Source organism: Medicago sativa, chromosome 1 (assembly GCF_051527215.1).
Source record: "Medicago sativa cultivar Bolivia chromosome 1, Bolivia_mono, whole genome shotgun sequence".
Classification (NCBI taxonomy): domain Eukaryota; kingdom Viridiplantae; phylum Streptophyta; class Magnoliopsida; order Fabales; family Fabaceae; genus Medicago; species Medicago sativa.
The window spans coordinates 90,401,320-90,524,624 of record NC_140749.1 but is presented as its reverse complement, the minus strand read 5'-3'; the positions used below and the strand labels follow the sequence as shown (position 1 = coordinate 90,524,624).

Here is a 123,305-nt window from a genome sequence, read left to right as displayed (position 1 = left end):
CTATCATTTACTATGATAATAGCCAAATCTTATTTACCAAAAATTTCGATGAAATAAATTTAATTTTTCTAAATTTTTATTACGTATACTTAATAATGAATATTGGTTATTTTTTACGTTAAAATATTTAGTTTGGTTCTCATAAAAGTGAAATAATGTTTTATTTTATGAAATGATACCGCTTCTATTTCTTAAACTATAAAAGTTGATAGTCCATAAGTCCTAACTCAACTAGTAAAATGCCGAAATTGTTAGGCCGGACGCCATGGCCGGGGTTCGAACCCCGGTACCTCCACTACCTCCACTTGTGTGTGAGTTTATAATGCTTTTACCATTTCGTCTATCTACCCAAAAAAAAGTTGATAAATGATAGTTTTTTTTATCTACCTTTTCTGGTGTGAGTTTATAATGCCTTTACCATTTCGTCTATCTACCCAAAAAAAAGTTGATAAATGATAGTTTTTTTTATCTACAAAAAAAAAAAGTTGATAAATGGTAGTTTTTTTATTATTTTATAAAAATGATCGTTAATCGATTGATTTAAAAAGCTTATTTTTTGGACGTTAAAGACAATTTCATCAATGAAAGTCGGACAATAAGTTAAATGGCAAGACTTCAAAAATACAAGGTGAAGTCTCTTCAATTCATATGTAATCTACATTATACAGAGCATATTTAGCTAAATAATGAACAATTTAGTTGGCTTCACGTCTAACATGCAGAAAATTTAAACTACGAAAGCAAACGTTAAAAGTCATAGGTGGGAGATTGTTGATGAGCATTCAACGTCAAAACCACGTTAGAAGCATTGAATTATGCTATAAGATCCAGAAAAGATAGTCTTTCACAAATTCCAAACACTTCTGCATGGCTAAAGTTTCTGCAACCTCTGGTCTGGATCGAGTAAAAAAAAAAAACAGACAGCTTTAAAAAGCTAGTGCAACATTATAGTTCATTTGTGTACATTAAATCCGTCAAAGTCAAAGATCAATAATGAGATTATTTACCAGACTTCATTTTCCTAAATTTGCGGCACTGCACACATGGTTTTTGGACATCCCAAAGTCCAACGATTTTCCTTAATTTAACGTGGTCCATCTTCTAGTTTGTAACAATTCATTATCACAGCACAGCATAGTCAGCAAAATCTTGTGAAATTGTACATGCAAATGCAAATTGGAGAGTATCACATCACAAGGAACAAATTATAATTCATGAAAAGAAATTGACTACTCTATTAAAAGTTGTACCGTGCAAGAAACATAATAGTGATAAACAATATATTTTGACAATACTTTTTTTTCTTCATTTAATTATCAAATTAAGAAAAATTGAATTTCTTAGGAGTCTCTTCTTTCTCTAACCCATTAACATTTTACTTAACGAAAAATCTAGTGTTAGAATTCTAAAAGAAGCCTCAAATTTAGTAGGAATATAACCAACCTCAAATTTAGTAGTAGGAATTAGTTTTCTTTAACTATGTTATAAATGTGAAGTATTAATTGGCTTTGTCTGATTAATCTGCGCAAGAGAAGTTGAGTCTAGGGCACTCTTTAAGAGTCTAGAATAGTAACTTTTTATGAAAACTTGTGTATTTAATACATTGGAAATTGAACTGTTTGACTTTTTTTAAAGAATAACTTCCTAATTTAGCATGTTTAAAGAGTGCCCCGGAGACATTCGTTAACAAGATCCGAAAATAAATAAGATAATTATAATACTACTTGTTCTCGTACCTATCAAATCGATAGATAAGAAATTCATATCTTAGTAAAATAAAAAACTATGGAGTACATGTTAAATTGTTCTGATTTAAGTTGTAGTTCTTAAAGTACATTAATATCTTAATTCGGTACATTATACAAATGGAGTTAACAAATGTTTGTTTACAACTCATTATTATTTGTTAAATTGTCTAATGTTAAATGGGACACGAAATTGGTTTAAGAAGCCATGTTTACTCAACTTAAAAAATTCGTGTGGAAAACAATTCTAATCCATGTACTCCACACTCTTACCATGACAAAATGTTGGTATTAGAAGCCTGTCCCTTAATTTTTTGTTACAATCCCACAGTTAGTTGACTAAGGATGTTAATTCCACGTAAGTAACTTCACATTCCACTTCATCGTTTTAGACACGGTTCAATGAAGGATATTAATTCAAAGATTAAATTATCCTAATTTATTTTCATTGACTAATGAGCTTCGTGTTTTTTTATAGACTAAAATGAGACTTCATGCAATGAAACTATAAACATTTTCAGTATGGAGTACCAATTAAAACAGCATTCCAATCTGGTACTTGAAAATATATAATGGAGCTAACAGTAACTTAGCCGTTTGTGCCAAGTATGAACCACACTATATTTGTTTGTTTTATCTCTATTATATATATTTGCCTTAATTTTTTTGAAAAGTACATTTGTCACTCTTCTATGTTAAACTTCATTTAATGTATTACACACCTAACCATCACTAATACACATGTGCACCTCATCATCTAATGTGCACCTCATCATCTAATTGTAGCTTAATTATTGGCTATTGATAAATCATTGTTACATATTAACACATGTTTAACCTTGTCATTTATTACAATTGATACCGATATGAATGTCAATACAAAAGTGGCATCCTATAAGAATATGCTCTCTATTGAACCTACAACCATTTCATTTTGTATGTGTATTTCCACTAATCAAACAATCACCATTTAATGTCCATAAATGTCTTATAATTACGTCTGAAAAAAGTTCTAATTTAAGATCTGCATCAACAATTGTATTGCTCAATTTTTCTCTATAAATATTGGTTCAACTTTCACCATTTCATATTCATTCAAAGAATTCAGAATTCTTTCCAAATATCGTAACGAAAGTTGTATATGATGGTGGTTCGGGTAAAAGGGTGTTTTCATTTATACTATTTTCCGTTAGTTTTCTCTCATTGTATTGTTTTTATTTGATAGTATTATCTATCATTTTTTTTAATTCACTTATAAATTCTAGACTTCTTTATCAAAATCGAGGGATTATGGATCTAATGTAACGTGGAGGCTAGACCTAGCAATTAGACATCTAAATTTTGAACTCACACCTTTCAAGCAATCATTTGATATCAGGATCAACACGTAGCAGCAGTACAATTTCGTCCAAGAATTTTTGAAGAATATTAAGATTGATAAGGATTGATAAGGATCTATGAAACATGGAGATTTTTTTTTTCTTTCTATGAAACATGGGATATAAACACGTACTATGTTCTTTTTAGTGTTTATTGGCATTATCATCAAATTGTTTGTTGATAATTTAATTTTTTTGGCTGAAATATATAATTTAGTTTTTTTTTTGAAGGAATAATTTAGTTGTTTCTCCTTAAAAAAAATTTGGTCGTTTCAAATTATAATTTTGCTACGTTAATGTTGTTGGTTTTTTTTTTTTTGAAGGAATGTTGTTGGTTGGTTTTTATTGTCTTTGTTTATTTTTTCATATTTTTTAATTATATTTTAAAACAAAGCAATTTGATTAGATGCACCAATAAAACAAAGTGATTTGATATATCAATAAAAAAAATTGTTGGTATATACAAGTTAACTCATTCACTATATACGAAATTACGAATCTATATTATTATAAAGATAAAAAAAAATAGTACACGTGACATTTTAATTTGCTAACAAGACTTAATTGCTCTTAATTCTCCATTTGTAAATTTCCTATAATAAACATGTTACTTCTTTTTTGTTATTATTACTTACTCATATTAATTTAGTAATTTTTATGAACATTCAAAGTTATTATTACTCACTCATATTAATTTAGTAATTTTTATGAACATTCATAATCAAATCAAGAAAGAGAAGATTTTCACGTGCCAAAGCAATTGTCCTTTTTTATGGTGAAAATTTTATAATTTTTTTTCAATCATTTCTATACATGCTAACAATTCAATTAATAATCTTAAACAAAATAAAAAAAAATACCTACTTCGAATCTCTATAATAAACAAAAAGGCATGCACAGCAAAAATAAATCAAAATAGGCGAATAATTATTGATTTAAATTGTTCTAGAAAAAAACTTATTATGATTTTATTATACAGTTTCAACTCTATTTTATTACTCAATTATAACTTAATTGTTGTATTTTTTTCATGATTTTTTTAATCTATGAAAATAATATCCTAAGTAAATAGAAAATCATTTTTACGTATTAATTTTCCTACGAAAAATTTAATAAAATAATTTTCCAAAAATTTGTTTTAATTTTTGGAAAAATAAGTCAAGGTAGGCAAATCTTAGCATTTAATGAAATATCAATTGTCTAATTGAATGTATTTATTGGTTTTCTTTGATTGTGTTTTTTAGATGATGTTAGAGGTTCTTGGTACAAACTCGGATGAAGAAGAAAAAAAATTAATTTTGTTTTGAGAAAGAAAGAAAAATTAATCTAACAACTAATTATTAAAATTTTCCATTAAAAAGCCTTTGTTTAATATGATATATTTTTTCTTAATTAAATACATTAAATATATAACTTTTAACCTATGATGATCAATAAAATCTTATGTCTTTCATTTTAAATAGTATTCTAGACATTTTTTAAATTAAAAATAGAAAACAATTGATATTTTAAGGATCTTTTCTAATAAGTTTTCTTAAGATAAAAATTTATGGAGAAAAAACAAAAAAAAAAACTAGGAGACGTAAACCTAATCTGATAAAAATTTAGGGACATAAATCGAATCCAAGAAAAGAGCTAACATGAACTAAGTTGTATAATCACATTAGGTTAAGAACAACCACATTAATTAACACTGCATCTTCGTCAAAATCCTTAAGACATTAGATATATGGATCATCTCATTCATATGTTTCTCCTCATCTACTGATGCATTCAATATGAAGCTTTAACTCACATATGACACATTAGCACCACTTAGTGTGATTTAATGGATGAAGGTTTATGCTCATTTCTTTCATGAGAAAAGAGAAAGTAAATTAGGAAATGAAAGATGATAAAAAAAAAATTGAACATGAGAGAAATGATAATGAATATCTCCGCAATCAATACATCATAGAGTTCAGAGTTATGAGGAAGCCTACAATGAGTTTGATCATTACATTTGTCTAAGAGAAAACCCACAAATGAGATTGACACCATATCTTCATTCAAAATCTCAAGACATTAGGTTTATTGGACATCTCATTTATATGTTTCTTAATACTTACTCTTGCATCAAATGTAAAAAGTTAACTCACACATGTCACATTAACTTCTTCTCTCCAAGGGTGAGAATCTTGGTGTCTATGATTTGACGAAATATCCAAATAAGATTGGAGACACAACCTGTAAAAAAGATGGGTTGGTGGCACTTTTATAGAGGGGCGTTTTTACCCATTTCTTTCATGAGAAGAGCGTAAGTAAAATAGAAAAGGAAAGAAGATGAAAATGAAATTTAACCATGAGAGAAATGGTAAGGGAAAATAACGAGTTTTTGATAATTTATGAGTTTGTTGATGAAGTTATAAATTATTGGGTAATTTTTCTACCTAATATTAGAATAATTAAAAAAATGTCACATAAATTTAAAATGTCTAATAAATGTGTATTTTGTCAACTCATCATAACACATCTACATTTTTCCTTTTTCAGATCCTCCAAAGACCAAAAGTGAAGCAATTTTAAATATTGCTTTCACCAAAAAATAATTCCATCAAAGTGAATGACATCAAAAGTTTAAAATGTAAGATAATAAAATTAACACAAATGACACCTAAAAATTAACAAAAACAAATCATCGTAATGCTGGGTCTTCCTGTGAAGCTTACATTGTATTATATTCAACATCAGAGTAAAAGAAATCACACAAATGAGATTGACACCACATTTTTATCTAAAATCTTTAGATACATGTATATGAGTCATTTCACTTATATGTTATTCCTCATCCACTCTTCCATCTATTTTAAAATTTTAACTCATATCAAACACATTAACATCTCTCTCTCTCTCTCTCTCCCCCCCCCCCCCCCCCCCTCTCTCCCCAATGTGTGACTCTGTGTCCTTAATTATGTGACATACTACATAGTCAAATAAGGTCAAATTGAGGCACAACATGGTCAAAAAGGTGGATTGATGTAATTTAATGGATTGGGGTTTATGTTTCTATCTTTCATGAGAATAGAGATAAAAAAAAAATAGAAAAAGAAAGAAGATCATGAAAAATAAATTTGAGATTAAGAGATATAATAGTGGTAAAAAAAAATAAGAATTGTGTGTTTTGTCCATGAGGTTATAACGAATAGAGTGATTTTATAGTAATTTTATCGGTCTATTGAAGGAGTTTGAGATATTTGGGTAATCAATTTACCAAAAAATTAAACTCAATTAAAAATACGCCACAACATTTAAAAATGTTCAATAAACATGTATTTTGTCAACTCAACATAACACATCAACGTTTTTCTATCGTGAAATCCCAACGAAGACCAAAACTGAAGGAAGTTAAAATAATAGATATTGAAATTATAAAATATTGCATGAAAGCGAACAACATCAAAAAACTTCAATTTAATATAAAAATTATACAAACAACGTTGAAAAAACTAACAAAATAATTCATCAAAATGTTTAGAGTTTCATGGCCACCTACAATGAGGTAGATCATCACAAAGCACATAACTGAGATTGACACCACATCATCGCCCAAAACCTTAAAATATTATGTATATTGGTTATCTCACTTGTATGTTTTTAAAGATCTACTTGCATATATTGTGGAATTTTAAGTCACAATTGGCACTTTAACATATCTCCCATAAGTGTGAGACTCTTGCACATGAGGTCTGGTGACATAGCCAAATAAGGTCAACGAGAGGCACAACATGATAAAAAATATGGGTTGATAGTGTTTTGATGGATGTAGTTTTATGATCATCTTTCATAAAAAAGAGAAAGGGAATTAGAAAAAGAAAGAATATAAAAAATATATTTAAAGATAATAGAAATGATAAAGGAAAAAAGTAGTGTGTGCTTTATTCATTGAAGTATTAGGAATATAGCGGGTTACTGGTAATTTTATGATATAGTTGAAGATTTATTAGTAATTATTTCACCCAAAAAGATAATCAATTAAAAAAATATTACATCATTTTTAAATGTCTGATAAGCATGTGATTTTTTTTTTTGAGGGAGATAAGTATGTGATTTGTTAACTTAACACGTCTACATTTTTCTATTACTAGATCCCACCAAAGACCAAAAGTGAAGGTATTTAAAATAGTAGAGATTGGATATTTTTTTTCTTTCATGAGAGTGACATCTAAAAACTTATATTTAATATAATAAAATTAAACTAATGACATCCAAAAACTAAAAAAAAAATAGTTCATCATAGTGTTTGGAGTTTTGAGCGAGCTTATAATGGATTGATCATCACATTTGACTAAGAGAAACCCCAAAAATGAGATTGACACCACATCTTCACACAAAACCTGAAAGACATTATGTATATTGGTCATCTCACATTCATGTTTCTCAATATATACTTTTGCTTCCAAGGTAGAAGTTTAACTCACACATGACACATAAACATATCTCTATTATGTGTGAGACAATCCGTATTTCTGATCTGGTGAGAGAGCCAAATAAGATCAGAGGCATAACATGTTAAAAAATATGGGTTGGTAGTGGTTTTATAGAGAAATGTTTTTGTTCCTTTCTTTCATGAGAAAGGAGAAAGTATATTAGAAAAATAAAGAAGACGAAAAAGGAATTTGAACATGAGAGAAATGAAAAGAGAAACAAGTAAGGAGTGATTGTTTTTCTCTAAGATAATAAAGTATATAATGAGTTATTGGTAATATTATACATTTATTGAAGGAGATAAGAATTAATCTGTAATTATCTTACCAAAATATTAGACTCATTAAAAAAATGCCACAACAATTTAAAATTTCTAATAAATATGTATGTATTTTTTATCTCAACAAAACACATCTACATTTTACTATCGTCAGATCTTACCAAAGATCAAAAGTAAATGAATCAGATATAACAGAGGTTGAATAATTTTTTGAGATTTAAGATAAAAAATTAAACAAAACGACATTCAAAAACTAACAAATAAAAATATCACAACGTTGAAACTTCTGTGAGAGTCAAAATTGAGTTGTATGATCACATTAGGTTACGAGCAATCACACGAGTGAGCTTTACATCACACCTTCATCCAACGTCTCAAGGCATTACAACATGGATCATATTATTTATTTGTTTGTCACGTCTACTCTTGCATACAATGTAAAATTTTAACTTACACTTAACACATTAACATCTCTCCATTAAGTGTCAGACTCTCCGTGTTCGTGATCCACCACCTAGAACACTCCCGCTCCCCTACAACGTTGAACCATGATATCATACCACAGTTGGACTTTCTGGAGGAGCCAACAATAATGTGGATCAACTCATCGGAGAAAGGGCAACCACACGGTGAAAATGAGACTACAGTTTGATCCAAAAATTTAAGGCTTAAGTATGAGTTTTTCACTCTTTTTGATGTTCAACCTGTACTCTTTCATCTAATGTTGAACTTTAACTGACTTTTGCTACATCGCAATATTATCTCTTAAGTTTGACGTGCAATATTATCTCTTAAGTTTGACGTAATTCTAGCCCGTGCTTGGCACGGGTTTCCATGCTAGTTTGATATATACTTATATTATTATTTAAAAATATACCGGTAGCTGTGATTATCTTCCCGTTAACAGTGGTGTGACTGTTAATGACATGCAATCTTTGTCGGATCCTGAATGCTTTAAAATAACATTAAAGATAAAGCAAGCGTTCGATCAGAGACAGGAGCCACCATGTACTAAAACAGTTACCTACCCTACTCATCATGCAAAAATATTTATTCTTTTCCTAAATCCTTCTTTATACTAATTTTAATTTTAATAGGACCCCCCACGCCAAATAATGTTGGTCATGACTAGGGGTGGACATCGGTCGGGTTCGGGCGGGTTCGGGCCCGAACCTTCGACCCATCCCAACCCTTCGGTTTGTGTATAGCAATCCATTTATGCCCATTTTTCTTCTTCGGTTTGTACGGGTTCGGGTCTTTCGGGTCACGGGTTTATCGGCCGGGTATGCGCGGTTTTGAAGATTCAGAAGGAAAAAAAATTGAAAAAACAGTATAGTATCCTCAGATCTGTGTATTCATCAATACATCAACCAAGATGAAGAAGAACAAGAAAACTGAGATTTGAGAAGAATAAGATTAAGAAGAAGCTAAAGAAGTGGAAAGAGGAGGAAGATAGTCTATAGAAAAACAAGAGAGTGATAGAGCATGTTGTTAGCTTAGAGAAGATAATCTAGAGAAGCAATGAGATGATGAAGCTGAAGCATGCCTGCGTTTGCGTTTGAAGAAGCAGGGAGAGAGATTCAAGTTTGCAGGTAGCTTTCAATGAAAATTAAAGGAAAATAAATACTAGTAAATACTAGTGGTAAACATAAATCTCTATTATATATATTTGCACTATTTTTTTTTAAAAGTACACTTGGCATCCTATTAGTGAAAAGGTTCATTTAATGATTTTTCTCATGTACACACAAGGTATGATGGAGTTTATAATAGGAAAAAAGCAAACAAAATTTGAATCCAAGTATGGTAACCGAAAATTATCATAATTTGAAATTGTTGTTTAATGCACCAATGTTTTCTTTTATGTACACAATAAATATGAAAAAGTTTATAATAGAAACAACAATCATAATTTGATGAATTATCCTAAAATGTTATCTCTATTTTATAAGAGTATTTAATGCACATGATTTCAATCAAAAGTTATCTCTATTTGAAAAAAGAGGATTATTGTTATTTCCTTAACATAATTTTATAGGAGTATGTTATGCATATAGTATCAATTTTTTTCGTATTTCCTTCATTTTTCCTATTACTGAAATCTCTATTATAAACATTTGCCTTAATTTTTTTTAAGAGTGCACATGCCACTTTGATGATCTAAGTCTCATTTAATGCTATGTTATATTGTTAAAAATATACATGTGTACACTTCATCATATAAATATTAGTTTATTATTGATTATTGTTTCTATTAATGTATAACATTAGCAATTAAAATCCTTCAAAAAAAAAACATTAGCAATTAATTGTATTTAACCACACATTTGATTTTTCTATATAAATTAATTGATTTGCTATTAAAAAAATGCATAACCAAAAAAATAAATACGATTTCTATCATTAGCCAGTCAAATTTTTCTATTTACTCTAATGCGTCACAATTTAAATTGTTAGCCAATCAAATTTGAATTGGTAAAACATCAACCAATCAAATGTTGTCCATTTGTTTAGATTTTTTTCTCTATATATTGTCAATCCTTCTTTCATATCATTTTCATATGCCTCCTATTACAGTGTTTTCAACGTTCTTTTCTCAACATTAGCACACATCTTTTCATATTCATTTCCCTTTTCTTTAAATCGTTCTCTTTCTCTCTTATTTTTTAAATATTTGTTTTATTGTGTTGAATCAATTTCATTTTTTTTTTGTTTCTGATGTTTGGTTGTTTCATACGAAACAAAGATTAACGAAGATTTATGTAAGATGGTTCCCCGTTTGATCATGTTTTTATTATTTTATTCAAGCATCCACATTTTAAATTTTTATTTTATTCAATATTGAACTTTCAAATATTGTTTTCACCATTCTTTTATCTAATTATGTATGCATAGATCTGATGGGTATGCTTACTGCTCAAAAAAATGTATTCTAATATCCAAATCCAAATAAACTACATAGTTTGATGGAAAACAATGTTAAATTGTGATTTGCAACTCATTTTATTTATAATTTTTTTTAATTCTTTTGTGATAACATTGTACCAAAAAAAAATCTTTTGTGATAACAAGGTTAAATCATGTATGGGCAAGATCTTGAACAAAATTCATTATTTTGATCACAAGAGATTGACAAAATTATTTATTTTGATCAAAATAGCTTGAACAAAATTATTTTATTTTGATAACAAGAACTTGAACATTATTCATTATTTTGATAACAAGAACAAGTATCTACCTTCTAAACACAATCTCTAAAATGATTTAGTTAAGGTTGCCTGATAAAAAAAATAAAATTATACACGAAAAAAGACCAATAACAATGTTCATTAAGACGGTTCATTAAGATGATTTAGTTATGGTAGTTAATATAAAAAACCGTGTCTTTAAATTTGTATGACTTTCTTTCGGATATCAAATCAACAAATTGGTGAATAATAATGCACACGTTTTTTCTTCGGTTACTTGAATTTTTTTTTAAGAAGTCAAATTAATCTATCGAAATTGATATCAGATAGAATCGAACTTGAGACATTGAGAATCACACACATGTCTTAAACTAACACCACTAGACCAACTCAAATGGGTTTTTCGGTTACTTCATGATGTATGAGTCAAGGGAATAATGGTTTTTAACATATTTTTCATAAAAATTTAAAATTCAAATTTTACAATTACAAGAAAAAACTGATAATTATTATAAGAATAAATAATTTAGAGAATTAAATTTTTGAATTCATTGTTAAGACTATTTAATGTCTTCACAAAAGTATAAAATACTTTTAATGAAAATAACTACTACCTCTGTCCCTATATAGAAGACCCTTTTGCTAAAATCACAGGAATTAAAATAGTGGATATTTATATTAGAGTTGTTCGTAATTGTTATTGTTTTTACAATTTTATCATTAAGAGAGAGAATTGGTTTATGCTTTTTCATATGCTATTTATTGTTAATTGAAGAAAAATGTATATAATAAATAGGGACATGTATGTAAAGAAATGATGAATGTAGTTGGAAATAGCAAAGGAGTCTTATAAAAAGGGACAAAAAAAATCGCAAAAGGGTCTTATAATTATGGACGGAGGTAGTATGAATTTTATTCAATTGTAAGAAGTAAAAAATCGTTCAAGTTATTGCATGGCATATATCAGGGAGGTAGAAACAGCAAATAGTAATGAATATTTTGGTGTACATGTATGTGTCATTCAATATATACTTTATGAACTTTTTTCAAATTAAAATACCAAAATATTGCATTGAAAATTATTTTCATTCAATGACCGACCATTAATGCGGTCCATTTTAAAGGAAAACAAAATGTTTTCATCAAATAGAAATAAATTATTCTCCAATCACCTTTATAATTGCATACTTATAGCTGAAATTTACTTACATGCACCTCTCAAATAAAAATAACGATAAAGAATAATCATTGCAATTTGTGGGAGTGATATGTGTAATTAATAATCGGTTTTATGTGTAATTAATAATCGGTTTTAGTTTATAATTAATCCTGATTTTGTGTACTCAATCAATGGAGTTTTTGCATGTAACAAACCTATTTTTAAGATATTGATTTTCCATTGCTTCTTTGCACATACATCATTATCAAATTGGAATCTTATTTTATGTCTTTTTTGCTATTTATAATTCTAATGTTTATGTGAAGTGTAGGATGTACGGTAACCAAAAAAACAAAAGAAGTGTAGGATGTACGATATGTTTGCTTCAAGGTATTTTTAAAGTTATCCGAGAAGATCTCCTCAAATTGACCAAGTTAAAAATGATTGAAGGACTACTCAAACAATGATAAAAGGCAATATTCATTTTAAATTTCACTCATTTCAAATTAAATATTTTTTTAAGGGGTTCAAATAAAATATTTATACACCACATTATGATAAATCTACATCTTATCTAATATTGGAATCAAGTTATATGTCTCCTGAGTTTCAAGAACAAATTTCATTATTCATGGTATCTGTAGTTTATTTTTCATGGTTAATCCTAATTTTTTAACACCATGATATTTATTGTAAGTTTCACCCTTAATATTTTAGAATTCGATAAATAGTAGTATTCAAAATAAATAAAAATAGGCTTGAATATATAAATTGTCCATGTAAGTTCGCGTGTTTTTGGTTTTCGTCTCTGTATCTTTTTTTGTTTTATAATTACCCTGTAAGTTATAAATGTTTTGGTTTTGGTCTCTGTCGTCATCATTTGTTACAAAAACGTCTATGTGGCAAACGGAGGACGACGTGGCAGACTACGCTGACATGTTGTTTCATATGTTGAGTCACAAAGTTAGAGGGATGACCAAAATTAAAAAACAAATTTCGCAGAGGGACCAAACCCAAAAATTTATAGAAAACTTCATCTATGTCCTTCCTTTCCTTTTCTTCATCATCTTCAATACATCTTCATCAAACTTCATAGAATACCAAAAATTCATTAACGTCATCCATGAGAAATCATAATTGACAACAATTTGTCAGAATATTTATGACATATGAGAAATTATAGAGCATATTCCATTTCAACTGAAATTCAAACAATCAAAATTCAACCAAGTCAAGCACTAATACATATTTCATTACAAGTTTAGAATCTCACTCTATTATATCATTCTATTTTGATAGAGCATCAAGGTTTGCAGCACGATCTTTGAAATAGCTAGATTGTTGCCCTTTGAAGGCATAACTTCTTTGACGACTGGATGGTTTTAAAACTCTTGACTCCATTTGTGTAGCTTGGGAAATTTGAGATCAGGGAACATCTGTTTCTCTGTTACTTCTTGGAATAAAGGGATGAAGAGAGCATCAATATCCACAAAGCCTGTTTGTTCTCCTCAAAAGAACTTTTCCTTCAGCTCATTCTCAAGAAACTGCGGAGCTTCAAACAACTCTTTTTTTTTACGTTCAGAGCTTCAAACAACTCTTCACTAGCCTTCTCGGGCTCTTTCTCATTAGTCATAAGAACATATTTCCATGCAACAACCATACATTGATTACATAAATTAAAGTTACATAGATTAGAAAAATCAGCACAAAGTTTCATTAAGTGACGTGGTAGATAAGTTCTAGCATGGATCACATATTATCTGGATCATGTTAGTCATTGAAATATTTTCGCTAATAAGTAACAAATTCATAGATAATCACATGGATACTTTGCAATTATCACATAAGTGCTAAAAAAAAATCTGATTTTACTTTTAAATATGTTAAATGGGTTTTACTTTTAAATAAGTTAAATGACTTTTCATAGAATTTTTGATGATTTTTTTTGTGTAGTGATGTCGATGGTGATGTTAATGTTGTTTGATGAATTTCTAGGTTTTTTGGGTTTTCTATGAAATTTGATGAAGATGTGCTGAAGATGATGAAGAAGAGGAAAGGAAGGAAGAAGATGAAGTTTTATATTAATTTTTGGGTTTGGTCCCACTACGAATTTTGTTTTTTGATTTTGGTCCCTCGAACATTGTGACTCAGCATATGGAACGACACGTCAGTGTCATCTGCCACGTCACACTTTGCCATGTCATCCTTCGTTTGCCACATAGACATTTTTGTAACAGAGGATGACGGCAGGGACAAAAACCAAAACATTTATAACTTACAGGGTTAGTTTTAGAACAAAAAAAGATAATAATGCAAACTTACATGGATGATTTACACATTTAAGCCATAAAAATATTATTTTCATAATATTACGTATAGAACAAACGCACTATTTGTGCATCTGAGAATCTAAATAATAATAATAATGAGAATATACTCATGGGCCATTTTAATTCGGAGTTCAGCTGAGAAGTAAGTAAAGTCTAACCAAGCTCAAGATATGTTTATGTTGTTGGAGTGTTTAGTTGATTGATTAGAGAGAAAATGAAGAATATGCAGTTTTGATGAAATTATGCAAAAATGTTATCAAGTTATAAGTTTATTCATACTTTTATTGGGTTTTTATTATGGTTATTTGTGTTTTTAATAAAAATATGATAATGATGTTGACATTTTATAACATAAATGATTAAATTGTAGAAAAATAATGAATAAAAGTGTTTTATAATATTAAGTTAAAGGACAAAATGTGTAACTTTGCCTAATTATTAAGACCAAATTCATTTATGTTTTTTTTTTGTAATTCTAAAAAAACAATTGATAATTGGTTATTATATATATTTTCCTCTAATTAATGTAATTACATCAAATTTTTGTCTACGCAAATTTATGGATTTGATTGTACTTTTGTTATAAATATTGTTTTCACTTTCAACATTTTTCTCACGATTTAGATATTCATTTGTACAATTCAAAATTCTTCATTAAATTATTGTTTTTCCTATTCATCAATTTTAGTTCTAGCAAAAAACTTATGTTAATTGGTTTTTTGAATGGTTATTTGTGCGATACCTTATTTGTGTTATTTAAATCGATTCACTCTTATAAAATTTTCACATGATTTTTTTCGTCATTCTCTACAACTTTTTATTTCTTTTTATTTTAATCTTCTAATGATTCCCCTTCTTTTTCCACCTTTTGAATGAGATCATAAAGAAAGCTAAGGGAAGAGGATTTACAAGTAACTTTTCAATCTCACAAACACTTTAAGGTGTCACGAAGTCAAAAACAACAATTATAGAATAATTTTGTAACACTACTCTTTACGAAGATGTTAGCAGGAGAAGGCTTAAGAGAAGATGGACTCCGAGTATTTGTATAAACGCTCTTTGAATCATGAGACATGTTATGATCCCAGTGAGCAATTGAGAACCAAACTCATCTACATTTTTTATCTTAAAAGAAAATGTATTGTTTAAATTTAAAAATTTAAATTTCAATATTGGTCATTGAAAAGCCTTAATTTGTTTATCCAAAATGAAAGCCTTAATTTTGATATTCTAAAAGAAAAAAGATTACTCAAGAACATAGAAAAGTCATATAATTATTGAAATGTAATAACAACAAGAGTATAAGGAAGAGTTGAATGATACCCAAAACTAAATTTAAGCAATAAATCCATTAATTTTTCAAATTCCAATTTTAGTTTTTTTTTCAAAAAAATTGTCTTAAAAAAAAAATCAAAGTACATCGTGTCTTTTAGTCGGATTTGGATTCTCTACATTGAAAATTCTCTCAAATTTTCTCCAGTGTAATCTCAACAATTAAACACGAGAGAGTTGAGAATTAAATTATAAAAAAATGGTTTTTGTATTTTAATCGTGTAGATTGGAAATGGATAAAAATTGAGAAAATTTTCAATGGAGATAATCCAATTCCCTTTTAGTAGCATAGTGCACATAAAAGTCTTTTATAATACAAAAAAATAATAATACATTTATGGTTAATTTTATAAATAAAAATATAAATGGAATAAAACCTTAATGATCTTTGCGCCGTAATGATTTTTGAGGTTTAACATTTAATGTCGTTATTTAAATAAAATCAAAAACCACAATGAATTTATTTCTACCAAAACCATACAAGACATTAGTTATATTGGTCTCCTCATTTATATGTTGTTCAAAATATACTTTTGAATTTAATGTTGAACTTTAACTCATACTTGACACGTCAACATCTTTCCCTTCAGTGTAAAACTCTTTATGTTTGTGCTATAAAGATATAAAGAAATAAGATCAGACAGAGACACAACATGCTAAAAAAGGTGGGTTAGTTGTGTTTTCATGCAAGAAGATTTTTGTTCCTTTCTTTCATGAGAAGAGGGAAATAAACTTAGAAAATATAACAAAATGACAAATGAATTTACACCTAAGAAAAATGATAAAGGAAAGCAAAAGAAGTGTGTGATATGTTCTTAAGAGTATAGGAAATAACGTGAGTTGCTGGTAATTTTATGAGTTTGTCGAATAAGCTGGAGATTTACGAGTAATTATTTTAACAAAAAAATTAGACTCATTTGGAAAATGCGACATCATTTTGAAATATCTAATGAGCATGTATTTCGTCAAATCAACATCATATATATGCCTCTTTCCATTTTCACATTCACCAAAGACAAAATGTGAAAGAATTTGAACTAATGGAGGTTAAATAGAAAAAATAGCATAAAAATGGATGACATTGAAAGACTTGATTTTAAGATAAATGAATTAAACAAATGATATACAATCTCACTAAGAAGTCATAATGTTGGGGCTTCATGGGGAGCCTCGATCATCATATTAGGCTAAGAGCAATCACACAAGTGAGATTAATACCACATTTCACCTAAAATGTCTTAGAAACATCTATTTGTGAATTCAGCACAACACAACTACATTTTGCCATTGTCAGATCCCACTACATATTAATAGTGAAGAAATTTGAAATAATATAGGTTGAATAAAAAAATAGCATCAAAATCAATGACATTCAAAAGCTAAAATTAAGGCAATCAAATGGAGCATGTTCAAAAAGGTGGGCTGGTGGTGGTTTAAAGGAGGGAGGTTTATGTTCATTCTTTTCAAATTAAATGAAAATAAACAGATAAGAAAAAATAATTTAAACATGAGAGAAGATAAAGGATATAAAATAAGTATTGTGTGTTTTATTTGTAAGAGTATATGGAATAATGTGAGTTGCCAATAATCTTATAGGTCTTTCGAAGGAGTACGAAATTTTTAGGTAATTATTTTACCAAAAAATTAGATCTAATTAAAAAAAACCTCACATTATTTTTAATGTCTAATAAGCATATATTTTGTCAACTCAGCATAAACACGTCTGCAATTTTCCACTCTCATTTGCCACCAAAGACAAAAATTGAATGAATTTGAAATAATAGAGGTTTAATAAAAAAAATCACATGAAAGAGGAAGACATCAATAAACTAAATTAAAAAATAAAATAAACAAATGACATCCAAAAATAAAATATAAAATATAGTTCATCGTAATGCTGAGACTTTCAAGGGATGCTACATTGAATTTGATCATTACATTAGACTAAGAAAACCCACTTAAGTGAGTTTGACACCATATCTTCATCCTAAACCTTAAGACATTAGGTATATAGATCACATCACTTATGTGCCACTCAACATACACTCTTACCTCCAATATGAAACTTTAACTCGGACTTGACACATTAACTTCTATCCCTCAAGTATGAGACTATCCACTTCAGGGATCTACCACTAGGAACCTATTCTGCTTCCTCATAGTCAAATCGGGATATGATGCCATCGTTGATCCTTATGGGGTAGTCAACATTGGTGTGCATTTATCCATTGAACAAGGATCAACCACACAAATGAAAATGATACTACACTATGCTTGGCGCAGGTGTTCATACTAAAGAATAAACATTTAACTTACCAAAAATTGAGGCTCGATTAAAAAAAAAACATTTAAAAGTGTCTAATAAACACGTATTTTGTTAACTCAACAAATACATAAGAGTTTATCCATGATTAAATTCATCAAAAACCAAAAGTGAAGGGATTTAAATTACTAGAGATTAATTAAAAAATATTGCGTGAAAGTGAACAACATCTTAAACCTTAAATTTAATATAAAACTTAAACATCTACTCTTATATTAGTCATCTTTTTTTTTTAGCAAAAAGAGGTAGCATGATGACTGCTAACCTTTAAACTTCATTAAGAAAAGAGAAAAAAAATACAAAAAGAGACTTGATGCATCAACTATGAAACTTTATTGGTCATCTCACTTATTTGTTTGTCAACATCTACTCTTGCATCAACTATGGAACTTTAAGTCAAAATTGACACATTAACATATTTCCCTTATGTGTGAGACTTGATGCATTTGTGATTTGGTGACATAGGAACAACATGGTGAAAAAGGTGGAATGATGGTGGTTTATGTAGGTTTATGTTCCCATATTTAATGAAAAGAGAGAAAGGAAATTAGAAAAGGAAAGAATATGAAAAAGCAATTTGAACATGAGAGAAATGATAAGGAATTTTTTTTTTTTGTATTTTGTCTGTGGAGGTATTAGGAATAGAGTGAGTTATTGGTAATTTTATTGGTTAGTTGAAGAAATTGGAGATATATGAGTAGTTTTTACCAAAAAATTGATTCAATTAAAAAAGTCCCACATCATTTTAAAATGTCTCTTTGTCAACTCAACATAAAACATTTGTATTTTTCATTGTCAGATTCCACGAAATACTAAAAGTGAAGGTGCAATAACAACCACCAACAACCAAGTCTTATCCCCACGAAGTGGAGTTGTCTATAGAGATTCATTTTTTTTTTTTTTATGTTTGTTGTAGATGCTGACACAACCGTCTTTTATTTTATTTGGGATTGCGACCAAGGCTACCATAAACAAGATTAAAGTTCAAAAGTGGATGTATTTGAAAGAACATAGGTTGAATAAAAGCAATTGCATGAAAGTGAGCGTCATCCAAAAACTTTTCTTTAATATAAAAAATTAAGCAAAGAACATCCAAAATCTAAGATAACAATTTATCATAATGTATGGAGCTCCGAGGGAGCCTGTAATGACTTGGATCATCACATTTGGCTAAGAGAAACCCCATAAGTGAGATTGACACCGCATGTTCATCCAAAACCTTAAGACATTAGGTATATTTGTCATTTAACTTATTTGTTGCTCAATATATACTCTTGCATCCATTGTAGAAGTTTTACTTGCAAATGACACATTACCATCCCCCCCTTAAGTGTGAGATTCTTTGTGTCTATGATATGGTGAGATAGCAAAATAAGATAAGAGGACCAACATGGTAAAAAAATGTGAGTTGGTGGCTATTTCATAGACGGGTGTCTTTGTTCCTTTCTTTAATGTGGAGATAGAAAGTAAATTAGAAAAAGAAAGAAGAAAAAGGAATTTGAACAAGAGAGGAATGATAAGAAGTAAAACTAAGGAGAGTGTGTTTTATCTATGACAATATAATTAAGAGAATCAATTGTTGGTAATTTTATGAATTTATTTAAGGAATTGGAAATTACTGGGTAATTATGCTACCAAAATAATAGATTCATTAAAAATGTCGCATCAATTTAAAATGTCTATTAAACATGTATTTTGTCAACGTAGCATAACACATCTACATTTTTCCATTGTCAAATCATACCAAAGACCAAAAGTGAAGGAATTTAAAGTAATAGAGGTTGAATAAAAAATTGCTTGAAAGCGAATGACATCCTAAAACTAAAATTTAAGATAAAAATTAAACAAATGACACCCAAAAACTAACAAAACAAATCATTATAATGTTGTGACTTCCATTGGAACCTACATTGGGTTGTATCATCATATTAGTCAAAGAGCAACAACACAAGTGAGGTCGACATCACTTCTTCACCCAAAGTCCTAAAGCATTAGGTATATGGATAATCTCCCTCATATGTTTCTCAACGTCTACTCTTGCATCCAATGTCAAATTTTAACTCATAATTGACAGATTAACATATCTCCATTAAGAGACTCTCTGTGTCTGTGATAGACCACCAAGAAGTACTCCATCCGCCGTCCATAATGTTGAACCGGGATATGATACCACCTCTGGGCTTTATAGGGGAGTCAACATTGATGTGATTCGACACATTACAGAAAGAGAAACCACACAAGTGAGAACAATACCACATCTTCATCGAAAAATTGAAGACTAAAATATGAGTTTTATTAATTTATTTGTTGTTCAACCTCCACTTTTTTATTCAATATTGAACTTTAATCGACACTTGATATATCAGAGCATTTTATCCCTCAAATATGACGAAATTCTAGCCTGTCCTTGACACGGGTGTCCATTTGGGGCGTTTGACACTTGATAATGCATCATTATTGTTTTGAGGTGTTTGACCTAACCATGCGCGATATAATGTCTTATGATGGCGTCGATAATACAGATAAACCATTTGGGAGTCTTTCTGTGGTTTTGGACGGTGATTTCAGACAAATTTTTCCAGTGATAAGAAAAGGATGCAGAAAAGACATACTTGCTTCATCCATCAACTAATCAATGTTGTGTAGTCACTGTAAGGTTCTCACACTTACAACAAATATGCGTTTATGTTCTTCAACCGTTCGTGTCGAGCAAGATGAGATAAAAAAGTTTGTCGATTGGATGCTTTCAATTGGAGATGGAATAGGATCCACCAACGAGAGTGGATAAATTAATGTACCCATTCCTGATGAGTTGTTGATAAAAGATTCCTCTGATTTGTTGCGTTCTCTGGTTGATTTTGTATATCCGAATTTTTTTCGCAAAACATGAAGATCTCATATTTTTTTCCAAGCGCGGGGGATACTTGCTCCCACGCTGGACGCAGTTGATCACGTAAACAAATTCCTTCTATCATTGGTTCCAGGAGACAAAAAGGAATATACCAGTTCTGATTCGGTTTGCAAATCAGACGAGAATAGTGAGGTACAAAGCGAATGGTTTACCACCAAATTTTAAACAATAGCGCGGGGTATGAGTTTTTTTTTCTCTTTTAAACTTCGTTGTAATATATATTTTTTATTTGGACATGAATTGGTTGTTTCTACTTGCAACCATTCTAATAGTTGCGTAGAGAAAGAGTAATGGATTGGACATGTAGATAAACTACAATTCTGGAACTAACAATTAAGATCACACTTCTTATTTCATTGTATAAAATCCAATGACATTTATTGTTGTGCAAAGAACAGGCCGAGTGATCAATTTGTTATAGGGACTAATATGTTATATGGAGTAATATTTTTGATCCTTTTTGACAATATTTTTGGTCTCATGTACCTTCAGGTGCTGTCTGCTTTAGGTGAGGTGATATCATTCAGATGTACACAGGCTGACGTTAATGGAATTTCTATGGCATTGAAATATCATTGACCAATTGCAATAGGTGCAATGCCTTCTCTTCGACACCAAAATTTGCCTGATACATTAAGGTGTTTATCTACTGAGACTTCGGTTTTTCTATTATGTGGTAGAGCAACTTCAATATTCTCATACTCAGTTTAATTTTATTTATAATGTCAGTATCCTTCTGATCATTCTCATTTTTTCTAATGTAAGTCGTACTCTTTCAGTGACCATATTATCAACTATATACTCTGCTTCATATTTTATACAATCTGCTATATATTCGTCTTTTTTTTTTCTTTGTTCTTTGGAGCGCCTATGTCTATGTGCATGCACATGACAATTTTGTAGTCCTTTTTCAAGCCTTTTCTGTTGTGTTTTTATAATATGCTTAGTTAAAAAATGCGATACATAGTTGGTGTCTTTGTCGTTGTTTGTTATACTTATTTGTTACACGATTGAATAATTATAAATTCGTGTTGGATGTTAAGATGAATCAAGTGTATGCACGATATTAACTTTGTATATATAAGGGTATCCACTATAGAAATCATGGAATTTGAAAGAAACTATATATAAGGGCATCTGATAAAGACGATTCGTTGGGTAGGGACAATTAATTGTATATGCAGCAGTAGGCCTCGAGACTCCAACACCCCCAGTTATATGCAGAACATAAAAAAAAAGACTCATGTCTCCGTAATAAATTTTAGCCATCCATGTAAAATATTCCGGCATTAAATACTAATATTTTGACGTTGCATCCGTCAAATCATTCATGTTTAACAATACGAAAATCCAAATAACTATATACACGTTGATATTCGTATATATAAGCAATCGAAAATACGATAACAATGCGTTATATTTATATATTGTGTATAAAATAATGAATTTGCTATTTAATTAGATTTTATATAAAAAAAATAGTCGTAATTCTAGCCCGTGCTTGGCACGGGTTTCCAAGCTAGTAAATGATATAAAGAAGTACATTAGTCAAAAAAGGTTATCATTATAACTGTTTCAAAACAATTAATTGTAGTAGATAATTAAAATAAATGCAATACAACTGTGAGAGAAAGCCAACAGTTTTCAAGAGAGAGCAGTGGTTTTGCAGTCTATGTGTGGTTTTGCAGGTTGTGTCTCTCAAAAGAGGAAATATTACAGCCTGTGTGAGGGTTTCAAACGTGAATAAATTAAAATATTATAGTGTAACTCGGGCGGGTTCGGGTACCCGCGGGTGAATATCCTTCACCCGCCTCTGCCCATGTCTACCCTTCTGAACCCGCATTTATGACCCGTTTGACCCGCAGACCCGCTTGAACCCACTCAGATCGGGTTTTTTTTTCGGTTTTTTTCGGGTTGGGCCGGGTCGCGGGTCCTTGTCCAGCCCTAGTCATGACATGAGAATGAGAGGAAAAGTGAATGATGAAGGTCACGGGTTCTAGATGATAAAGCAGCAATTCGTGGTACCATCCCCTTGGAATAAAGTCATAAACTGAGCAAAGACAGACACAGGGTGAGACATAACAGAGTGGATAGATTTTCACTAATAATAAAACCAATATAGAATGACATGCAGACATTCTCTCTGCGTGACTATAAAGACGGATCAGTAACATTGATCATTAATTAATAATTCCTCTTGACTCGTACTTTATGTTAAATAGATAGAATACCAGCTAACTCTAAACATAAAATAGCAATAATAATAATAATAACAATAATTAAGGGGAGAATCTTAGAAACATTGGTTATTTTCATTTTATCTTCTACTGCTTCAACTACAAGGATCCATACATGCAATGAAACTCCTTGAAAATTCAAGCAATTAGAAGACATTCTTAAACCATGAACAAGGGTAAAACCAAAAGCTTTCCAAATGAGCTGAATTTCCTCAATCAGATGAAACAGACAATCTATCCAAAGCATCAAGTACATGCCTCATTGTAGGTCTCTTTTCAGTGCTACTATTAACACAAGCCATAGCAATCTTCAAAACTCCAATGATTTCTTCTTCTTTATCTGCATCTTCAGCCAAGTATGGATCTAATACATCTGAGAGAGGCTTCTTCTCTTCAATGCAGAACTGAATCCATTGAACAAGGTCCATTTCTGAGTTACCTACTTGTACAATAGGTAATCTTCCTGTGATCATTTCTAACAAAATTACACCATATGAATAAACATCCCACTTCTGTGATGGCTTCAACACTTTAAGTGCTTCCGGAGCTTGATAACCACTTCCAATAATATTTGTTGTGCCTTCATTGGACAAGCTTTTCTGTCTTTCATGTAGTTTCTCTGCAGCCACTCTGTTCGATTGCAGGGTTGGTGAACCTCCAGCGATGTTTGCGAGGCGCCCTAGTCCAAAATCGGAAATGTAGGGTGTCATGTCATGTCCAAGAAGTATGTTACTTGGCTTTAGATCTCCATGGACATATTTTTTGGGGCTGAACTCATGCAGATAGACCAATCCTTTTGCAGTTCCTTTCATGATTTTCAGTCGGTCCGACCAAGTTAGCGGCGTAAATGTGACAAGTCCTGCCTTCCCTGAATACATAAAAATCAAAACCAAACAATCAATGAATCAAATGGACAATGTATGGATAAACAGCTTAATTAAGTGCTTATAACATAATCACTTATCATAGAAGTGCTGCTGTATAAATTATTTCTATAACAAAAGATAAAATAAAGTTAAATAGTTTTCATTTAAGCTATAAGTTGTTTTCATATAAGCTACCCTGAAAAGCTAGCTTACAGAAATAAGCTGAAAACAACTGATAGATGCCATAAACTATTTTCATAAGCTATCCCAGAAAATTTCAGGACTGTTTATGCTAGTAGATAAGCTCAAAATTCATATAAGTCAATCCAAACAGGTATGAAGTGTAAAACCAAAAGATAAAATAGACTTGGCCCTTTTTAAACTTACCGTGAATTGCTGAAGCAAGGCTTCCATTTGGTATATAATCATATATGAGAAGCTTCTCGTCAACAGACCAGTAATAGGCTCTAAGGGTAGCAATATTTGGATGCCTTAACTTCCCTATAGCTTCTACTTCTGTTTGAAATTCTTTAAACCTTTGAGAACCTCCTTCCCCCAATCTTCTCACAGCCAAAGCAAGCCCCTCTTCAAGAACAACTTTGTACATAATCCCTATTCCACTCTTACCAAGAACAAAAGCTGAAGCCTTAAGAAGTTCATCCAAATCAAAAGTCACTTGTGAATCTAATGGAACAAGATCGTATTGCTCAACATTGTCAGATAATGCCTCAGATTCATCCTTTCTGAAACAAAAACACTTTTTCCTTCTTTTCCTTCCCTTGTTAACATCATTTTCATCCTGATCCTGATTAAAACCGCAAACCCTCGAGTAAAAGAACGAGAACAACAGACCTAAAAGACAAATTCCAATTAAATCACCAACAACAATGCCAACCACAGCACCTTTACTTAACCCTTTGCTTTTCTCAGAACCAAAACCAGCATCATTTGGTGGATAATTGACAGGAAGATTTGGATTTGAGGAAGGTGAACTAGTAGCTGGAACATCAGAACCACATGGATTCTTCAAAGGTGGACCACACAAACCAGGATTACCAATAAAAGCAGTTGGTCCTCTATTCATCAAAGCACCATTTTGTGGTATTGGACCATTCAAATTGTTGTAAGTAAGATCAATATAAACCTTCTCAGGCAAATTTCCAAGGCTAGCTGGGATTAAACCACTAAAATGATTATGAGACAAATCAACAGTTCCTTGCAAACTTGACAAATTTCCCATATCACTAGGAATTGAACCGTTAAATTGATTGAAAGAAAGGTCAAGTTTTTCAAGAGAAGACAAACCAGTACCAAATCCATCAGGCAAAGAACCAGTAAAATTATTTCTACTGATAACAAGAGTTTTAAGTCTCTTACATTGAACAATTGAAGCAGGAAACGACCCATTAAAGAAATTTTGAGACAAATCTAGAGTTTGAAGGTACCTAAGATTGTGAATCTCATTTGGAACAGACCCAGAAAAGGAATTTCCATAAAGCACCAAACTTTGAAGTCCTTGAGCTTGAAAAAGCTCATGAGGCAAAGCTCCAAAAAGTTCATTGTTTCTGAAATTGACATGACGAAGCTGTGAAAGAGATCCTAGTGAAGAAGGAAGAGAACCGCGAAGTTTTCTTTTAGGAATACTAATGGAAACAACGGTTTTGTCTTTGCAGGTGATTCCATTCCATGAACAAGGGTTTTGATCAGAAGAGTTCCAGTTATTCATAGAACCTTGTGGATCTTTGAGGGATTGTTTTAGTGTTAGAAGAACATAGCCTTCGGGGTTAAGAGAATTAGCTAGAGGTGAAAGAGTGTTGCAAAAGAGAAGAAAAAAGAGGAAATGAAAAGGGAAAGGGAACATTTTCTTCTTCTTCTTCTTCTTCAACTATGTGACCGTTGGAGGTAGAAAATTGAAGAGAGGAAAGGTTTTGTTAGAGAAAGAAGAAGGAGAAGAAAAAGAAGAGACAAAGCAATGCAAGGTAAAGTGTTGAAGACAGAGAAATAGTTGAAGACAGTAAGGTTGTGTGGAAGAATGGGAAAGCAAAGACCTCGTTGGCCTAAGTTAGGTTAGTGAGTGTCTCTGAGTGAGAGAAACAACTCGCGCCCGACACGGTATCCTTCTCAATTTCTCACGATATTTCCCTAAATTCAATAGTCTCCCATAGTAATTCTGAAAAGAGTATTGTATTGCAGAACAGTGTTTTAAGGAATTTTTAATAAGAAATTTTATCTTAAAAATATAAGTTGAATATATGTAAAAATTATAACTACCCAATTTTTGATGTAAAAATTATTTTTTTTATGTTCAAACAATGTCTTAAGAGCATGTATAATTTTTTTAAGGGTCATGCTTGTACTCCCTCCATCCCATTTTAACTGAACCCTTGGCTCATTTCACATTTATTAAGAAAAAGTGTATAAGTGAAAGAGAGAGAAAAATGATTTTGAGTACCCTTATCAACTATTGGTGCATTCTTCTTTATCATAAATGCAAAGTAGAATTGAATTGGGAATGTTGAAAGTAGTACTCCCTCCGGTCTCAAATATAAGAAAAGATTCCTTTTTTAGGTTCATTGAATAATTAATGTATTTGCTTTACAATGTAGACCAGATACATTAACTAATCAATGAACTTAAAAAAGGAATATTTTCTTATATTTGAGACCGGAGGGAGTATTAATTATTGTTATAACCAGAAAAAAGTAATTAATATTGTATTGAAAAGTAAAATGACTCAGTTATTTTGGGACACTTTTTTTTTTTTTGCAAATGGCTAAGTTAAACCGAGACGAGGGAGTATCATAAGTGAACATGTTAAGGTTTTAAAAAAAGAAAGTATTTATTGAGCTAAATTAAATTTCCAATGCAAAAATTCTATTTTAGTGTCATAACATGTGCTATAAGGACACAAGTTTTTTTTTAAAGAAAGAACACAAGTTAATATTTCATTTTTCTTAAATATACCATACATGTACACATCATTTTTTTTATGAGAAATGCTAAAGAGTATCCTTGATGTATTGGTTAAGATGATTAAAATAGAATAAGTGTATTGAAAAATGGTGAAAGGTAATAAATTTAATTTTTTAAAAGTCAAGATATTGTTGAATTCAATGCAAACATACTGCTTTTATATTCCTTAACAAGTGTTCTAATGAGACTTGCTAGCATAACTTTTTTCTTTCTTTCTAAAAACTCCATCCCTAAATATGAAACACGATAATTAAAAAAGGTTGATTATTGTATTAATTTTGTTTTACATAGAAAGAAAATTTGTTAATGTTTGCAAGAGTATTTATTACTATTGAAGAAAAAAAAATGAATATAATTCCCAAATTATTTATCTCGGGGTCAAAAGAGCAACATAACACCATCGACATTACTATGTCGTTTTTGTCAACTCCCACTTACAATTAACCCGAGAATGACGGAAGCTTGCATCCGAACCGCCGTAGAAGCAATACACTCCTCTCCGTACCAAACCGTTCTCTATCTTGCGGGCGGAGCTTCTCAGGTTCTGGGTTTGTTGCTATCTGTTCCCGGTGCTTCCAATACTGTTCTTGAAGCCGTTGTTCCTTATTCTAGAATGTCTCTGATTCAGTTACTGGGCAAGGTTCTTTCCTTTTCATCTTCAATTTCATCACTATCAAACCCACTTTTACCTTTGTTTTTGTTTTTTTATCATTCGTTGGTTTTTTTGGTGCAGATTCCATCTCAGTTTTGTAGTCAACAGACTGCTGAAGATATGGCTTTATTCGCTTATAATCGCGCTCTTAAGCTCTCCTCCCCAGGTTGCTTCACTAATCTAATGAAAATGACTTATATGTAAACAATTTGAATTTATTTGTTTTATCCTTTGTTATAAAATTAGCGTATATATAGGCACTTATACGATGAGCGCATGTGTTATAAGGACTTAAGTAAGTTGCTTATGCATTTTTTGTTGTTGATTAGGATCCCCAGTTGTTGGTGTGGGCTTCACCGGTTCTTTGGTTAGCGGTCGTCCAAAACACGGGGAACATAGGTATTCTCTAAATTTACATTTCTTAAAAATGGTTAATGAAACCCACCTTATGCAATTTCAGCTTATTTGTAAGGTTTTCTGATATGCCTAGCTACCGAAAAGGTTTCCTCGTGGGGGATTCCAGTTTATGTTTGAACATGTCATGCTTTGAGTAAACATAACTGACCTCAAAGTAATTTTTCTGTTTAAGGCAATAAGTTCAGATTGATCTTGCAAAATCAATCTAGCAACTCCATGTGAAACTAAACTACCAAAGGAATGGCAATAGGTGAAACTTATTTGTAATGAGAACAGGTTTAGGTTAACGTGCCTGGGTTTGTAGATCAATTTTTGTTGGAAAGCATTGAGAAGTTAGGTGGGATTTGAAGAAAATAGAAAATAACCTGCTAGTACCACTTGGATTATAAAATATAAAAACTTGTGTTTCAGGAACTATTGGTAGACTCTATTTGTTCAAAAATGAGACGATGCAAACTATTGTCTACTACGACTGTAATTAGTTAATAAGGCCTCAAATTGTTTTAGTAATCATATATAGAAAGTAATATCGAGATTATCATCCACCACATAAGATTTATAACGAGGACACATATTTTTTCAATGTCCTCTTGTTATTGATTATTTGCTCATCACATCCTGTGAATGTATATTTTTCCTAAATGGAGCTAGCTGTATTAGTCATGGATACATGGAGATACTATACTGTCATGACTTAGTACAACTGTACAAGTTAACCTTAACTGTATAAAAGTGCGTTACTTCTTTTCAAGTTTCCTCTGGATTTATTTTTGTTTAATTCAAATTCATGACTTTGGATTTTGTTAATCTGTCATATTATATTTAAAGAAACTGTTTGCTAATCGCACAGTTGCGCCTGTGATACCCTTGCTCCCCCATATATGATTTTTGGTGAAGACTAATCACATCTGAACTTTTTTATTTTTCTCTTGTAGATTTTATATGTCAACAAGGACAGCTGATCGACTTTGGATATCAAGGGTGACCTTGACTAAGGTACTGTTATCTTCTATTTTGTTTTAAATGTTATTCTGAACTTAATGCTAAACCTGTGATAATATCATGTACACACAGGACTTTGCTAAAACACTATCACTTATTTATTAAAACTATATTAGCCAACTGCACCTTTTTTATTTGAACAACAAACTCACTCCCTTTCCAATTTATTTACTTTTGGAAACCTAAACCTTTCAGTTTCTTGTTTCTGTTCCCTTTCCTATAGTCACTAAAGGCTCTTAATCCAGGAACAAATAGGCCTAAGGCATTCAATCATGTCAAAACAAGATCTATTAAGAAAGCTTACAATCATCGGTACAAGATAAAGCTAGGAAGTAACATCAGATAGAAAATTACGGATATATCCTTGAGTAGTTCTGCATTAAGAATAGAATAAACCGAGAAAAGATGTTGTAACTGGCTATCAATTCAAACAGCTGATAAATAAAGAAAAATAGAATCAAGAATAATAACTAGAAACACCAAAAATGAAATGTGAGGATATTTCCCTTTGTTGTGTTCCTGTCTTCAATTTCACATGAAGAACAAGCTTCTATGGTTCGCTTCAATTACAACCTTAGTGGTCCAAAATGGTTAAACGGAGGTGGTGGCCGGTGGTGGTTTTATGGTGGCTATGAAGGAACAAGGTAATGCCGCGGAACATTTCCGAGAAAGCAGCGGTAAGAAAGGGAAGCGAACAATAAAATGGAAGATTTGGATTTCAAAATAAATAAAAATTGTAATTTACATTACTAATACTACCTACTGATTAAGTAGTTCTATAAAGGAAAAGAGTGAGTTTGTTGTCCAATTGAAAAAGGTGTCCGTATTTGTAAAAGATAACTGGGAATATATTACCAGCCTCTCCCCCAACCACCACACAAACATAATGAATATTTATATTTATTTACTTATTTTGCTAAATATTTTAATTTAGGGGCTTCGTACTCGAGAAGAAGAAGACAGGGTTTCTAGCCATCTTTTGCTCAAGGTGTGTAACAGGTTTGATAAAAAAAGTGAATATTTTTGTTTTGCTAGTTATTTGCATTTACATGGTGTTTTCTTCTATTTTTCTCCTTTATAAGATTATGCATTAGAACATCAGAGATCCCATAAAATGAGATCAGGAATATTTGGAAGTTAAACTTTATTTTATTCCTTTCTTCATATTTGTTTAAATGTCTTTAATTTTTCGCTTTCTTTTTGCTTCTTACTATGTTCTGTTCTAGGCTATTGCAAATGCATGCAAGGTTCCTTCCAATGATATTCCGGAGTTGAGTGAATCAGATGTATCCGATGAATGTGAAAAACAATTTAATGAAGATCAAGAGTTAGAGCAACTTATAAATGGTCAAATATGCTTCAAGATTTATCCATTTAGAAGTGGTATAGTTAAACCTTTGTGCAGAAACAATATTATTACTGTTACAATGACGTTTTACTTTGTTATTGATAATTTTTTATTCTTTGGTTTCAGAGATACCAGCAGAAAGGAAAATAATACTGCCTGGTTCTTTCAATCCTTTACATGATGGGCATATCAAGCTCATGGAAGTTGCAACCCGGTATAGAAACCCATGTTCTTTTGACAGAAGTATAAAATACATGTTATGTTATTTGATGAAAAAAATGCACAAATTTATATGTTGTTTCTTAATTCATTTAACGTCTGCTTATAAAATACAAGCAAGTTTCTTCTTACTTTTTGTTGTTATTTTTATATGCTTGTTATAAATATGTGCTCGTCAGTCTATTGTTCTTTTTAATCTTTAAATGGGAATCCCCACAAGTATAGCTGTGGGATTAACCGATGGGATCATGAATGGTGGTTAGATGAAATCCTTCCTTAAGCGTTGACTGTAGGATTTGAACCCTTGGAGTTACCAGTATAGTTCACCTGGGTTCACAGTCTACTCTTATTACAACCAATTTCATTATGACATTAGAGGCTAATTAATATAACCGTGTCTTGGAACATATGAAGTTAAGGTTAACTACATGAGGAATGCTAGGAACACTCTTTCTAACACTCTCTCTAACAATCACTCTTTTATTGGGTGAAATTAACATGTGTAAAACGGGTATTTTAGGTACATATATACATAAAATATACATTTTAAATGTACTACCTTCTCTTTTTTTCTTATTATATGTGAAAACTACAAAGGGTGCTCTTATAAAAAGGGAGTATATTGCTATTTACTGAAAAATGTTAGGCAAAATTACACAATTCGTCTCTTAACTTAATTTCAGGTAACACTTTCGTGTTTATCTTTTTTTTCCTGATTTAATCCTTGATGTTATTATTACGTAACACTTTCATCATTTATCTTTTTCTTTTTGCGATATAAAAAAACTTATAAAAAATTCATCAAACTCATAAAAACCCAAATCTTCATCATACAAACATAGAAACCCAAATTTCATTGAATAAAACCTATAAAAAAGGATATCAGTGTTGACATTTTATAACATAAAGGACTAAATCGCGAAAAAAAGAAGAAGATAAAGGACGAAAGTGTTACCTCATTATAACATAAATGATGAAATCGGGAGAACAAACAGATAAAGGACGAAAGTGTTACCTAAAATTAAGTTAAAGGACTAATTGTGTAATTTTGCCAAAATGTTAATATTAGTTATCATAATTAGTTAATGAAAAAGCAAAGAAATAACTTATCATATAGGGCTAATAATAAAGGATAAAATATTCTCTTTAAAATTTATATTTTATGTCAATGCTATGATATTCAAATATCATTAATTGGACAACAAGTGTAAACTGTACAATTTCAAATCTTTAGATTATATCATATTATATATTGATTTAATCAAATCTCTTTTGAAAGTATAATTAGGATCAGTTATATGTATGATGATGGTTTATTTAAATTTATTTTCATTTATTGGTAATTGTAATTCACTGTCTCACTTATTAAAGCACATCTATGCAGCATTTGCGGTGATGGGTATCCTTGTTTTGAACTATCTGCGGTCAATGCAGACAAACCTCCATTATCGGTGTCTCAGATCAAAGATCGCGTCAACCAATTTGAAAAAGTTGGTGAGATTTTTTATGCTCTCCTTGGTTTTTAAAGATCATCTGTTATACTATTTTATGAAGGAGGCCCTGCTTCTATTTTTATGCTTAACAGGGACTTATTGCCTCTCTGATGTACCATATATTATGTAATTGGCAATGTGATAGTATTTTTACATAGCTAACAATGAATGAGATTCGTATGTGCTTTATTTTGAGCATTTAAGATAAACTCATATGACAATATGTTATAGTGAAGAGTAGGATTAAGAGGAGTCAAAAGAATTAGGATTCGTTAGGGCAGTTAGTTAGGGGAGATTCAGTTAGATAAATACAGGGTTATTGTAGAAAGTAGACATTCAGCCACTTGTTTTTGGGAGAGAACTGATCAAGAGCTCTGATGACAAGCAGAAGCCCTTGGGGAGAGTATCTCTTGGTTTCCCTGTTTAGATTTGTTCATTCTATAAAGCTGTTCTTTCCATTTCTCTATTTTTCATCACTCTTGCAAATATGATACTCAGAGCTTAACACTGTTTTTCAGTACTTAGTATATCATTGTTTAATGATCCACCTAAAGTTGTAAATGACTTCTCTACGATAAATGCAGGACAGACAGTAATTATATCCAATCAGCCTTATTTTTATAAGAAGGCTGAACTATTTCCTGGCAGTGCTTTTGTAATTGGTGCTGACACAGCAGTGAGGCTTATTAATGTATGAAACTACTTACTGCTTGGATCAATTTTACATGAATTTCATTATTTCTTGTCCTGCCATTTTTCAATACTTGATTGTTTCTAGGGATGTAATCTCAGCTTGCAAAGCACTCAATCCCAGATTCTGTTGGACCATGTTACTATCCCATATGATTTTTTTGTTTTGTTTTTGTGGACAGTACTTTAGCTGCTTTTTTAAAGCGCATCATTTAGTCATTGGAATGTTCTTTCAACAAATGTTTTTTATTTTGTCTTCTGATCCTTAAACTGTGTGTCAATTTGTAGTGGTTGGCTCATGTTTAATTATATTCCTAAAATGGACCGACTTTTGTTAAACATAATTGTCTTTTTTGTTCAAACATGAAAATTTATGCCTAGCACATTGAAATTGCTATTTGTCCAAAACATTAATTGAGGTTCTGGGTGAATAAGTAAGATGGTTGACATCAGTTCAGAATAATGAGTTTGCATAAATCTGAGTCTGAATTATGCACAAGTGAAATTGATATAATTTTGCAGCATTCTATTTTGAGATAATGTGATTCAAATACACAATGAGATGATGGAAAGTGGGCCAATAGATCCAAAAAGAGATCATAGAATGTCATCGGTGGTGGAAATTGTTGAAGAGTTGTGCTCGACAAAGAGTTAGCAAAACTTAGGAACGGATCCCTTCATGTAAGATTTTCACACGACTAGATCATGTAAAATATCTGCGTTTATCTCTTGTCCTAAACATTAGTATATAGGTGGATCTCTATCAAGTTTTATGAAGATGGAGGATAGATACAATTCCCACATGATCTTGTTACATGAAAATCAATGTCATGTTGAAATATCACATAAGAGGATCCTTTCTCAGCATAGGTCATAGATATGGTGATTGAGTTAATTGGGAGGAGATAGTATTCTTGAAATCCCACATGACATTTCTCAAATGTTGTGAATATCCTCTTGAAAACAGCATTATGTCTACAAATTTCAGAGGCTAAACACGTTAAGGAAACATAAGAAAATACAAAAATAAAAATGTCTTATTATTTATTTCTCATTTTTGCCTCGTGGGTGCCAGCCAAACCACAAGTCTGAATGGTATATGTAGTGGCTTAATCAGTACCTGAAATTCGCATTCTGTGCTTAATTTGTTAACTAACATTTATGTTACTCTTGCAGCCTAAATACTATGATGGGGACTACAACAAGATGCTGAAGATACTTGGTGGTTGTAAAGAAACAGGATGCACCTTCCTTGTGGCTGGTCGGAATGTAGATGGTGCATTTAAGGTAGTACCGCAATAGAAAAGATCAATTCTAATTTTGGTATATTTATTTTTCAAATGTTATTGAGGACATTGTGTGGTGCTACAGGTTCTTGACGATTTGAATGTTCCTGAAGAACTAAAAGACATGTTCATCTCCATTCCAGCTGAACAGTTCCGCATGGATATATCCTCTACTGAGATTAGAAAAAGAAGTGGGATTTAAATATTTTTATGGCTGAAGGTCAAAGGTTAAATCACTTCCTTCATGAAGCACAAATCCGCAATATAAAAGTGGTGACCTTGTTCCTCTACATTTTAAAACAATCGCAGGAGGTACAGTTTTCTGATCCAAGGTTTTATGTTCATCGAACTATCCTTTTCATAGTTTCAAAGAGGAGTCGTGTGTGTTGGACACTGATTGAATACTCATGCACAAATATAAGGACGTGTCCATTCTTGAATTTTAGTATATTAAGATCATGATGTATTTTAAAATAAATAGAATGCACCAATTGAATTAAATATACACTCTTGTTGGGATTTGTAACTGGTGTGTGGTCTATTTTCAAAGGAAAAAAAAAATTGGTCTGGTTGCCAACTTGTGGTAACTTTTATTGAAGGGCACCACCCATTGTTACAACTTACATGAAGAAACAATTTTTCAATTGAAGATAACAAATTTTCGTTGTACAGTCTTAGCAATAGCACCCTATACTATTTTGACTAGAGTTAAAAAAATCCCTATCTAGTTTCATAGAACTGACTGACTGATGATGATGATATATAGTTTGATGAGATAATATACAAAGGTCAACCACCACATCCTCCGCCACAGCCAGCTCCACACCCGGCGGCAGCACAGGCAGAACCACCGGCATAGTTGTTGGCTGTTGCGCCGGAGGCTTTGGTTGAGGTTTTGGATACTCCATCTGCACAGAAGAAGATAATAGCAGCAAAAAGAGATAGGGTCACTAATACTGCACATAACATGAAAACTAAACTTGCAAACTCTTCAACCAAGCTGCCACCGCCGTCGCCACCAACATGGTGCCTTGCCAACCCTATCTCTTTCCACTGTCTCCCCATTTTGTGCTGCGCAAGGCTCCAATGAATGATTCTATGATTGCCTCTGTAAACTGTGCGTGGAAGTGGAAAAACCAAAGATAAAGAGAGATGCTACAATAAATATCCTGTCCTTTGGTAGGTACGAAAAGCTCATGGAAATAGTGGCTCTATATAAAGAAAAAAGAATGCGAGTAAAGGGGGAAGGGAAGACAATAAACTTTAGGGTTAAATATGTTTTTGGTCCCTATAAATATGTCAACTTTTCGTTTTAGTCCCTCTAAAATTTTCTTTCAACTTTTAGTCCCTATAAAATTTTCAATCTTCACTTTTGGTCCCTCTTTTAAAGTAAACTCATATGTAGAATTCATATTTTTTAATAAAATTTTCCAAAAAAATTCAAAATATTATAAGAATCACTCCAAAAAAAATTTAGAATTTTTTAACAAAACATGAATTTAATATGAATTTTTATATTTTTTACGGTTAAAAATTCATATTTAATTTGTGTTTTGTTAAAAAATTCTAATTTTTTTCAGGAAATTATTTTAGAATATTTTACACATTTCTGCAAAATTTTATTAAAAAATACATAAATTAAGTTTAAAATAGGGACCAAAAGTAGTGATTGAAAATTTTATAGGGACCGAAAGTTGAAGGAAAATTTTAGAGGGACTAAAACGAAAAATTGACATATTTATAGGGACCAAAAACATATTTAACCCTAAACTTTATTATCCACTTAAATGTTAATGTCTTAGCTTTTTCTTGGCGGAAAATTCTAAAGTATGTGTGAAGCAAATAACGTGAGTGTTGTTGCCGGCTACATGAGTCTGAATTGTGAATGAAGAACTTAATCTTAATCTTATCCTAAACTGACAAATAAGGAAGTGAGTCAAGCCATATAAAATACTAGTCCTTTGTGCTAAAATGTCAAAGGTTTCACATTCTTGTCATTGAATTGACCGCGGTTATTCAATTAGGTGGATTTTTCGAAGAGCTGAAGACTTGAACCTTTGAACTTAATATATTTTATTTTTTTGTTTATTAGTAATAAAGAAATAAAATAGAAAATCCATTCTTTTACTAACTTTTTTTTTATTTTTTTTTTTTAAGAATGTTTTACTAACTTAAGTTGGAAGGTCACGTGCTTGACAAGAAGTCCTTTATAAAGACAACAATAGTTTCTTTTATAGGTTTTTTTCACTCGATTAATCCTATTTGAAATGAGGTTTAGCTCTTCCGCTAGACCCAACTTTTTTGGTGATAGTGATTCTTTTTAATTTACGTTTTAAAGTGATCATCGACCCGACAAGGTTGCAATATATTCATTAAACCAATAGATCATTGGTTGAACCAGATTAAACCCAATGAATTCGTTGTATAACCAGATCTTTAAAATTTGTCTTTGTATTAAGTTAAATTGAACTGGATCACCCGATCTCTTTAAATTTTAGACTTATAAAATGTTTTTTTAAAATCAAACAAAATGTTTAACTCACCGGTAATTTGTAACTACATAAAGGCACCTTCAACTTAACCAACTATGTAAACATTTTAAATATTTATAAAAATATTTTGTATTATATACTCTATTTTTGGGCTAAAGTATGATATATATATATATATATATATATATATATATATATATATATATATATATATATATGGGGAATGCTAATATACACACACTTTAATTTTAGAAGGTGTACATTAGCATCCTACACATATGATACTCCCTCCGTCCCTTAATGTAACCCCCTTTGCATTTTTCACATTTCTTAAGAAAAGTTGTCAGTGTAATTAATGTGTCTGTTTTGTGTATTAATATTACCAAATTGTCCTTTGTTTTTATGTGTATTAAATTTGACTATTCATATTTCAAGACAAGTTAGTAGTATTAATTAGGGGTATCTTTAGGAAAAAAGTAATAAATGCATCTAGTAATTTGAAAAGGGGGTTACATTTAGGGACAAAAATAAAATCAAATGGGTGGTTACATTAAGGGACGGAGGGAGTACAATATATAGTCAAATTATGTAAAACCTCGTGTTGATTATCAAAAGAGAGTTTAATATAATTGAACTATTAGTTTGCTAGTCCATTTAAACTTAGATCACATTGCTTATTTAAAGATGTTCATAAGATATAGGCTTTTAAACAGGCTAGTAGGCCGTATCAGGCTTTCAGAAGGCCAGGCGCAGGCCTAAAAAGTAGGCCTATGACAGGCCGCATGCCAGACTTAGGCTTTAAAAAAATATGGCAGGCCAGGCTTAGGCCTTGCAAAGCCTAGTTCGGCCTAGCCTATTCTCATCCCTAACTAGCCCCCTATGTTTTAAGATGTTGCGATTTTGGCCCCCTAACTAAAATAATTCGATTTTGGCCCCCTATGTTTTGCCCCCTTTGCACTTTTGGCCCCTTAGGCCAATTTTGACCAATTCAATGTTGACTTGGCGCCACGTGTGTAATTTTTTTTAATTATTAAAAAATAAAAAAATACTTTTTTAAAAAAAATTTAATTAAAAAATATAAATAAAAAAATACACATGTGGCGCCACGTCAGCATTGACTTGGTCAAAATTGGCCTAGGGGGCCAAAAGTGCAAAAGGGGCAAAACATTGGGGGCCAAAATCAAATTATTTTAGTTAGGGTCCAAAATCGCAACTTCTGTAAACATAGGGAGGCCAAAACTGCTATTAAGCCTTTCATAAAATAGGAATGCATTTACAAATGCTCCGGGACACAAAACTAGCATTTTTTGAAATATTTAAAGATTTAACGACATAATTAATATTTACAGGTGCGAAGTTCCACTATGCTTAGAAGCGAGTAATTTATGTCGAGGAACTTGTGGTCCGTAGAGCACATTAGATAGGTTCTCTTCTCGCAGTAAATTTTCTCCTACGTAAAAGCTAATGATCAAATCCCTTACCCCTTACTACTTACCTAAGAAATCCGATTTCCTTACTACTTACACCAATCCATTGTTGATATCTTGTCCAAACTATAATTGATTCATAAATTATATGGCATCTTAAATTTCAAATTTTCATTAGTGTAACATCACACATTAACAAAATTAATAAAATTCTTTTAATTTATTTTTAATGAAGTTGTGATATTTAAAGATGTCATAATCCATGTCAACCACGCCAGAAATGTACTCCTACTACCATTGAAAGAGGAAATGGACGAGAGACATTATGACTATTGACTATGGTTAAAACCTTCATCAATCAACTAATACAAGCATAGCGTAACAGAAATGGTCGTATTCTACCAAAACTAATTAATGAATAACAATATAGATATCCGGTCAAAAGACTCACAATAATACATCCATCTTCTAGATCCTTCTAGAAAATGATCAATAACTTATTATGTAAAATATCTCATGCATTTTGGACTTAGTGTATAACATATTTTGGCCATAACACGTAACCAACCTAACATAGTTTTTTCATGTGAATCACTTGAGGTCCATAGAATTTTATTTGTACTTTTTCATATTTTTTTATATATTTATTATTCTTTTTCAATCCCATCATTGGTTACTTTTTTATTTTGTTTTCTTTATTTTGTTTTTATATATATTTTGTCTTCGTGAGCTTAGTTCAGTTGGTATAGACAATGCATAATATATGCAAGGTCCGGGGTTCAAACCCCGGCCACCACAAAAAAAAAATGTCGGAAAAAATAAAACAAAACATAATGTCAAATGATCTTTTAGTTACTATTATTTGGAATTTTCATATTTTTTTATATTTATTATTCTTTTTCAATCCCATCATTGGTTACTTTTTTATTTTGTTTTCTTTATTTTGTTTTTATATATATTTTGTCTTCGTGAGCTTAGCTCAGTTGGTATGGACAATGCATAATATATGCAAGGTCCGGGGTTCAAACCCCGGCCACAACCCCGGCCACCACAAAAAAAAAATGTCGGAAAAAATAAAACAAAACATAATGTCAAATGATCTTTTAGTTACTATTATTTGGAAAAATAATAAAATTTAGTTACTATTTGGTATTCGACAAAAATAAAAAATAAAATAAACTAATTTTATTTATATTTTTCGATTGATTTGATATAAAAAGAAAGAATATATAAATATATATATATATATATATATATTCTCAAATAAAATTAAGATGTGATAAAATTAATCTCATAATAGATGAGAATAGTAACTAAAAACTTCCCTTAAAAAAAATTAACAACTGGAAACTAATTTTTATGTATTGTGGTGTAAAATATGTCTAATTATATCCCACGATTTAAATATATGTGCGGTTTCTTTAAGAAATAATATTATGATACACCTAAGTGATGAGATTTGATTGGATGCTCATATAAAACATTTTTACAATATCAACTTGTAAATTAGTATTTTGTCAAAAGAAAACTTGTAAATTAGTAAACTCTTTTTCTGTACTCAGCCTTCATCCTCCAATTGGGTCCAAAAAACCTTTATCCTCTTATTTTTCTATCAAGCAAACAAAGAATCTATTAACATTTCGTCAAATACACTTTTGGTATTATCAGTCACTATCATTCCAAAATTGTCAATTAGTACCAAATAGAATGAATGGAGAAAGAGTCCAACTTAGTAAGACTCAAATTTCACATGACACAGGACATTCACAATCAACTTAGCAAGACTCGAGATTGTATATGAGAAGAAAGCTGAAAAAATGTAATGATAGGAGAAATATCACATGACATGGGACATTCACAACCAATAATTACGTTGAAAATTGAGGGAATTTAACGCTCATTTCAAGTCAAGTATTACGTTGAAAATTGTAGGAGAAATGATATATACTCCAATCCAAAATCCAAAATGATTTGAGTAAAAATTCACTAAATCATGCATTATGAATCATGCACCAAAAGAATTAGAATGAAAATGGATCCTATTAAAAAGAGAATGATAATTAAACACATAATCTCATTCTTTTTTTCTCTTCTATTGTCTAAATTAACCTTCAACAACTTAGATACAATCGGTAGTAGCAACAATGTTGGGATTAGAAATAAAAATGGACAAAGAAATCCAATACAAGATAACCAACCAAGTATTCACAAATACTACAATTTAACCAATAGCATTAGTATATGTTTCCTACATAGATTAGAAAAGCTTGCTTAATGAGGAGATAACTGGGAAGAACTTCTAGCAGCAGTTTGTTCAGAAGCATTGGCAAGACCTTGCAACATCCTCAAAATCTCGCTTGTGTCTTCCAAGTAATATTTGGCTTTGCTTGGTTTTTGACCAACGGTGCAAGGAAACACGTCCGCAATGGGCGATAGAGATGCCCTTGCACTTGTTATTACCCCAAACATGTCCTCATCTGATCTGTCATCACCAATGCATAGAACAAAATCTGGAATCACTCCCTTTTGTTGCATTGTTATCAGAATACGTTCTGCAACAATACCCTTACTCACACCCTGCAACAAAAATGTCAAGTGGTTCAATCATAAGAGTGTGAAAAAAGTTCATGATCTTAGAAATAAGGAGGCCCTTCAAAAGAATTCATGACCAAAGATTAGAATTAACTTCAATGATCCATAGTATTATTAATCATTATCATTCCAACTACTTCAAGCCAGTGTTGTCAATCGTAGATCAAAGAAAATAGCGGTTAGTTCAAATTTTGCTATGCTACACAAAGCTAGCTATAGTGTTACTATAGTCGCTGTTTGACAACATATTCTACTAAACAGCGTTCACAGACAATTATAATTTGTTCAAATTCCACTACGTTGTAGCGCTACTATTTGACAAACACTGCTTCAAGCAAAATATTAAGAAACAGACATTTATCGGCCATGCTAGCGTAACATGGTTCTAGGCCAGATTCAAGTATCCTTTTTATTTTAACTAAAGATCTATAATTCCCAACAATAAGTAGTATACAAACAAACTACTACAACTAAATATATCTGATCTCAAAATAGATTTGAAAGTGCAAAGACAACTTTTTTATTACTAACCTGAGGTTTAACTTCCACAATGTATGGGCCACTTTTAACTGAAACAGGCTCATTAGCAAGAACACTTTCCAGATGATCAAGAAGTTCCTTAGCTTGACATGAACCGAAATCTCGGTCTGCAAATTCGTAATTCCAAACCAGAGCACTCTCTTTGGACTCTATGTTAGAACCATCAGTAGTTTCTGTATATAACTGCATAACTGGCTCAGCAATCTGTTTCCAGTCAAAATCAGGCACAGAAACACAAGCTTCCCATTCTTCAGTATGGCTTGTCCTGGAAAAAAAAGGATAAATTTCTTCAGTTTAACTGCCTAAGCAATCTCCATCAAAGAAAACAATTTATTTTTTCCACAACATTCTTTCATGCATAAATTTAAAAGAGTGAGTTCATTTGGTATAAGGAGTATGACACAAGGAAAAATAACATACTTCACAAAATAGCCGTGTTCTGCAGCAAGTCCAAGCTTTTCACAAGAAGAAAACCATTCAGTGAGAGTGTTTCTCTCCTTTCCACTCACAATGAAAACACAATTCTTGGTATCACTGCACAAGCTGTTCAAGATGGAAACAGCTTCAGCACTAGGTGTTGCACTAATTGATCCAGGCTGCACCATAGTACTATCATAATCCAAAAGAATCGCTCGGTGCTTGGTCCTCTTATAAGCTGAAACAATGTGTTCCACAGATAGCTTTCTAAAGTTTGGGTCCAAAGCTATTACTCGAAATCCTAAACCAAAACCAATTCCCCAGCATCTCCTCCTCAGATGATCTCTACAAGCCCTTTCCAGATCCTGCAAGAAGCTACGCGCCCAATATGCAACATCGTGCGTACTAACGTACCTATAATGCTTCTCATGACGCATATGTTTTTCAGACTCCGGGACCATTAAGGCGGAATCCATAGCTTCAGCAACAGCATCAATATTCCACGGATTCACCCGAATCGCGCCGCTTAATGATGGGGAGCAGCCAATGAATTCAGACACCACCAGCATGCTCTTCTTTTGGATAGTTGAATTTATTCCTAAAATCTCATCTATCTTCTCATTTCCTTGTCTACAAATGATATACTCATATGGTATAAGATTCATCCCATCTCTCACTGCTGTAACAAGACAACATTCCGCAATTGCATAGTAAGCGATTCTCTCCCAACTCTGGAGTGTTGTATCGATCAAGATTACAGGTGTGTATCCAGGCCTTCCAAATGTGTCGTTTATCCTTTTCACGGTTGCATAAGTTTCACACTGCACTTCTTGCACATCCTTTCCGCGGCCTCTAGCAGGGTTTGCGATTTGAACCAGAACAACCTTTCCCCTCATTTCAGCATGTTGTAAAAGCAATTGTTCCATTGCCAAAAGTTTTAAGCTGATTCCTTTGAAGATATCCATGTCATCCACCCCAAGCATCACAGTTTGACCTTTGAACTGGTTTCTTAGCTCAGCAACCTTGCTTTCTGTCTCAGAAAGATTCATGACTGACTCAAGCTGGCCTATATGAATACCAACAGGAAGAATCTTAATGCTAACAGTTCTTCCATAGTACTCAAGACCTATGTAGCCTCGCTTGGATTGATAAGCAATTCCCAACATTCTACTGCAACAGGAGAGGAAATGCCTAGCATAGTCGAAAGTATGAAACCCTATAAGGTCAGAATTCAGAAGAGCTCTAAGAAGTTCATCTCTAACAGGAAGGGTTCGGTATATCTCGGACGAAGGAAAAGGACTATGGAGGAAGAATCCAAGCCTTGCCCTGTTAAATCTCTTTCTCAAAAATGTTGGAAGAACCATCAAGTGGTAGTCATGAACCCAAACAAAATCCTCATCAGGGTTGATAACTTCCATCACTTTATCAGCAAATATTTTGTTGACAGAAACATAAGCCTGCCAAAGAGATCGATCAAATCGACCACCAAGATCAGGCGACAGCGGAAGCATGTAGTGAAACAAAGGCCATAGATGTTGCTTACAGAAACCATGATAGAATTTAGTGAAAAGCTCAGGTGGAAGGAAAGTTGGTACACATTTGAAATTGTCAAGCAAGTACTGAGCAACATCATCTTGCTCAATTGGATCAATTTCTTCTTTAAGACAACCAATATAGATTGTTTCAACATCATCACCAAGACCATCTTTCAGCTGTAAAAGAAGTGAATCCTCATCCCAAGTGAATTCCCACTTACCATTTTCCTCTTTCCTTTGTGCCTTCAATGGAAGCTGGTTACCAACAATGATCATCCTCTCTTGAGAAATGGAGGACGGAGCATCAGAACCAACACTGTTGTTGGTTTCATCATCTAATTCAGATAGCACTCCAGCAACAGTTGCCACTCTTGGAAGCCTTTTCTTCTCACGACCGAAAGACGGCGAGCCGCATGAAGTAAGATCTAACAAGTTGGAATATGACCTTGAAGCCATTTTGCTCACTCACTCACTCACTCACTCACTCACTGTCCTACAACAGCAAAAATACAACTTTAGAAATCTGAAAACAAATTAAACATCATCATCACTCATGCACCAAAAAACTAGCAAACTAGCATGTTACACTACAAGAAATGTTTTTTATTCTAATTTTGTTATAAACATTACAAGAAAGATCCATAAAAAAGGAAATTGCATGGAAAATCAAATTAGACCCAAAGGGTTGAATTGACAAAATTTAGATACTTTGACCATATGAGAAATTATATTTAGAAAAATACAGCATTCAACTGAAAAAAAAAATACAGATATAACAATTTGACAAAATCTAAGATAGTAGATCATTTGAATCTAATAATAGAATTAACAATAATAACACCAACTACCAGAAATAAATAAATAAACAAATCACCTAGTAATTAAATCTGAATTGAGGCAATGTTTAAGGAAGAGAGTTGAAAATGAATGAATGAATAATAAACAGAAAGAGGAAGAAGCGTTTTAGAAGAGCAATGATGAAGAAAGTGAGATTCCTAAGTTAAGCTAACCTTGAATGAATGAATGTTAGTTGAAAGAAGAGACAGACACCAAAGATTCTTCTTCTCCGTTAATAATAACACAACACACATAAACAACACTCACAACAGTGACAAATGAGAATAATAGTAACTTTTTTCTTTTCTTTTACTACTACTTTTTGTCTATAAAACCAGAAAGGGTATTCTTGCATTCATCATAATGATATTTTTACATTACAACCAACCAATTAACGACAAATAGCATGTCTTTATACAAACAAAGAAAAAGGAATAACTTCATTCTCTCACTCTCACTCTCACTCTCACTCATGTGTGATGGCATTACATTACATTACATTAATTACTACCAAACCACAGTAAAACCAACTTCTTTAATTAACCATCGTTTGTGCTAACCCATTTGGGTTGATTTGATGACGTTGATTTCTGACCTTAGAATATGTTTTTTTTCACTACTTTATGTTTGACTCTTTCGATGTTAATTTTGTTAGGCTTGTTTATACAAAGTTTTGCTGATGCTTTGAATGGAGAAATGATATTTGTACAACCATTTTGTGACAACTCTCTCTTTCATACTCACATTATGTTTTTATTCTTTTTCTTCCTTTTTCTTTTTCCATTGTTTTTAACCAATAGAAAGAGAAGAAAAGGAAGTTGTCATGATAGTTGTAAAAAATGGTTGTTCAAATATCATTACTTCTTTAAATGAGACCCATGTAAATAGACGGTAAAATTAGACATCTCAAATTACCTGATATCGAGTTTTAATAAAACAAAACCATGGTTTGTGATTTTCCTTACCCAGGGACTAATTAAGTTCCCTTCTCTTCAAGTATTGCATGTTGCCGCACTCCACTACCACTGAAGAGATTCTTTTTCAATATAGTTGCTACTACTACTACAGCGCGTGTATTACACGGCGAGAATATTTTCACTAGTGATTGTTCTATTATGAAAGTGCGTGTATTTGATGCGTGTTTGTTTGGTTTTTAATGGAAAAACAGTACTACTAACTCAAGAAATTAGTTTAATACTGAGTCTAATGTTAACTTGTGCCCTTCATGGTGCCCCCCAGGGCACAAGTTAAGAAGTAAAAGTAGAAATGTTTTGTTGTAATTAATGCATTTGAATTTAACTTTTTGACTTTTAACTAATTGAATGCATAAAATTTAAGAAATAATTTATACATTTGGGTTGCTTAACATGTGCCCAAGTTAACATGACCCTAATACTAATAAGGAAATGTTAACGAGTGCCCCCGGGACACTCTTTAAGAACCATAAATAGTAAATATATTATGAAAATGCATGTAATCAATGCTTTAAAAATCGAAATATTTGACTTTTTTAATGAATAGTTACTTATTTTAGAATGATTGTTAATAAGACTCATACTAATATGAGCTTTTTAAATTTTGTTTTAGACAACATTAAGGACTGATAAGATATGATATTCTTAAAACAACGGCCTGAGAGTTCGCTGTTGGGTTACGCGCAGTGTTGCTCAATCATATTGCAACAAGTGTCCGGGAACATTATACCCTATACCCCTACATTTGTACCTTCACCCTACAAATAATTTAGAATTCCAATTTTATCCTTTTTTCTATTTAATTTTTGCACATTTATTTTCTCCCTTATTTTTAACATTTCCAAATTTGACTTGAGTTCACCCCTACATGACATTCAAGGAATAACTTTAATTCAACTGACATTTATGATTCAATTTTTTTTACCGAATTATTGTAAAAAAACGTTTCCGGTTTGATTTAATTCCAGAAAATTCATACTACCTTTCCCAAAATTCAAACCGCAAAACTATACTAATCATATCCAGTTTGTTATTAATTTCCGAAATTGGTACCTGCTTTCTTTACAATCATTTCCATGTTGATTCTTTGCAAGCACAACGTTTCTGGGATCCATTTACAATCATTTTAGAAAACTATTAATAATAAAAAAAAACATTATTTTTAAAGAATTTAATAAAAAAGCGTGCCAAATCCATTATAATCATTCCTGAATCCTTTAGAAACGTTTCTGGTAAACGCCGAACCACAAACTAGAATCATCGCAAAATTTTGTCAAAATCGCAGCAAAGTCGTAGCAGATCCGAACCAGAATCGTGATATGTGTTTTCCGTTGACGAAATCCAAACTGCAATCGTTGTTAATCAATTTAACTGAACAAATTCTTGATAACTGTTGATCGAAAACGGCTGTTATGGGAGATTCTTGACGTTAATCGGAAAAGTTGTTAACTGATAGAGATTCAAGATGATTTCCGACATTGAAGAAACATGGTAGAAAACATTTGATTTTCGATTTTATTTGCAATACTTACTGCTCTGTTGATTCTCTGCACACAATTTTTTTTTTTTGTTTGAGACAAATGAAAGAAAAAAGGGTTTTTAAGTTTTTATATAAGGGTAAAATAGGTAGTTCATGTGAAATGTTGGGGTTAGGGTATAAATGTAGGGGTATAGGGTAAAATTTCCAGTGTCCGGTGGACTGTGGAGTTTGTTTGTTTCCATTTAATGAACTAAGTATGTGTCATTATTCATTTATAACTATTTATTACAGTACAGATTATTTAACTCTTGCCCTAATTAAGGATTACACTAACCAATACTCTTTCCGTTTTAAAATATAAGCAAAATTCACTTTTTAGATTCATTCATTAAATGATGTATGTGGTTCATAATATGGACCATATACATCAATAAATGAATGAACTTAAAAAGTAAACTTTGCTTATATTTTGAAATGGATGGAGTACTCCTGAATGCATTTGGTAAGACATAAGAAGACAAAAATAAATAACGGACATGCTAACTTGTGTCCTCAAAGTATAAAAAAGTTTTCCACTATTAGTATTGTTTTTCCACTATTAATATACAAATTTAATTCATTTTAATTTTCACTAGCGTGGCCTCACACATTAACAAAATTAATGAAGTTGTGATATTTGAAGATTTCATAATCCGTACTAAAAATAATAATCATGCAAACAACGTCTGAAATGTACTCCTAGAGTAATGAACCATTCTAAGAGGGAATAGACTATGTAAGATGACTCACTATTCTAAAAACAGTTATCTTCGTCAACCACTACAACTAAACATATCAAAAATTGTCTTATTCTAACAAATTAACCAATAACAATGACTTATTAATTCTATCTAGATCCTTTCATTAGTTCCATCGTGATCCTTTTAGAAAATAAAGACTCATCATTTCAAATATCTAATATAAATAGGGCTTAATGTTTGATATATTTGGGCATAATATCTAACATGGTTTTTCTTTGTGTCTTCAATCCCTTGAGGATCCATATACTCCCTCTGGTCACTATTATAAGCAAATTTCTACTTTTTAGATTCATTTAATAAATGATGTATGTGGTCTACAATTAAGACCACATACATCATTTATTGAATGAATCTAAAAAGTCAAAATTTGCTTATAATAGTGACCGGAGGGAGTATAATCTTATTTTACTATGATTTTTAAATTTTTAGTTTCTAAAACTACGATGAATGGAGGCGTTCATTCATCATAATTTTTTCCTTTCAGTGGACTTGTGTCACTAAACTTTTAGTATTGTCTTTTGGAGTTATGATGTAGGGAGATATAGTCTTCCTTGCTTTCCCTTAGTCAACCGCCAACCATCGTCTTCCTTGACAAAAATATTTTATGAGTTATGCTAATTTTTTTTTGAGGATGAGCTAAGCTAACTTGATCACTTGTTAAGAAAATCAAAAGTAGTAGATTTGTATTGAATTCAACAATATTTTAACTTTTGAAAAGTTAAATTCATTATTTTTCACCATTTTCCAATGCAATATTTTTATTTTTATCCTCTTAACCAATGTCTTGAGAACACTTGTTATGAAAACCATAAGTAGTAGGTTTGTAATGAATTCAACAATACTTTAATTTTCAAAAAGTTAAATTAATTATTTTTCACAATTTCTCAATGCAATATTTCTATTTTTATCCTATTAACTAATGTCCTGAGGGCACTCTTTATATTTCCCTTATTTTATTTATATTTTTTCGATTGATTGCATAGAAAGAAGAAAAAATGTAAATTAAATAAATACTCTCAAATAAAATTAAGATGAGATAAAAAAAACTTTGGAAAAATAATGAAAGAGATGTAATTTGTTTTGTGTTATATATGCATTTGCAAAGTACTTATCATTAAAGTTTTACTCTTTATTAAAGTTTTCTTCCAACTTTTATCTGTGTTAAATTGAGAAATTTTATTTGGTGAAAGCAAGAAACGAATCGATAGTATTTTCAGAAGAAGAAAAAAAAAAGTATTGTTTTTTTTTACAAAATGACGCAATTTCATTAAAAAAAAAAGTCAAAGTACCTACTTTTGACATAAACGAATAACGCAAAGAGAAGGGATTTGCCATTACAATGGTGATGCACACGAGGAGATTGGAAAATGAGGAAGAAAGGGGAAAAAATATCCTAACTCCAATGATTTAAGTTTTCTTTTTCTTTAAAAAAAAAACTCATTTCATGTTGCCTTCTCTCTAGTGTTTGGGATACTTAGCTTTACATAATTAAAATGTCAAAGAGTGTAATGAAAACTTTCTTATTTTAGTTGTATCGGTAGCATCAATGATTAGTGTGCTACTTACATAATAAAACTATCATTGTTCTAAAAAAATGTCAAGTTGTTTATTGACGTTGAGAGATTGTGTGTTGTGTCCACATTCCACAGTCCATGGTTTGGCTTGGATGCTTTGTTTTACTTACTTACTAATACTTGCTTAACACTTTGTAATCATTATTGATTATTGATGCGACATAACTCCTTGCTGCCCTATCTCTCATATGCGTCATATTTAGCCTTCTCTTGGTCATGTTACTTCATGCATTGCAAGATATTAATGTGAAAAAGTTCTACCCCATAAGCACGTCTACAATTTGGGACGGATAAAACTTGGACTTATTTGGGACGGATAAACCCCCTTGGACATATTTGGGACAGTTAACCCCCGCTAAGTTTTAATTTATTGTTTACGTTCTATTATTAAAAAAAAGCCAACGGAATCTCGAACACAAATAAAAATGTATAAATGATTAATTATTGCAATTGAGTGAGTCGGAAAAACTTAATAGGTAGGCTTTCTTGTGAGTTGATTGTTTTAAAAATGTCTAGGAATTGAATTTGAGTTTTATAAGCGAAATTGGTTTAAAATTGTTGAGTATGACTTATATATAGACACATCTTAATAATATACAAGCATGGAGACACAAATAGGAAAATTCTCAAACTCAATCCAATGTGGCACAATTCTAAGCCATCTACAAGTCCTTATCACATTTTGTAAAACTCTTTTTAACATGATTTATAGTAAGTATGAGCAGAAAACCAAGTAATCATAATTTTTCTACATTTTAAAAATTATCAAAATGCAATTTATGGTGCATAATTTCGAATTTGTGGATTTCCCTCCAAGATACATGTGCTATCGGGCCTGTTTTAAGCAAAAAAACAAAAATCCAATTTGAAATGCAGCCCATGTCAAACCCGGCCCAGGCAAAAAGTCCAACCCGGCTGACCCTTTTCAGTGGCATTAATTGCAAATTCTGAAAAGAGAAACCCTTTTCCCTTCTTCTCCGCCGAGAGCCAAACCCTTACACTCAAAATGAAAAAAATCACATGCTATGCGACAAACACGATCAAACGCCAACTGCTATGACCCAGAAGAAATATTGCCCAAACGATGAAGGAATCTCGAACCCGTCACCGTCGTTTGTCACCCACAATTCAAAATTTCCTTTACGAGTGAATTTCAGCCTTGGTTAATCAGATTTTTTACAAATCAAATCTGCTAAAATCAGTCTTGGAGGAAGGGATTGAAGATAAGGATGAGATGAAATTCAAATCAAGAGGTAAAATTTTTCACCCATTTCGATTTCAACATTTTTCCCCCAAAAAACAATCCCAATTTTTATTGTTTTTTAATTCAACCCTAACTCTGGGGTTTTTAGTATAAAAGGGTCCATGGTGTGTTTGTTCAGACTCGCCCCAGCATTGCAAAGTGTTAACATTGCACTGCTTTCTTTCTCCCTCATTTTAATTTTAAATTTCCATTTAGTTCACTGTTGGGGTCTTTAAAGTTATAATTTCTAAACATCAAAAAAATTTCAAAACAAGAAAAAATGGCTAATCTTGCTGAGTTTTCTCCAATTTCTGAAATAAGTGTTGAAAAAACTTTTTGGAACCTGAAGGCAAAGGTGATTCGCTTATGGCAAGTTGCTGACTTTAGCAGGAACACCTTGCCATTTTCGAATGAAATGGTGTTGATGGATGAAGCTGGAGACAGGATTCATGCCACCATTAGGAAAACTTTGCTGTATAAGTTCAAAAATGACATTTTTGAAGGAAAATGCTATACTTTTGAAAACATGGGGATAGCTAACAATGGGGGTAACTACAGAACTACTAGACACCCCTTGAAGCTAAACTTTCAGTTTAGCAGTAAGGTTACTTATTTACCAAGTCTAACAATCACCAAGTCACCATACAACTTCATTCCAATTTCTGAAATTGTTGGAGGGTCTTATGATACTGATTACTTGCCTGGTATAGTCCCCCCATGTTTTATGTTTGTTTTCTGTTTTTTTCATTTTGTTTTGCTCATTTTGATATTTGTTGTAATGTTCATTGAAGTACTTTATGTGTTATTTAAATATCAGATCTTATTGGAGCATTGAGTGGGGTTGGTGTTGAAAGGGAGATTACAAGGAATGGTTTCACAAGTAAGCTGAATGTGATTGAGTTGGAGTCTGGAGGGTAAGTAGCTGACTTTTTATTTTGGTTATCTTTTCCGTTTTGACTATAGTTAGGTAACTTAGTGATTTTACTTTTTATTTTAAGGCACAAGGTGCAATGTACCCTGTTTGGAACCTATGTGGATGATTTGAACAATTTCATTGCAAGTGGAGACAGTCAGAATTCCATTGTCATCATTCAGCTTGCCAAAGCTAAAATTTACCAGGGTAAGGAATACAACATTTAACAACTTAAAGTGTTAAATTCTTAACTATTTTCTACTTTGTTTTTTTTATAAACTGTATACTATGTTGTTGACGAGTATCTTGAAATAATGAATGTCCATTTTTTATGTAGATAAGCTTCATGTTCAGAATTGCCTGAACTGTACCCGTGTGCTTTACAACCCAACTTGTGCTGATGGTCTGAGCATGAGGAGCAGGTATATATTGTGATTGCTTTTGTTATTTTATATACTTTTGTTATTTTATATATTCAAACATGAAGTTAATTTGAATAAATCCAGTTGTATATGTGTTTCAAAAACTTTTATTGTTTTTTTGTAGGATGACTGAAAATGGTGACACACCTTCACCATTAACTATAACACAGCTGCAGCCTGAACCCAAAGTTGACCCTAAGGAAGAGTTTTTGTATCATACACCTAGGAGTACTATGCAGGGCCTTAAGGATGCCACAACTGTAAGTGATCTACAATTTATTTTTTAGTAGAATTCCTCATTTACCTTTTTAAATAGTATAATATCAGAGTCATGACTTCTGATTTTAAAACATAAGTAGTTTAATGATTTTAGTCCACTGTACCAGTCAAAGAGTAAGAGTTTTTTAGATTGAAAGTTATAGTTATTGTTGTTTTATTGTAGGATTCTGTCTATGTTGTTCTTGGCACCATAAAGAGGGTTGTGAATAGGGAAAATTTCTGGTACACTGCCTGTATGTGTTCCAAGGCTGTCATACCTGATTCTGATATGTTTTTCTGTGAAATGTGCGACAAGCATGTTAAGAAGGTGGTTTCTAGGTAAATTACATCATGAATGCTATGTGTTTAGTAAATTTTCTTGGAAGTTATACAACCTTAAGAAGTTAAACTCTAATTTCTTTTTAAAATCCTATGTCATAGGTATTGCTTGAGGGTTAGAGCTATTGACCACACTGATTGTGCAACTCTGGTTATGTTTGATAGAGATTGTTCTGCTGTGTTTAATAAGAGTTGTGCTGATCTCCTTGCTGAGCATGGAAATGTAAATATACTTTTTATTTGCTATGTTTATGCAAATATATTGGCTTATGAGTATACACTGATTCTTAACCATTTTATATAAATTGTTTTCAGGCTATTCAAGAGGGCCAACTTGCACCAGAACTTGCTGCTCTTATTGGAAAAACTTATCTATTCAAAGTAGAGACCAAAGCAGAATTCAGTCCTAAATTTGAACAATCTTTCCGTGTTAGGAAGATATGTCTTGACCCTGCTATTATAAAGGAATTCATGTCAAAGTGGACCAAGGAAGAGGCTTCATTCTCCAAGCTCACTAATGTACGTTAATTCATGAATAGTAGAGTTTGATTATTAAAAATTAGTTGTAGTGTTTATTTAAACAAAGTGAAGTATGGATTTTCCTAAAATTGAAGCTCATGTGTATTTTTTGGTTTTTATTAGGAGAGTGCTTCTCTAAGCGTGTTGATGGACAAGGGCAAAGGTCCGATGCATATTGAAGGATCCAGTTTGGAATCACAAGTAATAACTGTACATTTAAAGCTTCATTTTCTGTTTGTGCATTTAAGTGCTGCATTGATATGGTGGTAATTTGTTATGTTCTTAGGAGCCAATCTGCTTATCTGAGCCTTTTGAGAAGGTAAAGGCCAAGCTAGCTAAGGTTGCTGAGTCTGTGCCTGATGTCCTTTAATACATGAGACACATCGCTTATACATGCCACTTCAATATCCTTTAGTATTTCCTAAAGGTGATTATGGTTATGAGGAAGACATCCCTTATAGGGAATTTGAAGATGAAGAAAAAAAATCAAGAGGTTCAAGGGAAAGAGATGCCATTAGAGAGTACATTGCATTTCGATTTCAAGATAGGGATTGTGAGTTTGGAAATATTCTTCTTGGAAGAAGATTAGTCCAACAGTTTTCCGTTGATTGTTACACCATGATTGAAGCACAGAGGTTGTCTTACATTCGGAATAACCAGGGAAATATTCGTTCAGATTTGTTGAATGGATTACAAGAAGCAGTTGAAATGGGAGACAATGACCCGCGGAAAGCCGGACAGCGTGTTATACTTCCTGATTCCTTTACAGGTTCACCGCGGTACATGTTTAATAATTGCCAAGATGCAATGGCAATTTGTAAGAGGTTTAGCTACCCCGATCTATTCATTACAATAACTTGCAATCAAAATTGGAAAGAAATCAAAGACTTTGTTTCAGAGAAAGGCCTTAGTGCATCGGATAGACCGGATATTATTTGTAGAGTTTTTAAGATGAAGCTTGATCAAATGATGACAGACTTTAAGAAGGAGCAGATGTTTGGGAAAGTCACAGCAGGTTTGCATACATTTGAATATTTTAATATTTGAGTTAGTTGTTTTAAATAATACATTGATGATATTTTAATATTTACATATATCGCAGGAATGTATACCGTAGAGTTTCAAAAGAGGGGGCTACCACATGCACATATTCTTTTATGGTTAGAAGGTGCCAACAAACTGCACACAACTAAGGAAATAGATAGGGTTATATCTGCAGAGATTCCTCATCCACTTCTCTATCCAAAGTTGCACATGGCCGTTTCAACATACATGATGCATGGACCTTGCGGAGCTGCGAACTTGAATTCACCTTGCATGAAGGGGAAAAGGTGCTCAAAATACTTTCCAAAGAAGTTTTTAGATTCCACTTCCATAGACGAGGATGGTTTTCCGGTTTATAAAAGAAGAGATAATGGTGTTAGCGTGATCAAGAACGGTACTCCTTTGGACAATAGGTACGTTGTACCTTACAATCCAACACTCTTGATGAGATATCAAGGACATGTTAATACTGAATATTGCAACAAGTCAAATGCAATTAAGTATCTATTTAAATATGTCAACAAAGGTCCTGATAGAGCAAACCTCCACATTAAAAAACAAGCAGGAGACAAGGACGAAGAAGGGCCAATTGATGAAATTAAGCGTTACTATGATTGTCGTTATGTGTCACCGTGTGAAGCATCTTGGAGAATCTTCATGTTTGATATCCATGAGAAATGGCCTTCAGTTATGAGATTGGCATTGCATCTCGAGGGTCAACAATGTGTTAGGTTCAAGGAAAATCGAAAGCTTCAAAATGTTGTGAAATATCATCAATCGGTTCCAACAATGTTTATGGCATGGTTCCTTGCAAACCAACAGTACAGTGAGGGTAGACACCTGACATATGCTGAATTCCCATCAAAATTTACGTATAACCCTGAAAAGAGGATATGGCATCCAAGGAAAAAAGGTTTTCAGATTGGTAGGCTTTCTTACATTCCGGTAGGGTCAGGTGAACTTTACTATATGCGGATCCTGTTGACGTTTCAAAAGGGTTGTCAGGGGTTTAATTGTATTAAAACTGTTAATGGAAAGCTCTATGACACATTTCAAGATGCATGTTATGCGCTTGGGTTATTGTCTGATGACAAAGAGTTCATTGATGGAATATTTGAAGCTTCTAGATCACAGAGTGGACAAATGCTTCGTGTTTTGTTCGTTAGGCTTTTGATCATGAGTACAATGCACAAGCCTGATAATGTATGGAAAGCAACTTGGAAGCTACTAGCTGATGGTATTCTATATGCAAGACGAAGGATCCTCAACATTCCAGGTTATAAAAATTTCATTCAACATTATTCCACACTTTACGCAATGAATGCTATAACATGCCTTTTTAGTAGCTTTGTAAACGAAGTAAGTTGTAGTATGCGGACATACATCGTTAGATACTTACCATGACATGCCCTTTAAAGATATTGCATTTTCACGGAATTATACTTTATATATGAAATACTTAAATTCTATGTCATAGCATAAGGTTGTTTTAGACTTTTAAACAATAGCAAATAGATGATAGGTATGAAACTTGACATCGTAACATGCTTGATTCGATATTATTATACATGTCAAATGATAGCGCCATGACATTTGTATGTTCTGTAAATAAATATTGCAGATTTACGGATTCCTGATAGTGATTTGCAAAATCTTTGCCTCATTGAGATAGAAAAGTTGTTAATGTGTAATGGAAAATCACTTAAAGATCACAAATCCATGCCATACCCAGTTCTGGATGAGGCACTGTCCCAAGCAAATAAATTCATTGCTGATGAATTGAACTATGACAAAGATAAGCAAGGTCAGCTACATGAATCCCTTCTTCGAAAACTCACTGATGAACAATATGATGTTTATTCTACGATAATGAAATCAGTTGAGGCTCAGGATGGTCAGTTCTATTTTTTGTATGGATATGGTGGAACCGGAAAGACCTTTATGTGGAAGACATTATCTGCCGCCATTAGGTCACAAGGTAAGATTGTAATTAATGTTGCATCTAGCGGAATTGCTTCTCTATTGTTGCCTGGAGGCAAGACTGCCCATTCTACTTTCTGTATACCATTGAAAATCAATGATAAATCTACTTGCAATGTGAAACAACAAGATGCTAGAGCCAAGTTGCTTAGAGAAGCAAGTCTTATTATATGGGATGAGGCTCCTATGATGCACAAATTCTGTTTTGAAGCATTTGACCGCACTATGCGTGATATAATGAGAGTTGTAGATGAGGATAATATGAACAAACCCTTTGGAGGTAAAGTTGTTATTCTTGGTGGAGATTTCAGGCAAATTTTACCTGTCATTAGAAAAGCCAATAAACGTGATATAATGAAGTCATCTATTAACTCTTCTAATCTATGGCATAACTGCAAGGTCTTAAAGCTTACAAAAAACATGAGGTTAATTGGTGATGGGACAAGTGAAAATGCTAATGAGATCAGGGAATTTGCAAAATGGATTTTGCAAATAGGAAATGGTGACATGGTTGCAGATGAAGATGGTGAGAGCGTCTTGGATATTCCAGAGGAGTTATGCATTCCTCCATGCGACAATCCGCTACAAGCATTGGTTGATTTTGTTTATCCAGGTATTGTTAATAACATTGACAATCGAAGTATATTTGAGGAGAAGGCGATACTTGCTCCTACTCTTGACTCCGTTGAACAAGTAAATGAGTATGTTTTGTCACTGATTGAAGGGGAAGCAAGAGAGTACCTAAGTTCCGATACTCCTTGCAAATCTGATGAAGACTACGATATCCAAGGAGATTGGTGCACCACCGAATTTTTGAATGACATAAATTGTTCTGGAATACCAAACCACAGATTGATATTGAAAACCGGCGTTCCCATCATGTTGTTAAGAAATATTGATCAAGCAAATGGCTTATGTAATGGAACCCGACTACAAGTTAACCACCTTGGAAAAAATATCATTACTGCTACTGTCATTACTGGCAAGGGTGCTGGACAAAAGGTGTTAATCCCAAGGATGGATTTGGTCCCAACAGATTCAGGATTTCCCTTTAAGTTTTCAAGAAGACAATTTCCGGTTTCATTGTGTTTTGCTATGACAATCAACAAGAGTCAGGGGCAATCATTGTCTAAGGTTGGATTGTATCTCCCTCGACCGGTGTTTACGCATGGGCAGTTTTATGTAGCTGTTTCGAGGGTAACCACAAAGAAAGGGTTGAAAATGTTGATTTTAGATGAAGATGGCAATCCATGCACCTCCACTCTCAATGTTGTTTTCCCGGAGGTGTTTTCTAATTTGTAGTCATATTTTTATCAGGTATGAATTTGTCTATATTTACACTTCATTGTCAATTTGGGATATCCGATATACATTCATAACATCCAAATACATTTGTTTCTTTTTGTAGATAATCTTGGTGCTAAATAAAGATGTTGCATATATTATGCCATAATAAATCTGAGTTATGGAGTATTCGCTCTTCAAAGTACCGACTACTTTTTTTTGTTGCTTATAAGTTAAGTAGTCTTCATTGTCATTGTTCAAGGGTATGTAACATGTTTTAGACAAAATTGAACTATATGTCAAACGATGACATCTTTAATTTTTAAAGGAGTTCGTTATATGGTTTGTCTAATAACTTCTTTAATTTTTTTAAGAGATTCATAATATGGTTGGTCTAACAATTGTATTATATGTTGTTACGTCGGTGGCAAGTTGAGGGTTTAAATTTCGTAACGTCACCAAATAGATTTGTTGGCCCGTGCGTTGCACGGGTGGAAATACTAGTGTGATACGTTTCATGAATATTATTGTAATCTGAAACAAATTACTATAAATATAATTTGAGTGCATTTCTGATCAGTGATAACTATCAATTTAACGTTAATTTTCTGTTCAAATTCTCATGGCACTTGTTAACCCCTCTTACAAGAAACGTATAAAAAAAATGCCCTGATTCTATGTGAATATTAGTAGCTAGACTCAATGTACAATTTATACACTCATACCATTAATGCAACACCGTTTCGTAGTAAATTGGACAGGGGAGAAGAAGCCCAACTAAAGAAGTTAAAGATGCAGATCAAGCTTTTCATCGGGCGAGGCAATTATCATTAGTCTGGAGAGTGTAAGTCAAAATCTCATGTTTTGAAAAGTGGAAGATCACATTAAAATTGAATAAGAAGATGCAGATCAAGCTTTTCATCGGGCGAAGCAATCATTAGTCTGGAGAGTGTAAGTCAAAATCTCATGTTTGAAAAGTGGAAGATCACATTATAATTGAAACAAGAGTAGTGAATACTCAACCAAGAAAAGACGATAGAAGTCTAATACATGAAACTTAATCCCAATACTGACTCTTCAATTGAAAAGTTTCATTACTTATATCTTGATTAACTAACTAATCAACATTTAACCTGAAAACCCTAACTTAAAATAAGTAAGCATAACTAAAAGGTTTATTAACAAAGTATTTGTGGATCGATAATTATTATTATTTTGATATCGATTACCAAAATGACTTATCAGTTAGGAGTAGACTTCATAAATTAAGTATCGGACCATTTGTGTTTTATGAGAACTATTGTTTATTTATAGAGAATGGAATTTAGTTAGGTCTATGGTCAAATCGTACTAGCTCCCTTTTCTTCAATTTATTTTATCAAATAATTACTCCAGTTTCATCTAATTGACACAGAGAATATTTTATCAAAAACTAGGAAGCAAATCAAACAAAATTGCACACAACTTCCTACCAAAATAGCCAAAAGCACAACGCAAAACAATTACTAGGAGAAATATATAACTAATATCACCTTAAAATTTGATAGTAGTATTAAGACAATTTAATTTTGCAAATAGATAATTTTTTTGGGAGGGATGTAGTTAGGGTTGGGAATAGGCCACAGGTCAGACTCAAGCTTGCAAAAAAATTTGTAGGTCAGACTCAGGCCTATCAAAGTCTTGTCTAACCTGGCCTATTCCCATCCCTAGATGTAGTACTATTAATTTATGGGAAATATTAGCAAGTGTCTTTGGACACTCTTAATACCTTAATTAAGTTGAAAAATGTTAGCAACAAACATTTTAACATACGATTTTTAATATACTCTATTTGATTGATTGGTTAAAATACACAAGGGTCCTACCAAATCATGTGGGTTTCATATAAATTTGGTGGGTCTCATGTGAATTTTAATAAATCAAAAAGAGTGTGTTAAAAAATATGTGCTTAAATGTATGTTGCTACCATTTCTTTTAATATTTTTTTTTAAAACTTGTATAATCAATGGATTAAAAATTATAATATTTGACTTTTGTAAAAAATAATTTTTTTAATTTAAAATTTAAAAAAAAGTATGACATTTGTTAGTGATACCCTTACTTAATTTATTTTATTTACTCGGGGCACTTGTTGAAACTTGAAAGAGATAGTTCATTTTTGTTATCTTTGAAATTGTGTCTCCTGGTGTACATGTATATATATAGCATTCAACGGTGGAAGATGTTACAAGCAAGCAGTCGATATTTGAAAATGAAATGTTTGTCCATATTACTATGCTTAAAGTTGGGGTTTACGTGGCTTTGTCCACCTACTATGTCTAACCGTTAACTAATAAAGAGTACATGGTGTGGGGAATCCCCTAACCCCACCAATTATTTGTTCTAACATCATTCTTCGGCACCCACTCAAAGTGAAAGTGATTATAATTATTATTACCACATAACTCTAAAAAATAGTTGTGATCTATGAGCTACTACTAATTAACCTTCTTGCCGGAAGTAGGGGTCATATTCATAGGAGATTAGTGAAGTGAGATCAAATGAGTGAGTACTGATGAGAAAGTGAAGTCAGCGGTATCAAAGCGAAAGTTAATATGCTACATTTTCTATAAAAAATATTATTTTTCTTTCGGTTGTACGTGTTATAAGTTACTTCCCTCTGTTCATTTTTAAGTGTCTTTTTAGAATTTTAACCCAAAAATAGCGAAGTGTATTTTTGCACATTTTTTTCTATTATACCCTCATTTTAATCAACTAATAATTTCATATTTTTTTCACACACTTTATCTTTTCAATAAATTTAATATGTAACAAACAATTGTTAGTTATTACCCTATTTCTCTAACAAATTTCTATATTTTAATATGTAACAAACAATTTTCAATTTTCTAAATATTGCACTTGAATTTTTTAACAAGTACTACTCATCTTATTTAAAGAATTTTAACTCTTATGGAACCATTATCATAAGTAACAAATTTTTGTTTAAAATTTTTTTTAAAAAAACAAAACAAACAAACTTTGTTTAAAAAAACAAATTTTAGTTTTCAAAATATATATCATTAATTAGTTTCATTGAAAAATATAAGAGTAATTGACAGAGGGTATAATTGACAAATCGTACATTTAAAATACCAAAACGACAGTTAAATAAGAACGAAAAATTCACTCTAAAAAAACACTTAAAAAGGAACAAAAGGAGTAATAAATATTTGATTTTAATATTGGGAGAATGTAAGTGAATCTTTGGTATATATACAACAAAATCACAATGACCCGCCGTGATTCTCACATTTCCACCGTTATATAATGTCTATATTCGTGTACCCACCCCAAGTTCAAAACTCAAAGTCGATTTGATAAACCCACTCAGCCATTCATAGAGAGAGAAAAAAAAGGAACGCTCAAGTGTTTCTTACTTTAATTTGATTTTGAGGAAAATACCCAAAAAAATAAAGTAGAATATATTGGACAGCAAAAGCTAGTGGTCACGAGAAACACTTGTGTGGACCATGACCAAGAATTTTGGTTTGGTCACACACACAAGTTTTTCTCCTTCTCTCTCTTCTCTCCTCTCTTCTACATGTGCTCTCTCTTCTCTCTTCTCTCTTTGTGTGTGACCAAACCAAAATTCTTGGTCTTGGTCCACACAAGATTTTCTCAGTGGTCACAATACATGATTAGCATAGGTGGAATATGCATCTGGATCTTCTCACACAGACCATAAGTACAACACTCTTCCATAATTCCATTTCATTGGTTGGTTACACTTCACAAGTGCGCATCCCCTATTCTTGGAAGAATCTTAAAAAGTTCCAATTTTATAGAGATCAAATACATTTATTTTTTAATGATCTTAAATAATAATTTTTATAAAATTTGTATATTTAATTTATTAGAAATTGAAGTATTCCTTCTGTAAAAAAGAAAGAAATTGAAGTATTCAACATTTTTTAAAAATAATTTCTTAATTTTAAAAAGTTTTTCAATGTCATTCGTTGTCGAAACCCTTTTATAATCAAGTAAAGATTACGTAATAGGCTTAGGTGATGTCAAACTTTTTCAAATAGACTTAGGTGAGGTACAATGCTTTTTATTTTTATATTTTTAAAATATATACATTTTAATTTTTTAATAAAAAATGAAAGACACTTGAAATGAATTATGTGAAGAAAAGAAAAGAAAAGGCTAATTAAATATGATACACTAGAAATAATGAAAACAAATAATCTTCTGATATTTTCATTGTTCTCGGAAAATGCATACAATTGGTGTATCTCCTAGTTAGCAAATAAAATTAGTTTTTTTTTAGATTACCTTAAAAGAATGATGAATGATTTACCTACCAACCAATAAAAATGAGCGTTTATTAGTGGAGTCAATGGTAGTTTGTGGGCGTCACTAACAGAAGGGATAGATTCTATGTTTTTTTTTTGTTTGTTTTTCAAAGGAGATAGATTTTAAATCTTGTTATGAAGTAAGATTCTAAATCTGTGTTTGGAATAACAATGGACAGCTACAGAACGCACGTCCACACTAAGGCTGGAATTTCCAGCTTCGTAAAAGTCATGATAAAATGACATCGGGACGCAAGACCAAACACTACATTATCATCAACTTTTGATTTGAAATGCATACTTCTATCTTTTATGATAACTCTAGTTTCCGCTATAAGTAAAAATTTATGATAACGTATGCATTGTATTTAATTATTAAATTAAGTAAAACATTATTCATTTACATGCTTAAGGTAGGAAACTGATCTGCTTGAAGCCAAATAATGGCAAAAGCAGATGAAATTAAAGAGTACATCAGATTCAAATGTTTTATTTCATGCGTGACGGAGAAGATATAAAATCATCGGTACTTCTTTTCTTTCACAGGTCCCCTTGGAATCCTATTGAGAACTGTAGAATCCAATTTGTTGAACAATCTCTTCACGTCTTGGTTTCCTTTACTTGCTAGATAGTCCACCTCATGTTCATACCGCTCATACATAATTGGAAGTGTCACCAGGCACAAAAATGCTGTACAAGAATACACAACATAGCATGGCATATTAATAATTAATAATAAGGCCTAAATAATAAAATTAATTTGTTTGGAATCTTACTTGTATATAGTAAATTGACAGTGCTGAAGAAATTTCCAATAGTAGACATGATCCATAGACCAGCTATTGTCTGAAATTCAATCACTTTGATGTCAATAAACAAATCAATTCAAATCAAAGGCTTAAATATTTTTTTAGTCCCCATAATTTATGCTATCTTATTTTAGTACCTATAAGTTTTTATCAATTTTTAGTTCCTACCTTTTTAAACACAGGTACATTTAGTCCCTCTATTTTTATAAAAGATGCGAACTAAATATAGTCAAAAAAATTTATAGGGAGGATTCAACTTGAAAGATTTATAGTTTTATAGAGATTAAAAATATATTTAATTCAGAAAGAAAAGAAAATGGTCTCAGTGGAGAGGTGATAATAATTGAAAATGGTCTATTTCATAATACCACAAAGAAGAATCTAAGATCTTTCCCAGTTGAAATGTCATAAAATTTCCTCAAGAACAAGTTGAACTTTTTATGAATGAATCTAACGGTAGAATCTGGGATTTCAAAATCATAGATATCAGGAAGTTTCCTGCAATGCAACACATAAATAATGTTTACACCAAATGTTACAAAAATAAGGCTTCTGAATAGGGACTGCACATATTCATAATTTTTATAAGGTTAAAAATACAATTACCAAGTGATTAATCCAGCTGCATTATACCAAATAAAGAGAATGAGCATAAGGGCTATGAGGATGTGGCATAGCAGAGTAACAAGATTATATTCAACCACTTCAAAGAGAAACCAAACCATTGAAAATCCAGCCACAATTGCTGCCGTTGTTTTCATGTCTTTCCATAGCAAGATATCAGCAACTGCAGAATCAGAACAATCATATCACTAAGGAATATATTTTATTTAGTACATGTGGCTTTTTTTCTAAAACTTGGTATCCGACTCCAAAACTGACTAAACCGAGGTACCAATCCATTGTCAGCTTGCAGGGTCCAAGCCAAAATAAAATTTTGTATGAACTAACCCACATAAATTGGTACCAAGAGAATTCAAACTTGAGACATTAAGAAGAGTTCACTCTAAGGTATTATTAAATCTACATCATTGTATCAACCCATGTGGATTTCCGTCTCGTCTTTATTTAAGAAGCTTCCTATTTCTATTTCTACCAATGAAATAAACGTTTTAAAAGAAATTATTGAAGTTTTTGAAATATATTTATTGTAGTTAGTTTTCATCTTCTCTATAAGACTACCACGAGTCCACGACTACTAAAAATGAAAATTAATAGGCAAATATCTTTCCACTAGGGCTGGTCTAATAACTTTTAAAAATAAGAGGGGCTAAAACAAGATTAAATGTATGGAGTCTTTTTTTTATTAGAATATGAGACTTTTTCTCGTAAATCTAATAAAAAATAATTTTTTGTCGAGGGATTTAAAGCGAGGGTTTTGGTGGCCTTACCCTTAGACCGACCTGCTTTCCAACCACCCATATATAAAAGTAAAATTTTAAAACACCCGCTTACATTTTTTTGATAAAAATATATTTAGAAATTAGATTAAGGGAGGTACATATTGTATCAGGTTAAAGAGAACCACCAACCTATTAAATATTTACTATCAAATTTATGTATTATATATTAGATACATGCATGAAAACGTGATACAAAAGGTGTGAACTTTTGAGAGATCTTACTCTTTCCTCCACCAAGGACTGCGTGAAGTGGTCTACCAAATAAACCAGGTTGATTGGAACGGATTGGCATGACTATGGACTAATGATTGAATTGAAATTGTCTTAATTTGTACTAAATGTACCAAACCAAGTTAATGATTCCTAACACTGTTATGTTTCATGCGCATTGAGGCCAATAAATATATGTGATGTACCAATGGAGACTTTGAAACCAAGAAATTAATCAAATCAACAACATTTGTATCGAGAGGTAAGGTATGGCTTTAGCATGGCTTTCAAGTTTTAATTAATTCCTCGTGCCCACACATGATTAAGATACATTGGTAGGGTCTTGCGTTTACCCTTATGCATGTTGATATTGATACTTTGTTTTCTTGTATTTATTATTCGTTTCTCCTATTTTTTATTTTTATTTTCACTCAAAAAATGTGTTTCCTGTATTTGAAGGTTTTCGTTCTTGCGGGAGTCTTATATATACTCCAAATAAAAATGGAAATTTGAGTAGTGATACTTTTGAAGTTTGATTGAATATGTACTTATCGTTCAGTTATTTAATAGCATGTTATATTTTTGTATTAATTTTGAAAAATTAAATTAATTTTTTAATAAGTTTTAGCCAACGGTGATTCCATAATTGGAGTTTAGTTTTTTTTAAGGATAATTGGAGTTTAATTGGAAGATAAGAAAAATTAGCCAAATATCGTTCAAATTACTGATTGTACTTCATCGAGTTCATTAACACACTAAATTTTCAAATTATAAAAGGTGAGTACGCCGGTATCCATGAAGTTTGGTTTGTTATATACTCATCATTCAATTATACAATGTCATGTCATATTTTTGTATCAATTTTTGAATGTGTTTTGAAGTACCGTTGCCCAACCAAACTTTGGGGTACCTAACAATTCTTGGTATAAAATATTTAGCGGTAGTATGGGAGGAGATAATGTGAGAAAAAGAGGAAGTTTGTGAGGGTATTTATAGATAAAAATGATAACCTAGTTTGTATCTATCATAAATATGGTCAAAAAAACGTGTAAAAGTGGTTAAAAACGTGTTAATTGAATGTTGAAAACCTGACCAAAGTGAAAAAAACGTTTGTTCTCCAGTTTTGACCACCGGCCAACTTGCGTGAGTTAACTCGCGCAAAGGCTCAGTGGTGCGTGACTTAACTCACGCAGGGGTATATTTGGAAAACATGCTGGGCGCGAGCAAAATGTGCTGAGTGAAGAGCAGAATTCATAAAAGAAACTACCAGACTTAGAGATTTGACCCAATTAACTAGTGAATAAGGCCCAACCAATAAATAGACAAAGTAGAACAAAAAAGAAGGGTAAATTAGACTACAACAAAGACAAATAGAGAACAAAGAAAGAGAGCTTGTTCATCATACCATATCATATATACTTAATGCGACTAAATTGTGAAAGAGCAAATCAGTGGCTGGTAAAGGTAAATGTTTGTCGTCCTTTGATCAGTCCCGTTTATAAGATTTTAGTGGCCTAAGACAAACCTACAATTTGGATCCTTGATAATAAATATATAAAAATTATCATTTTCCCGTGTCAGATTTGCTTTGTTATAACTCATAAGCACAAACTAACATGACCTTTAAGATGTTTAAGAAAACCAGGGTTAAATAATATAGATAGATATTGCATTAACATTGTAAATATTTTTTAATGTGAACATTGTACTCATATTGGGCCAATTTCAATTAACTTGTCTACGAACATAAACATTTACAAAAAAAAAAATTGGAGAACTTATTGATACAACTTATGACTTGTTCGGAAACTACTTTCATATGTTTTTTCTTTAGGATAGCTCATGAAAACAATTTATAGTTTATATTAAAACAATTTCACTTTTTTTCTTCCCTATATTTTAAAGTAGGATAATTGTTATGCTTATACATTACCAATTGTTGGCTGAAATTATAGATAATGCAATACAATGGGTAATGTATAAGCATAACAATTATCCTACTTTAAAATATAGGAAAAAAAAGTGAAATCGTTTTTATATAAACTATAAATTGTTTTCATGAGATATCCTAAAGAAAAATCATATGAAAGTAGTTTCCGAACAAGTCATAAGTTGTATCAATAAGTTCTCAATTTTTTTTTGTAAATGTTTATGTTCGTAGACAAGTTAATTGAAATTGGCCCAATATGAGTACAATGTTCACATTAAAAAATATTTACAATGTTAATGCAACATCTACCTATATTATTTAACCCTGGTTTTCTTAAACATCTTAAAGGTCATGTTAATTTGTGCTTATGAGTTATAACAAAGCAAATCTGACACGGGAAAATGATAATTTTTATATATTTATTATCTAGGATCCAAATTGTAGGTTTGTCTTAGGCCACTAAAATCTTATAAACAGGACTGATCAAAGGACGACAAACATTTACCTTTACCAGCCACTGATTTGCTCTTTCACAATTTAGTCACATTAAGTATATATGATATGATAGGATGAACAAGCTCTCTTTCTTTGTTCTCTATTTGTCTTTGTTGAAGTCTAATTTACCCTTCTTTTCTGTTCTACTTTGTCTATTTATTGGTTGGGCCTTATTCACTAGTTAATTGGGTCAAATCTCTAAGTCTGGTAGTTTTTTTTATGAATTCTGCTCTTCCCTCAGCACATTTTGCTCGCGCCCAGCATGTTTTCCAAATATACCCCTGCGTGGGTTAAGTTACGCACCACTGAGCCTTTGCGCGAGTTAACTCACGCAAGTTGGCCGGTGGTCAAAACTGAAGAACCCGCGTTTTTTTTCACTTTGGTCAGGTTTTCAACATTCAATTAACACGTTTTTAACCACTTTTACACGTTTTTTTGACCATATTTATGATAAATACAAACTAGGTTATCATTTTTACCTATAAATACCCTCACAAACTTCCTCTTTTTCTCACATTATCTCCTCCCACTCTCTCCCCCTCTTTCTCTTCTTCTTTTTTGCTTCTATGGTCTTTAGGCTCTTTATACCCCTTTAGGTATATAGTAGTGGCTCTTGGGGGAAATAGTGGTCAGTCGAGTTGGGGAAAAAGACATCATCCCTCGAGGTAAAATTAGGTTTGCTTCCTTTTACTCCCAAAATCTTTTTACCGTGGGTAAAAAGAATCATCATGGGGGTATAAAAGGAACCAAATTTAAATTTACCTCATGGGATCTTGATGTCTTTTTCCCCAACAAGACTGATCACTATTTTTCCCAAGAGCTATTGCTATATACTGAAGAGGGTAAAAATAACTTTTTACCCCAATAGGGTAAAAAGATAATAAGTAGATTAGTGAATTCAAATAAAATATATGTATTGATTATTGTAATGTTTGAATGATATTAATAAAACGAGAGTTATATTTATTAATTTTGTTTTTTATTTGTATTTATATTTACATTTATTTTATGTTTATGATTATGTATTGAATAAATAAAATCGAATTTATTTTATAATTTCGAATTTATTTTAAGTGCATAAATAAATTAGAATATAGCAAATAAATAATTTAGAATAAAGTGAACAAACAATTTAGAATAAAGTAAATAATTTAAGTGAAAATAGTAAAAAAAATTAGCCACTGTGCGCCAGTTAACTACACTTGCGCTAGTTAACTAGAGCAGGGGCATTTTAAGCATGACTGCAGGACGCGAGTGTTTTGTGATGGGGAAGAGCATATTTCTTCTTTTATCTATGCCGCATACACCTCCTGTCTATATGAAAAACTATGTGGTATTGTAAACAAATATAAAAAGGTTCCATTTTCCTCCGTTATTTAATGATGAAATACAATATCCACTTTATTTTTCTCTCTTTTACCATTCTGAGTCATTTTACAGTCTTTCTATTCTTTCTTCAATCGTTGTTTTGTTTTAAACGTTTTCATTTCTCATTTTCCATCACATCGTTGTTTTGTTTTAAACGTTTTCATTTCTCATTTTCCATCTCAAGTCCACACGTATGATAAAAATAATCACACCATATCCATATTTGCAAATATGGTGAGTTAGATTAACAAAGTGTGACAAAAAGGATTAATTTATGTTAATGTTATCAAGTTAAGGGTTTAAAATGACACTTTCTGAAGCTATTTTTGTAAACAACAAATGGTGGTAATATTATGTTGGAGTGAGATCAAACTTTCAACCTTGTTATCTCTACTACTTTTTTTTTTGACAAGTGTTATCTCTACTACTTAACTCCTCCACATCAACCACCACGTCAATCTTATAAACCTTGACACTTTTTAAAGCTAAGATCAACTTTAACCTCAAAATTAAGTTATATGACATGTAGTATGTTAATATATAGAGTTTTGCAAATCTTTCGATTCCGAGACATCTTTTAAGATTTGAACATGGGTTAGTTGCTTAGGGTCGGTCCAACACACATAAAGAGCTAAGGCAAGTTTAAAAATAAGGTTTTTCTAAAATCTAATACTAGTATTTTAGTAAAATAACTAATTTTTGGTTTACATGTTAATTTTCATGTGCTTTACAATACTAAACCATTCATTCCCTCAAAAATACTAAATCATTCATTAAATCAATGTAATAATTTCCTTTCAAAAAAAATAAAACTCAAATCAATGTAATCATTTGGTTTAATTTTTTTTGGTCAAATATTTCTCTTTTTAATTGACAATAAAGTTCATTGATTTAATCTTTATGAGACAATATAATTTTAAATAATAGTTTATTGCTTTTAGTTTTAAAAAAAAAGTAGAATATGAAATATTTTTATTAAGTAAATTTTTATATTTTTTGAGGTTTAGGATGGTTATCTATATGACTATATCTTTGAAACGACTGAATAGTTTCTATTTGTCCATTGTCGTTGAAAAGAAAATTGTGACTCGGTTGATGTCGATGTATTATTTATTAAAAATCGATGTCTCTATCTAAATCTTATTTCTTTGTTCTCTATTTGTGGCCTTATTTCTCCGTTTTACTTTTATCCTTTGTCTTTTCATTTTTCTTTCACAAAACCTTTATCCTTTTTCCTTGGACAAAACAGTAAACATGATCATAAAAAAACTCAAATGTTGACTGTCCATCATGTAGCACATTTCACATCGCCGAAAGTCTTTTGACCCTCAGCGTGACATGCTACAGAATGTTCCTTAAAAAATGCAAAAGCCATGCATTATAAGAAATTGCTCCCAAGTCCCAACCAAAACTACACATTGTGGTTTTTGACAATGCCTGCTTCATGAAGTCTATAATTCTTTATTATCAAAGGAATTCGTAGATTTGATTTGAGATTAGTACTTGTTTTTTTTGCTTAATATGACACTATATAATTGAATTCTTCTTTTTCAAATGAACTAACAATTGAATATTTATAGAAGTCAAATTGAGACATTTTGGAAAAACAAGGAAGGAGTTTGAACCCATAACTTATGCGCATCACCTTTGATGTAGGCAGACGTCACCAATTCACCATCACGGATGTGATCAGGAATCACGTTGATCCACATAACTTTGCAGAAAGTATAAATTATAGTTTCTTCAAAATCACAATAGATCATCGTAATTCTTACATATCCATCGTAATTCTTTACTTTTGGTATCCGTGGGAGCCTTCTAATTTTCTATTTAATTTTATTGTTGTTGTTTTATCTTAATATAAAATGCACATATTCTTCGGAAAAACACAAATAAAAATGGTTCTAAATATTAAAGATTTAAATTTAGAGGCAACTTTGTATAGGATTTCTTTTGGAAAATTTAAAGTTTTTGTGAGTTTTTTTTTTTGAAAGAATGATTTTTGTTTTTGTAAATAGAGATGAATTTCATTAATCAAAAACAGTTACTACAAACTACATGACATAAAAAATCACAAAAACAAAGAAACAAGACATAAGCTCAAACAAAACAAGAATAGGTCATGGCCTTACACTCTTAACATTAGGCCATATGAGTGAGCAATCCAGCAATGACTATTCCAATGAGTGAGCAATCCAGCAATGACTGACTATTCCGTCAAAAAAGAAGAAGCAATGACTAGTTGACTACTCCGCAAATTCATGATCACCAAACTATGGGGCGCCCAACTTTATTAGCACTATTATTCCCCATCCACGAAACATTTGCTCATTTGATGGATAAGCTATTATTATAGTAGAGACACCACCCTTTTCCTAAAGTCGCATAATTTAAATAAGGAAAATGTTAACTTATGTTCTTAGAATGTATGTTGATGAACTCAATATAGAAATATTCGTTTAAAAGTCGTACATTCAAATTTTCAAAAGTTAAAATATTGTTGTCATCAATGTAAACTTACTACTTTTGAGTTTTTAAGCATTTGCTTAAGTTACAAGTTAGCATGACCCTTTAAATAATAGTAGTATAGTTTATTCAAATTACAAAAGTAACTCTAGAGTCTAGACCCCTTCTCATCACACTATAAATAGTTAAGAAAACCATACCATGATGCATATTACCATTTGTATGTCCTAGAGTCTCGTACACTCAATAATCACCTCTCAAATTTAATTAAACTTTTTCAATTGTCCTTTTTTCTCTCTTTGAAAATGAAGATTTCATGTTTAACATTGTGCATTATGGTTACTGTACTCCTTGCAAAGACAGAGTTATCAATAGGGATAACATGCAATGCATTACAACTAAGTGCATGTGCAAATGCCATCATTTCATCCAACCCTCCTTCTGCAATATGTTGCAGTAAACTGAAGGAACAAAAGCCTTGCCTTTGCCAATATTTGAAAGATCCTAACCTTAAGAAACTTGTTAGCTCTCCCAATGCCATCAAGGTTGCTGACGCATGTGATTCTCCATTCCCCATTTGTTAGACACTTAAGTATCAACCTTGTCACAGTTTTTAAGTATGTTTTTTTTTCTGTGTTGTACTCTGTTTTGCTTCTTAACATTTGGGAAGTTCCTCTGATTATGTCTCAGTTTGGTGTCCCTTGTTCTGTTATTGTTGTAGGATTTGATCTTATAACACCTATGTTTAATGAATGTACTAGTTTGCTGTTGTTATGACTACTATGAAGTTTATTTGTGTTTTTGTTCAAATTATCTCTAGTAACTTTTCACCACATTTTCAGTAAGGGTCGACAAGTCAAACCATGGTTTAAAAAATATTGTTTTTGCAACATATTTGACATTCTATGTCCAAAAAAACCGGATATTTCTAAGCTTTTGAAGAATCGGTATTCATGTATTTTGATTTTTTTGAATGACCTTTGTTTTATAGCTTTTACATTCTTTTGTGAATAAACTAAATAGTTAATTAATTTAACTCTTAAATTTTGACAGAGCAACCCAACACTCTAACGTAGAAAGGAGCGGACTAGGTTTTCAACCCTACAACTATAGTTGGCCTGCCTTGTTTTGTTTGAAATGAGTTAAAGAAGGGGCAAAACCCAAACACCACGTTTTTGCAATCCTTAATCATAACATATTCTCTTAACTACTGAAATACTGCTGGATACCCCTTTAAAATAGAGGTTGTTTTATAGGAAGCACAATTTTGATAATGTATTTTAGCTGAAAACACACTATTAAAAGTAGGCTACGGAGCTCCGGTAGTTTATCTTTGAAAGCTTTAAACATGTAGGAAGGCTGATTGAGAAGTATACATACTGAGGTTAAATTTATAAAGTTCAATTTAACCCCCTTCTTTCCTCAAGAGAAAGTAGTCATGATTCAACTAGAGTTCGGCTGTCCTCGTGAGCTCAGTTGGTATGTACAATGCATAATATATGTAAGGTCTAAGGTTCGAACCCCGACCACCACAAAAAAAAAAAAAAAAAAAACTAGAGTTCGACTAAAAATAAAGTTTGACCGATTATAAGTAAGGATCAAATGACCTTACTTTCTTTTACACACGCAACCACATTGCTTTATTCAATCACATGAAAATGATATAAGAAGCACAATAATGACATGGTAATGATAACAAAACAATTTCAAACATAACAATTACTCCAAAGTTAAAAAGGATTATCTTTGGGTGAATTCACTACTCCAAAAGTTATTCTAAGTCTCTCCTTCACACATTCTGATAATCTCACAACCATCGTTATCAACAGAAAAATTTAAGTTCAAGAAAATAATATGTGAAAAGAACCAAAATATTATATGTAAATTTAAATATGATCACATGATAGCAGCAAGGTTTTTTAAAATAATCATATACTATAATAAAATGGGCCCAAGTGCCTAGAAATTTCGATTTTCGATTTCAGCAATGAATCAGAAAATAAGATATTTGATGGGGGCAAGTAACACAAAATTCAAATTTCAAGATATTGGAAAGAAAACTAAATTGCAAGTATATACAGATACAGCCACACAACAAGATAATGAACGAGGGCGGTTCCAAAAAAAGATTTGGGAGAAGGAAGTAGACATAGCTTTACTAAATTCATACATTTGCACAAGAGACTTGTAAAGTGACCATTCTTTCTGGAAAGTGGAAAACTTGACTAAAAGGCTTTCATAATAATTTTACTCAAGTTACCAAAATTTTTTTATCACGGTAACTCAAGCATTAGATGCACTAAAGCAAATGGTTGGATGAGTCCATTTGTTTCAATAGCAACACTTTCAAACTGGAAACTAGACTATATTGAACCCCCACCATACCACTACCATCTATTTATCTATATATTGTTTCAAGCATTCACCAATTACGGCATAAATATTAAATATACTCTACCAACAAGGTTTTGAACACATTGTTCCTTCCTTCATCCCCCAAAACACCTTCATTTTGGTAAAAAGCAATACAAGATTGTATAAATTAATAGCCCAGCATGTTGAAAGCAGTAAACCTTCAGGGCTTATCAGATTCAGGACCGTGATTGTGTGTGGCCAATCCAATGCCTTCATTTTGGTGCTTCTCCCAGAAACCAGTGTCAGCCTTGGCGTGTGCCCAATAGTACAAAATAGAAGCCAACATAGAGAACAAGGTCAAGGCAGCCCCAGCAGCAAACACACCTTTGCGAAGTGTAGCGCAAGACAAGTCGTGTGTCACAAAATTCCCTCGGTACTTTGTGTGGTAGGCATTCCTAGCAGAGCCTGCTAACAAGCACGCCTCTGCTGCCAAAAAACCGGTCCTGATTTTACAGCAACAATAATAAAAATCATCATTATTTCACTTCAGGTCAATGTAGTCAAACTCGAGATTCTATGTAAGATTGGGAGGGGGTTGAAAGATCATAAGTCGAGGATCATAACACAACTGTAAGATCCTACAGAAGGGCAAAATTGTGCTTATACATATAAACACAAAAGGAAAAAAAACTATCATACATGCATAAAATAACCACTAAATCACTAGTAAACTAAGTAATAATACAAAAGAAGGCAAAAATTCCTTCATCCTCAAAAACATATAGAAGTCTAAAGCAAAAAATAAATATGATGGGCCTCGTGGCCCAAGCTCTCTTTTCCCATTCACCGGAAAAACCCTAGTTCTACTAATTAGTGAAAGATCCTGAGGGGTCAACTCTCATAATGTTACAAAAAGAGGAAGTAATGGTCATGTGAAAGAAAATAGGGGAAGGCAGAGAAGAAGGAGAGCAGATTGCAAGGGGCGGCGCACATGTGAGAACTGCGTCAGAATATGTATATTTGTGTCCAACACATATACAACACTTACGCTCTCTCACTTTCATGGTCTCAAATTATTAATGGTGTCTACGTGGATTACGTGCAACCGAAATCGGGCAATCGGCAATCCCCTGCATTTACGTAGTTGGGACATTGGTGGCAGTTAAGATCGAGATCAGACTGACATGATTTCAATGCAGATTTTAATTTATTTTTTTGAAAGACTAAAATGCTGAGCTTGAAAAAATATGGACTGTCTGCTCTTGATATAACATCCAATGACATGTCGACGGGGTGAATGAGGGTCAACTGCCAACTGCGGGAAAGCAATCCGAATTCATGTACAAAGACTTCAATTTTTATCAAATTATAGCAGATGTCTACGTGAATATGATGAACTCAAACCAAATTTTTATCAAATAACCAAATTCAACACAATTAATTTTTGAATACAAAGTCAACAATCAATTCACGAAGTGATATATACAGCTCAAGTTCATTTGTTTACTAAAATCAACTTTTCTTCTTCTTGTATTTACAAAAAAAAAAAAAAAAGGGTTTTTTAAGGGGAAAATAAAAAGCTGTGAAGATTGGAATATTACCATGAGAGAATGAAGAAGATGACAGCACAAGTGGTAGAACAACCAGAGATGAGACCTTTACCACAGCAAAGACATCTAGTGACGGCGTTAAGAACAGTTTGACTGAGAAGCAGGAGAGAGAAAGCAGCAACACCGTAGACAGTGGAAGCGTCGGTGGTGTAAACACAAAAAGTTCGGTCATCGTACTCATCAGGAACCACTTTGGCCTGAAAAGAGATTAATCAGATTTAAGAAACAAAAAAAGCAAGATTAGTGTTGAAATTAAAGAAAGGATAAAGATTACCTCACTACGACGTCGTTCAGCGCCTATAGCAAAAACGAAAGCTAAGAGATGAAGAGAGATGATGAGGACTATAATTGTTACAGACACAGCCATGATTTCGGTGTTCAATTTGATTCAACAAATTCAACAAAAACCCTTTACTCTGTATTGCTTGTTTTGTCACTCTTTTCACATTCACTCACTATTCACTAATATCTTCAATTCAATGTCTGGTATAGTGTGTGATAGTGACTAGTGTGTGTCCTTTTTTCGGCTCCGGGTTTTTTTCATGTAAATAAAAATATATATCGCCCCACTCTTTTTCTTTTTCTTTCTTTTTTCTTTCTATTCTCACTCCTCCAAGTCCACTTTTTTCCTTTTTATCCGTTTTGTTTATTTTGTTTGTACACTAATTCTTTCTTTATAAAAGAAAACTAATCATTGTATATCAAAATTATTTTTTCTTTTTAAAATATGAGATTTATTACTTCTCTAATCCATTTCATACTCATTTTGGTTTGTTAAACCAATTGAAGTTTTAGATTTATACCAAGATTAAAATTATTAAAATCTGTAATTATAGAAAGTATAGACAAAAGAAATATTAACAAACATCATCATAAAAAGTTTAAAACGAATAGAAAATGCACTATTTTTTTTTTTTGAAAAGGAAGAAAATGCACTATTATTGTTAAATAGTTTCACGGAACATCAAATGAGCATATTGTATTCCGTCAAATCATAAAAATATATTGAAAGTAGTTGTATAACATCAAAGAATGATGATTTCTTATTAAATGATACTCCCTCCGTCCCTCACGTATGTCAATGCACAATTTTAAACTTAAATTTCTTTAATAATTTAGTAGAAAAAATTACGAAAATTTGATATTTTGAAAATATTAATCGAGACGAATCTAACAACATCTTATATGCTATATTTTGTTTTTATATATTAGTAGAAAAATAGAGTCAAAGCATGTTACATGAATAGTGCAAATATTCTAAATAGGTCAAGTAATATAGGACGGAGGGAGTAGTGTAAAACTAGTATTTTACATTCTCTCCATTAAACTCGTATTATAAATAAATATTAATGATAATATTTACTTACTCTAAAATTTATAACAACAAAATGGTGTGTATATTTTTAATGGTTAGCCATTTCGGCACTTTGTTTTCCAGAGTATCCTCAATCCTCATTTTAGGTTCAATTTTACTTATTTACCCCGACACTAATGGCGTGGCAGCACCTAGGTGGGCGTAGTTAGTATACATGTCATCATTTTTTTTTATTACAGTAATGTCATTATTAGCACTTTTATTCGATAATAGGTATTTTATAAAATATTTTATTGTCAAAAAATATTATATTTTATCGAAATATTATTTACTATTTAGAAATAGGGAAGCTAATTCCTAAACCTATTCTCCTTTCGTAGATTTTCTCCTTCTAATTACATCATCTTCACCAACTTCTTTTGTCTTCTTTATTTTCATCTTCAATTTAATTTACTGATGTAACCGCAATACCATTATTAATGTAATTTCCCCAGCAGTCTTCCATGTTTCAATTGTAACATCCTTTGCTTCAGGGCCTTATTTATCGATCCTCTATTTGTTTCTTTAATGTATGGTGTTCCAGTGACTCCTTTATCATGTATTTTCCTATGATTCTTCATTTTTTAGATTTGATTTGATTTTATGATTCTTCATCCATGAAGGTGGTAGCAATAGGTTTTTTTTCTTTTTTTCTTTTTTTTATCACAATAACCCAAGCATTTGATGCACTAATGCAAATGGTTTGATGAGTCCATTTCTCATTATAATATATTGAACCCTTGCCATACTACTACCATCTATAATGTTTCAAGCACTCATATTAAGACGCAAATATTGCATGTACCCTACTAACAAGGTTTTTTAACACATTGCTCCTTCCTTGACACTCCCACAACAAAAAAAAAAAAAATCCAACAAAAATGAATAAAAACAACCAAAAGTGTGTAAATTAAAAACCCAACTTATTCAAAGAAGTAATTCTTCATGGCCTCTAAGATCCAGGAATGTGATTACGTTTGTCCATTTCAATATCTTCATTTTGGTATCTCATTCAAAAACCGGCTGTGTCGGCCTTGCAGTGTGCCCAATAGTACAAAGTAGAAGTCAGTATTGAAAACAGTGTCAAAATAGCCCCGACAGCAAACGCACCTTTGCGAAGTGCGCTGCAAGACAAATCATATGTCGAAATCGAATGATGCCCTTGGTATTTTTTTTGGTATGTACTTGTAGCAGAGCCTGCTAACAACTAACAAGAACGCCTCTGATGCCAGAAAACCAATCCTAAATTCACAACAATGATAAAAAATCATCAGTACTTTCATCCATTTATTAAGTTGTGACACTTCATGTTGAATATATATATATACACACACACACAACAAAAAGCATCAAAATTGTTGGTAGTAAATAGTATAAGCTAAATTCAATTACCAATACTTTCTCTCGTATCCCTCGTGTCTCATATACAAGCAACAATAACATCAAAATTGTTGGTCATAACTATAAGCAAAATCCAATTGCTTATATTTATGGACAATTTTTTTTTATTAAACAGATGCCTATTAACCATCTCATGCAATCGAAATTCAAGTTCAACCACTTCAATATATATCAGATTATTACTGATTCATAGATTTCTATCCAACCCAATACTAGAGTGTTCACATCCAAAATTATCTAAATTAAAACCGCAAAACAATCCAAAAACAAACAAAAATCGCACAAAATCAAAATTTGTTGGATATGTTTTTGTAACAACCGTTCAAATTGGATCGGATTTTGAACTTTCAAAATCAAACCAAACTGAACTGCATACATAAATATAATTTTCTTTTATTTCTATAATATATTGCGCTAATTTATTATCTGTTTATTTTTCATTTTTTTAATAATACTTATTATACCCCTAAAAAAATACTTATATGCTTCAAACAAAATCTTTTTAATAATAGTTAAATTTAATCTTTTTTCATTTTTATTTTTTTTACAAAATTTATTTGTTTTACTATTTCATATGCTTCAAACAAAATCGTTTATTTTTGTCCCTAATTTTTTTTATATGTTATGCTATGCATCAAACGTATGCTTTTACCGTGTCTTTCTAATATTAATTTTAATAAATTTTAACCACTTGAATTAGCCTGGGGTGGTGGTGCCTTGAGGCCTCGAAGTGTGCTCCACCTCAAGGTCCAAAATTTGATTCTTTCTGGTGCCAATTTGGGTGAGTTAGGTTCGATTCTTTTCGTGTCAATTTGGGTGAGATAGTTTAGCTTCTTAAAAAAAAAATTGAGATTTTTTTTATAAAATTGTAGTTTGGATATCAAAAAACTAATACAAACAGCCCCATAAAATTGTACTCCCTCCGGTCACTATTATAAGCAAAATTTCACTTTTTAGATACATTGAATAATAAATGTATCTAGTCTATAATAAAGACTAGATACATTAATTACTCAATGTATCTAAAAAGTAAAATTTTGCTTATAATAGTGACTGGAGGGAGTATAAGATTGAATCATATATTTTTTAAAAGTTCTGCAAACCAAACCGTAAGTATTTAATTTGTTGGATCGGATGACTTTTTACTTTATAACAAATCCAAATTGTGCGGCAAACACCCCTATCCAACACTACATGAAATCAAACCAAAAGCCGAATTCACCTCAATTAAATATTTAATCCTTTACTTGAAAGTGGACAATCAAATATTCTAAAGGGAAATGCTAACCGGTGTCCCAAGCACTCGTTAAGGATATGAAAAAAGAAATTATATAGTAGTTAATGCATTGAAATTGTGTAATTAATTTATAATAAAGTTAAAAACAGTTTCCTTTTATAGTGATAATTCTCTTTTATGGTATGTTTAACCAATACCTCAGGGACACCGGTTGGCAGTACCCTATTCTAAATTATAACTATTTGTTGATTGATCATTTCTCTTAGATCTTCATTCCTTCACTACATTGCTCCACAAACTCAGTTTTATTTCTCATGTGTCCCTATGCTATATGAAATACACTTATTCTCGAATTAATTTAGTAACCTTTTTTAGCATCACTATCCTAATTATTTCAATAAGATTCTCAAATTTTAAGGTGATCAAACAATTTAATAAAAAATTCTTCATCGTCATCTAGAGGGAAATATCCACATAGTAACGGTTAAACAAATCAAAGTTGACTTAATTTGAAGCAATTTGGTTTCAATGAAGGTGTTTCATTTTGCTTTGCGTTTTTTAATTAATCATTTTCAAACAAAGGATAATTTGATAAGGCGTGGGATTATTTCTCATGATTTGTCTTTCTACATTGATGGATATGAGCTTGAAGGAAATTGATCTCGTCTTTTTTTTTTATGAGCAATAGGTCGTCGAGATGGGAAGCTTTGAAGTCATGTTATAACCATATTAGCAACAATGGCTTTGTTAAACCTTTTTTTTTTTTGTCTCGTTGCAAAAATTACGAGGATTTTGATAGATTTAAGAATTATCAATAATAAGTTGCTCGACATAATTCAAAATTGAAGTTGCTTTGCCTATTCAAAAATTTAAGAGGGATAAATGTCCAGCCCATACAATTTTAGGGGATGAATTGACGAATTTTTTTTTTTTGGTACAAATGAATTGACGATTTACTCGGCTTTAAATTATGATTAAAATTACCAAAAAAATCATGGATAAATATAACCAATGCGGGCAGCAATCACAATAATAAATCTTGACATTGTGACGATAATTACGGTTGCTAAGAACGAATTAAAGTCATTAATAAGAATAATCAAGTAGACAAATTGCAATTGAAATTCACTGGAAAAAAAATGATCAAATGCGTATATTTTTTTTTGACAAAATGATCAAATGCGTTTGAATCTATAATTCAAGCAATGGTACAAGGATGATATAACAAAAACTAAGCAAGGGAAAAATAACTGTAAAACAAACGTAACTGAAAACAAGGTAAAATGAATAAGCAAAATGGAAATGAAAAATAAAATAATGATGAATTAGGAATGATAGGGAAGAGATTACGGAGGCATGCCATTGACATGAACGGTGGATGGAATTATGATAATTTTATGGGTAAAGAAGATGGGTGGGAAAAATGCGTTTGTTGTTTATAAAAAAGAAAAAGAAAAAAATGTGGATGAATTTTATCAGTATGGGTATTTGATTTTTTTAACGGTAAGAATTGGACATAATTTACGTGAGATAAAAAGTCGTGTTGTCGTTTAGTAAGTTACAAAGGCTCTGTTTGGTAAAAATAGCGGATAACTGATAAGCTAACTGATAGTTTATAGCTTATAGCTGATGACTGATAGCTTATAGTTGTTAGTTGATGACTGATGACTTATAGCTGATAAGCTAATTGAAGTGTTTGGTAAAATCAGCGGTTCAATAAGTTGATAAGTGTAAAATGACATAAAAAGACATTCTTAATTTATAACAAAATTAGCATCCATTAATATTTAAGTATTTAAAATTTACTAATTTAAATTATTAATTTAATATATCTTTATTTTATATTTTAGTATTTATTTTCATTTCAGTATACTTTGTAAGAAAATAAATATAATGATAAAATATAACAAAAAAGTAAATTATATAGACGTAAAAAATAACAATAAAAATATTTGTAAAAAAAACAATTAAACTAGACATGAGTCTTTCTGAAGAAAAAAAAATAAAACTAGATGCGAGCAAGTTTAATATAATGGGCAAAATTTATGTGCAAAGAATTTAACCGAACAAAAAAAATTACGTCCTTCGAAAAAAAATTAACGTAATTATATACAATTAAATGTCCTTAGAAAAATGTAAAATGAAATGCAACAGTAAAAACGAATATTTTTTTTAAAAAAAAAATCTTTCATTTGTGAGCATTTAAAACATAGATATCTTATTTAAAAATATAGGGGTAGAATTGGTTTTTAGAGAAAATAGCAAGGGTAAAGATGGAAGAAAAAATGATAAGCTACAGGCTCAAACGCTACTTGAAATAGCTTCTGAAAAATAGTTTATAAGCTCGTGAAATAAGCTATAAGCTCGTGGTAAAAGACCATTACCAAACAAAGTTTTTTTTGTCAAACGAGTTCATAGTGGGCTTACCAAACAGACCCAAAAATTTCAGATTTTATCATTTTCCTTGCCTCCCGTTTGTCTTTTTTTGAAACCTTTTCTCCAAGCTTGCATCAACCTACACCGATAGGTACACAACACATAACAAAACATGTTTACCATTTAACTTATTTTTTTAAAAAAAGTTTAACATTTAACTAAATAACACATAACAAAACATTGTTATAACTTATTCATGAAGCAGAGTCGCATATCCAACCAGTTGCGCAGTGTTAACGACGTGCAAAGTTCAGCTCCCTGTACAAGTGGGCTAGGACATTTGCTCCCCATGCAAAATCACAAACCATCTAAAAGGTTACACGTGTACTTTAGATGAGTCGAATTAAGAAGGTGGCACTCTTGTCAACAGCGAGCGAGATGTCCACCAAAAACAACAGATATATCCAGATAGTATGACCTCAGTTCTTTTACATCTCCACCTTAATAACCTCCGCTTTGGTCGCAACTGTTGCATGTAGATGTTTCCCAGGATCTTCACTGAAGAGGCTGAAACGTGCATGAGCCACATTTCTCCATTTTAGCATGTTGTAACCGCTCCCACCTTGCAGATATTGTCATGGTAGGTTTGTTGCCTTTAACACGGTCCAATCTAGGGTCCATACATGAAACAATCAAAATTACATACACATCAATCTATATATAAAAGTTGCCCCAAGCAAACAATTTCGCTCTAATTTTTCAGAAGCCCTAATGTTTATAATTACTGTTTTACCCTATTCCAAACTTTAATTATGAAAAATAAAAAGAAAAATTTGGCTTTTCATCTTTTTGCGCTACAAACATGGTTGTTTCCGCTAAACCCTAACTGTTTTACCCTAATCCAAATTTTAATTATGAAAAACAAAAAGAAAAAGAGTTGTTTTCATCTGTTTCCCCTACCAATATGCCGCACATTTCTTCCAAAACCACAAACAGATAAACCACGCAAATAGCAAACAAATAAACAGATAAACATGAGAAATAAACCACGGAAATATCTCAAATTGTTGTTTTGGCTCAAAGTTGTTTCCTATCACACATAAAGCCGCAAATCAAACAAAAGACTTGCTTCCTATATTGTTTCCAACCCTAACAAAAATTCGTTCTCCTTTTCTTGACCTATGGCTGGAAGAAACATGGAAACTCTCCTCTCCTATCACTGCCTAACTGGTATTATTTTTGCTATTTTATGTAACTATTTTTTGCTGATGTTTATATTATTTTTGTTTCCTTGCAATTTATGCATAACCAATATTTCACTCTTAATCAATTTTGGTTGTGTGGTAGTTATCTCATGACAAATGTTTTGTATTGATTTTAATTTTGTACCTATTTTTGTTTGTGCTTTTATTTTGCTGAGTTTTTAGAGTAAAATTGCGTTTGGACTCTATTATGTTTTTCATGCTTTATTGGCTGTTTTTGGATGTAGTTCTTGATTACTTCAATATTATTAGGGAGAAAAAAGAGTGGAGGGGACTGAGAATGTGGCAGGTATATAACTTTGATGTGAAGGATGGTGGTGTGGCTCGATTTGAGTTCATATGTTGAAGATGATGGAGAGTGGCACTTTGATGAGAAGGTGATGCTCTGTTAGTGTGTGTTATGCTGCGCCATGTGTTTTAGGTATTTAATTTTTTTTTTCTTCTGCTACTTCAGTTTCAAGTTTGCCTTTGGTGTTATTGTTTAGCCGTTTTGTAGGATAGTGTTTGTTCATTCAGTTTTACTGTTTTCCCAATTGAATTCATTACCCTCTTCTTTAGGACTTCTCATGTATAAATAGGGACCGTTTGTTTTATTTTGATTCACATTGTCTTAAAATTATTTATATCTTTCCTTTTTATTACTCTCTCTAACACTTATTTGTGTTTTTTCGCAGTCTATTTTCCCTGGATTGTGTGATAAAGGAAGGTTAAACCTGAATTGAGAATGGCAGGGTCCTGATACATTAGTTTGCTTTTCTTCCTTTATTTTATACCTTCGTGGCTGTTATTGTTACTTGATTATTTTGTTATAAATCTTAGGCATTTAAAATTGAAATTATGTAGGTGTATATAGAATCATCCCCAAAGTTAGTCTATCACAATTGTTACAGTATTTTTATATTGTTATAATTTATAGGCTGGTTCAGTGTTTGTAGCCATCATAAGCTTCGATTTTAATTGAAGTTAGACACAAACACATCCATTGTCGGCTTCAGTGACAGTGTACAGAAGAAACTGACATATGAATCATAAGAAAGTATTCACAAACCTATTTTTGGAACTATTTTTTTATTTTTTTGTATGTTTATGTTTGTGATGAACATATGATTAAGTAGAATGACTCTTTAAGGGGCAGTTCTTGCAAGTAAGAAATCAAACATTTTGCAGATAAGGGATCTTCAAATTGAGGGTTTATCTCCAACTGTTATTGGTAAATTAATCTTTCTTTAGTTGTTTTTTCATTTTGTTTTTTTTCTTTCATTGAAGACCATTGCTGTAGTTTTTTTTTTATGGAACTGAGATACATTGGGCTTTTTAATTTTATTTTATTATTCTGCTTGCTGGTAGTATTAAGTTGAACTAAGCTTTAACAATATGTCATGGCTTCATTTTGTAGTATAAATGCACAATTAGAGCTAAAGTTCTCTTTTTGTCTCTTACACTCATACAATAAAAAGAAAAACCATGACCATGTGTGTTAGACAAATTTCAAGTCTGCAATGTCAGGATCGATCAATTACCGAGATAAGTTCATGTTTAAGTTTGTAATGTTTGATTTGTGGCAGTTGGCAAATTTTGTTGCGGTTGGGGTTCTTAAGCAACTTTTTGTTGCATTCTCAACTCTGTTCTCACATTAACATCTTTTTCTGCAGTGTATTCTCAGCTATTTCTTTCTCTCCCATTCAAGCAAATATCAGGTGAGACATTAAAACAAAACCGAACATTGTCCCCCATTATAGTTGCAAATTTTAGTGATTATGAGCAGGTTAGGCATTGTGATAGTGAATGTGATTCGGAACATTGCAGGACAAATTGTTTATTCTTTCTCTCCCATTTAAGCAAATATCAGGTGAGACATTAAAACAAAACCCAACATTGTCCCCCATTATAGTTGCAAATTTTAGTGATTATGAGCAGGTTAGGCATTGTGATAGTGAATGTGATTCGGAACATTGCAGGACAAATTATTTATAAAGAGATTGTCTGGTCTAATTTTGATTGTGCAGGATGGTATGTAATTTTGTGTTTGATTGTGCAGGATGGTATGTAATTTTGTGTTTGCTAATCTGCTAATGTATACTAATATCATTTTTTGCAAACAGAAATTCTATACTGAACATGCCTTCATGATCTTCTTGTTATAGTGTAGTGCTTTTATAATTCTTTTTCTTCGGCGTATTTGCTAATATGCTTTTATGAGCTTCTGCGGTTATTTATTTTTCTCTATTTCTGTTAATCTTATTCTTCTTCTGCAACTTTTTTTTTAAAATTCATTATAATGCCATCATTCAAATACATCTGCTAAAACTATCATCATATTTCCTTTAAGTTTGTGTGCTCTTTCAATTCGGCTGAGTTTTTTTTTTAAAAAAAGATCTATAAAAACCGCACATTCTATCGTTTTTTTTATAGTTCTTTTATTTTTTATGCTACCATGATAGAAGAATAAAAGGATTCATGGAATTAAGTGTTTTTTTCAATTCATATTTGTTAATGTGCAGCGCAACTGATTGGATGTCCTTGATCTCGATTGAAGTACCGTAATTTATGTGTTCACTTCAATCAAAATGAGGGAAACCGTTTTATGCCTTTTCATTCAGTGTATCTATATAATATTATTAATATGATGTTTTATAAAACTTATGTGACTATATAATTATACATTTGCATTTCTCACGTGCTGTTGCTGTTGTTCCAAATCTGTTGATTGATATATTTAAGAGTCACCTGAAACGATTTGTTGAACTAAGTGATCCTAATTATAATTAGTTTGAAGTAATGATTGAAGTCAAAGACAATAGATATTGAAATCTGTTGATTGATATATTTAAGAGTCACCTGAAACGATTTGTTGAACTAAGTGATCCTAATTATAATTAGTTTGAAGTAATGATTGAAGTCAAAGACAATAGATATTGTTTCGCCCATGGATGGATTGAGCTTCATCGCATTTATAACCTGAAGTATGATGGTTAAATCACTTTAATACGTGTTCAACCTGATCGGTTCATTATCCAGGTGCAAGATAGTTATGGAGATGAAATTTCCTACCCAACCCATGTTCCTGTTTAAGTTTAAGATTGAGTCGTGTTCTTTACCCGGATCATATAAAAGCAGCAACTTTAAGTACTTTGTTGTCAACTGGTTGAAGAAGAAGGACATAACCTCCTGGTATTTGTCTTTAAAGTTACATTCATTTACATCAAATATTTAAAAAAAAATTATTACATTGCTATTATTTTAATAGTGTATCTTTCAAATTATTTTTTTTTTTTATTTTGCAGACATTGTCCTATGATAAGTTTATGGATTCGATGCTTTCAAAGGATTGCAAGACATTTAAGCTGATTGATGATACCGGACATGCTTGGAACTGTACGAATAATTTTGAACGGTCACCTTTGAGGCAATGTAAAATTGGTGGAGATTGGAAGCATTATTGCATAAGTTTAGGACTGTGTGAAGGAATGGTGATAAAGATTGGTGCTCCGTCCCTTGAATACAATGAAGTTTTCTTTATCACATTGAAATATTATGGATTGGATTGATTGACAATTGATGTAATAGTTAAATCATTTCTGTTTGGATTTTTATTTTTTTAATTAATGCTTTGTATTTTGGTGGTATGTTGCGAACCTGTGGTATAATATCTATGGTACTGGCGCACAATTTTGTGTTATGATTAATTAATTGATTAAGAGTTCATCATGGTCTGAAAATTGTTACTATTATAATTTAAAAGTGGTCTGAAAATTCTCCTAACAGCGAGGACATTGTTTGCATTATCAGTACTTCAAACGTGGTTTACAAAGAAGTTTTACTAATGTATCAAAATGAATTCCGTGAAATACAATTGTCTTTATTATCTTAATGTGAATGTTTTGGTTAACGAGTTATGTAATATGTCAATTTGTTTTTGAATGTGAAATTTGCTATTTATATGACCCGTGCGACAGCACGGGTGAAAAGTCTAGTATCAACAAAAATACACATAACAATTAAAAAAAAACATTTTTCAACAATTACTTAACGTGTTTGGATTATAGAATCCAAACGCATCCAATACCCATAAAAAAATTAATTCAAATACTCATCAATTAAATAAATGTGATCTTACCTTATGTTTGATGTTTAAAAAAGCTTGAAATGTGATGAATTCAAACAAAAAACCTTAAAAATCACCTAATGCGTGGTGTTTCAGATTTTAAAGGGTTTGAGGGAAATCCTTATTTATTAATTTTATTAGGTCTGCAGCAACTTAACCTAATATTTTCCTTCCAATTTGCTGTATTAGATTAGCAGTAATTTAACTTAACAAATTTCATCTAAAAAAATGCATCGCACCAATTTCATTCCCATCCTTTTGTCTTTTTTTTTGTCAATATTTTGTACACTTATTTAATACTAAAAAAAGTGCATCGCACAATTTCATGCCTTTTATTTTTGACAATATTTTGTACTCTTATTTAATACTAAAAAAATTAATCGCACCAATTTCATTCCTTTTTTTTTTTTTACAATATTTTGTACACTTATTTAATATTAAAAAAATGCATCGCACCAATTTCATTCCTATCATGTTGCCTTTTTTTTGACAATATTTTGTACACTTATTTACTACGTTTACAAACAGAATACCCTAATTTCCATGCAAACTCGGCTACCCTAATTTCCTTGTAAACTTGGCTATATATACCAAGTCCTAAACCGTGTTTCTCTGAAGAAGAAAAAAAATCCTAAACCGTGGTAAATTTCACACACAACATAATAATCATATATTTTGATATTTTGATTTTTGCAAATGGAAGGACGTGATCTTACAACCTTCCTCTCATACCACTGCTTAACTGGTATTCTAATCTAACATGCTTAACTGCTCAACCGTCTTATGCATATTCTGACAAGACTCGTGCGTCGTAACCGTTTGAAATGGAGGGTGTTTCAGATTTCGGTTGTGTTTGATAACACAATAAGCTACTAGTTTATAGTTTGATGGACTAACTTATAAGCGTGTTTTATAATTACATTGCTTTTATGGTTGTTCTACAAATATAATCCGAAAAAAAGATAAATCGAAAGAAAAAAGAAGGAGGTCGTGAAAAACCGGTACTGTGGGAAATTTTAGGGCTTTTTGGGCTGAAACACCCACTAACACTGACTGACCCAATTCTCTTTCTTCTTCTTCTTCTTCTTCTTCCCAACCATCATCGCCGTCGCCCGATAATCTCGCTGCCCTCTGTCGGAGCTGCGATAATAATGCATATCGAAGAAGGAGTTGAAGTGAAAAGGGTATTCATTGGAGCAGGATGTAACAGAATAGTGAACAACGTTTCTTGGGGTGCTTCTGGTTTTGTTTCTTTTGGAGCTTCAAACGCCGTCGCCATTTTCAACCCCAAGGTTACTCCTTTTCACTCATCCTTTATCTTTAATTTTTGTTTCTTATCTTTGAATTCATTTTTTTTTCCTGCAGAGTGCTCAAATTTTGACCACTCTTCCTGGTCACAAAGCTGTTGTCAATTGCACTCACTGGCTCCCAAGTAGCAAATTTCTATTCAAAGGTACACTATATAAGTGCTTATGGCTTTAAGTTGTTTCTGTAAACTATCATAGAGAGTATAGAATTTGGCTAAAAACAGCTTTTGAAAATGTTATAAGCTGTTTCCATAAACTCTCTCAAACAATCTCACAAGTACTTATGTCAGTAGATAAACGCAAATAAATAAATTCAAACAAGCCCTAATAATGTTATTGATGATTAATACCCTCTCTTACTTTGTATACACAGCAAAAGAATTGGAACTGCATTATTTGCTATCTGGAGATGCTGATGGTGCTATTATTCTATGGGAACTGTCCCTTGTTGATGGGAAGGTACATCATGTTTCATTCTTCTTTTTTACTTTCTTTATGTCACTTGATAGCTTTCATTTAATGGTTTTTTGCATATTTCTATTTTTTGCGTTTATAGTGGAGGCAAGTGTCACAAGTACCACAATCCCACAAGAAAGGGGTTACATGTATTGATGGAATTATGGTTTCTCAAACTGAGGCAATGTTTGCATCTACTTCTTCAGATGGTACTGTTTGTATATGGGAACTTGTACTTCCACTGACGAGTAGTGGTAAGCCCTACTTTTCCAATGACAATGTTTACTGTTATGTTTGTATTTCTACTATCTTGTACATACGTTAATTGATATTTAGTCCATCATTCTAGGTGACTGTAAATTATCATGCCTGGACTCTTTTTCCGTTGGTTCTAAATCTATGGTAGCCTTATCGATGGCGGAATTGCCTGGATGTAGTGGTCAAATCGTCCTTGCAATGGGAGGATTGGATAACAAGATTCACCTTTACTGCGGGGGAAGGACCGGAAAGGTATCTTTGTCGCCATAATTATAGATTACTAACATGAAATTTCAGTTCCTTATAGTTTTCTTTTTGGGAGTGTGTTTAAGTCATCCTATACTTTTTCTTCTGCCTATGAACCCAGTTTGTACATTCATGTGAGCTAAAAGGGCATACAGATTGGATCCGGAGTTTGGACTTCTCATTACCTGTAAGCATCAATGGAGAGGTAAACAATATTTTTCTGGTGAGTTCATCTCAAGACAAATGCATACGAATTTGGAAGATGGCATTACGTAGCTCCGTGCCAAACGGGAATGGCATATACAGGGAGGAAGAGTCAAGCTTATCATCCTATATAGAAGGTCCTGTCCTTGTGGCTGGCTCTTCTTCTTTTCAGATATCCTTAGAATCTCTTTTGATTGGACATGAGGATTGGGTATATTCGGTTGAATGGCAACCCCCTTTGGTTGCATCCACGGAAGGGGAAGCCTGTTATCAACCACAAAGCATTTTATCTGCATCCATGGACAAGACTATGATGATCTGGCAGCCTGAAAAGACTTCTGGTGTGTGGATGAATGTGGTTACTGTTGGCGAACTAAGCCACTGTGCTCTGGGATTCTATGGTGGTCATTGGAGCCCAAATGGAGATTCAATTTTAGCACATGGATATGGTGGATCGTTCCATCTTTGGAAAAATGTTGGTGATGACAACTGGCTTACACAAAAGGTTCCCTCTGGTCATTTTGCATCGGTGACTGATATAGCATGGGCTAGATCTGGTGATTACATTATATCAGCTAGCCATGACCAGGTATTTAAAAATACATCATTATGTCCACAAAAGCTTTACTATAGATTGCATCTGTTAATTTATCTATTAGGATTTCATATCATATGAAAATACCTTTTATAATTCGAAAATGTCTTCCTATATGTTGTCTAACTCACTGTATTAGTATCTTATGATACACGCAAGTCACATCTCGATTTGATACAAAACTGAATCCAATTGGTACAAATCTCGAGTATGTATCTATTTCGGACATGAATCTCATCTTGAATCCCCGGATTCATCATGATGAATCTCGATTCGATACAAAACTGAATCCAATTGGTACTAATCTCGAGTATGTATCTATTTTGGACATGAATCTCATCTTGAATCCCCGGATTCATAATGATGAATCTCAATTCCGCAATGAACCCCGATTCACTCTAATGAATCACTATCTAAATTTAGTGCAAGTCAGCCACTTTTTTTGTCAACACTGTATAGCCAGCCTCTTTTTTTGTTTATCTACGCATGATTTGAATCTTGAAATATTTTGAGATTAGTAGATGATCTATTAACTTATTGGTTTTCTATGTTTTTTGTTTTTTACCTAAAAATGTTTAAAATGCCACATTTTATTGGTAATGACAAGAATGTATTGTACAATTCATAATAAGATTTTATTCACAATATGAATCTCGATTTAACAACCATGGTTTAATTAGTTGTATAAACTTGGCTTTTTTGAAGAGAAAAACAACAAAATTTCAAGCCACTTGTTATCTTGAATTTGTCTTCGCTCTAAAATTGATTTTGCCGTGTCAAAATTGCAGACAACTAGAATTTATGCTCCATGGAAAGTCGAGGTTTCTCTTCAAGATGGAGAGTCTTGGTATGAGATTGCGCGGCCTCAGGTTCATGGCCATGATATAAATTGTATGACAGTTGTTCATAGTAAGGGGAATCACCGTTTTGTTGGCGGAGCTGATGAGAAAGTTGCTAGAGTGTTTGAAGCTCCATTATCATTTTTGAAAACGTTGAGTAACGCCACTTTGCAGAAGTCTTGTTATTCTGATGACGACTTGACAAACATCCAGATTTTGGGTGCAAATATGTCAGCTCTTGGACTATCACAAAAACCTATTTATGCCCAAGGTTAGTTAATTTGTTGAAATTGTTATTTTTTTTTTTATGTGACAAATAACAGGCAGATCTTGAGATCACATTGTTTAATGTTGGTGCTCTTTCTCATTGTTATCTGCTGGTGTTAACTTTGACTGCAAAGGATTTGGCTGTATACTCGTAGGTAGTTGACTGATAGGGAAGTAAATACTTGAATAAAACTATTGGTTGGAAGCTAGCTGCAATTAGTAAATAGTTACAGCTTATGGTAAGCTGTTGGCATGTTGCTATGCAGAATAAAGGTGAATTAGTAGTTAAGGTTAGTAGTTGGTTGGTTATAGGAATATTGTGTGTAAATAGGATACAATAATATAGGGGATTCACACTGATATGTAAATACTTGGTGAATAGACCATTGGCTCTTTGTAGAAGGGAAACCTTAGAGACGGAGTTGTCAATTAGTGGCAATAGTGGCGCTACAATGCTATAAGTATAACACAACAGATTTTGATGAGTTCGCTGCAAAAACTACAGTATTATCCTAGCTTCGCCATTATGGCGATGGCGGCTGTTGTTCCAGTTTCTGAGCTGATGTAGCGGCAAGCCGTCAATAGCAGAAATAAAGAGAATTTTTGATAAAACCAAAGAATCCATGTGTGCACTAAACATGATCTATTTTCACCATAGGAAACTAAAGTGAAGAGTTGGTGAGTATTACTCATATATTCACCATAATACGTAAAGCTTCCAATATATTATTACCGATGCTCTGCATCCATTCCCTTTTTGACTTATTTCAACCCTATTTGCCCACAACTCTAGCTGCTATTTCACATAGCGTATTTTTGGCAGAATGCCAGTTTCCGCAATCTGCTATTGATAACATTGCTCGTAGGAGATACGTCTCATATTCTTTCAGTAAAGTAGTTCTTTCTTTTCAATTCAATTTCTTTGGTTCCTAACAGCTGTTAATAAAAAGTTACGAGAGTTGGGACATATTGTCTACGTACTTGGATGTCTGCATCTCATATTGAGGATATGGGTCCATCCAAATGATGGCTGGTAGTGATAACAATTAACAAAACCATAGTCATAGAAGGGCTGGTAATCTAAATCCCGTGTTTTATTTTCTGATGTTAAAATCTAACTTTTAAAACAATTATATATCTGTTCTGGTGTATTGGTCTCTCCAAAGTTTGTAAATTTGAGGATTATTATTCTTCATTGCAGCTGTACATGAGACCTCTGATACAAATGGGGTTGATGGTCTGGACACCTTTGAAACTGTTCCCGACGCAGTTCCAACTGTGTTTACTGAACCTCCAATTGAAGATCAACTGGCATGGCACACACTTTGGCCTGAATCACATAAACTCTATGGCCATGGAAATGAGCTATTTTCTTTATGCTGTGATCATAAGGGTGAGCTTGTTGCTTCTTCATGTAAGGTATGCACTGTTGGTCTAACTATGGACCTGTATAATTTGACAGAAAGATTAATACTTGTATGAAATTCATTGTTTCTTACAATTTTCTTGACTATGGCAACTATATGCTGCTTATTGTGCTTTTTCTTCAATCCAATTTCTAATGCTCTTTTTTCCAACATTTGATATACATTAATTTCAACCAACTTGGCTTAGATCGTTTTGGTTGCCCGTCTCACCGTTGTACACTTTACTGCTCTATTGCTGATATTTCTACATTATTTGGCAATTGTTGCATAAATAATTTATGCATTGCAGGCCCAATCTACTGCTGTGGCAGAAGTATGGCTTTGGCAGGTTGGTTCATGGAAAGCAGTTGGCCGCTTGCAATCCCATAGCTTAACAGTGACACAGATGGAATTCTCACACGATGACAACTTTCTTTTGACTGTCTCAAGAGATCGCCAGTTCTCTGTGTTTACAATCACAACAACAGGTAGACTAGTCATCATTCTCCTCAGAATGCAAGCATATCTGTTTGCACCTTTTCTGCATTACTATTATGATCATTTTTTTTTTTTGGTGACTTTCTTTGGTTGACATTTGTTGAGTTTGGAGCACATCGATGTTATGGAACTGAATTGAACATTGGAGCACATTTGTTTAGTAATGTAATTCCTGACTGAGAGTATAAATGATTGTTTGAATTGACTTATTTAGACTTATCTACTAGTATAAGCGCTTGTGATTTTGTTCGGGAGAGCTTATGGAAACAACTTATGACATGTCCATAAGCGGTTTTCAGGTTATTTTGATAAGCTAGCTTATGAAAACAGCTTACAGCTTAAATGAAAACAATTTGACTTTATTTTATCTTTTGTTATAGAAATAACTTATACATAAACATTTATATGATAAACGCTTATGTTTTAAGCACTTAATTAAGTTGTTCATTCAAACAGGGCCCCAGGCATTTATTTTACGCGTTTAGTGCTACAAAAGTTGCATGTTTTCTTATTAACTACTGCAACTTAACTGAAATACTAATCACTTAATTGTGGTTTGTAGGAACCAGTGAAATTAGTTATAGTCTTCTTGCGAGGCAGGAGGGACACAAGCGGATTATCTGGTCATGTTCTTGGAACCCACACGGCCATGAATTTGCAACAGGTTCACGCGACAAGACAGTGAAAATCTGGGCCGTAGAGAAGAAATCTTCATCAGTAAGACAACTTATGACTTTACCTCCATTTACGAGTAGTGTGACAGCATTGTCTTGGGTTGGTCTCCCCGATCGAAGAAATGATGGAATTCTAGCTGTTGGAATGGAAAACGGCCAAATAGAGTTGTGGAGTCTGTCCTATAACAGACAAGAGGATGGAAGCATTGTAGTACCGGGTTTCGCCGCTGCTCTTCTTGTTCGCGTAGATCCTTTTATATGTCATGCCTCTACAGTAAACCGTCTGGCATGGAGGAAAATTGAGGAAGATCACAAGAGTCTACAACTTGCTTCTTGTGGAGCTGATAATTGTGTGAGAGTGTTTGATGTAACTGTTTAAGTAATTAGATTATTTTCATCTCCTTATTTTTTGATATATCTGTACTGTAGAATATTTTTTTACTCCTATAGGTATAGGTATGCTAACAAATTTCTCCCTGTTTCTGTTCCTCTTGAAAATATGAATTATTATTATTATTACCACATGAAGTATTTTTTGCTAAATAGGTCGAGTTACTTATGGTGTTTTAAGGTGATAATACCTTCTTTTTTTGTGTACAATGGTCGTGCCTAGGACCGCATACATACTACTCAAACCCTTTGCGACTAGACCAATCCTAGTGGCTTTAAGGTGATAATACTTTATTATTGTAAAAAATGGTAATAGTATTAATTACAATCATTAGATACAGATTAAGAATTCAGACTATTCTTAAAATCTTGTGACAATCTCTTTACCCACCGTTGTATGCTATCATTGGAAAATTCTATCCGCACCAGTCAGCAGTTGGTCACTTTGTTATGTATAAATGAGGAAAGCGGCAAAAACAAACTTGTTTGCCATTAGCTGCAATATTTGACAACTTCTTGATTGATGGTATTAGATTTTTTATATATTTACAAATAGGAAAAAAGGATATGCATAGTATAAAACCAAAAGGAATTGCAGAGATTGAGATATTATTCTTCCATCTGATTTTTAATGGTCGTTATGAATTACTGAATGTAGTTGTCAATCCTTTACCATTTCTGTATGTCCCTGGAGAGTAGATTCTCAGGTGCATGTATATATGCTTCAAATGTACCATTGAAAATATGTAATCTAACGATGCCTTTTATCAAAAAGCGTGCCTTTGTGTAGTGGTGCACAATCGGCCAATTATAGAGTTTACTGCAGTGGGGTGAGCTGGAAAAAATTTCCATTTTGACCGTATCAAGGTGATGAAATTAAATTAAATGTGGTGTCAGCTGAGGTTTTGAATGGGTCCAATGAAGGTGGCCAATTTTTTTTTTATAAGCATGTTATATGTTGGAGGTTTTCACCGTTATTCAGTTGGTAGAAAATTTTGTTTGACATAAGATGGATCCGGGTTAGTTTAGTCTCAAAATTTTAGGTTAGAAAAAGATCTCGAAATATTTTACTTTACTTATGAATGTATAATATGACAATGGGTCATGTTAATCAGTGCTCCCGGGGCACTAGTTAAGGAAATCATAAAGAGAAAGTTTTAAATTAAAAAAGACATTTTATTGACTTTTAAGAGATTGACAACACAATTTTCAATGCAATACATACTATATTTGGTTTTTAACTAGTGCCCGGGGCACCAGTTAACATTACCCTATAACAATTTATGAATAAGTGATTCTCAAGTTGAGTTGGTAAATGTGCATGCCTCATATTATTATTTTTTTGTCTAAGGTTCAACTTTAATTTTATTTATTTTCATAAAACTTACGGAAAAAAAATATGTAAAAGACCTCACAATAAAAATTGTTTTATGCCTCTAAATTTGTTGGACTGACCCTGGAATGGATCATCTCCTTTCGTGTCAGTATTCGTTATACACAAGACTCAAGAATCAAACCTTTAACCATTTTGGTTTGGTTGTGAATTTTTTTTATTTTAAGTAAATTGATTAGGTAAAATTGGTCTGCCTAAAATAGAGTTGAAGAAAAACTGATTTATGTTTGAATACATTAAGCGTGTGTTTGGAAACACGTTTGGAAGCTCAATACCACTTCCCAATGCATTTTCACCGTAAAAAGGCAGAAGCTGGAAAACATGACTTCTACGGTACCGTGATTTTTTACCATGCTTTTACATGTTCCAACAACATACCAAGCACGGTATAAGTGAGTAGAACAATATGTTTAAGTCTAAAAATCAATTATACAATCCGGAGCTACAAGTAAAATCAATTCTAGACAAAAAAAGTCAATTCTACTTTATAGTAATCAAACATATCAAAATTATTTTTACACCGTTAGATTTAAGTTTCTACAAAAGTAAAATCAAACATATTAGTGTCGTGGTGCCATTGCCAATGTGATTGTGACAAATCTAACGTGAAACCAAAAAGACACGTACAAAGTGTCTGAATCTTACCACTCGACCAAAACATATTTTGGTATATTCCGTTTCCCTTTACTTGCATACTATATTGAAGTTTCTCCATTTTAATCTTTTGCGGCACAAACATAGTTAACTCTTTCAAGTGGGTCCCTTGCTTGTTGCCCTCCTCAATTGAGTGCCAGTAGTAACAGTTCACCAATCCGTTGAAAGTTAGAACGGAATCAAAATTTTGATCGGATGAGTTATAGATTCCTTTTCCATCATATGATGGAATTTAGTTCTTGGAAGCAAAGGTTAAGACGCATTAAAATATCACATTGAATTCGGTGGGACGTATACACGCCTTCCTTCCATGCTTTTCTCAAATGGGTTTCCATGACCATCCCAAGTTCTCATTTTGGTCACCAATAATGCACCAATTATATACATTGAATTTGCATCAGAAACATTCATCAGATAAGCAACAAAAATCAGCTTGTGGAATGGTGATGGACCCTGAACACCGTTGACTTTGAAAATTGCTTACCCCATCTATTTTTTGGATGATAATGTTAACAATGAATGTCATGACTCATAAGGATGCAATAAGTTAATTGAAGCTTAGTCAGCATCAACTACAAGCCCTACAAGTTAATTTCAAATCAAAGATGACAACATTTGAGTGTAGGCAGCGGCTTCATCGTGCAAACGTGTAGCTGAATAATATTTAGATTTAAGCATACTTTATGTTTGTTTGTTTGTTTGTTTTTAATCATATACATATATATATACTATGCATTATTTATATTTGGTTCAATTCAAACGTAACCAAATTTGTACGTTTCCCAAGCACACAAGCACCTCATCCATACTTCTGAACCTCGTACAATTAATTAACCACTAGTATCTAACTCTAGTGCTCAATTCAATACAATAAAACATCTCAGTTAACGTACTTTACCACCAAGGTCACATGAAATTCAGTAAAACCGACATATGCAACGTGCACTCTGTTGTGTAAGGTTTTATTATTCTTGAAGTTCACTATACGTCAAAATCCGCCATCAATCAACTTCTTTGTTTTAATATGATTGTATTTGTATCATCCAATTGTGTCTTGGTCAAGAAAACTACAACTATCTAGCTTCCGTTAGTATCAGCCCACGGTATTGTTGCTCCCGTCAGCATCGTCTGATGTTTGATTTCAGAAATTACATCCTAAGTAAGGAAATTACAAATGCAGTGTTTGTCTGCTGTGATTAGTTTTTGTTAGACTATCTAATAATCTCTGAGCTCATACTCTGCAGCTTGAAATGTTCATATAAGGGTTCTATTTTATTTTAATCAAAGTTGTTTTAATCTCTGAGCTCATACTCTGCAGCTTGAAATGTTTCATCTCTGAGCTCATACTCGCATAGAACCTCATTGGTGGATCGTTTTTAATTACCTTTGTCAGCACGCTCTCGGCCTTGAGGTCAGCCCTGCGCACAACTCGTCTAGACTTTATGTATTAACCAACAAAAAGGAAGAAGCAAAGTTCTAAGAAATGTCTAGCTTTCATCCAAAAGAAGCAAACTTGGCAATGACATTTTTGTTTGGCCATTCACAGAAAAATCCAGCATATCAGCTGAAATGCGTGATTTTCCCACATCGAAAACGAATAAGGGGAATGAGAATACTAGATAAACGTGGAATTTTCATTCGTGACTACTCACAAGTGCAAACTTGTGGTCATTTCGAGCAGTTGTATTAAAAAGAATCAAGATGCTAGTTCAATCAAGGCTCCGAAAGGCCACATCCAATTGAACTCGTCAACAAGAATAGTTTGTCAATAGCCAATAGCCATGAATCATACACCATGTCAAGAAACAATGACCCGCAAAATTATATGACAATCATTTCAGGAATTGATATTTGAACTTCACAAATATAATGTTTCAGACTTCAACTTATACAGTATAATAACCTTGGACCGATTTCCTTTCCTATGAATTATGAAATACAAGAAAAAGTACAAAGATAAACACAGTTTCTTATTTTCTATGGCAAATACATACCACAAACAGGTAGCAAACACGACGACCCAACGAGAACTGCATATATAAAACATAAAAGGAAACCAAACCAATTTTTCAAAATTGTTTCTTTTATGAACTTGCTTATAGTGGCTGTGAGGTTCTTATCTGCTGCTTCATGCCGTCTGACGGATGCTGTGCAGGAACTTCCGGTTGCATCATAGTAGCAGCTGCCATGGTCTGGTACTGTGAAGGCATTGTGGGCGCCATAGGCTGAGAGTAGTATACTTGAGCAGGATCAGCATATTCATAAGCATAACTGGCAGGGGCAGCAGAATTAGGAGCCATGGACTGAGACGGATGGTGGATCTGGGAGTAAGTGACATACTGCTGTTGATGCTGACTTGTAGGAACTTGCACAAATTGAGGACTGCCTCCAGTTGCAGCTCTGTAAGCAGCAGCCGTCATTTCAGTTTTGGGTAGGGGAGCACTTCTAATGGGGTTGTAAGCTGCATTTTGTTGAACCAATGTGGTGGGGGTTGGAGGATTTTGGGGTCTGCTAGAAGGGATTGTTGTGGCAGATTCACCCATATTAGCCTGCTGCACAGAAATATTGTAACCTTGTTGGGGCTGTCTTGCAGGTACATAGTAAACCTGGTGATGGGGCTGTTGCTGTGATGGATATACAGGATAGTATGTAGGAATTGCAGGGTTATGATGAATGTAGTGTCCCCCATGAATAAACTGCTGCTGCTGATGATGTTGAAGCTGTTGTTGCTGCTGCGGCTGATGTTGAGGTTGTGGTTGCTGCGGCTGATGTTGAGGCTGTTGTTGCTGCTGATGGAGTTCAAATTGTTGTTGCTGCTGCTGGAGTTCAAATTGCTGTTGCAGCAAATAACCAGGATCCTGTACATGTTGCTGCACCTGGATCCTACCATGTGGATCGGACAAATTGATTTTTGTATCCACCCTTGTAGTTCCAGGTTGAATTTGAATTTGCTCTTGATAAACAACAGGTTTTTGACGTGACATCGCATTTGAAAGACTACTATCACTGCATGATCAAAAACAACCACCAAAAGCCTATTTCAGATATTGCTAAACCACCACTCTAGGTTTATAATAATCAAAGCAATTAACAGCATACAAATCAGTGCAATTAACAACATACACGTTAATGAATTGAACAATCCTATGTAAACAAACATTAAAAATAAGCCATATCACAAATATAAAACAAGAATTACAAAAACAGGTAAATGGAAAGAAGTAAAAGCAAACCTTGAAACTGAATCAGGAGAAGGCAAATCCGAGCCACCGCCACTTGACTTTTGTTGAAATTGAGGAGCTTGTGACTGTGTCTGTGCTTGTGACTGTGCCTGAGATTGTGCCTGAGCTTGATTTTGAGCTTGAGGTTGAACTTGAACAACCTGTGGCTGAGGAGTTGGTGGTTTTCTATATCCCACAGGCACACCATGATCCGATCTCTCATCATCAGAGAATACCCTATTCTGGTAATCACCAACAACCACAGCAGAACCAATTGGAACACCAACCGCCGCCAGCGTAGTTGGCACTGGAGGATGAGGCGGTGAAGACATGACAGCAAAACCCTCATCCTGTAGCCTCTGTCCAATACCACCAACAACCATTTGAGCAAACTGTTCATCAATCCCCAAAACCTTCTGATCCTGCTGCTGCTGCTGCTGCTGTTGCAATTGTTGCTGCTGTTGAACCCTAACACCACCAGAACCACCATCTTCAACATGCACCCTAATAGGAGGCAAATTCGCCAAAGACGGAGACGAAGAAGTCGAACCAAAGGACGAAGAAGTCTCCATCATAGGCGAATCAGGAACAGAATGAACATCCTGCTTCAAATTCTTACAATTCCCAAAAGATCCAGGTTGAGAAACACCATCAGGAGCTTCTCCAGTGGAACCTTGTTCAATATGATTATTCCCAGCAACATCATCATCAAGACCTAAAAGATGATTCACAGAAGAAGCAGCAGAATCAGAAAAACCTCGATTAAGCGACGAAACGGCACCGTTTATGTTATCAAAGAACCATTCACCGGATCTAACAGTAGGATCGAGAATTTGCGGTGGAATTGACTGAGCAGATTCAGGTTTCGATGGAAACAGAAAAAGACGAATTCGCGAGGGTTTCACAGAAGAATTCGTAGAATTCGTTCGATCGTATTCATCGATCATGTTTTCTAAATCTTCATCGGTTGAAACGGAGATTAACGAATCTAGGTCTTCGTTTGGAAGCTGATACTTGAAAGTGAAAGGTCTTCCATTAAGCAAGGTTTTGGAGAGGCGCGTGGATAAATCCGCGAGTGAGGTGGCGCGTTCAACAACAACGATGCGAGTGTCACCGCCGACATAACAGAGAGCTTTGTCGGTTGGACGAGGGACGATGTGGCCACCGTAACTGCACATCAGACGGAGTTTGGATGTGGCTGGAGGGAAAGGTTCGTCCCATGAGTCGTTGTTGCGGGAACGAGGGGAGGAATCAACGGAATCGGGGTAGTTGAGGTGTGGTGGTGGTGGAGCCACGGAGGATAACGGTGGTCCGGTTGACGGCGTTGGAGGTTGGGGTTGCGCCTCCATGAGGATGATGATCGATGAAATGAAATGAAATGAATAATAACTGAATGATTTTTTTTTTGTGCTGCTTGTTGCTGCAGTGCAGCCCCTTTTTGCAGCGCAAAAATAAAAGGACGAAAAAGAGGGCTTATTTCACACAATTTGTTGGCTGTTATATAGTGCTAAGTTGTTACTACTACTTCACGCATGATGAAGATGATCCTCTTTTTCATTTTTTTTTAATCTTATTAATTAAATTGATATTTTCCTAATTTAAATTGATATTTCTGTATTTTACTTCCTTTTATAAACTTTTTTTTATTCATGTATTTAGAGTTAATCTTGAACTAATTAAGATTAAGCATCTATTCGGTGAAGATCGCGGCAAAAAACCACGGCAACATGGAAACTAGGCGTTGGATATTCTTATTTTGCGCTGAAAAAATGTACTAAAACGCGGGTATTGGTTTCCAAGAACGGGTTCAAACACACTTTCCTTCGACAGTTTAATGTTAGTCCCTCCATCACATTTTAGAAACACTCGTATTTTATATGATCGTCGCATTTGAGTTGTATGTGGTTTTTAATGCATTAAGTAGTTGGTTTAATTTCAATGATAATATTACTATATTTATTTAATAACCATGTAAAACTCAAATATTACATGCATTGTGAGACAGAGGGATTGTGTCTTTATTAATTATAGTTATTGAATCAGTCAAGGGAAGTGAAGTGAAAAATGTAAAAATGAATTATAAAAATGTAAAAATGAGAAATATAATAAGAAAAATGTAAAAATGACAATAAAAATAAGATGTAATTGGTATGGGACATGATATTTGTACAACCATTTGTGACAACTTCATGGATGATCCTCTTAATCCTTTTCTTAATATTATTAATTAAATTGATATTTTCCTCTTGACCAATTTTTTTCTAGAACTAATTAAGATTTAGCATATGTTCGAAGAAAAACGCAGCAAATCATGTCGTAATGTAGAAGTTGGGTATCTGAGCTTCTTATTTCGTTGTGAAAAACCCACTCGGGTGAGGGAATTAGTTTCCTAAATTAGTTTCAAACACACTTATTGTATACGATTCGACAATTTAATACCATCACATCTGTCTCATATTAAATGTCATGTTTAGGTCGTGTAATTAGTTGAATTGATTTTAATGATTACTAAACATCTCTATTATTTGTAGTTGGTTTTTTTTTTTGTGGTGTTGAGGTTTGAACCTCAGACCTTGCATATATTATGCATTGTCCTTACCAGCTTAGTTAAGCTCACGGGACATTATTTGTAGTTAGTTGAGTACTCTAATGAAGTGAAATTTAATAAATAAAGATATATTATTATTAAATAAAATATTTTATTGGTATTTTAAAATGACTATTATATTGAGAAAGAAAAGAAATGCAAAGTGATAAAAAAAAAAGTCGTCACTTTAACATTTTTATTCTTTATCAAAATAATAGTCATTTTAGAATACTAACATTTGCTATTGAAAAAGGTCCTTAGTACTTCACATGTGATCTCTTGTTTACTTTTCTTAATTTTATTAATCAAATTGATATTTCCTTTTTTTAATCGTATTAATTAAATAATATTTCCTATTTTAAATTGATAATTTGTGTCAATTTTTTGTTTTTTTTTATAGTTTCGTATTTTAATTCCTTTCATGAACTTTGTATTCATGTATTTAAAATTAATCTAAAACTTAGTAAGATTTAGCATCAGTTGAGTGAAAACCGCCACAAAGTAAAAATTAGTCATTAAAACTTCTTATTTCACGGCGAAAAATATATCAAAACATAAAAATTGGTTTACGAAAGTTGTTTCAATTTGATTACTGTATAAAAGAAACACCGTGTTCCAATGCAATTTTTCCAATTTTCTTACAATCGATTTTGATTTGATTATTGTGTAAAAGAAATTTTCAATTTTTTTATGGAAAAAAAAACATTTTTTTTTGTGGTGTCCGGGGTTTGTACCCGAGACCTTGCACCTTGCATATATTATGCATTGTCCTTACCAACTGAGCTAAGCTCACGGGGACAAAAAAAAAAAAAACATTTCTATACACACAACAATTAATCTGATTAATTTATTTTTTAAAACATTTCTATACACACAACAATTAATCTGATTAATTTATTTTTTGATTTGTTTATTGTTTTGCGCGTTTTGGAAAAAGGAAAGTTAGGATTGAACACTGTGGGAAAGGGCAAGTGACGTGAGGAAGGTTTGAGTTTGACAGCTAGTTTACGGGTTGGACCTGGCTGTGCCTTTGGTTCTTTCTGTTGTGTCCCTTTACAGAATCAGCACACTATGCTTAAACAAGTAACTTTATCCAAATTAATCAAAAAATTTAAACAAGAAAATTGCTGTTCACACATTAGAGAAGGCTGGGACACACATGTAAAATACGTTTTTGCCCCCTCGGCAGTTAACTGCCGAGGAATTAAAAATCCGGCTGCAGTTAACTGCCGAGGAATTCCTCGGTAGTTAACTGCCGAAGTTTTCTGAACATAATCAGAACGAACAGAAGCAGTTTCCAGTTTCATTCTTTTGGTTCAAACACATCCAAATTCACTCCAAAGCACATTTTCACGAATTGCAAGTCAATCATCACCACATTATCACAAGTAAGTACCCTTAATCATTGCAATGTTAATGTTAGTTTGTTTAGGTTTATTTTTTTAAAAAATTAGAGTAGTTTGCATGTGGTTAGGTTAATGATGATTTGATGATTAAAATTGACAATTTGATGATTGCATGTGTAGTTTTTGAATTGATAAATGAATGTAGATGTTGCCTATGCTGTTTAAATGATAATGTGGCTTTGAATGGTGGCAAATGAACACAATTTGAATATGTTTTATACCTTGCACACAAAGTGTTTGATCAAATGCCTCAATGATAATTATATTGATTATTTAGTTAGTTTAGGTTATGGAAATGATAGAAGTGATGTTAATTATAGTTTGATTAAGTGTATATTGATTTTTTAGTGTATTTAGGTTATGATGTAAATGATTAAGTGTATAGAAATGATTAAGTTATGATGGTTATGATGTATATTGATTTTTTAGTGTATTTAGGTTATGATGAAAATTATATTGTATGAATGATTTTATTGTAAGTGTATAGAAATGATTAGTTTAGGTTATTGATTTTATTATAATGATGATTGTATGAATGATTTTAGGTTATCGAAATGATGTTGATTGTTGTTAATGTTAATGATTAAGTTATGACTAGTGTGTTTAATGTGTTTGATTATGTTATGGAAAATGATGTTAATTTATTAAAAATTTGTGTAGATATGGCCGATCAGGAGCCCATTGATCCATCTAAGATGATAGGTGGTAGGCGTGCTCAGACACAAAGCTACCGGAAGGAGAAGGAGAGGAGAAACGCACATATCCCAAAGAGGGGAAGAGGTCGGAGGGGGGGGGATGGCTCAGGGAGTTCTCAGCCTTCTGAGGCTTCTCAGGCACCGCCTGAAGAGTCGCAGGTGGTTGACCCGACCCAGGCGGTGGAGTACCTGAATTATCAGGATCACCATGATGTGACCGACGGTGGGTACGACGAGCAGTATATGCCAGAGCAGCCGCATATGCCAGAGGAGCCAGACGAGGATGACATTGCAGCAGCGGCTGCCCCGGAGGTGTTGCCTACGGACGCTCCCTTTCCTGGAGGACCGCAGGACATATCTTTGCTTCACTCTTATGCCAGTCATGTGGCATTGCCGCTTTGGTATAATAAGGATGACGTAAGTATTTTTTTTTTTAAATGTTCTTTTTTAAATGTTAACTTTTATATATGTTTTTTTTAATTCCTTTCTTTATGTTTAATTATTTTCTTTATTTTTCCTTTCTTGATTTAAATTGTTTTATTTATATGTTTAGATTATATGTTTTATTTATATGTTTTATTGATATGTTTTATTTATATGTTTTATTTATGTGTGATTTTCTTTAAATTGTTTTATTTATATGTTTTCTTTATATGTTTTATTTATATGTGACTTTCTTTAAATATGTTTTATTTATATGTTTTATTTATATGTGATTTTCTTTAAATTGTTTTATTTATATGTTTTCTTTATATGTTTTATTTATATGTTTTCTTTATATGTGATTTTCTTTATATGTTTTCTTTATTTTTATTTTAGCATTTGTTAAGTTTAATATTTATTAGTTAAATGTTTACATTGTTTAAACTATGTTTATTTTTCTATTTTTGCAGTGCCGCAAGAAGCGTTTTGTAAAACCAATTAATCATGGCCCCAAGATTTTGAGTCTCGGACGTCCAAACCCCAATCAGAGATGGTTTTGGGATCCGCTTATGCAGAGTGGCTTACATGATTTGGTATACTTGGGCTACGCCACTGTGCCTCACGCTTTGCTGATGACTTTATGCGAGAGGTGGCATTCCGAGACCAGCACTTTTCACATGCCTATGGGGGAGATGACTGTGACTTTGGATGATGTCGCATGTCTTATGCATGTCCCGATTGAAGGGCGGATGTTGGGCCACCGGAAGAAGATGCTGAGACATGAGGGAGAGGCACTACTGATGACTCACTTGGGTGCGTCGAGGTCGCAGGCAGAGAAAATCTGCAATACTGAGTATGGTGGATACATTAGTTATCCTAAGCTGAGGGAGTTTTATACGACGCACCTTGGTAGAGCCAACCTTTTGGCGGATACACAGGATCCAGAGGAGCTGGAGGAGTTGGAGAGGGTTAGGACTTATTGTGTGAAGTCCTACCTTCTATACTTGGTTGGATGCCTGTTGTTTGGGGATAGAAGCAACAAGCGCATCCAGTTGATTTATTTGACGACTATGGCGGACGGCTACGCGGGGATGCGTGCTTATTCATGGGGAGGGATGGCACTTGCATACCTGTACGATGAGTTAGCTCAGGCTTGTTTGCCCGGAGACAGGCAGCTTGGGGGAAGCGTGACACTGCTCACTGTAAGTAAAAATTAAATTTAAATTTAATTTTTTTTGTTAACTATTATTATTTTGTTATATTTTGTTATATTTTTTCGTTAACTTTAATTTTTTTTGTTAACTATTATTATTTTGTTATATTTTGTTATATTTTTTTTGTTAATTGTAAATTTTATTTTTTTAGTTAACTTTAATTTATTTATATGTGATTTGTATGGTTTATGCAGGCATGGTTTTTGTCGCACTTCCCTAAGTTTTACACTGTTGATCCAAACCCGGACTACATTGAAAATTTACCGGTTGCGGCGAGGTGGACTCTTCAGAAGGGTCATGGAGAGGGGGCCACGTATCGGTCATTGCTTGATCGCATTACGTTTGATGACGTATGCTGGAGGCCGTACGAAGGGTACAGGGAGTTCCAGCCTTTCGAGGAGGTATTTTGGTATTCTGGCTGGATCATGTGCGGCGACCGTAGGGTGTACCGTCACCTGCCGGAGAGGGTATTGAGGCAGTACGGATACGTCCAGTCCGTACCTAGACCTCCGACGGATGTTCCAGCGCTGACACCGGCTGAGATTGTGCAGGCCTTCACGGACTTCCGCCCTCGCACGCTTAAGGCGGATGATTGGGGTGAGCAGGCAGGAGAGCAGCCATGGCGTATGGCAGAGGGCTATGTACGATGGTACACGCTTATGTCTCACCCTCAGATTTTGCCACTTCTTCCGGGAGATGTTCCGAGGCCTCCAAACGAGGAGCAGATCGTTGCAGAGCAGTGGGAGCGGTACGAGGCGAGAAGCTCCCCTGACACCTATGACATGGTTAGCGGCGCTGTTGCCCATGCTGATGAGTTTTTGGGTCAGGAGGTGATGAGCATGACCCCTCAGCAGTTGTATGCGGCCTTGCAGGATGTTAGGCAGCAGATCGCGCCGATCATTACCAGGAGGAGAGCCCAGAGACCGAGGAGGAGACACCAGCAGCACCAGCATGACCAGGACCAGCAGTAGGATTTTTAGGATTAGGACTGCTAGTATTTTTAGGATTTATTTTTAGGACTTTGGTGTATTTTCATGACATTTGGCCGTTTTGTTAGTACAGTACATTTGTTGTTACTTTGTTTGGATGACATTTTTTTATGACAATTGCTCGTTTCCGTATTATATTTTCAATTTCAGTTATGTATGTAATTTGATTTGACTAGCTTTATGGTTTGGCATCGAAACAATGTGTTTACAATGTGTAAAAACACATGTAACAGGTTCTGCCTTCAACAGGTTCTGCAAATTCTGGCTTCAGGATTACTCGGCAGTTAACTGCCGAGGAAAAGATGAAACCGGCGGTAGTTAACTGCCGAGGTTTTCCTCGGTACTAAACTGCCGAGGTTTTCCTCGGTACTAAACCACCGAAGTTTGTTTTTTGATTTTTTTTTTTGATTTATTTTGTTTACTTAGAATTTTATGTTATTTAAAATATTGCGATAGAGTGAATTCGAATAAATATTGCGATAGTGTGAATTCGAATAAATATTACAATAGCATGAATTCGTTCGAATAAATATTGCGATACAGGTTTCGTTACATTACATAAATGGGGCATTCCAACTACAACAACTGTCTTACCTCTGAAATGGGGTAAATTCAAACTTGCCAAACGGCGAGGACTCAAGCATTTCGCTCGCTATTCATGCTTTCCTTTGAAAAGAATAAATTTTTGTCAGGCTTGATTTAGATGAAGGTATTCAAGTGCCACCGAAATGAGGTCCATTCCTTGACACCTAATACCTTCATCTAAACCAGCCTAACAAGAATTTAATCTTTTCAAAGGAAAAACATGAATAGCGAGCGAAATGCTTGAGTCCTCGCTGTTTGGCAAGTTTGAATTACCCCATTTCAGAGGTGAGACAAATGTTGTAGTTTGAATGCACCTTACCCTAACTAAAGACGATCTTCTGGCGGAATCAAGTTGTTGATGATATCTTCAGTTGATCTCAGCAACGTCACCCGCATATCGATCCACTGGAACTTTGTGTGCTCCCAATACATGCTCGTCACGTTTTCGTCGTTCTTTAACTCCACCCAAGTGAATGATACGCTCCCCTCGTCGAGCTTTGGACGTTTATACAAAATATTTTGCACCCTCCTTGTGTCTCTGGGGTTGACTCCTTGGTAGAATTCATTCAGTTGATCCTTGAGACCTCTTAACGCTACATCAAGGCACCGAACCTTCAACCTATGAGTTTCTCCGCCGTTGAATGTTGCATGAACGTCGATCCATCCAGCCATTGTTTCAAATCTACACACATAGAAATTTAAAAGAATCAATGAAAAACTCATTCAAACATTGCAAATTATACATAGACTCTAAAAATCATAAAAATAACCCTAAAATGTAATTGTCTAAAAAAAAAAATTAACGTAAAATATAGCAAAATTATTCAAATTATATTTACTCTTAAAATAAATCATATAGTCTTACTAAAATAAAATTAAAAATATAAAACACCAAATAAAAAAATAATCCTAAAATTTTTAAATTATAACATAATCATCATGCAAACATTTTAACAAAATTAATCAACTAACATCTAATCTAAAAATGATTTATCACATGTAAATCTAATTAAAAACTAAAATAAAAAATTAATTTAAAACACCAAATTAAAATATAACCAATAAACTTTAAACTATAACATAAACATCATACAAACATTTTACTCTAAAAATGAATTATACTATGTAAATCTACTCAAAAACTAAAATAAAATAAATATACTCAAAAACTAAAAAATAAAAACATTTATAACAACTAAAATTTAAGTTAATAGCATTATAATTACTTACTTGTGATTTTGTTGAATAAATTTGGTTGGATTTGGTTGGGTTATTTAGAGAGATTTGTGAGAGAGATTTGAGACAAAAAATTTGAAGATGTGATGAATAATGGAGATGAGAAAGCTTCTGCCAGACTTGTAGCAGAAAACTTCGGCAGTTAGCTACCGAGGAATTCCTCGGCAGTTAACTGCAGCCGGATTTTTAATTCCTCGGCAGTTAACTGCCGAGGGGGCAAAAACGTATTTTACATGTGTGTCCCAGCCTTCTCTAATGTGTGAACAGCAATTTTCTTTAAACAATCTTTTGTCGGGGAATTAAATTACTATTAGGCTCTGTTTGGTAAAAAGAAGCCATAAGCTAGCTGATAGCTGGTAGCTGATAGCTGATAGCTTATAGCTGAAAAGCTCGCTTATTAAAAATAATGTGTTTGGTAAAATTAGCTGTTATAAATATAAAATGACCTAAAAGTACATGACAATTTAATTTAAAAAAAATCAAAATTATGTCAAAAAAAAGTATAACCTTTGAAAATATTTATTCATCAAAATCTATGAAAGTCACGTATTGTCTTTGGTCCCTTCTTCATACATCAAAATAAACATTCTATAATGCTAAATTTGAAAAGGAATAAATGCGATCATATACATTGAAGTGACTAAATTATCATTTCACAAATCTAAAGAATTATGACATTGATTTAAAAGAGAAAAAAAAATGACAAAAATTTACTTCCTTTAAGAAATTTGGCCGAAGAGAATGTAAATCAACACCAATTTAACTCATTTGATTATTTCCTACATTATGCAATGGTTGCCATTAAGAAATTTACTTCCTTAAAAACACGTGGGTTTTTTATGTCCATTTGAAGTAAACTTCTAGACAAAAACACATTTTTTCTCTTTCGTTCAGCATCCATGATGTACCTACTAGTAAAAGAACGATATAAAAAATCCATAACCAAATAAAAACAATCATTCATAAATAAAAAATAAATAGTATCTCTTAGCAAAGAGTGAATATGATATGAAGCAATGAAATAGTATCTGAGAAGAAGAGGAAAACAAAACGTGAGTGAGTGGTGAGTAGTGGGACAGTTGCTTTTGTTTACAGAAGGGTACAAAAGTAATAAAAATAAAATAATAAGGTTATTATTGGAAGAAAATGTAAAAAGCTATCAGCTATAAGCTAAAAAGCTACTTGACATAGCTTCTCAAAAAAAGCTATAAGCTCGTGAAAAAAGCTTGTTACCAAACACATCACGTTTTCATCCAACGAGCTTATAAGCTAGTCCAAAAAGCTATAAACTAGCTTTTTTTGTTTACCAAACACAGCCTTAATGGATTCTCTAAAAAAAAAAATACTATTAATGGCGTTAACTCTAAAAAAAAATACTATTAATGGCGTTAATATGGAGTAGTAAATCCTTTCCTGTCAAAAAAAAAAAATGGAGTAAAAAATCCTTACCATTCTCATCTAATAAAAAAAAAACTTAACATTTTATTTTTAAATCTTCAACCTCTTTGTTCTTTTTATTTTTACAGAAAAAAAGGATTAAGTGAACAATTTATGCAGTTAACAGCTAAGTTTAGTAGTAAAAAAGAATATGAAATGCACTTTTCATTCTCTAATTTGGTTGGTTGAGTACGCATGGTGTTTGGTAGGGATGACAATTGGACCCGAGCCCTATGGGTACCCGCAAAAAATACCCATAATGGGTAGGGTAAAACCCCGCTTTCATGGGTATGGATACGGGTCCGGGTAATACCCACACATTTAAATGGGTATGGGTACGGGTAAGGGTACCACATTGCTCAGCGCCGCAACCCCGCATATACATATTTATATAATATCATAAATAGTTTATTTGTTTTTGGTGTATAATTAATTAATTTATGGCTTAAGTGCAATTTTGCCCCCCTATTTTGGCTAAATCGGAATTTTACCCCCCCTATTTTAAAACTCATAATTTTACCCCCTCAATTTAATGTTTTTCGGAATTTTACCCCCCCTATTTTGAAACTCAGAATTTTAACCCCCAATTTAATGTTTTTCGGAATTTTACCCCACCACATTTGATGTTATTATCCACCTAATTAATTATTTAAATTAAATAATCTTTAGTTACAAAAAATAAATAACTTTTTAAAAAAATAGAAAAAACTTTATAAAATACCTTAAAATGCAGAAAAAATTCTAAAAAAAAATACTAGAAAATAAAGATAAAATGTAGGAATTACAATAAATGAATAATTTTTTAAAAAAATCAAAAAAACTTTAAAAACACCTTAAAATGCAGAAAAATACTAGAAATAAAGATAAAATGTAGGAAATAAACCAGAATAAACGAAAAAAATTCCATTAAAAAAATGTAGAAAAAATTCTAAAAAAAATGTAGGAAAATTCCATGTATTTTTTTTCTTCTGTTTATACTGTTTTTCCATGTATTTTTAATGGAATTTTTTTCGTTTATTCTGGTTTATTTCCTACATTTTATCTTTATTTTCTAGTATTTTTTTTTCTGCATTTTAAGGTATTTTTTAAAGTTTTTTCGATTTTTTTAAAAAATTATTTATTTATTGTAATTCCTACATTTTATCTTTATTTTCTAGTATTTTTTTTAGAATTTTTTCTACATTTTAAGGTATTTTTTAAAGTTTTTTCTATTTTTTTTAAAAAGTTATTTATTTTTTGTAATTAAAAATTATTTAATTTAAATAATTAATTAGGTGGATAATAACATCAAATGTGGTGGGGGTAAAATTCCGAAAAACATTAAATTGCGGGGGTAAAATTCCGAGTTTCAAAATAGGTGGGGTAAAATTCCGAAAAACATTAAATTGGGGGGGTGAAATTCCGAGTTTTAAAATAGGGGGGTAAAATTCCGATTCAGCCAAAATAGGGGGGCAAAATTGCACTTATGCCTTAATTTATTTAACTATTTAAGTCTAAACCTAAACCTAAACCAAAAAACTACTTAATACAATAACATCAATTTTTTAGGGATATTTTAGATGTATTTTATTTGACTAAATACTACGATTCGTACTATTTTATGAGTTATTTTTAAAAAGTTTGGAACATAGTTTTATTTCAATTGTGATGTTTTTATTGTCTTTTCATAGTTGAAGTGCGGGTAATGAGTGCGGGTATGGGCACTTAGGTACACATAAGGTATGGGGAAGAGCACTGAAGTTGTTGTCCACGAGGGTACGGGCACGGGTACAGGTATTTTTTACAAATGCGGGTATGGGGAAGAGCACTGTAGTACCCTACCCATAGGGTACCCATTGCCATTGGAATTTTAAATAATCAAAAGAATACACGGAATCAAATTTTAGATGACTAAATAATGACAAAATCATATTTATTTATTGTTTGTTGAGGGAATTTACTTAATTGTACACCGAGGCAAAAAAAAGTACTTTTATATTGAGGATGGCGAGTCGCTGCATACTGATTTATGAGTTACGCGATCATTTTATTTACACATATTCATTATTATTTTTTTTTTGAAGGAACACATATTCATTATCTTGATCATCCTCTTTAAAATTGTATGTCTTCTTATCGTAGGATGTTGTCGGTATTTATTTTAGTCGGCATTTTTCAGTACGGTTTACACTCTAAGGGCCTCAATTTTATATAAAAAAATAGGTTTTCCCTTATATACAAGATTTGAAATATCTTATTTCTTATATTTTTTGAAACTGGTTAAGAGGAAATTATCATTAATAATATTGGTATTAATAATTATTTTAGGAACACATCAAACGTACACAAGTGTAATTTTGCCTCGGATTATGGTGTACAAATGTAATTTTCAAACACATGTCTAGTTTTGAAACGCAGCTCCAAACACACGCTATATTTTTTTTGAGAAATGATATTTTGACAACCACTTTTTGACAACTTTTGGACAACTTTCTCTCTCATATTCACATGATATTGTTATCCTCTCTCTTCCTTTTTCTCTCTCCATTGTTTTTGACCAATAAGAAGTGAGACAAACAAGGTTGTCAACAAAGTTGTCATCAAATGGATGTCAAAATATATGTTAGCGTATAAATTTTGTATATTTTTAATTTTTATAAGTTGAGATATGCATATTCAGAATTTAGGTTTATTTTGCAAAATCTATTTGTAAAATGAAAAAGTCATTCATGATACCAAAAATTGCAAGTGGTCCATATTAGAATTTGTCACCAAAATATAAGCAACACGATTTTCATGCTAAACTTAAGTGCAATGACTAATGCATGTTTGTTACAAAAACACAAAGCAATGACGGATGACGGGGTGAGTAGTTTACACGTGCATGCACACTTACACGTTTACGAGGGACTACACTGGCATTGGATGTGTTGTAGTAAAGCGCGTGCGATAAGTAAGGGAAAGGAAATGACAGTCGCTGGATTAAATGCACCTTGTTATTATAACAGTCTTCTTTGACCTAGGATTAAATTTAAAATAGTCGCTGGATATATTAGCCACTTTAGTCATGGACATTAAAATTTACCGTTAACAGCTGAGTGCTGACAATTGATTTGACCGATAAAGATGTATAATGCGGCTCTAGAGACCAAGGTGATGGAAACAATTCCAAATTAACATTCTAAATCCCTGAATCTTAAAATCTCAATTCATCCTTTCCAATTCCAAATATGTTATCATTCTCTTGCTATTCCAAATATGTTATCATTCTCTTGCTATAAATTGTGGATTTGGAAGAAGTATGTTTGATAGATTGTTAATGTTAAAATACAAGAAGCATGTGCTTAATGTTCAATATATAATAATGCATCCATCCATAAGCTTCTTTACTTGCACTACGATGAAAAAATTGTTGATGCCCTATCTTGTCATGGAAGAAAGCCATAATAAGAACATGAACATGGCTTTATTAACATTGCTAAGGGTAAGGAGAAATTTGGTCGCGAACAATGAACATGTGAACATGGCTTGAAGAACATGGTTGAAGTTGCTGTCATTTCAGAGATGATTAAAAACCTTAGAAAAGGTTTTAATTATCTTTAATAAGAAATCATCATCTTTAATACACATTTTGCATTCTTTACCAATTCGATTTTGATATTCAATGAAAGGTTGGATGGAACGAGAAGCAAGAAGAAGGAGAATGATTACAAATTTGAAATCGGGAGGGATGAATTGTGATTTTAGGATTTAGAGATTGAACATGTTAATTTGGAATTGGTTTATGTTACTTTGGTCTCAAGAGCCCCATCATACATTTTTTTAGCCAAAACAGCTCTTAGCTGAGCTGTTAGCGACCAATTTTAACATTCAGGACTAAAGTGGCTAACGAAGGTATAAATCTAGGGACTATTTTGAATTTTATCGTGAGTGATGGACTATTGTGACAACGAGGTACAAAGTCAAAGACCAATTTTACAATAATGGACCCATTTGATGTTTGTTTGATTTTGCAGTGAAAACAATTAGTCTTGGTTAAAATTGAGTTGAAGATAAAATGATTTATGTATAAATACATTTACGTGAAATTGAGATTAACAATAGTTTGAGTATAAAAATCCCTGAAAAAGTAATTTGAGTGCAAAAATGAATTTCATAATCAGAAGCTACAATTTTAAACTTTAAATAGAATCAATTTTAGATACAAAATCATTTCTATTTTAAAGCAACTAAATATATCAAAATCAATTCTACACTTTAGAGGTTCCGTTAATAACCTTAAAATTTGAACACTCAAAATTATTGCTTTAAATTAAGCTCTCAAAAGAATTACTCACCACAAGTCATAATCTACTTGTAATTAGAAAACTTTGGGCCGTCAAAAGAATCTGTCGAACAATAGAAAGTTAGAAACACCAACCACTATCACTTCTGTTTTACTAAAAAATTCAACATAACTTATCATTTTTTTCTAAAAGAATAGTGCATGGAGAAGTTCCACGATACTTGGTGTTTGGTGGTGGTGTGTAGCCATGTTTAAAACACATACTCGGTGATGTAGAAGTTGTAATGATGTTTGGGTAGCCATAAGTGTATTAGTTGGAAGGAGGTATAGAGGGGCTGAATAGGGGTGAAAAAGTGTGTATGGATGTGGAGGGGAATAAGTTGAATATGGTGGAGATGGGGCAGTAACGGAAAATGGAATAGAGTTGGAGTATGACATGGGAGGGTTTGAGATCAAGGATGAAAACACCAATTGTTAGGAAGCAAAAGTTATCACTAACAAACTATGATAAAACCAGGGTTCTAAGCTAAAAGATAAAGAAGAATACAAGTAAATAAGATAAAATAAAATAACTTTTTATTCCTTTGTATGGTGTGTCAAAGATACTATATATAGAGAGGGTAACGGATAACAACCCTAATGGACCTAAAGACTAAAAATCAACTTAAAGGTCCAACTAAAAATAACTCAAAGAAAATACAAACTGATACAATTTTACTTCTAAACTAAATAGATAAATTATTCATTTAAGTCTAGTTGCAACACATTAACTCTTATAAACCTTTTTTTTTTAAGGAACTCTTATAAACCTTTTATTCTTCAGGAATACGGTTGCATGAAATACTTTTGAGAAATTAAGGTAATCTTTTTATGAATTCAAGAAGATTAAGTACACTTTAGTAGATTTGGAGAGAGGTTGATTATTACTAGTATCCTTCAATGACAAACAAACACTAAGCAAAGTGAGGCGTAGGAATGTCGGAGGCTAACTAGAGTAGTATAGTACACCCTTCGGTCACAAATATAAACAAAAATCCATATTTTAGATTTATTCAATAAATGATGTATGTTGCCTACAATAAAGACCACATACATCATTTATTGAATAAATATAAAACATAGATTTTTGCTTATATTTGTGACCGGAGGGTGTACTAGCTAGTAGAGTGTATGTCAGGAACAGGATGTGCAACACTTGGAAACATATGCAACAAGTAACAGTTTTAATTGGATTCCTTACCTTCATTTTATGCTAATGTGACCAAAACTAAATGACCAAACATAAGCTAAAAATTATGAAAAGGGATAAAAATGCAATTTAGAAAGAAAAATAATATAGAGAGAGAAAGGGCAAAATATAAGAAACAAATTTAAAACTTAAATAAGTAAAACTTAGCTGTAGCAAACTTAGTTAACTAATTGACCATGTTCTATAGACTATGTGTATATATAGTTTTTTTTCCTTCTTAAAAAAGGTTAATAATGGCTTATACCCTTGTAGGAGCCAACGTGTCTTCATATTTACTTATAATTAAGGGTAATGTTAACCAGTGCCCCCGGGACACTAGTTAAGAACCAAATAGAGTATATATTGTATTGAAAATTGTGTTGTCAATCTACTAAAAGTCAATAAAGTGTCTTTTTTAATTTAAAACTTTCTCTTTATGATTTTTTTAACTAGTGCCCCGGAGGCACCGGTTAACATGACCCTATAATTAATTAAGACCAGTGATTAACAGTTTGTTTGAGCTCCTCTTTTCAGTCAATTACAAGAATTGAAGTGTATCACTGTAAGAATTTTATGCTCGGGCTATGGACAAAGTAGATGTAAAATCACGTCTTTACTTTGGACCGTATCTATCTTGAACAATATAATATACAAATGTGCGGCTTTCCCTTTGCTATAGGCATGTTAAGATGCATCATTTGGTGGGATTTAGTATGGGAAAGTGGAGTTGTTTCCCACCATGGGAAAGTAAATATTGACCATTAGATAAAGTAGAGAACATAATTTTATCATACACACTCAACACCAGATTTTTTTTCCATGCTCACCAACCACTAGCCGTCCCCAATTCTGCTACTTCCTCTCCTTCTTGTCAGTTTTTTTTTTCCTCTAGTATATTCATTATTCTGGCAAAAATTACAATGATAGAGAAAAAATATGGTTATTTTTCTCAAGCTTCAGGAAGCTTTCAAGGAAGAAGTCAAGAATTGCTTCTCTCCAAAACAAAATGAGGAGTCTCCTTCCAGTTTAAACAGATTGGAGTTCAACTGATTCATAACCTCTTATTCTTACTTAACCCCATCTTTCATATTTCAATTAATAAAAAATTCACAGATCCAGAGAAATCAAATAATGAAACTAACATAAAGATCCAAATTTTCAAGAAACAATTGCAAAATAAAGAACAAAATCCTTGGATTGAATTTGGGTTTGGTTTTTAGATTGGATGAATTGCTTTAAGGGGTTAGAGAGAACCACATACCCAATGGAATTTTTTTCCATGAATAGGTTTGTATCGTGTTCTTGGCAGGGGATCAGTTACAAACTTCAAACCCATTACCAAAGGTCGTCACTTTTCATAAATTCTAATTGAAATTTATCTATCATGTCATGTTTTAATTTATTTGTGTAATTTTTTGCCACTGTAGAGAGAAGGAGAGAATCATATGCCCATGGAAGTTTTGCCATTGAAATATAGGGAATAGTTTTTGAAAAATCTATTTTTCTGTAACTGCCAAGGATTGAAGGAGAGGAAGAAGGAGATCTGTCGACGGTGAATGGGTGTGGGGAAAGAAATTTGGTGTTGAGTGTCTATGATAACATTATGTTCTCTACTTTATCTAATGGTCAATATTTACTTTCCTATGGTGGGAAACAACTCCACTTTCCCATACTAAATCCCACCGTAGTTATGATCTTATATGTTTGAGAAGAAGTTGAGCGAAATGAATTGAATTTTGAATTATATACATGTTGAGGCTACTAAAGCCTACTAAAATTGAATATTCTCCCTATTAATTTTGCCCAAGACAAACACTAGGCTTTCATAAAGAGGATGAAATAGCCCCACACTCTTCCAACTTGGTATGGCCGTATGGAAATTTCCATTCTAATGACATGGATTGGATAATGAGCTTTTTTGAAGAATCTGAACTCTTGAGTGTGGGTCCATCTCATTGCGACTAATCTATAATCTTCACTTGGTGACAACTTTTGCGACAATTTTCTCTCTCATACTCACATTTTTTTTACTTTATTTCTCTATTGTTATGGTTTCCGTGCCAATACTACTTTTTCTTTGTAAAGTATGGTTGTCAAATAAGTTGTCACCAAATTGGTTGTTCAAATAACTCTCCTCCTAATAAAATTATAATACCTCCGTTCCGCAATAGATGACCTATTTGAAAATATGCAATTTTGACCTAACTTACTTTGACCATATTTTTCTACTAATATACAAAGATAAAGAATATCATATAAGATGTCGTTAGATTCGTCCCGATGAGTATTTTCAAAATATCAAATTTTCATAATTTTTTCTAATATATTATTCAAGATATTTAAGTTCAAAATTATGCATTGGTATGCATAATAGGGTCAACTGTGTGAAGTATTATGGGACGGAGGGAGTATCAATCTTGTACAACTCATAGTAGTAGGTGGCCAAGATGACGACACTTCTCTATTTTGGGTTAGCCTTAATGCTTCTTTTGGAGGAATGCTTAATGTTGGGAACAACCGTTAAAAGTTTGATATATTCATATTAGAAATACAAGATATCGATGTTTTTGTGTTAATTCATTTTCATACAAAGGTAATGATGTTATTGCAAGTAAACTTGGTATATGATTTTTAACATAGATAACGTATATTTGTTGTCATACGTAATAATGTAAACAATTAAACCAAATGGATATTATGAAGTTATCAAATTGGATATTATTATTATTAATGGTTATATATTTTCAACATATCCCTCAAAAACAAAAACAAAAATCAACATAGTCATAGATAACCTATTTTTAGATGCTAAGAAATTGTAATTTAACATATTTTACGATTTAATAATTTTTAAATTTTATATCCCCATTTTATTTCCACAAATTTTCTATTTCCATTTCCAAGTTTTGTATTGCATTTTGATCGCCACTCTTATGTAAAAACATATAGACTCTAATTAAAGAAGTAAGGAAAATGCTATAAGCAACGAATTCTAACATTCCGAAAGAATCGCGATGGATGTGACATGACTTCTTTATCCACTCACCGTTGTTTTAGTCAAGCAACTAATTGATTATTTTCTCAATGTTATGAAACTCTATACACGTATGTTTCCTTGATTATCACAAGCCAATTTCTTCGCTACCTATAACGCTTATCAAGAAGTAAATATGTATTTAACCCGATCAAGATTTTTTTTTATTGCGTTAACCTTTCGGTTTTCATAGGAAGGGATTATACAATTATATTGTTGATTTAAAGTATCATGAGCGCATGATATTGAACATCGACAATGAAAAATGGCTAACAGAGGAGAAAAGTGAAATTGAAGTTTTTCTTAAGAAGATGAGAAGATTCAACAACTAGAACTTGAAAATACTCTTCTCTTCGTTGCCACTGCTGTTTTTTTTCTTCTAACATTTGTTCAGTGATCATTTTGCTAGGAAATGGTATTATTTGTTTAAATATACTAATATTTTTTACTCCTTAATAATTTTATTCGAGACATTGTTGGATATTAAATGTGTACACCTTTCTCAATGGAGATTCGAATATTGAGTTGTCAATGGAAGTCTAGTCAATTACGTTTGACCCAACCCACGTTGGTTAAATATATTCATATTAACCCTAGTATGAATAATTTTTTTTTTAAATGACTAGTGTTAGTAATTAATTCTTAGATTAATTATTTCTTTTTTGGTTGAGTTTGAATCCATGACCTTTAACTTCTTTTCTTTTAGTTCAAACCAATTAAATTATCCAATCCTCAATTTCCATAAGAATGATGAAAATAATATTTGAAAAAAGAAATGATAGCTTATTTGAAATATTTTTTAAAATTAAGAGCGATGATTACAAGTGTAGTGATCATGTGTGGATATATTATTTTATTGCAAGATATATGAATGTATTCAAAAACTATCAAAAAGTACGCAGCGTATATTAATAACAAGAGTTTTACAAACTTGTGCTAAGCTCTAAATATATCTTCACCATAAAAAAAAAAAAGCTCTAAATATATTGATTAAGGAATCTATTGAAAGAAATTCTATCTTAAAAATACACTGGTACTTTTATTAATGAAATAACTATACAACTTTTTTTCTTTCAAAAAAAAAACTATACAACTTTTTTATACAAATTTACATACTTTTTTTTTACAATAATTTAATCGATGTCTTAAGAGCATCCACATTAGAGACACTCAATTGTGAGGTCTTAAATGGGTCTCACATGGACACATCATTTTTTTATTATTTTTTAATAATAGTACCTAATAGGTACTCATCCACTCCAATGAAGACCCTCTAACAAAAGGTCTAAAAGGGTCTCATCAATAACTATTTATTTAAGACACTATTATCTATATGAGAGATAGTACAATAAAAATGATTATTTTAAGAAAAAGTAATATGGGTCCACTTAAGCATTGGAGTCTTAAGTAAGACTCCGGGTCTTAAGAGACTCCCAAAAAAATTTCCAACATTGGGGGTATCTATTAGGTACCGGGTCTTATATGGTTAAGACCTCACCAATGTGGATGGTCTAAGAACACTCATTAGCATTCTTATAATAAATCATTGAAAAAGATTAATAGCATATTAAAGATAGTTTTGTATGATGACGTGAACTTAACTCAGTTGGTAAAGACAATACTCCCTCCGTCTCACAATAATTGTCTCTTTACCTATTTTTCTTTTTCTCAAAATAATTGTCACTTTAGAATATTAATGCAGCATTTATTATTTTTTCCCATTATTTTACCCTTATTTATTGAATTTCATCCAACTTAACTACCCCACTAACTACAATTAATAAGGGTGTTTTAGTAAATGATACTAATTTTACCATCAAAATCAACACAGTTAATCATTTCATTAATAATCGTGCATAAACCTTAAACGACTATTATTTAGAGACGGAGGGAGTACATAATATTTGTAAAGTTTGAGGTTCAAACTCCGGCCACCAAAAAAAATTGTCAAAAAAGGTAGCTTATTTACATTATCAAGATAAGAAATTGCCATGGAAAATCTTAAAATTTCAGTGCATGCATGCTCGTGCTTCTTGCAGTAGTATTCATGAATGGGAACATGAACGAGAATGTGTGCATCCCTCGCAGTCACAATGAACGAAGGAGTGTGCAGTCATCAAGTTTGAGGTGGATTGGGATTCCCTTTAAAAAACACACACTTCAAGTTTAGGTAGACCACAGTTTCGGTTTGAGACCCCCAGGTGTCTCCAACTAATGTTATGTTACACTCTTATTCCATTCTTTAACACCGATGCGGTCTTCTTTTTAAAAAAATACTTCATCCGTCTTAAAATGAGTGTCGCTTTAGCCAATTGTACACGGATTAAGGAATGGAATAAAGTAGTCAAATGTCATAGCAATTTTACCAAATTATCCTAATCAACTATTGGTTTGTTTTTCATTAAAGAAAAAATAATACTTTGGAAGTAATGTAACATAGTATTAATTGAAGGGTACAATTGAAAAGAAAAAGTTATTATTGCATTTAAAACCGAAAGTGACATTCATTTTGAAACAATTTTTTTAACTAAAGCGATACTCATTTTGAAACGGAGGGAGTAACAAAGAGAATGATAACGACTGTTCTTGATGCATTAGTTAAAATATTAAAAAAAATAAATTTGTATTAAAAAGTGGTATAATTAAATTATCGCTATGATGGAAATAAACAACTTGTATTTCTAAAATAATTTTTTTTAATGAATTCTTTAATCAATAATCTTAGAGCATTAGGTAGCAAAACCCAAATAATAATCCTACTATATAAAATGTTATGGGAAGGTGACATTTAGTATACACAAACAACTCTTTTTGTGTATCATACAAAAGTGATTTTTTCACCATGGATATGTTAGTATTTTATTCAATGGCTATGATTAGAGATGAGTTACCTCTAGAACAGTGGCGGAGCCAGGAATTTTATAGAGCCTGGGCAAAAAGTTTATCGCAAATTCATATGTGACATAATATATATAAATAGTCATAAATCAAAATAAAATAGGTTCGTCATTTTTTCAACAAAAGTACAATTTTAAATAAGAAAGATGAAATATAACATGCCAATAGCGTGCTAAATAAAATTAGGCGGTAAATGCCCTTTCCGCAACCTCTTCCGAGTGAATGTTCGAATAATTTTAAGTAGGAAAAATGGCATTGGGCTGGGCTTTTACAAAGCAAGCAGCAGTAGAGCCTGGGCTACAGCCCAGCCTAGCTGGGTGGTGCCTGCGCCACTGCTCTTGAATGGGTTTATGTGATACAATGGGTTATGTGATACAATGGGTTTATTGCAATGTCACCCCAGATTGTATGTAATTATATTTATGGATTTTTGAATAATAATTAAAAAATTGATGATTTTTTTACAAATAAAAAATTGATAAATTGTTATTCGTTTTATTACAAAATTTAGTCCATATAAATTTTGATATCTTGACATTTACTATAAATTAATAAATGTCATATATTCACAACCTAATCAAGTAAATAACATTTAATTAAAATATTATTCTTGACTTTAATCGGGGGCATTAATTTTTGGCATTCGTTTAGCCATGATTTCAGACTTTAATTTACCTTCATACTTTTCAATTTTTTACTTTATCCATTAATTTTGGGCATTATTCTCCTCTAAAAAAAAATATGAGCATTATTTTGAACATAAATTTACCATCAATTGGCAAAAATTCATCGTACTGCATTTTTTTAATTATTAATTTCAGTAAAAAAAAATGAACGGGTTAATGAAATTAACAACATAGTATCCTTTCAATTCTTGAAGATATCCAGATCGATTAACTCAATCACATAGTTTCAATCATTTTTTATGAAGAATCCAGATCGACTACTTTGATTGAATCCTGCATTTTCAAAGTTTATTCATAAATTTAATAAAAAATGCATTTTCAAAGTTTATTCATAAATTTAATAAAAAATAAAAAAAGCTTGATAGACACTGAAATGAGTTTATGTTTTTGACATGGTTGCAACCGTATCTAGCATGTTGATTTAAGAATTTAAGAATGAAAGGTAGTAATTGAATCAAATCTCATCATAAGAAACTGCAGATTGCAAGAGGGAAATAACAGATCGCAAATTGCAGATTGAGAGAGAGGGGGAGACCAATATGAAAATGATAATGACTGTGAAAGTGATGGTGTATAGTGAGAACCTGAGAAATATTGTTTTGTGAAAGATTTGATGAAGAGTGCTATAAATTATTTCTGGTCAATTAATAATAGAAATTAATTTGGCCAAAGTAGTGTTATTGAGTTGTTTTGGGGAGGTATTTTGATTTAAACAACAAAAAGGGTCAATTTAGAATTACATATAAAACCTGTCCACCTACTACTAAAGGTTAAAAAAGCTTTTTGTATGGTACCCAAAAACATTCACTTGTGTATCCTAACCTTCACCTTATGGGAAAGTGGAATTGCCACCCATTCAGTAGTCTTCTCTTTTCTCTTTGTATCTGAATCTTTTATTTTGAGCAATTTTATGTATTTAATCTTATTCTGTCAGTTTTTTTTTTAACTAAGTGTCAAATTTAGAATATCTTTTTATCCTATAGTATTTTACTATTTTATTAATTAATGTAAATATAAAAGTATTATAGTTAATAGTGCAAAGTTTTCACCGTCGATCAAATTATCTCCATTCCAGAGTTAGGGATCAAGAATAGAGGCTAAAATACATCTTCAATCCTTGTAATATTTTTTAGGTTAATAGACTAATTAAATGCAAACTAAGTAAGAACTAAGTAAGAAACTTGCTTAAAACATTTTTTGAAAGATGCTTAAAACTTTTAAAAGTCAAGAGATTTTTTTTTCGGTGACAAAAGTCAAGAGATTAAACTAAAAATAAAATAACAGACTGATTATTATTATTATTTTTAAAAATAACCGTGTCCGAGTCTGAAAGAAATTGATAAGCGACACATCCCACTAAAGTTGCTAGGAAATTTTACCCTATACCCCAACATATATACTTTCACCCCTACTAATTAATTTTTTTCCTTCCAATTTTACCCTTTTCCTATTTAAATTTATACATTGATTTTTCACTCTCACTTGAGTTCACCCCTACATTCTAACTATGTATTTTCTGAAAATTCATTTATGTTTCTGGAAAGACTCATAAAACTTTCTGGATTTTTTGTTTTTTACAAATTCTCGCAAATCTTTTGAGAAAACAAAAACAAAATCCTACTCCTGCTGTGTTGGCAATGGTTTTTATTACTGAACTTGTTCTTTTCCCCTTTCATTAAGAACATTGGTAGATGTTAAAGTTGAAAGAGGTGCACTGTGGAGTTAAACAAGTGTATACAGTTTAGAGAATTGTGATCTCCCTTTTCTCTTTCAGTTATTTTATTGATTTTTTTAGTTAATATTTTTTATATGCATAAACATCTTACGCAGGTTGTAGCAAAGAAATTAAATTGCGTGAACCCATTTTTCAATTAACATGGTTGTTTAAGAAAGGTTAGATATATGGCGAGAAACCTTCACGGAACCTTTCTCATGAACCACAAATCTGCAAATAACAAATCAATACCTAACATGTGACATAAAAAGATTTTGGTAACGATTTCGGTGACTAAAAACCTGCAAGTAACGATTCTGTTAAGAGACAAAATCGAAACCCAACGATTTATGTAACAAATCAAAATCGGAAAGTTGAAAAAACGATTATGGTATGCGACTGAGACTTACTCTCTTGTTTCTCAATTTGTGAATGAAAGGTGTGTGCGTCAAATGAAAGTGATTCAGCGGTTTTCACTTTATATAACAGGGGTAAAATGGGTAGTTTATGCAAAATGTTAGGGTGAAGGTATAAATGTAGGGGTTTGGGGTAAAATTTCAAAGTTGCTAAATGATAAGAAGGTTGCTTTTCTGACATAGAATACTTCCAATTGACACATGGAAATGACCATTTTACCCCCAGCGGCAGTTAACAGCCGCTATGTGCGTTCTAGGATGCACCGTCCTTTTCACCAATCAACCTCTTTTTCTTCATTCATTCAACACATATTTTCCACATTTTTTCCACATTCAACCTATTTTCTTTCAACATTCAACCTATTTTTTCTAAATTCAACCTCTTTTTCCATCATTCAACCTC

The 123,305-nt window shown here is 32.3% G+C and overlaps 9 protein-coding genes and 1 long non-coding RNA gene across 18 annotated transcripts; 5 read left to right on the top strand and 5 right to left on the bottom strand.

Annotated features, from left to right (window-relative positions):
- Nucleotides 1–23,273: 23,273 nt before the first annotated feature.
- LOC146959017 (Leucine-rich repeat protein kinase family protein) lies at nucleotides 23,274–26,256 on the bottom strand. The gene is made up of 2 exons (XM_085740547.1): nucleotides 24,602–26,256; nucleotides 23,274–24,216 (listed from the first exon to the last, which is right to left on the bottom strand). Exons 1-2 carry the CDS (start codon nucleotides 26,073–26,075, stop codon nucleotides 23,561–23,563), a joined length of 2,130 nt encoding a protein of 709 aa, XP_085596673.1. The 5' UTR covers nucleotides 26,076–26,256; the 3' UTR covers nucleotides 23,274–23,560.
- Nucleotides 26,257–27,598: 1,342 nt separating this feature from the next.
- LOC146959016 (Nucleotidylyl transferase superfamily protein) lies at nucleotides 27,599–35,479 on the top strand. Of its 4 annotated transcripts, none has more exons than XR_015024781.1 (12): nucleotides 27,599–27,827; nucleotides 27,921–28,005; nucleotides 28,169–28,238; nucleotides 29,192–29,252; nucleotides 30,193–30,246; nucleotides 30,485–30,641; nucleotides 30,733–30,820; nucleotides 32,210–32,319; nucleotides 32,903–33,009; nucleotides 34,185–34,295; nucleotides 34,380–34,606; nucleotides 35,061–35,479. XR_015024781.1 is itself a non-coding variant. In XM_085740546.1 (11 exons), exons 1-11 carry the CDS (start codon nucleotides 27,639–27,641, stop codon nucleotides 34,494–34,496), a joined length of 1,149 nt encoding a protein of 382 aa, XP_085596672.1. In that variant the 5' UTR covers nucleotides 27,599–27,638; the 3' UTR covers nucleotides 34,497–34,963. The 4 variants fall into 4 exon arrangements, 1 of the variants encoding a protein (XP_085596672.1); XR_015024783.1 differs by lacking the exon at nucleotides 35,061–35,479 and adding an exon at nucleotides 33,531–33,689 and having other exon boundaries at nucleotides 34,380–34,820; XR_015024782.1 differs by lacking the exon at nucleotides 35,061–35,479 and adding an exon at nucleotides 33,097–33,689 and having other exon boundaries at nucleotides 34,380–34,820.
- A 4,788-nt stretch (nucleotides 35,480–40,267) lies between these two features.
- Nucleotides 40,268–44,345, bottom strand: LOC146959015 (alpha,alpha-trehalose-phosphate synthase [UDP-forming] 5-like). Of its 5 annotated transcripts, none has more exons than XM_085740535.1 (4): nucleotides 44,172–44,345; nucleotides 41,766–43,790; nucleotides 41,337–41,610; nucleotides 40,268–40,790 (listed from the first exon to the last, which is right to left on the bottom strand). In XM_085740535.1, exons 2-4 carry the CDS (start codon nucleotides 43,751–43,753, stop codon nucleotides 40,485–40,487), a joined length of 2,568 nt encoding a protein of 855 aa, XP_085596661.1. In that variant the 5' UTR covers nucleotides 43,754–43,790; nucleotides 44,172–44,345; the 3' UTR covers nucleotides 40,268–40,484. The 5 variants fall into 5 exon arrangements, with proteins under 5 accessions (XP_085596661.1, XP_085596663.1, XP_085596660.1 ...); XM_085740537.1 differs by having other exon boundaries at nucleotides 41,766–43,777; XM_085740534.1 differs by having other exon boundaries at nucleotides 44,308–44,345.
- A 5,401-nt stretch (nucleotides 44,346–49,746) lies between these two features.
- LOC146959014 (uncharacterized) lies at nucleotides 49,747–53,032 on the top strand. Of its 2 annotated transcripts, none has more exons than XM_085740533.1 (10): nucleotides 49,747–50,215; nucleotides 51,023–51,119; nucleotides 51,204–51,325; nucleotides 51,456–51,540; nucleotides 51,665–51,800; nucleotides 51,983–52,137; nucleotides 52,240–52,360; nucleotides 52,453–52,656; nucleotides 52,780–52,857; nucleotides 52,943–53,032. In XM_085740533.1, the coding sequence occupies exons 1-10, from the start codon at nucleotides 50,197–50,199 to the stop codon at nucleotides 53,024–53,026; spliced, it is 1,101 nt and encodes a 366-aa protein (XP_085596659.1). In that variant the 5' UTR covers nucleotides 49,747–50,196; the 3' UTR covers nucleotides 53,027–53,032. The 2 variants fall into 2 exon arrangements, with proteins under 2 accessions (XP_085596659.1, XP_085596658.1); XM_085740532.1 differs by lacking the exon at nucleotides 49,747–50,215 and adding an exon at nucleotides 50,305–50,909.
- Nucleotides 53,029–57,302, top strand: LOC146959013 (uncharacterized; the record flags this gene model as incomplete). The annotated part of the gene is made up of 4 exons (XM_085752959.1): nucleotides 53,029–53,671; nucleotides 53,759–54,976; nucleotides 55,322–56,997; nucleotides 57,089–57,302. Coding segments are annotated over 3 exons (3,522 nt in total), but the record flags the coding sequence as incomplete, so codon positions are not given.
- A 4,343-nt stretch (nucleotides 57,303–61,645) lies between these two features.
- Nucleotides 61,646–63,887, bottom strand: LOC146959012 (reticulon-like protein B14). Its single transcript, XM_085740545.1, has 5 exons — nucleotides 63,736–63,887; nucleotides 62,717–62,897; nucleotides 62,479–62,608; nucleotides 62,078–62,147; nucleotides 61,646–61,991 (listed from the first exon to the last, which is right to left on the bottom strand). The coding sequence occupies exons 1-5, from the start codon at nucleotides 63,803–63,805 to the stop codon at nucleotides 61,822–61,824; spliced, it is 621 nt and encodes a 206-aa protein (XP_085596671.1). The 5' UTR covers nucleotides 63,806–63,887; the 3' UTR covers nucleotides 61,646–61,821.
- Nucleotides 63,888–72,111: 8,224 nt separating this feature from the next.
- LOC146959011 (aerobic coproporphyrinogen-III oxidase (DUF1218)) lies at nucleotides 72,112–74,379 on the bottom strand. Its single transcript, XM_085740544.1, has 3 exons — nucleotides 74,222–74,379; nucleotides 73,939–74,144; nucleotides 72,112–72,840 (listed from the first exon to the last, which is right to left on the bottom strand). The coding sequence occupies exons 1-3, from the start codon at nucleotides 74,312–74,314 to the stop codon at nucleotides 72,558–72,560; spliced, it is 582 nt and encodes a 193-aa protein (XP_085596670.1). The 5' UTR covers nucleotides 74,315–74,379; the 3' UTR covers nucleotides 72,112–72,557.
- Nucleotides 74,380–81,641: 7,262 nt separating this feature from the next.
- On the top strand, nucleotides 81,642–84,367 carry LOC146959010 (uncharacterized). Its single transcript, XR_015024779.1, has 3 exons — nucleotides 81,642–81,998; nucleotides 82,252–82,787; nucleotides 82,974–84,367. It is a non-coding gene; the product is annotated as an uncharacterized LOC146959010 (long non-coding RNA).
- A 2,285-nt stretch (nucleotides 84,368–86,652) lies between these two features.
- ELP2 (elongator protein 2) lies at nucleotides 86,653–92,975 on the top strand. The gene is made up of 10 exons (XM_085740531.1): nucleotides 86,653–86,974; nucleotides 87,048–87,135; nucleotides 87,363–87,448; nucleotides 87,546–87,699; nucleotides 87,795–87,955; nucleotides 88,071–88,742; nucleotides 89,537–89,858; nucleotides 91,056–91,273; nucleotides 91,571–91,748; nucleotides 92,321–92,975. Exons 1-10 carry the CDS (start codon nucleotides 86,834–86,836, stop codon nucleotides 92,809–92,811), a joined length of 2,511 nt encoding a protein of 836 aa, XP_085596657.1. The 5' UTR covers nucleotides 86,653–86,833; the 3' UTR covers nucleotides 92,812–92,975.
- Nucleotides 92,976–96,690: 3,715 nt separating this feature from the next.
- On the bottom strand, nucleotides 96,691–99,565 carry LOC146959008 (uncharacterized). The gene is made up of 2 exons (XM_085740542.1): nucleotides 98,103–99,565; nucleotides 96,691–97,875 (listed from the first exon to the last, which is right to left on the bottom strand). Exons 1-2 carry the CDS (start codon nucleotides 99,437–99,439, stop codon nucleotides 96,966–96,968), a joined length of 2,247 nt encoding a protein of 748 aa, XP_085596668.1. The 5' UTR covers nucleotides 99,440–99,565; the 3' UTR covers nucleotides 96,691–96,965.
- Nucleotides 99,566–123,305: the final 23,740 nt, after the last annotated feature.

Bases quoted from the DNA above. Each gene is read 5' to 3' on its own strand.
- LOC146959017 (XM_085740547.1), bottom strand. From the start codon at position 26,075: ATGTTCCCTTTCCCTTTTCATTTCCTCTTTTTTCTTCTCTTTTGCAAC. The intron at 24,217-24,601 runs GTAAGTTTAAAA...TTATGTATTCAG, and splicing joins CCTTGCTTCAGCAATTCACG to GGAAGGCAGGACTTGTCACA.
- LOC146959016 (XM_085740546.1), top strand. From the start codon at position 27,639: ATGACGGAAGCTTGCATCCGAACCGCCGTAGAAGCAATACACTCCTCT. The intron at 28,006-28,168 runs GTTGCTTCACTA...GTTGTTGATTAG, and splicing joins TCTTAAGCTCTCCTCCCCAG to GATCCCCAGTTGTTGGTGTG. The intron at 29,253-30,192 runs GTACTGTTATCT...ATTTTAATTTAG, and splicing joins CAAGGGTGACCTTGACTAAG to GGGCTTCGTACTCGAGAAGA.
- LOC146959015 (XM_085740535.1), bottom strand. From the start codon at position 43,753: ATGGCTTCAAGGTCATATTCCAACTTGTTAGATCTTACTTCATGCGGC. The intron at 41,611-41,765 runs GTATGTTATTTT...TTTTTTTTCCAG, and splicing joins GAACACGGCTATTTTGTGAA to GACAAGCCATACTGAAGAAT. The intron at 40,791-41,336 runs GTTAGTAATAAA...TTTTTGTTGCAG, and splicing joins TTGTGGAAGTTAAACCTCAG to GGTGTGAGTAAGGGTATTGT.
- LOC146959014 (XM_085740532.1), top strand. From the start codon at position 50,486: ATGGCTAATCTTGCTGAGTTTTCTCCAATTTCTGAAATAAGTGTTGAA. The intron at 51,541-51,664 runs GTATATATTGTG...GTTTTTTTGTAG, and splicing joins GGTCTGAGCATGAGGAGCAG to GATGACTGAAAATGGTGACA. The intron at 52,361-52,452 runs GTAAATATACTT...AATTGTTTTCAG, and splicing joins TCCTTGCTGAGCATGGAAAT to GCTATTCAAGAGGGCCAACT.
- LOC146959012 (XM_085740545.1), bottom strand. From the start codon at position 63,805: ATGCCAATCCGTTCCAATCAACCTGGTTTATTTGGTAGACCACTTCAC. The intron at 62,609-62,716 runs GTAATTGTATTT...GTTGCATTGCAG, and splicing joins GCAGCTGGATTAATCACTTG to GAAACTTCCTGATATCTATG. The intron at 61,992-62,077 runs GTAAGATTCCAA...ATTCTTGTACAG, and splicing joins TGTCAATTTACTATATACAA to CATTTTTGTGCCTGGTGACA.
- LOC146959011 (XM_085740544.1), bottom strand. From the start codon at position 74,314: ATGGCTGTGTCTGTAACAATTATAGTCCTCATCATCTCTCTTCATCTC. The intron at 74,145-74,221 runs GTAATCTTTATC...ATCTCTTTTCAG, and splicing joins CTGAACGACGTCGTAGTGAG to GCCAAAGTGGTTCCTGATGA. The intron at 72,841-73,938 runs GTAATATTCCAA...CTGTAAAATCAG, and splicing joins ATCTTCTTCATTCTCTCATG to GACCGGTTTTTTGGCAGCAG.
- ELP2 (XM_085740531.1), top strand. From the start codon at position 86,834: ATGCATATCGAAGAAGGAGTTGAAGTGAAAAGGGTATTCATTGGAGCA. The intron at 86,975-87,047 runs GTTACTCCTTTT...TTTTTCCTGCAG, and splicing joins TCGCCATTTTCAACCCCAAG to AGTGCTCAAATTTTGACCAC. The intron at 87,956-88,070 runs GTATCTTTGTCG...CTATGAACCCAG, and splicing joins GCGGGGGAAGGACCGGAAAG to TTTGTACATTCATGTGAGCT.
- LOC146959008 (XM_085740542.1), bottom strand. From the start codon at position 99,439: ATGGAGGCGCAACCCCAACCTCCAACGCCGTCAACCGGACCACCGTTA. The intron at 97,876-98,102 runs GTTTGCTTTTAC...TTGATCATGCAG, and splicing joins TCTCCTGATTCAGTTTCAAG to TGATAGTAGTCTTTCAAATG.